Source organism: Alnus glutinosa, chromosome 11 (assembly GCF_958979055.1).
Source record: "Alnus glutinosa chromosome 11, dhAlnGlut1.1, whole genome shotgun sequence".
Classification (NCBI taxonomy): Eukaryota; Viridiplantae; Streptophyta; class Magnoliopsida; order Fagales; family Betulaceae; genus Alnus; species Alnus glutinosa.
In genome coordinates, this window is record NC_084896.1 from 21,133,901 (window position 1) to 21,278,079 (window position 144,179).

Genomic DNA, 144,179 nt, shown 5'->3' on the forward strand with positions numbered 1-144,179 from the left:
AGTTTTACTATAATTTTTTACGATCGAGTAACATGTGTTTGTGGATCTAGCAGAAAGAGATAATGGGGAGAGGAAAGATTGTCATAAAAAGGATTGACAATTCAACGAGCAGGCAAGTGACTTTCTCCAAGCGAAGAAATGGGTTGCTCAAGAAGGCCCGGGAGCTTTCCATCCTTTGCGAAGCAGAAGTTGGACTTATTGTCTTCTCCAGCTCCGGCAGGCTCTACGATTTTGCCAGCTCTAGGTATACTCTCTATCTCCCTGTCTCTCTCATGCATCCAAAACAATGCATTTTTTACTCGGCTATATTACATGCTTTTCCCGCAGCTTTTAGCTGATTCCGTTGGTGAAATTTATTGTAAATAGGATCTAGGTTACATCCTGTACGGTTTGCAGTACTACTGATATAAAATGATGTTTACTTCTTATGGCTTTCCTACTCAAATGATTCTACACTCTGCAGACTTTTTTTTCTGAAAAAAGAAATGGATCCTGCACTAAACTGAACATGATACTATTTAGAAAGGAACCAACAGTACTCTTTGTTTTGGAAAACGAGCTTAATCCTTCTTCCGTCTATATCGCCGGTTTGTTTATCACCCCCACAGATCGCCTCACTGTTGGCAAATGGCAATGATATATAATGATAGAGGGAGGTTTTCAACAGTACAAACATTACCAAAACCATATATACTACAATATTTGTTTTGTATGACCAATTAATAATTATGAGAATAATTTTTATAAGGCTACTTAGTAAATCTAGTACTGTGCACCCGCCTCTGTCATCTATGTATAATGACAACATTGTCAATTTTTCACCGGCAAGTGATCTAATAGACTCACTTCAAAACCAATTTCTAATATAGCCTCGTGAAAATTAAAGTATCATTGTCTTGATGATGGCTTGAGTCCATACAGAAATTGTTTCAACTTGTAAGCTGTTTTCCCATGTCCTTTTACTTGGAATCCTTATGGTTGGATTAATGGCTAACCAAAGGATAATTCCCCACTCAGGAATAGTGTACGTACTTCCAACTTTTCCAATACAGACATGATTGTCCTTACTAAGGCAAATTTTGTTACGGTCTTGTGTTTGGAAATGTGTTTGGGAACGTGTTTGGGGTCGATGAACGGGTAAGGCGGCTGGATCAATCTTCTTAAGTTTACCTATGGTGAAAATAGATTAGGGTTTTCAAGGGACCCTAGCCTCGATCAACAATTAATTTGAGAAATAATAATATTGGGATATCCTTTATTCATGAGCACAATTCTTATATGTAGAGTACATAACATATTTCCCCATACTTGGACATTATTAGCCAATATCCTTTTATTAATTATGGCCTTATTTAGCCAAGGGAAATCACCCCTTTGTTGGAAGATTACTTCCTTATTCCTCACGTTCTTCTTCCTTGCCAAATTCAGCCACTTGCTTTGGAGAAGACTTCTTGAATCTTACTAGCTCCAACTGGCACCCGATCAGCCCCTTGCATGCTCTTAGATTAGCCTTCCTTCAAGACGTCCAGACCATGTGCCACTTCCTTGGTTGGTCCCTCATGCAACCATAATACTCCCTTCCCCTTCAATTGTTCCTTGTCCTCAAGGTTAAAATCTGGAAATCTTTTACTCAATTCTGCCCGTAATTCCCAAGTTCCATCTGCTGGTGAGTGGCTGTGCCAGTGGATTAATACCTCGTCACTCTTTGGACTGGACCTACGCTCCAATACAGCTTGGGGGTTGAGGACGTTGGCTTCGTCTACTAAAGTGGGCAGCTCCTCTTGAATGGGAACTCTATTACGAATCCACTTCTTTAAAACCGAAACGTGAAGGACATTATGGAGTTTAGTCTTTGGTGGTAAAGCCAATCTATATGCCACAAGTCCTACCTTCTCTGTCGCACGGTAAGGGCCAAAAAACTTTGTAGATAATTTTTTATTAACCCTCCTGTGTAAGGACTGCTGCATGTACTCTTGAAGATGCAAGAAAACCAAATCTCCAACTTCAAAGTGTCTTTCTTGATGCCTTGAGTCATACATTTGCTTCATTCTATTCTGGGCCCCCATAAGCTGGTATCGCACCTCTCGAAGAATGGCGTCTCTCGCTAGCAACATCTCTTCTACAGCGGCATTTTTTTGTTGTATCAGGGACATATGAAAGTAGCGTAGGAGAGGCTCAACCATACATTATCTCAAATGGCGTCTTTTTGGCGGCTGAGTGAAACCCGATGTTGTAGTAGTACTCCACCGAAGGAAGCCATTTAACCCACTGCTTTGGTTAGAGCTAGTAAAACACCTTAGATACATCTCAACGGTGCGATTGACAACCTCAGTTTGTTCATCCGTCTGTGGGTGATAGGCTGAACTGAATCTAAATTTAATTCCATTTAGATGAAATAATTCCTTCCAAAAATGGCTAGTAAAGGTGGGATCCCGATCGCAAACAATGGATGTCAGTAAACCATGCAATTTAAAAATTTCAGCGAAAAATACCTGAGCCACTTGGGGGGCCGTAAATGGGTGTACAAGAGTAATGAAGTGCCCGTACTTGGAGAAACGGTCCACTACAACCATAATTGTGGTTTGCCAAAGGAGCAGGGCAAGCCATCAATGAAGTCCATGGAAATGTCAGAACAAACTTGAGAAGGAATGGGCAATGGTAGTAAAAGGCCCTCTGGTCTTGTGTTGTCTGTCTTATGTCTTTGGCAAACCTCACATTACTTGATGTAATCCTTTAGCTGCTATCGCATTCCTGCCCAAAAGAAAACTGACCCGATACGTTGCAACCCCTTCTGGTAACCTTCATGGGTATTTTTGTGAAACTCTTCAATGATGGTTTGGGTCAATTGAGAATTGGGCTTGAGGTAGATTCTGTTCTTGTAGAAGAAAAATCCTTCTTTGTAACTCCATGGCCCCACTGTGTCACCTCTTGATATGCTAGAAATTAAATCTAGCAGCTCATGGTCTCCTATAATTTCTTCTTGAATGAGAACAACCCAACGTGGTAGTGGTTGAGAAAAGGCAACAAGGGATCCCTCTATGCGTCGTGACAGTCCATCAGCTACGGAATTTCCTAGCCCCTTCTTATACTCAATTGCAAAGTCATCACCCACCAACTTAATTAGCCACTTTTGTTGTGCCTCCGTCACAATGGTTTGATCCCATAAATATTTAAGGCTACGGTGGTCAATCCTTACCACAAACCGCTGCCCCAACAAATAAGGTCGCCATTTTTTTATCGCTGTTACAAGGGCGAGCATCTCCTTTTCGTAGGTGGATAGTTGTAAATTGCGGCCATGCAACGCTTGGCTAAAAAATGCAATCGGCCTCTTTTCTTGCATGAGTACTGCACCAACACCCATTCTAGATGCATCGCATTCGATGACAAAGGTCTTTGAGAAATCTAGTAAAACCAAAACCGAAGCTTATGTCATGGCCAGTTGGAGTTGTTGAAAAGCCTTGTCTGCATCCCCGTCCCATTTAAAGGCGTCCTTCTTTAAAAGTTGGGTCAATGGCCAGGCAATGCTCCTGTAATGTTGAATGAACTTCCGATAAGGCCAAGGAACCCCCTTAGCATCTTGAGTGTATTGGGCTTGGGCCAATTTAGCATGGCAGTAATTTTTTTCGAAGTCCATGAAAACCCCCTCTTGGTCGATGATATGTCCCAAATAGCTGATTTGTTCCCCATGTTTGGCTATAAATTAAAATATCATCGAAAAAAAAACAAGAACTAACTTACGGATTAAATCCTGGAAGATTCCGTTCATCAAGGATTGGAATGTGGATGGGGCTTTTGTAAGTCCGAACGGCATCACTAAAATTCGTAATGGCCATGGTGAGTTCAAAAAGCTGTCTTTTCTACATCTTTGGAGTGCATCCGAATTTGGTGATGCCTGGAGCGAATGTCGAGTTTGGAGAAAAATTGAGCCCAATGTAATTCATCTAGTAGTTCGTCTATCACCGGGATAGGAAATTTGTCCTTGACGATGATACGGTTAAGTGCTCTATAATCGACACAAAGCCGCCATGACCCATCTTTCTTTTTGACAAGGAGGACCGGGGAAGAGTAGGGCTAGTACTTGTTCGTATGACCCCATTTTGCATGAGGCCCAGCACAATCTTCTCAATTGCATTTTTCATGTAGTGGGGGTAACGATAAGGACGAACATTGACTGGACCCGTTCCTTCCAGCAAGGGAATTTGGTGGTCATGTTGACGTGGTAGGGGTAGGCCTTGGGGTTCTTCAAACAACCATTTGAATTGTTGGAGCAGCTAGTCCACGCATGGGTCTTGCACCTCTTCTAGTTGCTGAGTCACGCCGAACTCTAGTGTGAAGATGTACAGGAGGATACCAACTTGTTTTGTGGTGAAGTTGCTCCCGTTAATGACACCTGCTTCCCCTTCCATTGAAAACTCATCACTAGTTTAGAGAAATTCCATAGTATGGGACCAAGGGTCCTCAACCATTGGGCACCCAAAACTAAATCATACCCCCTCAACGGTAATAAAAAAATTTCAAGAGTAAAGGAAGTTCGTTGCAACCAAACCTGCACACTGCGGCACTTTTCTTGGCTTACCAATTTCTCCCCATTAGCAACCAATACTTCAAACTTGAAGTCCTTGTCTGGTGTGAGTCCCAATTTCTGGGCTAGCTCTATGCTAAGGAAATTGTGTGTACTTCCGGTGTCTACCAGCATGGTAATTTGAATTTCATTGATGGATCCTTTCACCTTCATAGTTTGAAGGGCTTGCACTCTAGAGATAGCGTGGATTGAGATTTCTGAGACTTCTTGTTCTTCTTCATAATTATTTTATGCCACATCCTCCCTTCTACTAACCATTTCTTCCTCTTAAACACCCTCAATTAAGAAGAGTTTCTTGCAACAATGGCCAGGGGAGAACTTCTCGTCACAGTTTAAACATAGCCCCCCAATCTCTTATTTCCTTAAGCTCCGTTGGATTGAGTCGTTTCACCATGGGAGAACGACCATGTGACAGATTTGAGGATGGCATGGGTGGGAAATGGGAGGATCTGATCTTGCTTCAAATAGCCTAGCCAGTCCCATTGCTTCAGTTAAGGTACTGAGACGTGATGCTTGAACCTCAGCACGAATGTTTTCCTTCAAGCCACTCACAAATCCACCAATTTGTTGATTGGCAAATAACCTCCCAACCCTACTCATAAGCCTCTCATATTGGGCTATACTCTCTTACTGTTCTAGTCTATCTCAACTTGGTCAAATCTCCATAAAAATCATCAAACTGAGTTGGGCCATAACAAACATGCAAGCTATTTTTCATCAGTTCCCCATGTTGGCTCATCTTCACTTTCTTTGAAAAGTTGGTACCACAATTGAGCCTCTCCCTCCAAGTGGTAAGCTGCCAATTGTAACTTGTCATCCTCTTGGGTTCCTTGAAAATCAGAGAATTGTTCCGATCTACACACCCAACTTGTGGGGTCCTCAAAGCCATCAAATTTTGGGAAATCAAGCTTCCCGAGTTTGGGTGTCACCAACCCATTCTCTAATCTGCACGAACCATTCTCCCCCCCTTCGTTCTTGATGATCCTTCTCCTTAGTCATGCTTGGATTGTTGGTTTTGGAATTGATTCCACATCGCTGCCATTATCTCTTCCATACATTTGACAAGTCGTTTCTCCATTGAATTCAAGGAACTTAACTCCTTTTCCATACGTTCAAGCCCTTTGGACTGCCATATCAAAACGTGGCTCTGATACCAAATTGTTACGGTCTTGTGTTTAGGAGTGTGTTTGGGAACGTGTTTGGGGTCGTTGAACGGGTAAGGCGGCTGGATCAATCTTCCTAAGTTTACCTATGGTGAAAATAGATTAGGGTTTTTGAGGAACCCCAGCCTCCCAATCAATAATTAAGTTGAGAAATAATAATCTTGGCATATCCTTTATTCATGAGCACAATTCTTATATATAGAGTACATAGCATATTTCCCCATACTTGGAAAACACGCCCATATTATTACCCAAGATCCTTTTATTAATTATTGCCTTATTTAGCCAAGGGAAATCACCCATTTATTGGAAGATTACTTCCTTATTCCTCACGTTCTTCTTCCTTGCCAAATTCAACCACTTGCCTTGGAGAAGACTTCTTGAATCTTCCTAGCTCCAACTAGCACTTGATCAGCCCCTTGCATGCTCTTAGCTTGGCCTTCCTTCAACACATCCAACCATGTGCCACTTCCTTGGTTGGTCCCTCATGCAACCATAACAAATTTCACCAGGTTGCTAAGTAAACCTGGTGTGTCAATGAAGTCTACTCCACGTTGCTGAGTAAACCCTTTTGCTACCAACCTAGCTTTGTATATATGTTTTAAGGCTTTTGTCTGCTTTGACTTTCTTTTTGATAACCCAATTATATCCAATGGCTTTTCTTTGACTTGACAAGTCTGTGAGTTCTCAAACATCTATTTTCTTAATCAATTCATGTTCTTCATTCATGGATTCTAGCCATTGCTCAACACCATTACTACTCATAAGCTTCTTTGACGTTCACTAGAACATCTTAAAGATTTATTTCGTCTACACTTTGATCTTTGTGCAAAGTCGATGGTCGCCTTTTCCTTTTACTCCCACTTTTCTAAGCATTTGAATTCGAGTTCATTTGTTCATTAGACTTCCTCTTATTCCCATTGTCTTGGATATTTCTCTCTTATTATTCTTATGATGAAGTATCTACCAGTACTTGACATTAAGTATTTGGATCCTCTCCAATTCAAATGAACTAGAGAGTATCCAGTTCTTGTAAAAGTAAGGGCACAATTGTCCAACAAAATGTGAAAGGACAATTATGCCCTTACTTTTACAAGGACTGGATACTCTCCAATTCATTTGAATTGGAGAGGATCCATTTCAGGATCATCATCTCACAATAGTTTGATCTACATCACAGGAGTAACTTATTTGGTGTCTTCAAGAAAAGATAGTGTGCTTGCTGTCCATCAATTCCTTTATCACAATGGTAGAATCGATATCCGCTACCATTCTCTAACACCTTTACTGATACATCTCTCTTATTAGGACTAACACTAAATTCCTATGGATACTAAACACATACAAGACAATATTTAGCACAATAACTGGCCCATTGGCTGAAAACTTACACTACCTTCGCCCAATACATCACTATATGTATTATTTCTCATGTAGACTTCGTGCTCTCTGACTGCCTTCTCTTACAACTCTACAAATAGTTCTCGACTTCTAGCAATGTGTCTTGTTGCTGCTGAGTGTATCAGCCAAAAACCTATTGTTGATTCTGCCATCATTACTTAAGTAACAATCATTGAAATCTCCTTTTTACCTTTCGGGTCATTATTCCTTGTACAATTCACTTTGAAATGCTTTCTATTTCTGAACTTCAAGCATGCTCCTCCAATTTTCTTCCCACTTTCCAATTTCCTCTACAACATTTTCTTGAACATCTTAGGCTTGTTCTTGATTGGCAGTAGTTGTAAAGTCTGGGCCATCATTATATTACCAAATGTTCCTTCTCTCTTCTTCTAATACAAGAAATTTTGGAAGTGATGATATGGAAATTTCTTTCTCACTGGATGTTAAGGATGTTGCCACATGTTTGCATGACAAATGAAGGTTTTTGAGTGGTGTTGTGACTTGCATTTTGTCTTATATTGGGTGACCAGCCTTTGTAAGTTCCTTGGCAATAAGGCAATAAGTTTCATCTAGTTTACATGGTCTCCCACCTACTCGTTCTCACCCATGCAGGTGTTGTTCTATTTATCTAATAACAGTTGTATGTGTGTGTCAGGCTTCGGATCATACTTCTTTTTCAAAGCTTCCATCATTCTCTTTGATGTCTCATATCCCTCAAAGAGATGAATGAGACTGTCTTTCATGCAATGGAGAAAGGTGGCATTTGCCATTAGATTATCTTATTCCCATTTTTCATGTTTCCTAATGGATTCGTCGTTGTTCGTATCTATCACTTCTGGTTTGGATGTGCGAAATTTGTACATTTATTTTCATGTGTCAGTAAATATGATATGTGACATTTCCACATTCTAAAATTAATTCCATTGAGTCTCTCTATTTTTGAAGCGTCAATAACACCTTCGATAGCCATTTAAAATGTGTAGAAACAACATTACAAAGAAATAAATTGATATATATATATATATATATATATATATATATATATATATATATATATATATATATATATATATATATATGCATTTTGCAAAAATAAAATAAAAATGTGGTTACAATACACAGACTAAAAAAAAATTTAAAATATATATATATATATATATATATGTACTTACATTCACTTACAATATTTTGATGGAATATCTCTTTAGCCCAATAACTATTCAAATATGCCCTGTAATACTTCAAATTTGGATTTAGAAAACGAACCCGTTCACCTATCCTAGGAAAAGAGTAACGATAGATGCCTAAAGGCCACATGTCCCTTAGGCTCTGCTTCACGGTCCTTACAATCCTTAAACAATATGGATCCCTCAAGCATTTGCTGATAGAGATTTGAGATTGCGCAATAGTGAAGGAAACCTCCTTGTGGTGGCATGGAATTAGCCAAAATGGTGCAAAATTGGTGGAGCAATGATTTCCACGGGCTTGGTTAGATGATTACCATCTTTCCTAAACTAACTTTTTGATGGATGTAACACTAAAAATACTAGTCTGAAAATATTGTAGTGATGATCCCCTTTAAGTGAGCTTTGGCACAGTTTTTGAACAACTGAAATTGAAGTTGAAATATGTATGTACACTCAAAAACATTAAAATATGCCTGAACTGACTAGTTTAGGCGGTTCAGGAGGTTTGGTTCCTACCGGTTCAGACCGAATGGCATGACTAGAGCACGCGGGTAAAGTCTTGCATGCCGGATGGCGCAGGTTGACTCGCAGATCAATGACTAGGCTGGTGCTCGGGCTTCAACTTGGGCCTGAACCATGGTCTTGAGGTTGGCCAATCCAAGAAAGTTGAAACAAACTGGGCTTGGGCAAATGGGCTGAAATGGCGCTATTTTGGGCTTGAGTGGTTGGGCTCAAAATAACGTTGTGTGTGTTTATGAGCAACTTGAGGTGTGTGTAGAATGGTTCCATTTAGATCCTTGATCAAAATGTGTTGTTTTGCGCATTGAGGGGTGGGAAATTGAAGGGCAAAACGACTTCATCCAACTTAAGTGGAACACCATCATTTTGCATGCGGAGTGGCCTGACAGTTTTGTGACCGTTGGTCAAAATGATGTTTTTAAAAACAAGAGGGTCTCCGTCTTGGATACGATTGTTCACTCGAGCGGAAGAACTAGTCGCTCGACCAAAATCTCGGGGGTCTAAAACTCTCATACTTTTACCTCTTTTAAGTGGTTCTTTTAGCACTGTTCTTATTGGAGATGATTACCCAACACTTTCAAAGCCTGATGGAGGGTCTTATCTTCTTCTTTTTTTGTTCGCAGAAGAAGTCTTGAAGTAAAACTTTTCTTGTTTTAACAAGGGATAACATAGAAACTTCTTCAAATAGTTTTCTTCAATCTATTACTGCATTCGCAAGTTTGCAATGTTCCATGTTTATTAAAGGCCTTCCATTGTAATCTGTAATTGTTTTTACTTGGTTTTACGATAGATTGATGAAGATTATAAAGCAATAGTGGAGGCGAGACCAAGAATTTGGGTATTGATGGTTGATGGGTCTTGATTCCTTCTAATAATTTCTCTTTGATAGTGGTTGTAGGACCTTGGATAAATTCTACAAAGAATGGATACTCTAGTTAGGATGAAAATTCTGGAGGAAATTATTCCGAGAATGATAAGAGGATTGAATGAACTAACATTTGCCCTCATTGCTTATTTACAGGCTTTCATGCACCCTTTCATGAAGAGTTGCAACCCTGTGGAGAGTTATCTCTTTTTGGAAAGGTTGTACCTCCTCAAGCTAATCATAACCACTATGGAAATTATCACTATCCATTGTAATGCCTTCAGAGTTTATTAAAGGTAATGAACTCATAGAGTATCATCGTAACATCCCCGAGCTTATTTAATTAATAAATAACCCAAAGGTTAGCCTAACTAAATCATCAATCGTCAATCTCCTAGGCAAGCCCTGCTACACCTTCCTCTAAGAAAGTGTAATTTCACAACGCAGTGAGTAGTCTTACGTGAACATTGTCAATATGGAGTATACTCAATCTTTACAAAATAAATGAAAAACTACACGCAACATCATGGAATATGATTTTTGATAGGTACATAAGGCAAAAAAAATCATGCGGATCCATTATAATAATAACATATAATATCACATATATTTCAAGCCATAAATATCCTCGTTATAGCCTATGTGGGTCCCGTGGGACGTTAGGTACAATACTGGTGCCCAATGAGGTACAATAGCCAACCACCACTAGTTGTTTGACTCGGTCCGACCACGGGTGATCCACACAACTAATGATGTCGCAGAGTATGACTGTCATCCGTGGATAGTTGTCTCAGTTACAGTAGCCCTTGAATTCAAGGTAATTAACATTCTAAATTAACCAAAGGCCATGAGATCAAACCTATATAAATAGTATGCACATACTCCAGATTCTTCACCCATTTTTCCTATGGTAGCCATGCCATACAAAATTTTCATTTATTAACAAAAAATTACGAATCACACGGTCATCAATTTTACAGATATGTTCATTTTTACACAAAATGTAGAGTTCAAAACATCAATGGCAAAGCATTTCAAGACTATATAAAATATGCAAGTTTGATAATAAAATAAACGTGCTTGAAAATGTCGGTGTCCGTAATGCTTCGGTCCCCTTCTCTGTGAAACATACTATCATTAATAGGGTCTACTAGGCTAAGATCCTAACCCTAATCCTTAAAAACCCTATTTTAGCAATCTGAATTGAGGCTAATCGATCGCCTTTGAAGGGTTTAACGATCACTATGGATTAATAAATCGTTGCCCGATCAATCAGTACGGTTCAATCAGCACAATACACGACAACTTATCGATCAGTGTCGAATTGTAATCGATCAATTACACTTTTTAGCTCCGATGAGTCCTTTAGAGGCCTTAAGACTCAAAAAAATGTCCCATTTTTCACTCCAGCACTATGTAACACTTAAAGTCCAATACTTTTTGCATTGAAAACATAAATTTTCCAAATTTACACACTCACCATTAGTGTCTCTCTAAAAGCTTTGTTGGACAGTCCATATCTACTCCTCATTGAGCATAAAGCTCATCTTTAAACTCCTTTAATCCGTTTAAAACAATAACCATCATAAAAGTAGGGTTTTCTCAAAAAAAAAAAAAAAAACACTTAGACTTTACCTTGATTCCCATGCTTAGAACACCAAAACAAACCCAACATAAACACATATACACAACAACAACACTATGAGAAAGACAGAAACCAACACGAAAAGACAAGCTCAGATAATTATTTTTACCTCGTGGGGCTTTGATCTCCCACAACAAAATAATGATTCTCTCTCTCTCTCTCTCTCTCTCTAGGCCCTAGCTAACCAAATGGTCGCTAAGATTGTGATAAGGGGCCTCAAATAAGCTCATTATCGACTCTGTAAGTCTTGACACCGATCGATCACTCCAGGGTTTTGGCACCACATTGATCGATCACTAGGGTTGATCTATCAACCTCTGACACTAATTGACCACCCAAGGCCTAAAATTGCCCAAGTTTCATTTTGAGCCCATTTTTCGTAATTTTCACTTCAAACCTTGTTCCTTGTTAATCCCTGAGCCCTACTTAACGATTTTTTAACCCTAGTTTAGATCGGGGTATTATATCCATGGAGTTTATAGGGTGCAAGGGCATCCACCATTGTTAGGGTTTGATTATCCTATTATACTATGATCACTAAAAGCCAAAGGGGTTCAACACAAACAAGCGCCTAGAAGAATTAGGTAAACATAGACAAGTAAAACTAAAAGATTACATCAGAAAAACTCTAGGACCCAACTAGAAAATGATTAACGGGAAAATCTTGATTACCCTCGAAAAGTTAAATTTGAATCGAACTCAAAACAAAATCGTGAAGAAGAATGGTTTTAATCTATAAAAACACAAATGAGGTAGTGACTGTCAGCGAGGAGTAAAGAGGAAGGTCAAACTTCTATAAGAATAATTCAATTTACTAAATAGTTCAACCTAATCAATTACAACCATGCATAACAGCACTAAAGCAGATGTATTAGATATCATTACAGTAATCTTCACTCACGCATGGTTAGAAGTTCTCATTCAGCGTTATGATTGAGGAAGTCATCATTCGATTCATTCCTATCAAGCTAAAGTAACATATTTGGAACGTGACCCACTTTTTTTGTGAATTTTATAGGACAATTTTTGAACTTTGCGTGAAAAGTGTACAACACCTTTCTTCTTCTTCTTTTTCTAGATGAATGAATAAATCTTTACTAACAAAACTCAGCAAGTACAAACACTCCATTTAGGCAAAACACCATCTGGAACAAATCTGCGGATCACCTCACAACACCTAAGCTGTACAATCAAACTTTACAAGCCATAAACAACGAACTCCAAGATCAATCCCCCAATTCAAACATAATTGTTCATTCACTCCATCACTAATTTCCCATTTTATCTTCATCAAAACACGTTCTTCTAATATGAGAGGATTAGCATGATTGATATCATTTTCGAGCATGATTAGCATACTATAACTAACAACATCCCTCAAACACCTTTCTCTTACGAGATGGGGAAAGGAAAGAGTTCAATGGAGTTTGATTTTAACGTCAGTAATGCTGCAATAGAACTTGATTTGAGAATGAAAGAAACCTGAGAAGAAAACAAAAACCAATATATATATATATATATATATATATATATATATATATATATATATGTTGTTATATATTGTGTTTTTGCATTAAATATTGCAAGTGATTTACTATACCTTTCGACCTTTCGACCTTCAAATAAGAAATTAAGGACAAAATTGAAAGCCTACTATGCAAGCAAGTAAAAAGCATTCACTGTTTTCTAAAAAGTCTTGCTTTTGATAAGTATACTACCTTTATAAGACAAGATGTATTATTTAAAATAAAAGGAGTATGAAATTAAGGCCTTTGTTCAGCTAATAGGTGTTCAAAAACCATAATGGTCCTTTTTTCGGTGTTTCAGAATTAATTTAAAATAAAAGTTATTTTGATGCTTGATTACAATTACGTTTCTCTCTTTTTTTATTAATTTCCTTTTCCTATTTTACATTTGTATGATTTCGGCTGCTAATGTTTTCTTTAAATTACTGAATGCTATTTATATTAATCAGCAAAGAGATTCTCCTGTGCTAAGTTAATTGTGATGTTATGACTACGTGTTTTATCAGCATGAAATCTGTTATTGAACGATACAAGCAGCTAAAAGAAGAACATCATCAGCTACTGACTCCGGATTCAGAAGTCAAGGTAAACATTCAAGAACCACTCCAAATATCTCCCTAAGTTGTCCTGCATCAATATGGAATTAGAGGTGTAATTAGTCACAAGGTCCCAAGAGGGGAGATAATAGAATTTTAAACACTTAGGAGAAATTTAACCATAAAACATTTTGAGCAGTAGCCAATGGAAAAATAGGAAAGACATTTAATAACTGTATGAATGATCCAGGTTAGAGGTGAAATTTAAAAACTGTCATAACGGTTCAAGGTCTGTTTGAATGGTGACAGTCTGCATGTGAATCAAATGGAGCCAACTCTATACAGGTGCTAGAAAGGGCCTATACTTCATGCTACAATCATTCTTCGCAACCCCTCAATTTGCATTATGAAACCCAAAGCAAGAGCCGTTTATTTTTCAAAGCTATAAAAACACTGAATTTGTTGTAAAGGAATTTCTGCTTGATTTTGAATGAGAATAAGATCAAAGCATGACTTTGTTGCTACTGTATTTCACAACAACAAATTTTTTGATAGACAACACTTACAAAAGTTTTAAGAAGAAACTGAATGAAGTTGCTAAAGTATTTGAATAGAGCATTTTAATGAGAAACTTGCGTAATCGTTGACCTCTTACCAAATGATTCTGAGTAGCTTTATCGATTTCAGAAGTGAATTGTGCAAAGGCTTCTATTTCTGCGAATTATGCCAATTCCAATTTTTATTTGCCACCTACTTGTTTCATGGCTTTAATTTGAGCTGCAGATCAGGAAGGGAAAATATAACCTATAATTTCAAGTATTTAACTACTAACATAAAACCTTATGGCCAAAACACTGAACAATATTCAAAAAGTACATCATATTTGGAGTAATACCTTCTAGACAAGGAGCATAATAATCATCTATGAAAGCATAATAAGAAAAAAAAAAATTAGAAATAACTTAAAATCTGTTTGTATATATGTCACTATATATATTCATTGTTGTACAACGGTTCAAACAACACATCCATCCAAATTGAATTTAGAATATTTTATTTCACAAATTAACTTGATGAGCTATCTAATTGAATTTAGTCTTGTTAGTCCTCTCTATCTTATATTATAGTGCATCGCTCTAACCTTTTCTTTTTCTTTTTCTTTTTTATCCTTTATAATTGCTAGTTATGGCAAAGAGAGGTAGAAAGCTTAAGGCAACAATTGCAGTATGTGCAAGAATTAAATAGGTAGAATCATTTGATATTCAATACTAAATTTTAAATTATATATATTTATATAGGCCTGAAATTGGATTTTCAAGAATTCCTTACTTAAGGCCAATGATTCTACCATGTTGTTTATTAGTCAGGTAATCAAGTTTATCATTTTGACATCCAACCATGATGACTATGGCTCATTCAATTCAACCCCTAGAAAGCCTCATGAGTCATGACTTCAACTACACAAGACAGATGCACTAAACCTTCTGATACATTGTGTTCTATCTAAGACTATATCTGAAAAGAAGTAGACTATCATCTCTTGTCCTTTAAAATTTCAACCCACATTCGCTTTGGCCTTCCTCTAGAACTCATAGTTCGTCCCTTTTAAAGACAACCCCCACCCCACACCACCCCACACCACCCCCCCCCCCCCCCTGAAAAAAGAAAAAGTAAAGAAGAAAGTAAAATAAAGCTTAGTGATATAGATATACATTTAATATATATGGACAATAACATAGATATTAATGAACTGCCTGTATTTGTGGGCATGCTTTATGTAAGTACCTACAAACTTTTTCTCCTACATAAAACAAGGACAAATACTTGAAATACTCAATCCTCAAAAATTGACAAGCTAAAAGTCTACATCTAGTCCTAGAAAAATCTTTGACAAAGGCCTTCAAGCACATGAGTGCATTGATTTGGAGATTTAACATGAATATTCATTTGTGTGAAATTGAAACTTGGTCAATTAAATTTCCACTTGAATCAACCAACATGAGATTGCGGGCTTTCATGAAAAAATATTCATTACCTTTATCCCAAAGTTGTCACAAGCTTTGGATATTACTCTTTAACTTCGACTCATAATAGACATTTTGAATGATTCGTTGCTCTCCATTCTTCAAGCAAATTAAAATTTCACATTTCCCTTTAATTGAAATCATGGATGAATCTCTAAATGGGACATAGCCATTGACCTCCTGATCATCTATTTCCACAAAATTATCTTTGTCTTCACACATGATCACTCGTACAATTGTCAAGATATATACCACGAGCGTTTATCTTCCTTTTCTTTTTCTTTGATAGCTATCAACAAATCGGGTTCCATTTTCACTTCCTTATCTTCAACAAGATTGGCTTTCTTTTCATGGTCTTGAAATATACTTCAAAATTCAAAAGAATAACTTGAAATTCCCCCAGTGACCCGAAACAATACATAGAGTGGTGAATAGGCTTTTTTAGCAATCACATCCAATAAAAATATTGCAACCACACACGTTCTAAAGGGATCCTACAAGTTCCTCTACTTTCATGATATCCAAGTCTTTGCTTTCTTCAATTGCAATGACTTTAGGTCTAAACATCTCAGGCAAAAATGTCATGACTTTCCTGACAATTCTATTTTCATGAATCTTTTTCCTAGGTTGAAACAAGAGTTCAGAATGTCATTCAATTGAGCATAAAACTCATCTAATATTTCATCATCTTGCATCCTAATCTCTTCAAACTTAGAGGTCAACGTGTGAATTTTGGAGTTTTTCACAATCTTAATTGGTACCCTCATGTGTTACCTCTACAATATCTCATGCATCTTTAGCCATTTTACACAGACATTCTTTTAAATTCATATCATGAAACAACCATAAAGATGGCATATAATCTCTTATTGTTCCAACTACTGCCATTAAGTTCTTCCTTAGACCACGAGTCAATTTCGGTAGCAAGTTGAGTCCAACCATTCTCAATAGAAGTTCAGACTTGTTCATCTAAGGATTTAAGGAACGCACTCATGCAAACCTTCCAATAAGTATAGTTATTTCCATTAAAATAAGGGAGACATTTAGAGATTGTGATTGAGCCATGACAATGTGATCAAAGATATGATCACAATCAAGAAATTAATCCAAACAAGTGAACTAATGCTCTCATACCAATTGAAATTCGCCCAACAACCCCAAACAATACCTAAGGGGGTGAATAGGTGTTTTCCAACAATAACAACCAATAAAAATATTGCAACCATACACACGCACACCAGATTTTTTTTAAAAAAAAAAGAGTAAAGATATCAAATACAATAATTTTGGTGACAAAGTGCAAACCTTTTAATTAACTCTTTAAAAGTAAAATCATTCTGGGGGTAGCCAAACCCCAAAAATTTATTCATTATAGAAGATTAAAAAATTACAATCAATTACACTTACAAAACCTTTGAAGTAAACCTAAATTGTAGCCAATAAATGACATGTTTGCTTTCTACTGCAATAGTTCTAGAACTCTAGCTAATCTTCTATAAAGGTTCCTCTACAACCCATAATTTTTGTTGCAAAAGGTTTGATTTGTGTTTTTTAACAAAGTCTATGACATATTTAAGAATGAAGGCACAAGGATACTAAAGTTTTCTCCAAGAACTCAAAATAATAGCCTCAAGGTCTTATGAAAATCGTGGATAAGGATGCTTATATAGACCTAAAAAAACAAGGACTTTAGGTGCAAGTTAGTTTCCAAAGAAACGTAGTCTAAAGCATTGACGTTTGAACGGGTTAGTCCCACGTTCGAACGCGTGCTAGGGTTTCACAATCTTCTCACCAACCACATTCGAACGTTCTTTGACCATTGTTGCGACAGAACATCTCTGTGGCTCTTGTGAAACACTTAATTTCAAATATCATATGAATGCCTTTGCAACCGAGGCTCTCAAGGGTATCTTGTAAAGCTCAGTTATTCATCTTCGTTCGAACCATATTCGATTGCCCTTGGGACCGAGCCCCTCGGGAGCTCAGATCCTGAGATGCACTAAAACAGCATTTGAACTCCTTTCGACTAGGTTTTAGCCCAGCAGCTTTTGATCTTTAGTTTTGAACAAGATTTGGAATCCAACTTGACAACTCAAGCTAGACTTACAAACAAACTAGTTTTGACACTGAATTTACCAATATATATAAAACCTAACACAACTCAATCTATTTCTTGGCTTACTACAAGTGAATAGTTTACAAGGGTATTTATAGGCAAGAGTAGATACATCTAGCATTTACACAATTAATTGGGACATGAATCTCTCCCTAACAGTCATACATAAACTTCATTAATTACATACATGAATAATACTAAATGCATTTCTAGAAAGATGTATTCAATGTATCTAAATATCATGCTTATTCTCCAACATTGCTAGTTCTATGACTGCCAAAATAATTATTGTTACACAACAAGGCACATTTAATGTAATGCATGATGGAGGATGCATAATGATGCCAACTATGATATTCCAATATTATCTATCTAATATAATTTCAAGGGAACATATCAAACCTTCTAACTTACCACAAATCTAATGTGATATATGTAGACAACTAATGGGCCAAGAACTTTCTGGTTTGAGTATCAAAGATCTACAAAATTTGGAAAACACACTGGAAATGAGTTTGAAGGGTATCCGTATGAGAAAGGTCTAAACTCCTTATACCTAGTCAAAAGTATATCCAATTATACTCGAGATCCCACCTATCTGTAGAGCATGCACGAATCTTTACATTTCTATTTTTCTCTTGCAGGAACAAATTTTCACTGAAGAAATAAAAGAATTAAACCGGAAGGTTTAACTAGAGGATTGGTTCAATTTCTGCAAATTTTCATTTGGGGATAATTCCATATTCAAAACATGACTTTAATGAATTTAATTGCAGGGAAACCTTGTCCATCAAGAAAACCTTGAACTGCATAAGAAGGTAGACCTCTTACACAAGGAAAATGCACATTTGCAAAAGAATGTATTTGAAAGAAACTTGTGTATACGTTAAGAAATATATATATATATATATATATATATATATCATTAATTGTAAACTCTTTCCTTTTTTTTCTTTTATCTTCATATAAGAACTTAAGCAGCCATATTTTCATGGTAATCATATTGCAACTAGAGAAAGATAGAGGTTTTCCTGTAACTAAGCCTTAACAGTAACTTTGGCTCTCAGGTTTGCGAAGAAAGAGAAGTAAATGAAGCAAACAAACGTTCAAATTCTTTACACACAATCAGCAATGGATATGACATTCATAGAGCCATCCATCTCCAGATAAGCCTACATCAGCCTCAAAACAATGAAGCATAGGCAAAACAATGAAATTGGGGTATCTTTTTCAAACTGTTGACATACTATTAATTATAAAACTTTATTGAGTATTTATTCACCCTATTAATATCTTGACCATCAACCTTTGTAACAGATTACAATTGTAGCAATGAAGCTAGTCGACAACTGTGGATAGCTAACAATCATTATCCCATCAAAAACTTGTCATAGTGAAAAATTAAGCTTATCCTAGTTAGATCTCAAATTTCAGCCACTGATACATTTAGCTAAATGGCCATTGGCTTTGGTATGAAATGTGCTATGAGGAAAGCTTAATAATTTCTCTAAGATGATCATTTCTATGTAAATCTAAACAGTAAAGCATTACATGTGCCAACTATTATATTAGCTATCTTGTACTATTGTGATCACCCACATGACTAATGTTAGTATTCATGGTATTTATATTTGTTTCATGGAAATTAATCAGTATCTCTAACAAGAAAATCTTTAGATTGTGCAAAACTTTTTGCCATAGCAGCAAAATTTTGAATCTTTTTATGAAAAGTTCAAAAAGTAAAGAAAAAGTTCAAAAGAGAAGTAAACAACAAAGAAAAACAAAATAAAGACAATATTAAGAGAATGAAAAATAGTTACATTTCCAAAAAAAAAATAAAAAATTAAAGATACAGATCCTACTTAATTTGTAAAGTTGTAAACTGATTAATGTGGTAATAGAGTTGTGTAAGCACACAAGCATGCTGGGATTGTCATTCAAATTTAGAGAATCCAAACACCAATAACTTTATTGTGTCGAAACCTTGTTACTTTTACTTTCTCTTTTCGATCCACAAGACTATTGGTCTAAAAATGCAAGAGCTTAATGAAGTAAAAAAAAATAAACGCCTTTTGAGCAATCTCTTTTTAATTATATAAATGCAGAGGGGGCTTGATTCTCGTTATACGCGATGTGGCGAAAAAGACTGATTCAACAAGATATGCCTTGCCTGCATTAAGATTTAAAACTTGTCGTCTACTTTAAGGAAATGTTCGGAACAGAGACCTAAAAATAATACAACGCCACATTCTCCAAAGATTGAGAAACAAGAAGAGATCTATTAAGAGAAAGATTTATCCAAGAGAAAATCTTAATAGTTACATCCAATCACAAACTACACGAAAGTTGCCCCTAGGATAGATTATGGTACTTGGATATTCAATCAATTAATCCCCTAAACTGGGGAAGCTTAAGCGAAAATGAAAGAGTAGGGTGAGGGATAAAGGGGGAAGCCACTAAATGGAAGGCTTCGCGTTGCTAACGCGCATCGGCTTTCGTACTAGCGCGCTCATCCATTGCTTGAGTCATGATTTTAAGATCAAAGACTTAATACGAAAGTACTTTGATGGAAGTTTATTAAACATGAAATCCAAGTGCTAAAGCACGAACCCTCGTTACTGATGGACAAATCTATTTGGAAACATAGCTATTTTATCAAGGCGTACGAAGCTTGAGTCCTGTCTTCGTCCGTGAATGCAACAAGACGCGGTTGTCTAACTCGACTTCCATAGGAAGTTTGATTGCAGCTCTCTCCTGCAGTAGTGATGATGATTTCCCACATTAGACATCGCATCCCCTTGAAGTGGAACTTCAATTGCCATAACAAATCATTATGGCATTTCCTCCGTATAAGTGGTGACAGCTCTATAGCTCGACCACCACATTTCTGCACATTGAGTCTTTTGTCATCGGCAAGCAACGCAGTTCTTCACCGCATTCGTTGTAATAGCACTCTTTTCCGGTCTACCACGCTAAGTGTCCCAATGACATTCTCCCACTCAACTTTCCCTTCATCCGAAACAAACTTCAATACAAACAAACTGTGGCCCGAAAACCGGAATTTTACAATTGCCCTTGCTGACACCATAATTTACAACTCTTGATTTTAGTTTAATAAATTGTATATCATATTTGAGATTATAAAGTTATGCTATAAAATGAATAAATAAATTTTATGACAACTTGCAAATCCCACCATGAGTATTTGACTATTTTCTGTATGCTACTTTTTAAATATATGACAAATTAATTATTCTTCTATCCTTTACTTTAATACTGACAAATGGTCCACAGGGAAGTGAGAAAGAGAGAGGCAATTTGACAAACTATAGCATTTCAGACCCACAATATAGCATTTATTTTATTTTTGTTTTTATTTTTTTTTGCGGTTACAGCATTGTTCTAATAGTGTATTAAGTACCCCGTGTCATGAAGACATAAAGGGACTAGTTTTTTCTCTTCATCTATATATATATATATATATATATATATATATATATATATATATATATATATATAATGGCTCGTATTTCTATAGGGTTTTGGAACCTCAAAGTTGACCTTTAGAGTTTATTCATGGAAGCATACCTCGTTGGAGCTGGAGGAAACAAAAACCCCTCCATCCTCACAAGGGCCCACAGCGTCACAGTGAGGGTATATGGTATTTCAAATGGAAGTTCCTCAAATCATTCTCCCAAAAGAGGGAATGCCAATGCTCTCCCTCGAACACGGTGTCCTTGGGACTTTGTTAGAAGACATCTTTATTAGAGTCAATCAACATGATTTACACAAAACCCAAGAATTTTCTTAGTAATCCTAAGTTTTAAATTTCTATAAGCTATTGCTCTGGCATTCTTTCCTAGGCTCTATTCCTAGCAGGAAGTAATTGTCATGGTCCTCAAAGTCGATTGCTCTGATACTAACCTATAACGTCCCGATTTTTATAACAAATTATATAGTCAAATTATTTGAATTCTATGTGGCTCTACTCCTCAATAAAACACTTGCAGCGGAAGAAATCATGAATAAAATATTTCTTTTATTTTTAAAGCCACAAACTCACCTTTCAAAACAAAACACCAAAACTTTTAAATGAATTCACATCTTATAAATACAAACTTAATTACTATTGTTTTTACAACTACCAAAATATGCCACATGAGGCATATGTACATATCTATACCGAAAAACTAACATGACACAATGCAACCCTTCAAAACTTGAGACTTCCTGCCAACCTCATGGACACAAGTTCAGACTCAGGTACAAGTATTCTCCGACAGCATCCTCTGTGAAATCTGTAAAATTTAAACAATTTTACAAGTGGATGTGTGAGTCAACGGCTCAACAAGTACATAAGTTCTGACCTTAGTCATGTATGATGTGAGCTCAATTTTCCATTGAAAATTGCGCTTTCTAGTGTTTGTCAAACATCTATCACAATTAGGGTGTACAAAACCCGCAAACCCCGCCCCCGCCCCTCGGAACCATAGATTTTTGGTTTTTTTGCTGTTTAGGGTCCAAAATCAATATACTCATGCGGGACGGGTTGTGGGTTAGAGTTTTTAAAAAAATCGGGTTCCCGCCCCGCCCCGCACTGTACCGCAGCCCTGAAAAAAAATACAAAACCCTAAGGTCCCTAACGCCACTTAACCCTAGCCGCCGCACTACCCCTCTTCATTTTTTTGTCATTTTTTTCATTTTTTTCATTCTTTGCCTCTTTGCCTCTTCAATCTCTTCGCCGCTCAACCTCTTTGCCTCTCCATCTTCTTCAATCTTCACCAAAAGGTTAAACTGAATCACGGATCTTGCTTGGGTTTGCATTTGCAGGTATTCTATGCTTTTTTCTATTTCTGAGATGGGTTTTGAATGGGTTTTTGAGATGGGACTTTGGTGATTGATTAGAATATTTTTACTTGACTTTGATTTGTTTATGCTGATCTATCAATTTGGTTGGTAGTTTTTTCTTGTGTAGTTTTGTTTTTTAGATGGGTTTTATAGCTCAGGTTTCAAAATCTTGGTAACAATTGTTTTCTCGATGTAATTTAGAAGGTATGGTTACTTCAAGTATATGGGTTTCTCATATTTTGCTTAAGGTAGCTGAGAAAAATTGGAAAGAACAACAGAGACAGACAAAAATTGGGAAAAACCCGCCCCACCAAAACCGCACTCCCCGCACCGCACGAATTCTGCCTTTCTTGTGTGGTTCGCGGGTGCATTTTCCTCCACCAGCAGGGGTGCGGGGCCGGCCCAAAATGGGCAGAACCCCCCCCCCCCCCCCCGGCCCCATGCTCACCCCTAATCACAATGCATAGTTTTCACAAAAGAGTTTGTTTATAAACTGTCATTTTTTGTTTTGCAAATCACACGGATTTGAGAGAGGTTTTGATACATAATAATAAAATCAACCTTATTTTCCTTTTTCCTTTTCTTTACTACATATATAACTCCATATCCCATAATACAAAGTGAGTAAAATAGTTTATAATATTTTGTAATGTAAAACATGAGTTTAAACATCAACAGGTCTATATCATAGTTAATGCATATTCTTAAACATCACACTTATTCATTACATTCTTTACACATTTAGTTAGATGTATACTTCTGCCTAACTACCGAGTTTGCTAGTGTTTTCTCCCCCTTACTAGCATCAGGGTGCTAAGTGTATGATGAGTGTCAAATATTGCATATTTAAACCCCTTAATTTACATTAATTAATTCTTTATCTGTATCTTAATCTAATATTTTGTGTTAGATTTGTGTTTTTAGTGTTTTGTAGGTTGCTAAAGGAAAAATGCAGCTTTAAGGTGAAAAATGCAAAGTTTGGAAGAAAGCACACTTTGAGAAAACCTTGATGATGTAGTTATGTTTAACCAAATCATTGAAAGGATTAAATTGGAATTTCTTTAATAGGAGTCAAATTCGGATTGGAATAAATTTTAGATTTTGCACATGTTATAGCATTTTGGCCATAACTTTCCATTCAAATATTAGATTAAGGTGAAACTAGCGGTTTTGGAAAGCAAACTCAAAATAATACAAATCATTATGAAATATGATTTTCCTAATTCAAAAGTCTACTATGCCAAAAGTGTCCCGCAATATAAGAACGCAAATTTGGACGAATCCTATTCCGATTTGTACTAGGATTGCTTCCAAATTTGACTAGGAGATTAAAGTACGATTTTTCTGAGATTTCTAGGTCTTCTAGGGTTTGTTTTCTCCTTATAAATAGATTGCTAAGCCTCAAGAAAAGAGAGAGGGAAAGCTAGAGACCATAAATATTTTCTTTTTAGTTTAGTTTTTCTTTAGGTTAGGTTTTATTTTTCATAATCATGTGTAGTTAATTTCTCAACTAAGGTTGAGGATGAAGCCTCATCGATGAAGAAGAACAATACTTCCATGTAAGTCTTTATTATCCGATTTTATTTGGTTTAATTTTTTCAATGTTTTACTTCTTTTCAATGTGTCAAATGATTCTTGGATATCTTTTGTGATTCAATGATACATTTCATAATTTGAGATAATTTCACATAATTGATTGCTTGGTTTTTATTTATAAAACAATTGGATATCCCTTATGATTTATTCTACGGAAACAATTGATATTTTGATTTAAATTGGATATCTTGTTGTGATTTACGAATAGACTTGATGATTTAATTTAAATTGGATTTCTTTTGTGATTTATGTAAAGAATGGATACATGGGATGATTTTGATTAAATATTTGAAGCATTGTAAAACATACCTAGGATTTTGATTGTGAGAACTTCGAATTAATATTAATGAACATGGAGTATGTTGTTATGATTCGGTGGGTGTGGATTCTAAAACCTTAGTACCTTTTCTTTTCCTTTATTTTATTTTCTTTTATTTATGTTTTCTTTTATTTACAAAAATCAAACATTTTTTGGAACTAAGTTAAGATTTAATTAGTTTAGAAACAAATCGTTCTTCAAAAACATAATTCCCTGAGGGATCGACATCGCACTTGCAATCCATTAACTGCAAACGATTCATGCACTTGCGAGTACAATTAAAATTCACAACAAGTTTTTGGCGTCATTGCCGGGGAATTGTTTGATTTTTTAAAACAATTTATTTCTAAATTGATTTTATCTTTCTACTAGTTATAATTAGGATTTTTATTTTTATTTGTTTTTGTTATTCCTGTTTCTAAAAAGAAAGTTGATGTTTATTGTGGGATATTTGCATGTTAAAAAGTGAGAGTAAAGTATGGATTTTTCTTTTGATAATAATAGCAATTTTTCTACACAACATGTTTCACCTAATGGTAGGACACCCGCTCCAACCAACTACCTCACAATTTCTACCCACATGAACCATGTTCATATTGTTTCAATCATTATCATCATGTTAGTGATTGTCTAGCATTTAGACAATTTTCTAATTTATCTTGTGAACAAATGAACACAAATTTCTCCAACCTGGGGTTTGATTTAAATTCCAATTTTTACAATCCGGATTGGAGCAACCATTCTAATTTCTCGAGGCAAGCTCAAGCCACAGGAAATTATGCTCCTCAATACCATGATCTGCACCATCCTGAATATCCACAGTTCAATCACCAATCTTCTCATCCTTCATCCTACAATTATTCGGCACAAAAATTATCATTGGAAAACACACTCAAAGCATTTATACAAGAGCTTAGCCAGAATATACAAGAGCTCAAAAGTGTCAAAGCCAATTTCTCCAACCTAGGGTTTAATTCAAATTCTAATTTTTACAACCCGGACTGCAGCAACCATTTTGATTTCTCGAGGCAAGCTCAAGCCTCGGGAAATTATGCTCCCCAATATCATGATCAGCACCATCCTGAATATCCACAATTCAATAACTAATCTTCCCATCCTTCATCCTACAATTATCCGGTACAAGAATTATCATTGGAAGACACACTCAAAGCATTCATACAGCCAAGCAGCCAGATTATACAAGAGCTTAACCAGAGTACACAAGGGCTAAAGAATGCCACTATGAGCAATAGCCAGACTATACAAGATTGGGTGCAAGATGATTCCACTAGTACTGGTGGGGAGCATTATCCAACTGCTCACATCGATGACTTAGATGGGAGACTCAACCAACTCATGGTAGCTAGATACTGCACGAGCATGATTAATGGGGATGAGGCTAGCGATTCTTGTCATTTGCATGTCCCTACCACCACCATAATTGAGAGTGAGGAAATTGTGGATGCTAATGAGGAGGAAGATAAAGAGGAGCAAGTTGAGCACAAAAAGGACCAAGTTGAGCACACAGAGCCAGTTGAGCCCTCAGCAGATACAAGTTTTTCCAATGACAAGGAAATGAGTACTGAAGTTTTTTCCTTTACCATTGTCCCTCTTGAGACACATCATGAATCCAAAGCTTCAGTTCTTCAATGTCTCAAAGAGCCAGCTTATGCCACAATTCTCAAGGATTTATGCACGCAAGTGCGCACATGTAGGAATCATCGTCCTAAGAAAAAATTTCAAAGCAAGCAAGTTGGCCACCTAAGATGGCAAAACATCCTTCCGGAATACTACATAAGATTAAAGAAGAAAGGGAGGAAGGGATTGGACATCCAAAGGATCGGGGAAAGTATGGTAATTTTTCTTTTTTATTTTCCGCATTTAATTTTTGAGTTCTTTTTCCTTTTATTTCTTGTCATTTTATTTTTGTTTCTGACAGCAATTAACCTTTTGACATTTGTTTCTATGAGAAAATTTTGTTGTTAGTTTTGTAAACATGTGTTTTGGTGTTTAAATTTGGGGACGCTCTGGCCTTTTTCACACCATGATGTTTCCTTACTTCTGGTAATGTATTTCTATACTACACATTGAGGGCAATATGTAATTCAAGTTTGGGGTATGGAAAAACACTCTGTCTATTTGTTTGTTTGTTTATTTATCTTTTTGTTCTAGAAAATTTTCAAATAAAAAAAAAAAAATTGTGTTATGTTGTTGATTGAGCATGATTACATCACAACTATGGTTTGTATGTCATTGGTTTGTTTAAAATGTTGAACACTACATGTCATTAAAAATCTGAATCTTTTGACTCGTCTGTTGGATTTAAGAGATATCACTTGTTGAATTGATTATCACAAGCACATTAGCATTGGTTCTATGAGGTATGAAATTTGAATTGAGAAATGTGTGTCTTGAGATTTGTAGGATGATTTGTTGATGAAACCTTTGCTTAAATTAAAAAAAAAAAAAAAAAAAAAAAAAAAAAAAAAAAACAAAAGACAAAAAACAAAAAATATATATATAAAAAAATAATAATATCATCAGTTTGAGTTCTCATTGAGTAACTGGGCCTCTTGCCTCACTAAGCATTGAGTGTTCACGTAAAAAGATGAGAAATTTAATTTGGTTAATTGTATGGCTAGTTTGACTTCGTAACTTTTTTGACTTGAGTAATTAAGCCTTTATGGATGTTTCTACATCTAGTACCATAAAACCATCTAGTTTCAAAGTCACTGGCCCAACACTCGTTACATACGTCAATTAGAAAGTTTAAGGGAGTCAGGCATTGGACAGCCGACACACACCAAAAAAAAAAAAAAAATGCATATTTTGATATAAACCTTGGTTGTTTTCATCTTATAAAATTCCTATGATTTTTTGGGTACACAAGCTTTGAGAAAAACTGAAATCTCATAAGTCTATGTTAATCTCACGTTGCACTTATTTGAGCATGTGTTGTCTCAATTTTTCAGCTATGAGTTTAATGATTTTTAATGACCTAATGATGTGATTGTGATGTTCACTTTGTTAAACCAACTCATGATGTGTAAACCATGTGTTGGTGTGTGAAATTCTTGCTTGTCAGCAACATATTGCTTTAAAATGGTTGTGGGTATCATTCTTGGCAAACCCTCACGAGACTTCACTCATCCCCTAGGGAGTCCTAGTGGTTTAAAAGGCTTGTTGCATATGCTAAATGCAATCTTCTATCCCACGATAGAGGATTTATGTTTCTTACTTTGATTTTATTTTTCATTTTGTTTTGCTAAGGGACAAGCAAAATGTAAGTTTAAGGGTATTTGATGAGTGTCAAATATTGCATATTTAAACCCCTTAATCTACATTAGTTAATTCTTTAGCTGTATCTTAATCTAATGTTTTGTATTATATTTGTGTTTTTAGTGTTTTGTAGGTTGCTAAAGGGAAATAGTAGTTTTAAGGTGAAAAATGCAAAGTTTAGAAGAAAGCATACTTTGAAAATACCTAGTGATGTGGTTATGTTTAACCAAATCAATGAAAGGATTAAATCGAAATTTCTCTAATTTGAGTCAAAATCAGATTGGATTAAATTTCAAATTTTGCACATGTTATAGTATTTTGGCCATAACTTTCTATTCAAATATCAGAATAAGGTGAAATTAGTGACGTTAGAAAGCTAACTCAAAATAATACAAATAATTGTGAAATAGGATTTTCCTAATTCGAACATCTGCTATACAAAAAGTGTCTCGCAATATAAGAACGCAAATTTGGACGAATCTTATTCCGATTTGTACTAGGATTGCTTCCAAATTTGACTAGGAGATTGAAGTATCATTTTTCTGGGATTTCTAAGGCTTCTAGGGTTTGTTTTCTCCTTATAAATAGATTGCTAAGCCTCAAGAAAGAAGAGAGGGGAAGCTAGAGACCATAAATATTTTCTTTTTAGTTTAGTTTTTCTTTAGGTTAGGTTTTATTTTTCATAATCATGTGTAGCTAATTTCTCAACTAAGGTTGAGGATGAAGCCTCATCGATGAAGAACAACAATACTTTCATTTAAGTCTTTATTATCCGATTTTATTTGGTTTAATTTTTCCAATGTTTTACTTTTTTTCAATGTATGGAATGATTCTTGAATATCTTTTGTGATTCAAGGATACATTTGATGATTTGAGATAATTTCACATAATTGATTGCTTGGTTTTTATTTATAAAATAATTGGATATCCCTTGTAATTTATTCTACGGAAACAATCGATGTTTTGATTTAAATTGGATACCTTGTTGTGATTTACGGATACACTTAATGATTTAATTTAAATTGGATTTCTTTTGTGATTTATGTAAAGAATGGATACATGGGATAATTTTGATTAAATATTTGAAGCATAGTAACACATACCTAGGATTTTGATTGTGAGAACTTCGGATTAATATTGATGAACATGGAGTATGTTGTTATGATTCGGCGGGTGTGGATTCTAAAATCTTAGTACCTTCTCTTTTATTTTATTTTATTTATGTTTTCTTTTATTCACAAAAATCAAACCTTTTTTGGAACTAGATTAAGATTTAATTAGTTTAGAAACAAAATTGTTCTTCAAAAACACAATTCTCTGTGGGATCGACCACGCACTTGCAATCCATTAACTGTAAACGATTCGTACACTTGCGAGTACAATTAAAATTCACAACAGTGTATACTCCCACTTTTAACCGATGGAGTTTGTTAAGCATATACCTCCACTTGACTGCAAGGTTCACTAGTCTTTTCCCCCCTTTCTAGCATCAGGGTGCTAGAGTATACTCCCGTGTAATCGCTAGAGTCGTTAGGCTTTTCTCTCTCCCTCCCTAACTTCGAGGTGATTAGTTTATACCTTTAATTAACCGTTGGGTTACAAATTTCACATTTTTACCTTACTTTTCACCTTTATTTTTGTGACTTAAAAGAGTTTAAAATAAATAGGGTTCCGGATAGTCTTGATTTGAATTGCTGCATTTTCTTTGACTCTAACTCCTTTAGTTATCTGGGAGACTATCCAAAATAATCGCAAATCATTTTATTCAAATATAATAAATCTTAATTAACTAATCAGTTTAAGAATATATATTTACCTTCCATGTGGGTTTTTCGAATGAGTCACAAATCAAAGGTCATTGTTCCTAACAAAGCCTTTTAGGAAAAGTGGCCTTCGCCTTGGCTATTGCATTGGCCACCACAGTCGAATCTTCCAACTCAATGCCTTGAAATGCTTTTTGTAGTTATACAAGTGTAGGTTGGAGCGAATCCGTGAATAACTTTTACCCAAACCATATCTTAAGACATTCATGTGCGATTCATTATTTTCATCCAACTTGAAGGAACTTTGAGACATAGTAATTACACAAACAATGGTTAAAACTTTGTGACATTATTTGTAACAAGTGGCATAATACACTTAAATAATGAGAGTCGTACCTTCACATGGTTTTCTAACACCTACTTCACTTCAACTAGGACCTTGGTCCAACAATCATAATATAAGTCACAATGGTTGTTGATAATCTCACTAATTGACCTTGGAAAAAATGAAGCCTTGTCACCTACAGGTAGACGCATTTTATTGTTGATTTGGATATTGACGAGACCCTTTTCTATCATTTCCTTCAACTTCTTATTTTTGTTCTTACCTCTTCTGCATCTTACAAATGTGATAGTTGTTACTCAAAACATGAAAACATAGTCAGCCTTAACAAACCCAAGGGAAAAAGAAAATAAAAAAGACCATATGTTCACTTACATGCCACCGATGAGTGTACGTGATCAGACTACTCCTCGGAAAGATGGCCCCCCACCGGCGATAACATGTCTATATCACCAACTACATCATCCACAAGAGTTAGTCTATCATTGTCCTAAACATGACCCCAGCCTAGGCCTCGACTACCACTACTATCTACTCCTTCTATTTGTTTTCCTTTGTGCATTTGTAATTGCGTTGATGGCCGGATCTGTAACAAAATATATATATACATGATGAGTGTACGTGATCAGACTACCCCTCGGAAAGATGGCCCCCCACCAGCGATAACATGTCTGTATCGCCAACTACATCATCCACGAGAGTCAGTCTATCATTGTCCTAAACATGACCCCGGCCTAGGCCTCGACTACTACTACTACCTGCTCCTTCTATTTGTTTTCCTCTATGCATTTGTAATTACGTTGATGGCCAGATCTATAACAAATATATATATATATATATATATATATATATATATATATATATATATAAGTTGGCAATTTCTTTATATAAAAAAAATAAATAAATAAAAAAAAAAAAAAAAAGGAAAGAGAAGTGTTTGGATTGACAAAGATGGTTAACTATTTTACGCCTTTATGTTAAGGAGAGAGAAGTGTGATACATTATATTAACGCATTTCATCATCATAGTCTGTATCACTTTCGCTTGAAGATGAATTTTCATGATCAGAGTTGTCTGCGTGTTCAGGGTCTGTATCATTGTTGCAAGATAACTCCTCCTCATCATCGAAGTTTGTATTGTGTTCTTTAATCAACGGGTTTTTGTCAACGAACAAGTTTGAATCAAGTTGCACATATAATTAATCAATATCTATTGTCGCAAAATCTCTACGTAACATAGTAGAGTCTTCAATAAGGGCAATATTACCCCAAACACATACACGTTCCTGGTATACATCAACATTCATTCCTTGATTATTATCTCTCTCCACTATTGTTGGAACATCGTAGATGTTTCTATTGGTCAGCTTCTCCACCACTTTCCAACTATCACCTAATTTGGGATCATTCAAGTAAAACACTTGCGCAGCTTGAGTTGCTAAAATGAACGGGTCAGACTCATACCATTTATGATAAGTATTCACAATCATAAAGTCGTGGTCCATTTTTATTCCCCTCGTACTCCCAGTGTCCCACCAATCACACTCAAATAGATACACTCGATTTTGGTCAAGAGACGAAACTCAAGAATGTTCTTCAACTCACCATAGTACTCAATGATTGACGTGTCGTGCTCACCTCGAACAAAAACCCCACTATTCTGGGTAGTACAAATTGTGCACATTCTTTTGTGTAGAACCTAACCCCATTCACAATACAACCTCTATAAGATCTAACTTGACACTCAGACCCGCATGCATGATCATATAATAGTTTTGGGACATTTTCTACATTGTGCCCACCACTGTATATATGATCTCGAAACCAACGCTCAAAATTAGCCTCATGCTTCTTCTGAATGTCATGGCAGCCTTCTCGTTCGATCAACTGATAGTGTTCACTGCATATAAAAGTACAAATGTTAGTAGTCATCTTGTTTCACAAGTAAACATAACGTAATGATAAGAAATCCCTATTGCTACACTTACTCCAAGTATGAAGTTGTTTCCTTACAATTGCTAAGCACATACCATTTAGCCCTTGCAAAAAGATTCTCATCAAGTGTTACAAATTTCGCTGCATCCAACGATCAAACTTGTTGACTGAACACATCCAAGACTTTGTCCTTTTCTTCCCGGCAACCATCAGCACTTCTCTCTTCACAGTTCCATATTGTCTCAATATCACGAAGATACATGGAACAAAAGGTCAAACACTCATCAGCTAAGTAACACTTGGCAATTAAACCTTCCGGTCGCACTTTGTTCCGCACATACCTCTTATATTTACCAAGTGTCTTTTCAATTGGATACATCCAATGGTATTGCACGGTCTCGCATGCTCAACCTCTCGGGGTAAATGAACTGCTGCATGGACCATAGTATCAAAAAATGCAGGCGGAAATATTTGTTCCAACTTGCACAAAATTACGACAATATTGTCCTTCATTTACTTCAAGACATTTACTTCAAGACATCTACTTTCAATGTCTGTACACACAACTACTTAAAAAAAAAAGTATTCAACTCAGTCAACGCTGTTTGTATTTCAGGCTTTAAATATCCATGAATTACAACACAAAGTAAGGGTTGTAAGAAGACATGACAATCGTGGTTTTTCATTCCCAAAAGCTTACTAGGCAGCTTGTTCACACACCGACCAATGTTAGATGCATACCCGTTAGGAAACGTCACACCTTTCAACAAGTCACATAACATTTTTTTCTGATCTCTTGTCAATGTTTACTTCACAAGTGGCATCGTGGTGGTTGCACCATTTCTCTGCAAGTGCAATTCCTTACGTATACCCATCTCACGTAAATCTAGTCGTGCTTTGTATGTGTCCTTTGTCTTCCCATCAATATTCATCAATGTACCCAAAACACTATCACATATGTTCTTCTCAATGTGCATGACATCTAAATTGTGTCATAGTTTTAATGTTGACCAGTAAGGAAACTTAAAGAAAATACTCTTCTTTGTCCAATTTAACTCAACATCTGTGTGCTTTCCACGCTTTCTCTTTGTTCCACTTCCTTTCCCAAACTACACACCTGTAACATGTGTTAGTTGTTGCAACAGCTCATCCTTGGACAATTCTTCAGGTTCTAATCTATGATCCTCAGTACCATCGAACAATTCTCCTTTTTGGCGCCATACATGGCCCCTAGGAAGCCACTTGCAATGACACATGTAACACGTCTTATTCCCATACTTCAATCTCTTGAACGTTGTATTCTTGTTACATACCGGACATGCAAGACTTCCCTTGGTAGACCACTCAAACAAGTTTCCATACGCGGAAAAATCATTTATTGTCCATAGTAATGTCGCATGCAACTAAAATGTCCCTTTCGTCGCCGCATCGTAAGTCTTACGCCTTCATTCCACAATTCATGCAAATCATCAACCAACGGCCGCAAATACACATCAATCTTGTTTCCAGGTGCCGTGGGTCTAGGGAAAAGTAAAGACAATATTAGATTTGGAGCCTTCATACACCTCCACAGAGGTAAATTGTACGATGCTAATGCTACTGGCCACATACTATATGATGTACTCATATTATCAAATGGATTGAAACCATCACTTGCCAAACCAAGTCACACATTGCGGGAATCACGAGCAAACCGTTCTTTATCAAACTCTTTCCACACAATAGAATCGGCTGTGTGTCTTAGAGTGTTCTCGTCATCTTCTCGTCCATCTTTGTGCCACCTCATTTGTTTGGCTATATCTTTCGACGTAAACAACCGTTACAACCTCTGTTTTATTGGAAAATACCACAGGACTTTTTGAGGAATTTTCTTACCGCTACCTTTGACACTACTCCATCTTGAAGTGTCGCATTTTGGGCATTTATCTTTATCGGCATGTTCCTTCCAGAAAAGCACACAGCCATTCTTGCATGCGTGTATCAACTCATAACCAATATTGAGTAAACCGTGTTGCTTCTCTGTACAAGTGTGGCAATATCTCTCCATCTGGAAGGGCTCCCTTTATCAAGTCAATCATCATATCGAATGCCTTGTTAATCATGTTGCAAATCGCCTTTATATGAAGAATCTTCAAAATGAAAGAGATTTTTGAAATTTTCTTACAGCCTGGATAAAGTTCGCTCAGACCATCTACACATAATCGGTCAAAAGATGTTCTCTGCTCGTGATCGTCGATCGTGGAACCTTGAGCAGGAGAGGATTCGCCTATGTTAGCATCCAGAAATGTCTCCATACGCACATCACCTAACAATTTTTCAACCTCATCAATCTCATCTATCGTTGCATTCATACCCACAGATTGCCAATTACCAGTAACATTTACCCTACACGGATCTTCTTCCCCATTCATGAAATATCCATCGAGTGTATGTAAGGTCAATTCCATGTACATACAAGTGACGCTCCACCAAGTCAATATGATGAAAATATCAATTTCCACATGCACGACATATGCTCAATTAGGAAGAAACAAACAAAACAAACTAACTCTACAGCATTGATACCATGTTAACTACAATGAGAATATGCAAATGTAGGAGAAACGGGGTGAATCTTCTACAACATTGATTACATTCTTCCAAATATATAGGAAATGTGGTTACACAGTATAACTCATGAATTGACAGCAAGCGAGACACATCACCAGGGACAGCTGATGCCTCACCTAAAAGTTTTAGAAACTCCTATCATTTTAACAAACATGAAACCTTTTCGGATGAATATGAACATGAAACCTTACCTGAGAAGATAATTTAATTAACTTACTTGCAATTATGGGTAGCACCTTTTGCTATTCGAAAAATTTCAAAGGACTGTCTATTGTGTGTTGGTTTTTTCTCTCTTCTTTTCATAACATCTTATGGAGACAAAAGTGTGTATTCCACATAAACATGATTTTACTTGTATTTTGATTTGGTTCTTTCTCTTTGTCTTTACAAAGTATTAAACTATTAACACATAAATGTTGTTTAGGAGTTCAACTCAAGATTTGTTAGTGGTTATGGGAGCTCTTTATTCCGCATGCTTGTTTCTTGGAGTCAACAATGCCTCTTCAGTTCAACCAATTGTTTCAATTGAGAGGACGTACAGTATTCTATCGATCGAGAGAGAGCAGCTGGAATGTACTCTCCAATTGCCTATGCAGCAGAACAGGTTAGAGTCATTAAACAAAAAATTTGGCAAATTACACTTCTTTGAAGTGGTGATTGTTGATACATATCTCGATTGCAATTTAACAGGGTCTTGTGGATATTCCATATATACATTGTTGTACGTGCAGACAATGGCGTCATCACATATTTCATGATTAATTTTGAAAGGACAATTAGTAAGATTCTGTCTTTAGAGTCTGTTCTTAGCATATGTATTTGATGCCTGCTTTGTTTTTTATTTTTTATTTTTTTTTTATTTTTTTTATTTTTGTAGTGATCTTTTCGTTGATTTTCTCGGCAGGGCTTTTAGTTACTTATATTTTTTTTTTTTTCCTGTGGAGTATTTTTTGGGGATTTCCTATAGTATGTTAGCCGCTAATTAACTAACATCTTCTTTCCATCTTTGACAAAACTGCATGGACTTCTTTTAGAATTATTTCCTGGTACGTAGAAAATGATAGCCAGGGTGAAATTCTTAGATGTTGGTTATTCTGCATTTAAATTCTAATGATTTTTTCGTGGGTTCAGTTATGGAATATACACTCATCTAAATGATATTTATATTATATTAACTACTGGATAGAATTGTGTTTCTTGTTGTAAATGAAAAAAAATATGAATAGGCACCTGCTTCAGTATATTATTTTCTGCTGTTGTATGCATGTTCATAAAGTTTATGCAAATGCAGTTACTCAACTGGATGTTTCTCCTGTGTTGCAGGAAATTTTTTGCTCTATCTTCTGTTTGTGTTCCTCACGTTCACCTACTTTACCTTAACATCTCAGCACCTAGCAGCTGTCATTTCTTCTGCATTTTACTCTTCATGGAACCTAGCTCCTTTCAGGTTTTCTTGTCCCGAAACCTGTAAGTAAATATATTGTACATCTGAAACAAATTATTGCTTTATTTTTGGACTCGACCAATTAAATTAATCAACTGCTGGAGCTTCACTTTACAATAATAATCATCACGACTGGAACAAGAATCCATCAAGCAGTCAAGCTGCTAAGTCAACCTGAAATATATTATAACCACTTAATTATGTAGGTTGTTGGGGATAAATCCCACTCAACCCGATCCAAGGAGGAGATTCAAAAGTCTAATAAAGTCCAAACAGATATCAGATCAGAAGTCTAAGAAGATATCAGATCAGAAGTCTAAGAAGATATTAGATTGGAAGTCTAAGAAGATATCCAATTAGAAGTCTAGTAAAGGATTGAAGTCCAATTAGAACTCGGACAGCAGTTCTAGATCAACAAGGAGCAGGAGTCCTAATCCAGGTTTGACTCCACCTCTATGCCTATAAATAGGCCCATACCCCAGGTATAAACTAAGACTCAATTTTTATGCACAAAACATTATTTTCTCACAGAAGCTAATTTAGGCATCGGAGTGGGACCCCCGGAAGGGTCCCTAGGTTTTGTTGTTTTGCAGAGTTATTGAGAAGCGTGAAGAACATCAAAGGAACGTGCAGATTCACACCATACCGGAAACTGTACCAACAGTTTGGCGCCGTCTGTGGGAACCGATTATTCGTTCCTCATAAAAGAAAAAGAAGATCCAGCATGGTGATGAACACACGTTCCGGAAGCCAGACCAATCGACAGCCCGTGGCCCCACAGGAACCGGCTATTCAGAATAATTTGCAGCCTCCACCGAACCCTCCCCCGGGGGGTGGAGATCAAGATCGCATAGCAGCGTTGGAAGCCCAGATTGAAGACTTAAATGCAGAATTGTTACGAATGAGGACGAGACAGCCCAATCCCGAGATGAACAGGGATGAGCGTGAGGAAGAAGATCACAATAGCAACATTAATCCTCGGAGGGAGGATGACCGCCAAGGAGATCTGAGCAGAATTATTGCCGAGCTGGAGAGAAGGTGCACGTACATGGAGATGGAAAGAAAGGACAAAGGCAGATCTGTAATGGTGGACAAGCTCCTAATGGGTACAGACTCACCCTTCACCAGACGGGTGGCAGACTATCAGCTTCCCGATAAGTTTAAGGTACCCCAAATTCTAAGTTATGCAGGAGACAGAGATCCCTTGGATCACCTAGAGAATTTCAAAGCTCATCTAGACCTTCACGGGACACCCGATGAAGTAGCATGTCGGGCCTTCCCTCTTACTCTTGCGGGGAATGCCCGAGACTGGTTCAGGAAGCTGCCCCCGAATTCCGTTGATCAGTTCAAGGAATTGTCCAAGATATTCCTAACGGAGTTCTTGGCTTTCCGGACAAGGAAGAAGCCTTCGGGATATTTGCTATCATTGCACCAGCATGGCAATGAGAGTCTTAAAGAGTTTATGGCTCGGTTCAACCGAGAGAAGGCTGCGGTCGAAGATCCGACCGAGGATATGATCTTTGCTGCCATTTATCAGGGAATTTCACCCGAGGAGCCTTTGATGAAGAAGTTGATCCGGAAGCAACCGAGTACCTTGCAGGGCCTCATGGATAAGGTAGAAGAATTCATCAATCAGGAAGAGACGCTGAAGTCTATGGCCAGTTCTAGACTACCCCGAGAGACAGCCCCAGAAAAGAAAAGGAAAGAATTCAAGAAAGCTGATTGGGAAGAGCAGAGGCAGGTAAAGAAGTTCAAAGATTACAACTTTACACCTCTCAATGCCGAGATATCAGAAGTCCTCATGGAGATCAAGAGAGATCCGGCGTTTCGGGAACCGCAAAAGATACCAGGTAATCCTCCTTATAGGAATGCAGGGAAGTATTGTGATTTCCATAAACAAGCAGGTCATTACACCGAGGGGTGCGTAACCCTAAGGTTGTTAATAGAAGAATTCATAAAGAATGGCAAGCTAGTTCGGTTCTTGGGAGAGCGACGGAACCATCCAGGAAATAACAGGCCTCGGAATCATCAAGACTATCAGCCCCGAGATCAACAGCCAAGGGATTACTATCCCCGAGACCGTCCTCAGCTAGACGAAAGGCATCAAGAGAATGCTCCCCGAGATGACATAGAAAGAAGAGAGGACCGAGGAAGCAGAAGCCCTAGGCATAGAGAGCCGAGGCAACAGCGGTATCTGCCCGTGATCCCATAAAAAGGATTCTCGGGAATTTCAGGCTTGCTTTTATTTTTTAGCATTTATATTTGCAAAGAACTAGACTTTTATTTTTAATTCAGACTAGACAGAAAATTCCCCAGATTTTGGGAATAAGTATTTTCAGAATAAATGAATAAAGCTGATTTAAGCATCGGAGTGTTCCCGGTCTAGGGACCAGGAACCCGTTGATGTTGTTTCTTTTGCAGAAAAAAAACTTCTCGGATCAGTCCTAGCCGAGAAGGAGCCTCTCGGATCAGTCCTAGCCGAGAGCAAGAAAAAAAAACTTCTCGGATCAGTCCTAGCCGAGAAGGAGCCTCTCGGATCAGTCCTAGCCGAGAGCATGAAGAAACTTCTCGGATCAGTCCTAGCCGAGAAGGAGCCTCTCGGATCAGTCCTAGCCGAGAGCAAGAAAAAAAAACTTCTCGGATCAGTCCTAGCCGAGAAGGAGCCTCTCGGATCAGTCCTAGCCGAGAGCATGAAGAAACTTCTTGGATCAGTCCTAGCCGAGAAGGAGCCTCTCGGATCAGTCCTAGCCGAGAGCAAAAAAAAAACTTCTCGGATCAGTCCTAGCCGAGAAGGAGCCTCTCGGATCAGTCCTAGCCGAGAGCATGAAGAAACTTCTCGGATCGGTCCTAGCCGAGAAGGAGCCTCTCGGATCAGTCCTAGCCGAGAGCAAAAAAAAAACTTCTCGGATCAGTCCTAGCCGAGAAGGAGCCTCTCGGATCAGTCCTAGCCGAGAGCATGAAGAAACTTCTCGGATCAGTCCTAGCCGAGAAGGAGCCTCTCGGATCAGTCCTAGCCGAGAGCAAGAAAAAAACTTCTCGGATCAGTCCTAGCCGAGAAGGAGCCTCTCGGATCAGTCCTAGCCGAGAGCATGAAGAAACTTCTCGGATCAGTCCTAGCCAAGAGAAAGAAGGAGCCTCTCGGATCAGTCCTAGCCGAGAGCAAGAAGAAACTTCTCGGGGGGTCGGATTTAACCCCTCGGGTTTTGCAGATTTTTCAAGAGACAGGGAGAAAACCCTAAGGAAAAACAAGAAGGTAATGGGGGGTAAGATTTAACCCTCAGGTTTTGCAGGTTAGCAGGTTTTCAGAAGGAGACAAAGATCGGGTTTCCTTAGACATGGAATTCCCATTATTCAAGCAAGCTTTGGATAAGGGAATTGGGGGGTAACTGTTGGGGATAAATCCCACTCAACCCGATCCAAGGAGGAGATTCAAAAGTCTAATAAAGTCCAAACAGATATCAGATCAGAAGTCTAAGAAGATATCAGATCAGAAGTCTAAGAAGATATCAGATTGGAAGTCTAAGAAGATATCCAATTAGAAGTCTAGTAAAGGATTGAAGTCCAATTAGAACTCGGACAGCAGTTCTAGATCAACAAGGAGCAGGAGTCCTAATCCAGGTTTGACTCCACCTCTATGCCTATAAATAGGCCCATACCCCAGGTATAAACTAAGACTCAATTTTTATGCACAAAACATTATTTTCTCACAGAAGCTAATTTAGGCATCGGAGTGGGACCCCCGGAAGGGTCCCTAGGTTTTGTTGTTTTGCAGAGTTATTGAGAAGCGTGAAGAACATCAAAGGAACGTGCAGATTCACACCATACCGGAAACTGTACCAACATAGGTAAACATACCAAAACTCTGCTTCATCCTAATTCTGAAAGTATAATCGGCTTATGTAACTGGAACTCTAAATGACATTAAAATGCAATCTGGTAAGATTTTAACTTTTAGACTTATCTTGTCATGGAGAAAATCTGTACATTTTTTACCACTTGAGAGGAATATGTGGATTGCACTCAAGTAATACCTTTAATTTGTATGTTGATAACACCCTATACATGTTAGGTCGGGTCAGGATTAGAAAACCAACACTCGATCCGAAATGTGTTGAAAGTCAGAATCCTCTGCCGACCCCCACCCCATAGGCAACGGGTATCTGTCCCTAGATTTGTCGGGTCGAGTCGGCAGGTTTTGTCCTCCACTAGTAGGCTTAATTATCTCCCAAGCCTTACTAAGCATTGAGCTTAGATCATCATTTATATAAAGGATTTACAGAGGTTGAAGACAACCCAAAACTACAACAGCAGCTATTGTCTTATCTAGTATTTACCATAAGTAAACTACCTAATTAGCTACTGTACAACATGAGAGAGTCCTTGAGCAATGAAATACTGAAGCCCATGTTTCCTGCGATTGATGTGAGTTTCCCTTGAAATGAGCATGTCATTCAAGCTGTGAAAATCCCTCGAAGTCAGGTTGTTTCATACGTTAGTTTTCTGTCTTCTGCAGAGTTGTTACCCTGTTTCTTGGAGGCTTTTCCGGAGATAGGTTGGCTTGAGGAGCTGACGTGGATTCCTGCTCCATATCTGAAAGTTGTGCTTCAATATATTGCATTAACATCACAACTAATTGGTCCTGCACTGAACTCTATTGGAGCAGAGCTTCTACAACTTGCTAGATATTTACTCCATTTTTGATCTTCTGTTCACTATAGGAAGTTGAATTTTACACCCAATTTCTAACGTTACAACTTGCTACAACTTGCATGTTATGCTATTGTTCATCCTCTAAGGGGAGTTTGCATTGGTGCACTAAGTTTTTGGGACATAAATTAATAATCATTTCTACCTGTTCACAGGGGCGGAGGGAGAAACTCTGAACTCAACTGAATAATAAGTTGAAACCCATGTGTGCCAATTGTCATTGTCTCAAGTTCCGGCCACACTTATCATGCAGAAAATATAAGATGCTGGTGGCATGTATAAGCATATACATAGGAATTGCATCGGTTACAATACATTTTTTTTTCTTCTAATTAAAGGGACGATAAATGAAAAAAAAAGAAAAAAAAAGAAAAAAAAAAGGGGGTCATTGAGTGCGGAACTACCCCATAAAAGATAGTTCGCCCACCTTTGATAAGTCGTTTGTAGAGGTCGATGTACCTTTGTGGCAAAAGGGTATGATTCGGCCGCCCGTAATTATCGGTTTCGGGTGGTCACCCAAGAGTCCCCCCGTTTTTTAATCATTTGTTGTTAAATTGAACTGCCCAAATTAAAATTAAAAGTGCAAAAGAAAAAGAATAATGATTATCTTTACACACCAATTTATCACATCTAGTCTCATTTTTCAAATTCACGTCACATTGGCTGGCGCTACGTGTTTTATTTCTCTAAATCAATCCAAACGAAGTCAAATCTATCTCTTAAGGAATGAGTATCATATCCCAACTCTCATGAAATCAATGTCTTATACCTCACAGTAAAACCAAGCCCATCGATCAGCTTTCTCTCGTGTACCCAGCAGTTTAAACGGGCAACGAAACAGCACGTCCAAGAATTCCCATCGAAACAACAAATCTACCGCCTGGGATACAAAATGCAGCGGCCGAGTCAAAAATTGGCTGGAAGAAATTAAAATAAATAAAATATAATCATAGAATAATTTTATTTTTATTATAATATATAAGAGTATGTTAAACACAATTCAAAAGAGAAATTTTAATACAATATGTGTATCACAAAATGTATAACTATTATACTTCATAAAATATATGCCATATATAATTGATATATCAATAAATTAATATGTAGACACCGGTAAAAAAAAAAAAAAAATACAAAATATAAAGTGTCTAAGATTGGTAAAATATCTAAGATTAACAAAAATTTACTGAAACTTGTTAATACCAGATAAAAAATGCCAATGTTAACTAATCATGTCGGATTTAATTTGGCTTAAACGGGTTGAAGGATAAATTAAATTAATGCTCCGTTTGTTTCGGCGTAAAATGATTTCCAGAAAATGATTTCGGTATTTTACGGTGTTTGGTAGGGGCGAAAATAACGGTCAACGAAAATCATTTTCGGTTTGACCGTAAAACCTTCTTTAATTTTTGGAAAACGATTTACAGTTTCTAAAACCGTAAATCGTTTTCCAAAATTATATTCTTCGTCCTTATACGCACGTTTAATATTTGACTGTCCGAATCCGACAATAGTCGGTCGTTCGAAAATAGGCAGCACCGGAATCCGGCATCATCAAGTCACTAGAATAATGCCGGCGTCGGAATTCGACCACCGGAATACTGCCGGCCGCCGGAATCCGGCCGGCCGCCGGAATCCGGCGACATCCGGCAACTGCGCCGAATGCCGGCGGAATCTGGCCGGAATCCCGCCTGATCTGACCGGATCCGGCCACTGATCCGGCCGGATCTGGCCAAAATGGCCGGGATCCGGCCGGATATGACCGGATCCGGACACAGACCCGGCCGGATCTGGCCAAAATGGCCGGAATCCGGCCGGATATGACCGGATCCGGACACAGACCCGGACGGATCTGGCCAAATGGCCGGAATCCGGCCGGATATGACCGGATCCGGACACTGATTCGGTCGGATCTAGTCGGATCCGGCCACTGATCCTGCCGAGATCCGGCCGGATCTGACCGGGCCCGGTGGTTTCCTGCCGGAATCCGGTAATTTTGGCCGGATCCGGCCAAACATGTTCGCCGGATTCCGGCGACGGCGACCGGTCGTTGCCGGATTCCGGCGATAGTTGCATTTTCACTTTTCGTAATTTTTTTCGTGCGAACCAAACGCCGAAAAATATTTTCGAGAAAATAATTTCTTTTGAAATTGATTTCATCGAAAATATTTTACGACGGAAACCATTTTACGTCGAAACAAACGGAGCATAATTCGAACCCGTTTTTCCTATCGTATATTTGGCCATTTGCGTCGAACTGGCCGGGACAAATGGACCGACACCTGTCGTTCCCTGCCCGGAACACTCACCCCTTCCGTGCCAGACCTATCGAACATCGATGGCTCTCTCGCTGCTACGAAAATGGAGCTCTCTCTCAGCATTGAGAGCCGGAGCTCGGACCTTCCGATCAAACGCTGCGTTGGAGGCCCTCGTCAAAGCTTCGGAAGACAAAGTCCCCAACTTAGTGCTCTACAACTACCCGTCCTTCTCTGGAGCCTTCGCGGCTCTCTTCGCCCACCTCTTCCACTCTCGCCTCAATCTTCCTTGCCTCATTCTACCTTTCTCTTCCGTTGAGCCTCTCAGGTACAATCGCCATGAACATATTCCTCGTGTTTTAATTTCTTGGTTTAGTCTTTGTGCTTAATGGTGGGCTCTGTTTGGCTGTCGAGAAAGTGTGAGAAAAGCTCAGTCGGAGCATTGAGCTTAGTTGAGATCAAATTTTGAATTTTGAAACCGAGAGTTTAGAAAATACATAAATTTGTTACCGTTCTTTAGGTATTTCATGTTCTTCAAGGAATTATATTTTGCTATTGTAGGGTTGAAGATTTATACGTTGAAGGGCTTGAGAAGTGCTATCTGATTGACTTTCTTGGTCCAAAAGGATTTGCCATGAAACTTGCACGGCGTTCGTCATGCGAGTAAGCTAAATTTGATATGTCTGATCGTCAATTTATTTTCAACTATCCATCTTAACGTGCTAATTATTGTGTTTTATTTTTTCTGAAGTGGGTTTTCAATGCAAGGTATAACTTGTTTAGTATTTGTTGATTCAATTAGGGTAATAGGCTTTGATCACCGAAAATCAGTACTTGCACAGATTCCTTCCGCTGAAGATCATCCTGATAACCTCACATTTCATATCGATATTGAGAAGAGTAGTTCTAGTGCTGTATATGAATACTTTTCTGATAAGCTTGCAGATATCGGATGTCCTGATGTAAGTAGAAATTAAACTATTATCCTTCATGCTTTATTTTCTAGCACGTTACATTCAGATAACTGAAGCATGAATATATTTATTTATTTTTATATTTTAAAAAAAAACTTTTTGAAACAAGAGGGTGGTTGCAAGTTTGTTGGACCCAAAAGACCGAGATCGTGTTGAAACAATTCTTAGGTATATTGAGGATGTAGATCTTCGACGATGGAGCTTAGCAGAGATCAGAGCATTTAACATTGGACTTAGTGAATGGCGCTCAAAGTTGAACTGTATCACTAACCCATACGTGTATGAACAGGTTGGCAGTTTAAATTCCAATTCCCTTTTTTCTTTTTCTTTTTCCGTTAAACATATATAGTTCCATATTATTTTTGACTCTCATTGTTTTTGGTTAATTTTACCATTTGTATTTTCTATTAGCTGCCTGTTAAATGCTAATGTAGGCTTCTGCTTGAATCCAGAGAAAGCTGTGTATATATATATCTGTGTTGTGTGTCTCTGTGTATATAAATTGCCTTTCAGTGGGTGTACATTTCAGTTCAATTAAGTGCAGTAGCTATATTAGGCAAGTAGAAAATTCTGTGCTCCCATGTAATAAAAATTTAAAACATTTAGTATCAAATGCTTTACAATTTCCATTATAAAATCACAATCCCATGAAAAGACAAGTTCAGAGGTTTATGGTTTTACATTTTCAATTTTCTGGGACTGATTGAGATCATGCCAGCTTTTTCTCTTACTTGTGAGGGTTTCTTCTGCTTTAAATGATCATTTATCTGATAAATCGGTAAATAAACATCAAATTCAAATTGTATTCTGTCTTGATGCATCATCTCTAGAAACGTTATTGCAGTTATAGCCATTCCTATTTTTTTGATTCAGTATTTGTATAGATGTTAGGTTATGCGGAGAAGAAGCTAGATCAATTGTTGTGAGTTTCATGAGACACCAGCTAAAACACATTGGTTTTAAGTTTTAAAAATGTTTGCAGTTTAAAGTGATTTTTTTTTTTCTTTCTAAATTTGGACTTCGAGTAGCGTATTAATTTAGCCTATTTCATTAGCACAGGGTTTAATGTGTTTTGAAATTGGACTCTGTTCCCGTTTTGGCCCTACATTTCTATTATTTCATATCTTGTTTTTGTTTAGTAGATTAAGCTTCTTTAACCTGGTTTGGATCATCTCTGTTGCAGTTACTGGACTTAAGTTCTGTGGATTTAATTGCTAAGGGAAATTCATATATTTCCTCTCGCCAGAATGCTGCGAAACAATTGCTGGATAATGTTTTCAAAGTTCGATTGGGCAGGGGATTTTATGGGGAGTGTCTGGTAACGATAAGTCTCTACATTTTACATGCATGCATATATTTGATGCCTTCGTTAGATTTTCATCCTATAATACCGTTCCTACTTTTATTTGGTCAACTCATTATCTAATTTGGATGGATTCTTTTTTTATATGGGCTTTTTGAGACCACTTTCCCATCAATATTTTTTTTTTTGATAAGTAAGAATTCATTAAAGAGCGCAGAGGGGCGCAACCCTAGTACACAGAGAGTATACAAAGGAGCCCCTAATTAGAGGACCGAAACGAACAAGAAAGTAAAAAATCAGCGTACGACATACTACCCATGCCATTCGCCGACACCCAAAAAAACAACATATTAAGCATAATTCTACAAAGAGCCCCAGCCTGAACCTCCACATCCTCAAAAAGCCTAGAATTTCTCTCCCGCCACAAGCCCCACAAAACACAAAGAGGAACCTGCTTCCAAACACAGTGAAAAGAATCTTCTTTCCCATCAATATTACTCTGCCTAACGTGGGACTATTTGATGGCTTCGTTATGATTCAATATAAAATGCTTAGAATGTGGAACTTTTACCCATAGTTTTTTAAGCAAATTTTTATTCCCTTCATTGTGGTCTTAGGGAGCTAGAGTGGATGGAAATTCCGAGTTGAGTGATGAAATTGCCAAGCAACTTAGTGTAAAAAGTGCTGCAGCTGGTCTAAGGTATTTTGTCTAAGCAAAGGTGTAACATGGTTTATGTATTCTTGTAAAGTTGTATCTCTCATTTTAAAATAATTGTCCGCCGTTGCATGTGGTTGCCTACCCATTCTGGCTGTTGAAACATTAAATTAGTGTATTGTTTTTTAAAATATATATATATATACACATATATAAGAGTAATTGGTCCCAAAGGGAGAGGAGATTTGAACTTGTTATTTCCGCTTCATGAGGCCTGGTTTCTAGCCGATTGAACTACCCCTTGGGGTTAACAATAAATTAGTTTTTGAATCGACATTGGACCCAATGTTATATTCTAGGTTGCTATGGCTCTGTGTTCCACTGACAACTAATTGATGAGTGTTTGTTCATGACGACAATTACATGGCTAAGGGGCTAGCACCATCCAACCAGCTTGATTTTTAGTTTGTTGCGAAAAGATTATTTTCCTATGAATTATGAACTTTGAACTTATCCAAAAAAAAAAAAAAAAAAAGAATTATGAATTTTTTAAAAGATTTCTTTTTGATAGGTAATCGCAATTCATTACAAAGTGCAAAAGGCATAATCTAAGTACACAAGAAGTATACAAGAGAAACCCTTAACTAGAAAAGATTGTCAAAAAGGGCAAAAAAAAAAAAAAATCCAGTTCTCTAGTGCTTACTACGTATTTCCTTTCTGGTTTGGTAGTTTGTTTCTTTTAGGGTTATTTTTCTTTCCATTTCCATAGTCTTTCAATCAGACGTTACAAAGTCATTCAAGCAGTATGAATCATAGTTAGTCAATTATTTTCATCCACCAAAATTTTGGAGTTGTTTTGATGAACAAGGGTCTTAAAAGTTGAGGGCTTGTGGCCTTTGGGCCAAATGACAACTCACATCCCCCTAAAACATGGGGTGGTGGGTTATTAGATAAAGGGTTTGTGTCCCTTTCGGCTTGAGTAATTTTACCAAGCAAAAAAGAAAAAAAAGGTGTTAAATTTGAGAACACGGCTTGAATCAAGAACAACTCATGGATTGTTGACTGTAGAACCTCCAAGATCCATTTTGTTCTTTGGACACATTTTAGAAGAAATGTTGACCTTACAACTCATGGATTGTTGACTTTAGAAGGAATCCAACACATTTTATTCTCACCTTCTTGCCTTACTCTTTGGGAATACAATAACTCAAAGAAACCAGAGACTACTTCCACCTCCCAATCATTCACGGGTCTTGTAAAGGATATATTCCAGTGAATGTTTCTATTTCGGAATTGCATATGATTCGTCACCTACATATCTTTACAACAAGCAACAGTGAATAATTCCAGAAAGGAGAATTTCAAAGGTTGTTCCCCACACCATAAATCATGCCAAATTGCATTGTAGATCCACCTCCCACCTCAAACCTCACAAATTTAGAAAAACCTTCCCACTTCCTCCTTATACTTTTCCACACTGCCTGAAACCCCCTTAAAACACCAACCTCTCCTCCAAACTATCATATTTAGTGTCCACCACTGATCACCATAGAGCCTCCCTCTCTGTAGCATACCGCCACAACTACTTACCCCCAAAAGGGCTCGATTAAACTGAATAAGATTTTTCACCCCCAAACCCTCTTAAATGATTGTTGTACATATTTTCGACCGCTTCAGTAGATGAAACTTAAACTCTCGCCAATACCCCCCCCCCCCTAAAGAAAATCCCTCTAAAGTGTGCACAAGAAGGCGTATATATAAAGTAGATATAGAAACATATGTGAAGTAGAAAAGATTTGCGTGAGAAATATATTCTTAGAGTTCATATTTATTTGGAATGTTCTAGTTCACCCCCATAAATCGCCGTTATAAGGCTCAATTTCACCTAGTAAGTAACCAATGTGGGACTTAGCACCCATTGGTTTCTTTCTATAAATCACACACACTGTGTGGGCAACTCTTCTTCCCAATATTGGATTAGGGTGTTACAACAACGACAATTCTGGTTCACTCCTAGAACTTGTCAGAGATATCAGTGCAGCCCCGTCCAGGGGGCTCTGGTCCTCTCTCACCCTTCTATTGGTGTCGTGGTTGAAGCGGTTTCCCCTGGGCTTATCTTTGTGGTGAGGGCGGATGGGTTTGGCTATTGGCTTGAAAGTTTGCCTTGTCTAGGTAGGAGGTTAAATGAGGGGGAGAAATGCCTGAGGGTGAGGAACCTGCTTAGGGAATGGAAGGTGGATATTGTTTGTTTTCAAGAAACTGAGCTTGAAGTCATGTCTCGTAATGTTGTGCGAAGCTTGTGGGGGTGTCATCGCGTGGATTGGTGTTGCTTGGATTCTAGAGGGGCTTCAAGCGGTATTTTGATTATGTGGGACAAAAAGGTGTTGAGTGATAAAGTCTATTGAGCCTTACTCTTTCACAAAAGGCATCTTAAGGGAAAAGGTTTGCTCAAGGTTTATAAAGCCCACAACCTAGGTATACATTGGCAATGTGAGACTCTTAACATTGAGAAGATAGATGAGTGTGTGGGGGAATTCACCTTGGTTGTCACCTTCAAAAACATTGAAGATCATTTCACCTAGGCTTTTGTAGGTGTCTATAGCCTTAATTCTGATGGCGATAGAAGGCTTGTTTGGGATGAGTTGGCTGGTTTGCTTAGTTGGTGGAACTTGCCTTGGTGTGTTGGGGGCGATTTTAATGTTACTCGTTTCCCAATGAAAGGTCAGGAGAGGCTCGTTTATGCCTTGCTATGATGGAGTTCCTTGACTTCATTTTTTACTAGGGCTTGATGGACCTACCTCTTGTTGGCTATACTTTTACTTGGTCGAATAATCTAGACCTTCCCTCTTGGTCCAGAATTGATAGATTCATTGTCTCTTCGGCGTGAGAAGCCCAGTTTCCTGGTGTATCCTAGAGGAGGCTCTAGGCTTTGCTCGGATTATTTCCCAATTCTTCTAGATTGTGGTGACACTCTAAGGGGGAGTAGGTCTTTCAAATTCAAAAACATGTGGCTGAAGGTTTTGTGGACAAGGTGAAATAATGGTGAGATTCTTATCATTTTTAAGGCTCGCCAAGTTTGTCTTAGCTAGCAAGCTCAAGCTTTGAAAATTGATTTGAAGAGATGGAACGAGGAAGTGTTGGCAATGTAGAAAGGAGGAAGAAGATCCTTCTAGAAGAGTTACATGTTTTTTATGTCCTTGAAAAAGATAGGGCCTAAGGCATTGAGGAGAAATTGAAGAAGTTGTTAGCAAGTTAGAAAGATCTACCATGGAGGAGGTGAATTGGAGGCAGAAATCTGGGGCATTGTGGTTAGGGGAGGGTGATAAGTGTACTAAATTCTTTTACATAATGGCTAACTCCAACAGAAGGAAGAACTCCATTGTCTCCCTACTGATTGGTGGTACAATTTCTACCAATCGAGCGGAGGTCAACAAGAACATTGTCCAGTTTTAACAAAAGTTATACACCGAATAGGTTACTTGTAGGCCGTTGGTGGATGGCCTTTCCTTTGATTCCATTGAGGAGGCTGAGGCTAGTTGGTTGGGGAGAGATTTTGAGTAAGAGGAGGCGAGGAAGGTAGGGAAAGCCGTGAATGGTGACAAGGCGCCAGGCCCTGAGATTTCGCTATGGCATTCTTTCAAGCTTGCTGTGATGTTTTAAAAGTGGATATCATGAAGGTTTTTCGTGACTTCCATACTAGAGGTAAGTTTGAGAGGAGCCGTAATGCTTTGTTTATCGTTCTCATTTTGAAGATTCCAGGGGTTGTTGACCTCAAGAACTTTTTACCTATTAGTCTTGTGTGCAGCATTTGCAAAATTATTGCTAAGATTCTAGCAAACAGGCTAAAGTTGGTGTTGTCGCATAATGCTTTCATAAGAGGTATGGAAATCCTAAATCCTATTCTTATCGCCAATGAATGCCTTGATATTAGATTAGGATCTGGTGAGCCAGGTGTTATATACAAAATGGATATAGAGAAAGCTTATGATCATGTTAATTGGGACTTTTGTTGTATATGTTGAGGATGTGTGGTTTTAGGGGCAAATGATGTTCTTGGATAGCTCATTGTATTTCTTCGATGTGTTTCTCGATTTTGGTGATGGGCGACAAAGAGACCCCTTGTCCCCCTTGTTGTTTGTCCTTGTGATGGAGGCATTGGATAGAATGATTTCTACTGCTGTGAGTGGGGGGCTATTGTCTAGTTTCTCTGTGGGAAACGTTGGTAGGTTTGTTTTTTCTCAACTTCTGTTTACTGATGATACTTTGATTTTCTGTGATGCTAATCCAATTTATCTTTGTCATATGCGTTGCTTATTCCTTTGCTTTGAAGTTGCTTCGAGCTTGAACATTAACTTGGTTAGGTCAGAACTGGTTCCTATAGGAAATGTTGAGCATGTGGAAAGACTAGCTGGTATTCTAGGTTTTAGGGTTTCCTCTTTGCCGATGAAGTATCTCGGCCTACCGTTTGGGCCCTCCTATAAGTCCAAGCATATTTGGGATGGCGTTATTGAGAAGATTGAGTGTCAGTTGGCTAGTTGGAAAATAATGTACTTGTCCAAGGGTTGTAGGGTTACCCTTATCAAGAGCACCTTGTCAACTTGCCTATGTATTTCATGTCCCTCTTTCCGCTCTCGGCTAGTGTTGCAAACCGTATTGAGAAGCTCCAACGTGATTTCGTATGGGGTGAGTTAGGTGAAGAGTTCAAATATCACCTGGTTAGCTGATCCAAAGTTTGTTCACAACTCTCTGAGGGAGGGTTGAGAATTCTAAACTTGCTGGTGTTTAATCATGCTCTCTTAGGCGACTTTGGCACTGTGTGCATGAGAGAGAGGCTTGGTGGAGAGTGGCGGTGGACTCTAAGTTTGGCAGTTCATGGGGCGGGTGGTGTTCTCTTGAGCCTTCTGGAGCATTTGGCCGGGGTTATGGAAGAATGTTATGAAGGGTTGGGGGAAACTTTTGCGTCACACCAGATTTGAGGTCGGAGATAGTTCCAAGGTTAGAGATTCTGGCATGATCAGTGGTGTGGGATGTGGCCTTTAAGGAAGCCTTTCCAGATTTATTTGGGATTGTCTGCCCAAAGGATGCCTCCATTGCGGCTCATTTGGAGTTTTATGGTGGTTCCATTCAGTAGAATGTGAGGTTTGCTAGAGCGGCTCATGATTAGGAGGTGGATGCATTTTCCTCATTTTCCAGGGTGTTGTATTCATCTAGAGTAAGACGAGGAAGTGAAGATAAGCTATAGTGGATCCCCTCCAAAAGGGGGTTGTTTAAAGTTAAATCCTTCTATTGTTCCTTGGTTCGTAGTGAAGGTTGCTGCTTCCTTTGGAAGAGTGTTTGGTAAACTAAGGCTCCTTTGAAGGCGGCCTTTTACGCTCGGTCAGCGGCTCTAGGTAAGATTCTTACTGTGGATAAACCTCAAGAAGCAGCACATCATTGTGGTGGACCGATGCTGCATGTGTAAGAGGATTGGAGAGTCTATGGACCATCTTCTTCATTGTGATGTGGCTTATGCCTTTTGGATTGCCTTTTGCGTTTTGTAAAGCCCGTCTTCTTTTTGCTTCTTCTAGTTAGGTGTTTTCTTTTGTATATTTTATGTATACTTAGGGGCGCCTTACGCTTTTAAAGATATGTGTCGATTACTTGTCAAAAAAATTATTTGGAATGTTTCAGGAATTATGGAAATATTTCAGGATTTATTTGTTCTATCCTGGAATTACTTGAAACTATGGGAGATGCCCAATAAATTCTATTTTCTATATCATGCATGAATTTTTTTAAAAAAATATTGGATAAATTTTACAACCGTTTGAATTTACTGTGGCTTAGATCTATTTGGCAGGGTAGTCTGAGTTGTCTGGGTTTCAACTGAAGTGGGTAATCATATTCTCTGCATCTGCCCTTAGGTTACAGGTGGTTGGCAGAGTCAGAGAGCTGAATCTTTCTCGTGCTAGTATTTAAACTATTTATCAGGAATTTGAAAACTAGATAGAGTTCTGGTTTTCCATTTAGTGTTGGCAACGAAATCCATTGGGTAAAAAGCCATTGAAAAATCTTCCCCTACTAGTGTTTATGGTTGTTTCTTCTCATTTACCATTAATTAAATCCTATCTCATGTCTATAGTACAATGTTATTTCCATTGTGGTATTAGCATCATGAAGTCATTGGTATTTGATTATTAGTTGGCATTAACTTTCTCTATTGATGATGTCAGGCCTATAGGAGCTGTTGTATACATGCAACGATATAATCTTAAAATGTGCTTGAGGAGTACTGACAGTGCCACTGATACCTCTGAAGTTGCTAAGGTTTGCATCATTGTCCACTAAACCATGTGTTTTACCTTCTTATGATCAAATATTTTGGGCTAAATTAGTGAGTCCACATCTTGGGAACATGAAGGCATATGGTGGAGGAGGTTCTCCAAGTTCTAGCTCCTTCATTATAAGGATGGATGAGTATAACCAGTGGCTTTCAGTGAATTCAACGAGAGCATGTCAAGGTGTGAAACACTATCCTCCCAATATTTTATGCGACTGGATTTCATTGAATTACTAAACCATCTTCATTCTCAAATTTCTCTTTTTGACATTAAAACTACATATAACTTTCCTGACTAATCCAATTGTTAGTATTAGCTGTGAGATAACTGCCAAAAAATCATCAAATACATAAAATTATAACATTGAAAGCTAGCATTAGTGATAAACCCATGGTTCAATGGTATTTTTTCTGAGGTGTCACATTATTGAGGCTTCTAGTTCAGGACCAGTCAGGCAAATGAGTCCAATCTGATAGATTCTTAAAAGCGATCATGCAATGCTGTATATATAATTTATATCTGAATCTCAAGATTTTATTACTGATTAGTCTTATTTTGCCTTTCACCTTAGATGGACTTCAATACTTTCATGATTAGCTGTAAATAAATACTACTTATATGGAGTTCAATAGCAGTTATACTGAAAGTAATCATGAATAAATACTTTCACTTAACTCATCATGATCACTTTCCAAATTCTAATGCTTGTGTGAGAAATCTCTGTCCCGAAAGTTCCAAGTTACCAGAAAGTGGCCAATAGTGTCTCTCTAGCACAAACAAATGTACTAGCACCCCCGGCATGTTCAAGGCCAAAACTGGCACATGGTCCTCAAAATAGGAAGAGAAACAGAGACAAACATCAAAAACAGAAACAGAAACTAATAATTCTCAAAGAATCTTGACTCCACCAAAACAATGACGTGACATCTTGGGATAAAGGGAACTTTTGGCAGATTGTGAAACATTTTAAACATTTTCTGCAAAACAACTAATTTTCCGGTGTTTGGCTATCGCCATGAAATAATCCTAAAACCAATTCTTGATGTTTGGTGCGCACTAAAAATCACCAATTTTCGTTGTTCGGTGCGTACTAAAAATCACTGGTTCATTATTGTACGAACACCTTTCCTACAAAGAAACATATTATCAAAAACCTTATATACATAGAGACATGAATTAGAACTGAAAAAAAAAAAATTCAAGTAGGATTAAATCTATTAAATAAATTCAAATTCACATATATACCTATTTTTTAAAATCACATTGATCTTCCCTAGCTTGATGAGGCCCATCCCACTATGTAACCAAACTCATCACCTCGAGTGGCAGAGCTAGGATTTTGATTTAAAGGGATCGATATATATATATATATATATATATATTATGAATGAAAAAAAAAAATTGATTAAAAAGAATTATCTAAATATAAAAGCTTCATAAAAGTTTAATGATGGAACTTTTTGAGAAAGAGTAGGAAGAAATTAATTTGAAATGTTAAAGGCTTGTAGTAGGGGAAAATACTGTAAGACGAAATAGCAAATCACAAATTCTTCTGATTCTTTGATTTACAAATAAATAGCACTTAGTGTTACGACCTAGTTTCACAAATCAGGCGTAGAAAAAAATAACGGTTTCACAATTTGCAAATCAGAGCTAATTATTTAAAGCCGGTGCGGCTTTCAAGAGTTTGACAATTCAAAAAAAATACGGTTTCAGAGGGTGTGTTTGGTAAAGATTGTTGCGTCGATTTTTTTTTTTTTTTTTGAGTAATTGTAAGAAGTGATTGATGTGATATAAAGTATAAAGAATTTTTATGGAAAAGCAAAAAGGTTTTGTATTGTAGTGGATTTTTTTATTTGAATAGTAATAAAAAATTATTGATATGATATAAAAAGTGAAAAAAGTTGGAATGTTTTGAAGTTGATTGTTTTTGGAAAAAGTAAAAATAAAGGAGGGGAATGGTGTGTTGGTTACCGAACACCCCCAGAGTTTGGCAATTCGCAAATCAGAGTTAAAGTCGCAATTAAAAAAAAAAACGATTTCTTAAGTCGGCACATATTTCCAAAAAAAAAAAGGGGTTTAAAGTCGGTGCGGCTTTTAGAGTTGAGAAATGTTAGGGATACTATATCTTTTATTAAGAAATAGTTACTAAGATGATGTGGAGCTTATTCATTGGTAACATTTTTTTTTGGTAAGTTATTTGCAAATTTATTAAAAACAGCGTAAGGCACCCCTAGTACAGACGGAGTATACAAAAAGCAACAGCCTCACCACCGACCCGATCCAAGTACAACCCACAAAACAACCCAACCCCTAAGCCCCTAATGCTCACAACCCTCAATCTTATCCATCCGCCTATGCTCCTCATAAGGGTAGAGAGGAAAGCCACAGATTTATCCTCTTGCCCCTTAGTCTCGAACCCCATCGAAGAGCAAAACACAGACCATTCCAAAGGAGAGATAGGCTGGAGACCACCCGCAGAATTGAGAGAACAAGCTCGAGTAGCACAACCCCCGCCTGAGACACCATGATCTGCCAGAGGAAGAGAGGACGAGCTCGACTTGAGAAATCCCCACCTGAAGCCCACAACTTTGTGTTCTCCTTGACCCACCACCGACTTCGGCTTCCTCCCTTTGTGCTTATACTGAATCAGAGGCTTGGACGTAGGTTCTTCCCAGGATGAGATCGGAACCGGAAGGAATCGGAAGAGAATCATTGGCTTCCTCCGATGATGCCACAGAAGGAACCAGAAGACAAAAAGGAAGAGATTCGGTGCCCGAATCCGAACCCGGGTTTGAAAGCATATCTGGACATGTACCCGAATACGAATCCATACCCGGATCCGAACTTGAACCCGAACTGGACTCCACAACTGCTGAAGAGAGTCCACGCCCCGCCAAAACTGACCCACAAGCCTTCTTCAAAATGGGTTTAAACCCAACTCGAGCACACTTTACACCTAAGGAACGTTTCGCCCAATGAACTGGGCCATAGTCGAAGCAACTTGGTCCAAGTCTGACCTGAGGAGCCCGAGAAGATTCTTCCAAAATCTAGGGTTTACCAGCTTCATCTTCCTGCTCTTGCTACCTCCATGACTCCGGATCGTCGAAGACTTCTCCATCAACCCCAGTTTCTTCTCCTCCAGATCAAAGCAATTCACTGCCACTCTCGAATCCTCTTCGACTCTGAACAGCGACATTGGCAGCAAATCCAACTTGCTCATCTTCGCCATTGGCCGTGACGTAGCCGAGATCTTAATAGAGGAACCAACCATCCCACGCACCACATCCGCATAAGACGAAACCACCTCACCCTTCTCGGGTCTATCCCCTAAAGGATACCCATCGGAAGAAAGTTGCATATTCTTCCCATCAGAAGAAACCACAACACCCCCTATCGACCCAGTCGTTGACTCAAGAAACACTACCATCTTGCTCAGTTCCCCCGCAACTCGCCTCCAACCCTGCCCATCTCGAGCCTCAGGGAGCCAAATAGACCATTTCCGGCCACCAATTGCGAAAGAGGCCACCTTCAGAAACCTACCTACCTGTTTTCCACCTTTTTGAACAATCAGCACCTTTGAATCCTCCCGAAAAGACTTCACAAAGTCCTCAACCCCCAGCGACTTCAGCGCCTCCTTCACCGTGGCCACCTACCAAGCGGAACACAGTGAGCCCAAAACCACCACCCCTGAAAAAGACTTCATTTTTTCCTCCAAAAGAAGCTTTGAAGAACCAAACTTCGCCAAAAAAACGAAATCTTTAGCTTCCACGACAAATCTACGCTCCATGACTGGCCTCAATCGTCAAACTCCGAGAAACCGCATCACTGAGCACGAAGATAGAAGGACAAAACGGGAAGAAACAAGCCTAGCTAAACAAAGATAGAAAAAGAAGGGAGAAAGAGGCGATCTAACGTTGGAAGCTAGCGAGACACGCCTGCATGCGCCACCGCTAGCGGCGGGAGGGAGGGGGAAGGAGAAAAAGTGTTTTTTTTTTTTGTTTAAGTAGGGGAAGGAGAAAAAGTTTGAAAGACATCCCTTTAGTACCCCTAGCATTTCTCGATAGAGTTTGGCAATATTAGTTAAAGGTGCATTTGGAATTATTTAAACGATCGTTTTTGGTAAACAAAGCTCAGACGGTGCATTTTTGGAAAAAAGTAAAAGATTGCGTCGTCTTCAACCTTCGTCTTCTTTAACCATCATAATTTCGTTTGACCTAATTACCAGAAAGTCCGAAACAATGGCAGGAAGAAAATCACGGCGTCGTGAATCCCGGGCCTCTTGAAAAAGATTTGTCCCCTGATAAGTGGCTGACTGTGGCCAACTAGGGCATCCGGAGTAATTTTACCAGAAATAAGGAGAATTTTTGGGTGGTGAGGGGGGCATTTGACTCCTCTCAAGCCCCCTCCCTTTGCCCCTGATCGACTCGACCCCTAAGAACTCTCTCTCTCTCTCTCTCTAAAACAAATGGATGTGGAGGAAAAGTTAGAACCAATGATAGAGATAATCAGTTTGAAATGCACGTACTTTGGAATTGATGGTCAACCTCTGCTGGGCTCCACTTTTCTAATCGACGATATCTCTTTTGGTGTCGGAGACCTTGCCTGTATTCCAACCATTTGGCACCAGATTCCTGAAGACTTTGAAGTAGGACGTTATTTTGAAGTTTTAGACCAAGAATTGTACTTTTGGCAGATTGTGAAGGCTTATTCTTTTTTGGATTTTTTGATGTTATAGATCATTTGTTGTATATGGCACTCTCAATTCAATAGTACGAGTTCTTGTGGACATCACTGGCAAGGGGGAGGATGTCAGTAGAGATGTGGAGGTGAATGTTGCGAATGATTTTGGGGTGGGAAAGGGAAGGGGGGCGGGGGAGGCTTGGTGGTGGAATAATCTCTGGAGATGGGTCTTGGGAGGAGGGGGCTCGCAGAATATGTAAAGCATTTTATGAAAAAAATTGTTGGATATGTTTGTTAATTTTTTTTAATTGGTAAGTCGTGTACCCGATAAATCTTGAACCCATGACCTTACCCTTTACCTTGCTATAAACGAAGGAAGTACCATTTGAGCTAAAGCTCATTGGAAAATGTTTGTTAATATGTTTAAGGGAGGTTGTTCTTTTTTTTTTTTTTAGTTTGAAAAGTGTTATGATGCTATATAAAACTGAAAATAGTTTTGAGAAGTGTTTTTTGGTGGAGTCCACATTTGAGAAAATGTTTTCTATAGAGAATACCTATTTATGTTGAGAAATCCGAATAGATGTAAAGTCTTACTTGTAAAAAAATATTAAAAAATTACAAATTCAAAAAAAAAAAAAAAAAAAAAGGTGGGGATGGCCGCACGCCCATCCCGACACTTTGGCCACCATGCAGCCACCATAACCTTTTTTTTTTAAAAAAAAAAAAAAATTATAAATTATTTGATTTTTTAAATAATAAGTTAGCTCTTACCCCTTCAAAAGTTAAGCACTTGTTTTGTCAAAATATTCCTACAACAAAGAAAGAAGACGGAAAACAAAATTATTTTTTGTTTTGAGTTGTTTGTTAATGTATTTGTGCCGAGAACATAAAACAAAAACTGTAACAAACATGGCATTGTGTTTTAGATTAGTAGACAGAAAAACATTTTCAGCTAACCAAGTTTTCTTCCCTCATTATACGCCTGAAAATACTGAAAACATTTTACAGAAACAATTTTATGCCGAAACAAAGTCTTAATCAAATAAAAGAAAGAAAGAAAAAAAGGGTTTGCACAAGGTCAAGCTCCGTCTTTGCCTCTTTCAAACCATACCCTATATCTTTGAAGCGAAGTTTCATACTCCTTTCAAATTGATGCTTGCTTACATAGAATGAAAATTGAGAAGGTGCTTTGCTGTTCCTCGTCTTCCCTTTTTTTTTCTCTTTTAGTAAGGAAAAAGAAAGAAAGAGAGAGCGAGGAAGAGAAGAACTAAGGAAAAATAAAAATAGAAACAAAGAATAGAAATGTAAATTAAGAGCATCCCTAGTGAACTCTCGTTTCTTTAGGATAAATCTGGTTAAAATATTCACATTTTTTAGTTTAATTAGCAAATTTATAAAAACACCACACAATAAACGCTCTAAATCTCACTCTATTCTATTTAAATATAATTTTATCCTAGCTTTATTCTGCTTTTTTTTTTATTCTCCAAATCACCCCACAAACCGAGAGAGAGTGAGAATATGAATATAAAAATGTATGAAAATGAAATAGAGAGGAAGATTGTTTCTCCAAATATGGAATACAAATTTGACTAGTATTATAATAGAGAATGAAAAGAGAGCTTGATAAATGAAGGTTTTTGTGAATTTTAGCCAAAATTTGGCTAAACATCACTTTTGGAGAGCTCAATGGGGATGCTCGGGGTGTTTGGCAAACCATACAGTTGGTTCATTTATGATTAAACCAAACTTGAAAAAAGTCTGGTCCAATTTAAACTAGTTTTATTTTATACCCAGTTTGTCTGGATGTTAGAACTAGTATGAACTACAATGCAGTTTGTTTAGACTAGTTTGAAATTTATTTCAGTTTTTATTGAGCTTATCTATTCAAATGTCTATATAATTAGCCAATAATTAGTCATTAAAAATTGAAAAATAACAAGGATAATTAATATTTTGAAATCTAGACCATAAAAATAACATAAGTTGCCCCCCTCCCCCACCTCCCTCCTCCTCCCATACCATCCTACATCTTTTCTTGTTTTAGTCTCATATTTGATTTTTGTGAATCCTAACATATAAAAGAAAATAATTTTAATGAAACAGATGTGATTTTGTTGGAGGAGGGTGGGAAGGAATGAGCATTTATTAGGTAGAAAGTCCAAAAATATTGAGCCTTTTTTTTTTCTTCTAAAAAAGTTTGAAATAAATGAATCAAATGTTAAAACAAAAATTTGGACGGAATATGTGTGCGAAATGGATACATTTTAAGCTAGTTTTTATGAGAATATAATTACGAAAATCAAATTTAAGAAGTTTTTGGTAGAAATGTGCATTTGAAAGAATCAAAATTAAAATTAATTTTGGGTAGGAATATATCTATTCCAATTTTGAATGTAAAAGTATCAAATTTAGAATCACTTCTTGACAGGGTTGTATTTTCGGTTGAAATGGGATGGTGTTCAAACTCTTGAAATGCAGTCTAGGCAGCGGGCCTCCCCTTTCTGACTGGACTGACTTGTCGAAGGGTCAATCCCCTCTGGAGCATGCATAGAGTGGCGCTTGAAAACGGGCAAGTTTACAGGTTGCTGGTGTGAAATCGGAGGAGACTGGACTTGGATAAAAGTAGGTAATAAGGGAAGGGATTGCAGGAGTTGGCAGGCAAGGGAGAAGGTTGTTTGCCGTTTCTGGGGTCCCATACCAATGTTGCGTTGTTACAACCTTCCTTCCACAAGGAATCGTGTAGCCCTTGATATGCGACTACTTGCAACTCTGATATTATATACATTTCTGCTCTTAGTAGAAAAGAAAGGAAATTGTAATTCCTAGACGTGCCTAATTTTTATCAATCTCCAATTTTATAGGAAAAGTTAGGTCTAAAACAGATGCTTGATTTTTCCAATATTTTCCTTGAATGATCTTAATCCCACTATAATCTATACCATTTTCTACTAATACTCCACCTTCTACAGTCTTATTAATACCAATTGCATTCCACCACCCCCATCATTGCAATTATATTGTTTCTGCCTCCTTCGCTACCAATTCATTAGTGCCTGTATAATGTTGCATTTAAGCAACACAGATCATCATTCTTTCTTTTGGATAAGTAACCAAAAAGAAAAGAAAAGAAAAAAGAAAAAAAAGAATCATGAGCTATGTTGCTTGAATGCAATTTCAGTTGTCAGATTAATTTGTTGCTGTTAAGATTTAGACCAAAAGATCTTTACAACAATATATATGTACATGTAAACTTAAAAGCTAATTTGCATAAAACATTATAAATCCCTATAAAGCATGAAATTCCCTCCACTTTGGGTGTAGTATCATATTAATTGCTACTAATATGTTGTGCAACATTAGAGGGAAATGATCTATGACAGGAGCATACAAATATTAGGTTACTGGACAACCATCAACCACTATGCCCTTGGCTGTTGGACATGTTGCTAATGGACAATGTTCACCATCGGTACCCCACCAGGACAAACTTTTGTCTTCCAAGCCCACTGAAAAGTACAATAGCACACCCATGAAAGCCACCCCAGCATCCAGTGCTGCTGAAAGAACGTAATTGTACCTCTGCCACCATTGCTTTCGGTAACGGAAGATGTAAAAGTTGAAAATTGTTCCAACTATAATCCAGGCATTGTAGTTCACGGGTGTTGCCGGTGGCATCATTCCCGTTGATCCCAGGAGAACTGGAAGGTTAATCAGGGGAATCCATGATTGCTTAGGGAATGTCTTATGAAGCAGCCAAACAATAACCGGCCCTATTGCACCTCCAAGGAAGAACCAATTCATTGCTGCATAGTTTCCCAGAGTTCCAAAGATCCGTTTAGGTCCTACCAGACCCCAAATTACAGATGCATCAAAGAAGACCCGGTCCCCAGGACATGTCCAGGGACTGTTCGGGGGAAGGAGATCATCCTGGCATATGTTCTTAATAGAGTCGAGCAACCACACTGCCACTGCAAGGTTGATGGTTGCAGCCAGAATTGTTCCTATGAACTACGTATACACATGCACCAATGAACAGCAGAGCAAAATATCTCAGTAGTTTTGCAGAAAATGTGCCAAAATAGCTTGTATGTATTGGATAGTTAAGGATCATTTACATTGTCGTTCTAAGATCATTATACACATCTAGCATGCTTTGCTTCTTTCCAATATGAAATTACAATGAGTCATGCTCTCTGCTTTCATTGCATCTGTTTTAAAATAGGTAATTTATAGTTTTGGGCTGGTTTTTGCATTTACAAATACATAAGAGGTGTCTAGAAAGCAATTTTGATTCTTCCTAGCTTCTACTCTGGTGTTATAGTACTAGCCATTGATTTCCAAATTCTGGACAATGCTTTTCTTTAGTAATAAATATCAAGCAATTTGTCCCATCTACTCTGAGTAATATGAATGGGATTACTTGGAGGTTGAACAAAGGACATACATATTAAATACTTGGGCTTTGTTTGTTAATGTGTTTAGGAGGGTGTTTTTTGTTTTTGGTTTTGGCTTGAAAAAGTATTATAACGTGACATGAAGGTGAACACAGTTGAGTGTATTGTGTTTCAGGTTGTTTTTTGTTTTGAAACAGAAAACAAAAGAGAGAACAAAACCTTGATATTTTTATGTTCTCTATCAATCTTTTAGCTTTAAGACACCTTAAAAATATGTTTCTACTTGGGCGTTAAAAAGATCTAATATCTAAATAATAGTAAATAAATGTGTTTAACTTATTTTCATTTCTTTTGATTTGTTGATGGTAGAAAGGAAAAAAGTACCTGAACCAAAAACATTGATCTTGGAGGAATCTTCATGTAATGTCCTAGCTTGAAGTCACTGAGGAAGGAGACAGCCTGAGCCATGCTCATATAACCATAGGTTTTGAAGCACACATTGGCTATTGGTCTTCCAGGGTATATTAGACCCATTGCATACTCCGTGATAATGTTTAGCCCTGGTGTCTGTACGAACATCAATTCATTCATGGGAAAACAGTAAGTTTTTATGTAGATCATGGAATTGAAATCATTATACATTTATACTTAGTATGGTATCTTGAGTTTTAGCGGGCATGTTAAAGGTCTAATATAGCACAGCTTGCATGACCAGGGCCAACTAGTTGAATTATGATTCTCATTATTCCATACAAATTCAAGATAGGGAAAAAGGTGGAAAGAGTATGAACCCAGTAACCTGGTTTGTTGTGGCAGTTATGATGCTGATTGGAAGAGTGAAGATAAAGGCCATGGCTCCGGCAAAGAGGAGTCCCCACCATGGCATCTGAATTTGGTCATTTAAAAATATGCAGAGTACAAAGGAAACTGCAAGTGTCACACCAAGCAACAAGTAGAACCACCAGGAAGGTATGTCCTTGTATCTCCTCATCAATTTGGTATGGATATCGTCCTTACCCCGATTAGAAGCATGATACCGCTCATAAATTTCCCTGCCCATACAGTTGTGCATGAAATGAGACTTTACTAATATAAATTAGAAAATTTCAGAACCTTATAAAGACTTTAATGATATAGAGAAGCATGGTTTTGTTCTTTAGTTTGGAAGGTATCTTATGTATCTCTTATTTATATATAGACACACGCACGCATATAATATACTTTTAGGACACCAGGGAAACCTAGGATAAACAGGAATTGGGAATATATATACCTGCCATAGAAGAGAAACACATGCGTGAGGGTGGCTGCAATTGTGGCAAATCCAAAGCCATACGTGAAAGCGAAAAACATGCTCAAGTGAATCCGTCCTTGTTCTGTATACTTTGCTTGATCGAGTTCAAAGTTATCATTTACAATAGCTGATATGTCGTACTTTTGTCCTGCAGCTGTAAACAAGTGTGACGAGAAAATAGGAAATCTTCTTGCATTGTACAAGTCAAACCCCCAGTATGCTGTAGGGATTGCAATGTAGACTATCAATATGTAGCCTGCAAAAATGTTGACAATGGAAAAGAAAGGGCTGATGAGGGGGCTGAACAAGAAAGACGACACAGCAGACCAGTCAAGTGTCACAGCTCCAAGTCCAAGGCCTCTCATGCCCGAACCAATCTGCTGGGCTGTCACTGACTTGGAGAATGTCCAGCAGATCCATGATATGCTTGTAAGTGTTGAGAACAGGTACCCAGGGACCAGGTACCATGTGAAACTGCAAATTAGTGCAATTAGGAAGAACTTCGCCCGTGACATACGCTGCTGCTTTTCACGTTCATGCAAAGCCCTGCAAAAAGGTGAATCAAAATTTAACAAGATTTAGAGGAGTCTGTCACATTTTGAGACCATTGCACTTTGCACTTTACTACTCTTATAGAGATGTAACAGTGACCCTATCAAAATCTTTCCTTGGCCAGATCATTGTAGTAGTGATCTATTACACTGTTGTGACAGGGGTCTAGCAGAAACATCTTATAGGTATCAACGATTTCGGCTTGTTACTGATATTATTTTGGTGTAAGAATCCTAATCAGCATATCGGATTTCACATGCATGTATGGTGGCCTGATTATGTTAATGGAATCAAAGCATGCATGATAAAGGAGGCACATAAAGAAAACCATCATTTAGTATGCGTATATAGTCATGGTGGCATTACTCTTTTTACTGATCCAACTGCTTTTGCTTGCTGCTACTGTAGTCTACTACAGCACCATTATTATTAATTCTTATTATTGTTACTAGTTATCTATCTTCTCATTAATATCATCATCATCATTATAGACTTCAAACAGCACATGGCCCCCATGTAAGGGTCCCTTTCACTTGCCTTGACAATGAAAACAGGCTAAATTAAGTTCTACCCTCAATTAAGTCATGTCTTAGGTTCCCACACTTTTCGTCTTTATGTGCTGTGTAATGTATGAAGGGATGGATTAAATAATCCTTAATCTAATTAGTGTGACTGAAAACGAGTGAGGTCTTATCATTTAATGTGCATCACTTTCGTTTTGGCCTATCCCCAGCAACGAAAATGAAAGACACAGAGACAAGAGACCGGCCAAGTGTGAACAAGCTAGGAAAGGACGCCGGCCAAGTCTTTACCAACAATTATTTTCAATAAAAACTTTCCTCTAATCCTCTTTACAACATTGACATGAACACAATTTCTTCCAAAGTTGGAGACCTACCTTCATAATTGGGGGGTCTTTGGCAACCTATATTTTTTTTTTAAAAAAAAAAATCCTTATAAAAATATTATTTTCTACGCCCCGACTCCCCGACAATGACCTTTTCATTTACTATTCTTTTGTATCTATGAATTTATTTATTACGTGGGTTCGGACAAGCTCAAAAGGTCTTGATTCCACCCTGTATCCACGTGTCTTAATCCCAACTGGGTCCACAGTTTGCAAATGGTCCGCCAAACGGGGCCTAAAGTGTATTTGGATAATAAGTGGTCTAGATTTCGACGAAGGGGACAGTCTATTGATGAATTATACCCATGCCATGGCCTGCACATGGGCTCCTTGTCTCTCTCTCTCATAAAATCGGAGTCAATTTTAGGGTTCCAAATGTGAGGTGGTCCATTGATTAACTATACATAAATATAACAATTTTGCCCCATTTATGTGTATCAGGAAAAAAAAATAGTATCCGTTGACGTGAAGTTTTCGTTTTCCAAAGTCAAATAGGATGAGTGATTTATAGCCGGATCCAGCTGGAGTTGTCACTTCTTTTTTGTCTTCTTCTTTTCTTAATATTTATTATTATTATTATTATTATTATTATTATTATTATTATTATTGACATTGACATTATATACCAAATAAACATTTTATAAATATCCAATAAATTTGTAAGAAGTTTGTGTGAAATATTTTTTTATTTTTGAGAAAAGTATACATTCTTCTTTAAATTATCATTCGATTGTCTACCTTCAAATTACAAATTGTCTCAACGTCTCCTTTATGCTACCAAACAATGTCAATATGTCTTCCTACAATGACAAAAATGTTCTTCGTAAAATTATATAAAAATAAATAAAAACCAAGGTTTTCCATTTTCTTGATTTTTTTTTTATTATTAAGATTTTGTTTTATATAATTTTCAGTTTGGGAGGTAATTTTTTTTTTAAAAAAAAAAACTAAAAATAAATAAAACCAAGGTTTTCATTCTATTGTAAATTTTTATTTTTTATATATAATTTTCAAAATTTGAGCCACCCCTTGAATTTTCATTTTTCGCAGGTTTCTTTTTTTAAGAATTTATAATGATATATTTGTTTTATTGAAACTTTTTAGGGTTATTTTTATTTTTTTGTTAACTTTAAGGAAAATATTGACACAATTAATAATTTGAATAACATATTAACAATAAAGTGATAGTTTAAGATTTCAAACCCATCACTTTCAAGTAATTGCGACAAAAATGAGACCCAAAATTCAAAACACTATATATATATATATATATATATCACACCTCAATCAAACTCGACAATGATGCGGGGACATTGTTGTTAAGGATCTTTTTCTAAGGGTCAAGATTTGGGTCTTGTTTGCTAAGCACCGAAACGGTACAGGAAAGTGCTTGGCACTATTTACTATACTTTTTTTCACTTTTTCATTTTTTCCAACAACAATTCACATCAAAACATTCTCACTTTTTTCACTTTTTATATCACATCAATAATTTTTTTATTACTATTCAAATAAAAAATTCACTAAAATACAAAATTTTTTTCACTTTTCTATACAAATTCCTTTTACATTATATCACATCATCATTTTTTATTAATTTTAAAATTAATAACCCCACTACTCTGTTTTGTACCTGTCTTTACCAAACAACCCATTGAATCCATTGAGATACACAATTCAGAATTCTAGAACAAAAAAATTAAGCTCATTTTAATTAATTAATTGGGCAAAGAGATGTGAAAAGCCGTCCAAACAAAGGCAAAGGTTCCTTTCCATTCGGACACACCACCATTATTTATTTATTAAAATAATAGTCAATTAATTAATATAGGGATAAAAAAAAAGGTGCTGGTGGGAACACTAGCATATATAGCAGTATTATTGCTGCAGAAGAAGTTAAAGGTTGGGACACCTGATAAGACTAGCTGACTAGGCCTTTTAGAATCTTGGCAACATCGAAAATTAATAATAATAATAATAATAATAATAATATCTTACTAGTATAGAAATAAAAAAAATATTAAAAAAAAAAAAGATAACGTTACTTAAAAGAGTAATTTTATACCAACATTAAGTGTCTATCAAGTATCCATTAAAAAATAAAGTGACTTTTAAAATCACCATTACACGTATGATTAATCAAATGGTGATTTTAAAAGCCATCTTATTTTTTGATGAACCATTAATATACATGTAGAATTACGCTTTTGAAAGATACCTGAACTTCAAACCGTCTCAATTTAGGGTATTTATTTGTCGGAAAGTCTCAATTAGAGGCCCTCTATTAGGGGATTTTCCGTTAAATCCTATCCAAAATTTTAAAATATCCCTATTTTTATTTTTTTTAAAAAAACAATATATATATATACATATATATATATATATATATATATATATATATATATATATATAATTAATCAACACCTAAATCCTAACAATTTTTTTTTTCTTATAAAAAAAAGTTAAGCATTTTGAAAATTTTGATAAGATTTTTCGAAAAATTGATACCTTAAATTGAGACGTTTGAAGTTAAGGCATCTTCTTTCAAAAAGAATGAAAGTTTGGTACCCTTAAATAAAGTTCTCCCAAATATATATATTAAAAAAAAAAAAAAAAAAAAAAAAAAAAAAAAAAAAGAAAGAGAAATTTTTTTTGTTGAGTTAATAATGCATGTGTATCTAAAATCCAATGAAAACTATAAAGACGGCAAGTACGTACTACGTACCGGAACAATGAAACCTGCACGAGAGTGCCGGGCCACCACATATGCGCCGGCTCCACCACGTACTTCCTCAATAGCCCAGCCCAACCGTATCCTAATACCTGCAAATTAACCGGCCACCCCCATTCAATTTTCCGGAATTTCTTTCGATCTAGATTTTACAAGTGTCAAAAAAAAAAAAAAAAAAAAAAAAAAGGAAAAATGCTAGTTTTACAACACCCACACACTATGGGCACAACGTCCTCTCACATGAAGGTGAGCCCTAATGTGTGAGTTTCATCCTATGTAAGAAAGTGTTGTGTCCCTGTTGTGTAGATGTTGTGTAGCAATCAAATCTCAAAAAAAAATACACGTTTTTTTAATAACATGTTATGTGTTAAAAAAATATATACGAGCGACAATAAAATTAAATTAAATCATATAAAAATGCTATTTTAAAAACAGATGCGATTGGGACGAATTTTAAAAAAAAAAAAAAATCTGCCAGAAATCCAATAAACAACGGTTAAAATCATGAGATTCCTCTGCAACTTTTTTTGTTTGCAAGTAATAAATAATAAATAAATAAATAAAATATCATAAACAGACTGCTGCTGCGTACCTGCGTAGTGGTAATAAGAAGCCAACCAGCAATAAAAGAGATTTTCCGGTGGTAGAAGGCTTTGATTATGGTAACAATACCAACAGCATAAGCCGACCCAGATCCGAATGCGCTCCCAGCATTAGCGAAGATGGAAATGAGCACGTGCTCCTTCATGTTGAACGGACCCGGATTGAGCGAGAAACTCCGGGACCCGAGCCCGGGCAACCGGAACTTGGTCTCCGGGAGAACGGAGGCCATGAAGCGGCCGATGGGGAGGGTGGCCACTTGGACGGTGATTTGGGTTATTATGAGGGGCTCCGTCCGGTAGGCGAAGAACTGGTTGAGGAAGGAGAGGAGGGCGCATGAGATTAAGCCCAAGAACCACATCCTGAAGGTCCATATGGGGAGGGTAGGGTCGTCGGTGTTGGCCACGGTTAGCCTGACCTCCTCGACGGGAGAGAGCTCCTCTGCGTCCACATCTTCGTCAGCGGTGGGGATGTTTTTCTCTGGATCAGTAGGTGCGGAGGCGGCGGCGGTGGGGGGCGGTGTTTGTATATCCAGTGGTCCCATTGAATGCCTACAGCCTCTGCGTACAGGGAAACAGAATGTGAGGGTATGAAGGGGGATGGCCGTCTTTTATTGCATGGAGGCAGGATAGTACTGTTTTTGACTTTACTGCTTCCTGGTTGATAGTTGAGAGTCAAGACTTCATTGGATATTTTGCAAGTGGGGAATCATAGTTTGGATGAGATAACTGATCACCACTTATTGCCTCTAAAATGTTTGACAAATTTTTATCCAATAATTTCGAGACACAAATTCAATCTATTATTAACCGATTAGAGTTGAAGGATCTGATTCATTTAATTAAACGAGTCAGATTATAATTAATTTATATAGTCTTATACTGTAATGGATGGTCATACCACCTCTGGAACGCCTTGTATTGGACTCTTGAGGCGTTTCGGGAGTGATACGACCACCCCCAAAGTATTACACGGGGGTGGCCTGACCACCCACTATTTTTCAAGTTTATTTTAAGTAATTTTAATTGAATTCCAATTAAAGTATATGTATTGTCACCAAGCTAAGGAGTAGAAGTACATATTGCATTCCACTTTATTTTATTCTCAGTAACAATTATTTTATTTCTAAATAGAATATTCATTCCGCAAATCAAATTAAGTCTTATCGTGAATCTAAATTGTTTTATTAGAGAAATATAAGAATAAAAATATTTTATGATTAGATTGCCCTAAACTGAGAGATTTAACTGATTAGATTATCTTAAATTAAATAATTTAGTTTATATTTGAAAATTTTCAAATCTATATAAAACTCCATAAATAAAGATCATTGTACTCAAATCAATTATTAATAAAATACGTAACCTATAAGGCCTTAACATTAACATGCAGATGTAAATTATTAGCTGAATCACCTTAATCTTTATATTTTTTTTTAAAAAAAAAAACAATTATTATTAATTTTTATAATATCCTACAAAGGTTTTACCCAACGCATTGACACCCAAAAAAAGCAATATTTATAGGAATCACATGCCTTTTTACCATGAGATATTCCTCTTAAGTCATGATGTTGGTGTAGATTCATTTTTGTAAAGTATGGGGGGAGGTTGAAACTTATAATTATTAGTGTGGACCCAAATAAAAGAAAAAGAAAATATGCAATAACTAGTGACGAGTGGGCGGTCAAATTCCGGACGCCGTGCCCGTTTGGTTTCTCTTTCCAATGCCTTTTTGGTCAAATTCCGGCGCCGTGCCGCGAATGTTTGTTTACATTGCTCGTATACTTCCTTTCAGATTTTCTTTTTGTCATCTCCCAAGGAAAACAAACAAACAATATATATAAATATACAATAATAAGGGAATTCAACAAAAACAATAATAACAACAATAACAAGTAAATAAATAAATAACTATCCCTAGAGAGAATAGAAATTAGCTCTAAATTGATTTGTAGTAAATTTTTACAAAGTAGACTAATAAAATGACATGTATTTTTTAGCATGAGAGAATACATATTTTTTTTTAAAAGATAGGCTACGTTGACAACTCTTATATAACTCTAACAATTTTTTTTTAAAAAAAAAAAATTAACCATTGAATAATTTTACATGTCCATCAAGAATTTATAAAAAATTATATGACTTTTAAAATCACCATTGAACGTGTTCAATGGTGATTTTAAAAGCCACATCATTTTTTATGGACACTTAATATACATGTAAAATTACTTTTAACCATTGAATATGTAGAATTCACATATATGAAAACAGATCTAATTGTTAGTTTGAAAAAAAATTGTACAAGAGTTGTACAAAGATTATAAACATATTATATCTCATTTTTTTAATAGCACATGTTTTTCATATATATATTTTAATGGTATTAATAAGAAAACATGAGAGTTTGAAGCTAATTTATGTTCCTACAAATTGGGTTGTAAAAGCTCCTGCAATCCAATGGTTAAAAAATTACATTTGTCCTTTAAGAGTAATTATAGGAGTCCATCTTGTATCCTTTTTATGTCTCCTTAAAAATTAAAGTGACTTTTAAAATTATTATATAATCAAAATTCAATAGTGATCAATTAATCACAACGTTAATGATGATTTTAAAAGACACGTTATTATTGGAGGGATACAAGAGATACAAGAGAGACTTTTAACTTTATTCGTCTTTTAAATATGTAAGAAACACATGTTACTCATAAAGAGTATAGGGCCTAATAAAAGACACAAATGGCTAGTCATAGACCCCAATTAAGTGGACCGAGGGATTCAAATTGAATAAGGCCAAACTCTAAAAATATGATACATTTACAACTTTTATATAACTTTACCAACTCTTTTTAAAATTTACTATTAGATATGTAGGATCCACATATAAGAAAACAGATCCAATGATTAGTTTGAAAAACCCCCACATGAGCCGAGGCCAACCTCCACCACCTCATGAATGGGGTAGAGCTGTCGTGGGTGGTCTACACATTGGTTGGAGGTTGCCTCTTACGGGGTCAATAAGCCTTTTTTTGCTTTCATATTTTTTGCAAATAATTATTTTTTATGATATAATTGTAAATTTATAGGAGTGATTTGACAACTTGTTGATAATGTTTCTACCACACCAGCAATTTAGATGAAAAAAATGATTAGATGGGCTTATATTTAAGGTGGTCAAAACTTGGAGTGATTTTTTTTTTTTTTTTTTTTTGTGGGGAAAACGTAAGGATTAATTTTTAAATGCTTCAAAACCCAATAATTAATTTTCTATTTTTCCTTTTATTTTTTTGTAATACTCTGAAGGCACCTATTTCAGGCACAATATTTAATTTTCTTACTTGGAATGCATAGGGTAGGCAACATATTGAAAGAAGAATAATATTATTTTGTAAATTGTATAAGATTGCTATACAATTTAATTATATGGAGTAAAAATTAATTATTGAATCAATATTTATAAAAAAAAAAAAAAAAAAAAAAAAAAAAAAAAAAACAAGGGTTGGGTTTTACTATCATGTCAGTCTAGTTTTATATAATTTGTTGTATATCAGTATACTAAATAGCGTTTACTCTCGAAAGAAACACACCGCAATCTATTAAAAAGACAATTTGGTAGAGATAATTATTTTTACATAATGAAATCTACAAAATAAATAATGCTATATACTATACGTTTATCTTATATGCTCTTATTCTATTGAATTGACATGATATTGTCAATCAATTCTAAAAAGAAGAAAAAAAAAATTAAGAGATCTGAGTCACTATCATGTCGTTTAATGAGATAGAGATGGAATGAAAGGTAAACATTACTCCTACAAAATATAGTCAATGTCAACAACTTTAGGCGTTGTTTGGCAAGCCCCTCCCCTCATATTGGGTGAGGATTTTTTTTTTAGGTGATAGTAAAATGTGATTGATGAATATAAAGTTGAAATAATTTATATAAAAAAGTAAAAAAAAAAAAATTGTATTGTAGTGAGTTTTTTTATTTATTTAAATAGTAATAAAAAAAATGTTGTTGTGATATAAAAAGTGAAAAAAAAAAATAAAAATATTTTGAAGTTGATAATTTTTAGAGAAGTAAAAATAAGAGAAAAAAAAAAAAAAAAAAAAAAAAAAAAAAAAAAAAAAAAAAAAAAGAAGAAGAAGAAGAAGAGATTGCCAAACGGGCCTAACTCGGTCTTGGAAAGGCGACTTTCAGAGAAGCCGTTGGCCTCATGAATCTAATTGGAGATTCCTTATCTCGAATAATTCCCTTTTTGTGGTCTCTATACAAACACACATACCTCTACTTTAATAAAAGAAGATAATTGGTGATCTTTCTTAAGTCAATTGCATGCTTTGCTGTTACCTGCGGCATGACATTGGAAAATTATGCCGACTGTACTCGTCTTTATCTCTTTCTACCAAAAAAAAAAAAAAAAATCATAATTAGCATTTAAGTTTTGACTTTAGTCCTTAAGATTTTTATTTCAAAAATAACGACATTAGATTTTGCTCAATCACCCATCCAGGAGATTGTAGGACAAAAGTGAGCACCTCCACCGGAGAGGTCTTCAAAAGCTAAATTGGGATGCAGCTCTGAATAAAGCCACAAGGACTATGGGCGTGGAGCAATATTAACGAATGAGAAGGGTGAGGCGGTGGAAGCTGTGGCAAAAGTAGTTCCTCAAGTCATTGATCCTAGTGTGGCCGAGGCGGTTGACACTTTGGAGGGCGGTCAAGATGTGTGGTGATTTGGGATGTGCAAGTAATTTTTGAGGGTGATGCTTTGACTATTGTTAATGCAATTTGTTAAGATGTCCCGTGTTGGAGAAGTTATGGCCAGCTTATTGAGGATACATGTACCTTACTCCAAGGCTTTTGTCAAGACGTCCCGTGTTGGAGAAGTTATGGCCAGCCGATTGAGGATACATGTACCTTACTCTAGGGCTTTCATTATCATGTAGTAAGGCATATCTAATGAGTGGCTAACAATGCTGCTCATGTATTAGCAAAGATGGCCTTGAATCAGTCTTTAGACCATGTGTGAGTGGAGGAATGCCCTTCTTCTATCTGAAATATTGTCCTTGCTGAGCAAGTTTCCAATGATTGATTAATGATATCCATGATGTTCTTAAAAAAAAAAAAGAATAAAAAATAAAAAAAGTTTCAAATTGGTCCCTTATTACTTTACCATCATAGTTAATAGTTTTTCATTTGTCACATATGTCTCATTTGACACACTAGGGTTAATGCCAGCACCCAACATCAATGTTGATGTCCATGTCAACATCAAAGTTAACGGTTATCTCTCTAACGTTACAAATTCACTACAAAAAACCTTGCAATTGGACGCATGTCTACAGTAACCGGTACTGTAGACACGCGTCCAATTAGCCACGTGTCTTTTTGACATGTGGCTAACTGTATAAACACCCCAATTGGACGCGTGTATTTAGTACACGTGTCTAATTGTTATTTTTTTCCAAATATATATATATTAAAAAAAAAAAAATTGTGTTGTGTTATTTTTTTAAAAAAAAAAACAAAAAAAATTCCTTATCTTATTAACCATATAAATCTATGAAATTACGGTGTACGTAGCATATACACATAAAGTTAGGTTTTAAAGCTATATACTATATGTAAATTCTATACTTGGAGTTTATGTTTTTTAGGTTCCTTATTTATATATATATGGTATACTAATAAGTACGTAAACCCTAACCTAATTTACATATTGTACTATATATATAATTAAACCAAATAGTTCAAATTAGGGTTTAGTTTTGTACACCATCTACGTATAGAAACAAAAAAAATAATTTAAAACATAACAAAGTTAAAAAACCTATAATTAATACTATATATATAGATATGCATGCATGTAAACGGTTTAGAAACTATATACAATAACCTTGCTATTTATGGCTATATATAGTAAATGCAATTATTTTGAGGGTTCCGTACTACATAATAAATTAAATACTTATGGTTTAGTCCCTTATATAGTACCTACACTTAGGGTTTATTGTTATATATAGTACATACACGTGTCCAGTTTGACGCGTGTATAATTACACGTGTCCAGTTGGACACGTTTATTTTAATTGGACGCGTGTATAAATTTACACGTGTCCACCCGGACACGTGTATTATTACATGCGGCCATATGTTGCCACGTGTAATTTATACACGTGGCCAAATGTGAATTTTTTTTCTTCCAAATATATATTAAAAACGAAAAATATTTTATTTAGAATCTAAAAAAAAAAAAAAAAAAAAAACAAAACAAAACAAAAACTTACTTTCTTAACTATATATCATAATCTTAAATTTGTATCATATATGTAAATACTATACTTAGGATTTACATGTTGAGTTCCTTATAAGTACGTAAACCATATAGGGTTTACATATTGTACTATATGCATTTACATAAATGTATGTACTGTAAATAGTATACTTATTTATACATTGTACTAAATGCATAATTAAACCAAATTCGGTACTATATTTATATATATATAACACCAAATTAAGATTTGGTTTTATACACCATTTACATTAAGAAAATAAAAAAAAAATGCTTCGAACAAAGTTAAAAATCCTATCCATAATACTATATATATATATATATATATATAATATGCATGCATGTAAACAGTTTATAAACTATATACATTTATATACTTTATGGCTATAATACATAGTATACAATATATACACATAGAGTTAGGGTTTATAGCTATATATAGTGTATAGTGGGATGGTTTATAGATATATATAGTATATATATATATTTAGGGTTAGGGTTTTTCGCCATATATATATATATATATAGAACATACACTTAAGATTAGGGTTTATAGCTATATATAGTATATACACTTAGGGTTAGTGGGTTTAGGGTTTAATTTTAATTTAGCGTTTAGTATAGTGTGTATATATATACATACTTAGTGTCATGGTTTAAATTTAGGGTTGTAATTTAATTTTAATTTATAGTTTACGGTTTAGTTTTAGGGCTTAGGGTTTAGCAATGTGCATGTACATGCAGTACATACACTTAGGGTTGCATGGGTTTGTATTTGTATTTAGGTGAATAGATTATATATATATATATATATATATATATATATATATATATATATATATATAAAAACAACTACACTTGGAGACATGTATTTTCATACACGTCTCCAATTGGACACGTGTACGTAGTTTGGCCAGCGTACTGCGCGGGAGAACTCTCGCGCACCACCTGGCCAAACTACGGCCTTATTTTTTAAAAAATATAATAATTTTATTTTAATTAAATATATGCACGGTGAGACAAAGACTGGGTCCACTATTCGTGGTCAGTGTTCGAGTTATCACAGTGGCACAAATACCGCTGCCTGTAGCACTGAACATGGTGAAGTCACAGAACAGGGGGGTGTGGCCGTGGAACAGGATGATGACATGCACGCTATGTTGCGTGACGCCTTCGGCGTGCGCGATGTTGCTGAAGCCGTCAGTACGGATCCGCAACAAGTTGACGAAGAAACCTCTTGCGGGGACGCATTGAAGTACCAAAAGTTGTTAAAGACCGCCGAGAAGCCCCTTCACCCTGGTACCAAGCATAGTAAATTGAATGCTACTGTACACATGTACAATTTGAAGTGCGTTGGAGGTATTAGTAACAAGATTTTTTCAGACATTCTCGAATTTATCAATCAGCTGTTGCCTCCTTGCGATGAGACATTGCCAGATAATACGTATGAGGCGAAAAAGTTTCTAAGTGTCATGGGTCTAGGGTATGAGAAGATTCCGACGTGCAGTAATGACTGTATGTTATTCTGGAAAGACAATAAAGAATTAGATTCATGTACCGTATGTGGAGAATCTAAGTGGAGGGCTGATACACATATAGATGAGGATGGTGAAGTCATATCAGCGAGGAAAAAACGCCCGGTGAAGATCTTGAGGTGGTTTCCACTCATCCCACGGTTACAGAGGTTATTCATGTCTGAGCATACTGCGCCCCATATGAGATGTCATGCAGAAGGCCGCACTAGGTATGGCGTATTGAGGCACCCGGCCGACGGTGAGGCATGGAGATCGTTTGACATTTTACATACAGATTTTATGGCAGAGAGTAGGAACGTCCGACTTGGTTTGACAGCAGATGGATTTAATCCTTTTGGGAGCATGAGCACATCTCACAGCACATGGCACGTAATGCTTGTGCCGTACAATTTGCCACCTTGGATGTGCATGAAACAGACGTCGTTCATCCTGTCACTGGTTATTCCTGGATCGAGCTCACCTGGTATGGATATTGATGTTTACCTTCAGCCATTGATTGATGAGTTGCTGGAACTGTGGAATGTAGGGGTACGAACATTCGATGCTTCAAAGAAGGAAAATTTTATTATGCGATCCCAGTTGATGTGGACAATAAACGACTTGCCAGCGTATGCAGATTTATCTGGTTGGCCTAACAGGGGTGTGAAGGCATGTCCTTGCTGTATGCAATCGACACGTTCTAAACACTTAAAGAACAGATGTAAATTTTGCTATATGGGGCACAAAAGATACTTGCCAACTGAACATCTGTGGCGGCTGAACAGGAGAACATTTGACGGTACTGAAGAATTTGACAGCGCGCCGATTGTGCCATGCGGAGACGAGATCCTCCAACAGTTGGACGAAGTTGCGTTTGGGGATGAGATCGCGGGTAAGAAGAAGAAACGGAAGAAGCGGAAGAAGGGTGCAGGGAGTTCCGATGTTATATGGAAGAAGAAAAGTATCTTTTTCAAATTGCCGTATTGGAAAGACAATTTGCTTCGGCACAATCTTGATGTTATGCACATAGAGCAAAATGTCATCGACAATATACTTGGCACTATTTTGGATATTAAAGGGAAAACGAAGGACAACTTGGCAGCTCGACTGGACTTGCAGGAAATGGGGTTGAGACCTAAGTTGCATCCGTTCACGACCGCAAATGGTAAGACGTATATTCCCGCTGCCTATCACACCATGTCTAGGGAGGACAAAGAAAATTTTCTGAAGGTTCTTCGAAATGTGAGGGTCCCGGACGGATACGCCTCGAACATTTAACGATGTGTTCGGCTCAAGGACCGTACAATTTCCGGGTTGAAGAGCCATGATAGCCACTGATGCAACAGCTTCTCCCAATTGCATTGCGTAAGTCATTGCCAGATAAAGTTGTTAGACCTTTTGTGGAGATTTCAGCATTTTTTAGAGGCATATGCTCAACCAAGCTATCACAAGAAGATATGGACCGACTGCAGGGTGACGTCTGTATCACTTTGTGCAAGCTAGAACAGATATTTCCTCCAGGGTTTTTTACCAACATGGTCCACTTGGTCGTGCATCTTGTGCGCGAGTGTAGACTCGGCGGACCCGTGCAGTATAGGTGGATGTACCCGGCAAAGAGGTAAAATTCGGCGTAATATGTATATATATATATATATATATATATATATATATATATATATATATATATATATATATATATATATTTTGATTTAATTGTAACCCTAATTGATGATAATTCAAATATCGTGTATGTGTGTACACTAGGAGTCTTGGGAATTTCAAGTCTAATGTGCGCAATAAAGCGGCTCCTGAGGGGTGCATTGCGGAGGGGTACATAGAGACCGAGCTGGTAACGTTATGTTCAAGATATCTGAATAACGCACCAACATTCCACAACAGACCTCAGAGAAATCCTGATGGATCCAAGAGGGCGGGCACGCGTGTTACCCTGAACCGGTTGATAATGTACCAGATTCATCGTTATATTGTGTTCAACTCTGAAGAGTTTCACAATTTGCGGACGTAAGTAGTGTTTATATATTTAACAGAATTCGAATAAAAGTATTAATAACAATTATTACATAATTGTATACGCTGAATGTAGGATGCACAAAGACGCGCTTAGGCAATCATGCACTAGGGGTTGCATTACGGAGGCTCTTATTGAAGCACAACATCATGAGCAGTTCTGCGAATGGTACCGTGCATATGTAAGGAAATAGTGGTAATTTTGAAATTGGAAAAATTTATGCAGGTTCAATATAATTAACCAATGTGATGTTTAATATTTGTAATTATAACATAGGTCGATGGCCTGGACGATCAACGTAGGGAGGAATTGGACCACAACTTCGTTATGCGTTGTAGAGGGCTAAAGGAGACAGCAGTCAAGTACAACAGGTACGTGGTAAATGGGAAATTGTTTCGCACGCTTGCCCATGATGTGGGAAGGAGGACTCAGAACAGCGGCGTATGTGTTCCAACCGTTGAAGGCGAAACGTACTACAGGCAGTTAACCGATATAATTGAGGTCGAGTACTATGACAGGACTACGTACGTCCTATTTAAGTGCAATTGGGCAAACCCCACGATGGACAGAGGATTCACAATAGACGAGTATGGCCTAGTGTTTATCAACTTCAATCACCTCGTCCACAGGGGAGAACTGATTCAAGACGAGCCGTACGTGCTTACATCTCAGGTAGATCAAGTATTCTACGTCGAAGATGGAAGAAACCCAAATTGGATTCGTGCGGTTAGGACCAAACCGCGCAACGTGTACGACGTTGGCCAGGGGGAAGGGAGTAATGAGGATGGTACAACCTACCATGAGTGCGTACCACTCGTACTAGCCATTGATGACCTACACGATACGAATGATGAATTCGAGTACGACAGGCCCGACATTGATCCGATTGAAGCTCCCGTGATACAATGATTGATATATTTGTTGTGAGTATAATTCGCTTGAACTCAATACACTTGACGACATAAAAATAATAATAAATTCGAAACCCCTAAACCCGTAAGAAAAAACAGCATTCCAATCGAATGAACTCAATACAAATTTTTATTATTTGCATAAATTTCGTTGTATAATTTACATATTCATTAAAAATATATAAAATACAAATTCTAATTAATTTGTCTACATTTGTTCGCAGGTATTGATGGACCAGAGACCCCCTCCTTATGCATATCGGGCACCTCGCCCACCCGTTCCCCCCATGACCACGCCCACTGATTCGACGGCATTATATACTGCTGTGTGGCCACATCACCCAGATGGGGCTTATAGACCATTGTTGTCGGGTATGGTGGCCGTGCCCACGTCAGATTACGGGCATACCAGCACAGCTGGATGTTGCAGTTCTCCATTGTCGGACCCCCGACATTATCTTAGATAGGGTTCACCCAACCGGGTAACGTGGCTCGATGGTGGGTGCGAGAGGGGATGGGGCCACAGGGTTAGCGCCGTACTTTCTGTTTACATATAGTGTACCTATGACATGTAACCCTGATAGTGAGACGAAGGATGGTAGATTTCCACTGTCATAGACCGAGGAGATGCAGATGTCGGCTGTGGGGTTGGGACAGATACCGGCACAGGCGGCGATGCAGGGCCAGATTATGGGGCCGAGACAGATGCCAGCATCGGGGGCGAGTCAGGGCCCGGGCATGTAGAGAGCCAGATGCCTTTATCTGGTGAGAGCCAGGTGCCACTTTCCGGTGAGAGTCAGATGCCAGATCTGGGGGGGAGCCAGAGTACCCATGAGGAGGACGTTGCGAACTTGCAATGTTGCGTACCGATCAGTTGGCCCCCGATAGCCCCCAGGATATGGATTCAGATGATGATCAGCAGCCTCCACCAGCGAGAGGGGTTGGCGAGGAGGTTGCAAGCGACCCAGCACATACAGATTGACCATATTCGATTGATGAGTAAGTACATATTTAAACATCCTTAAAACTCATATTATGTTACCAAAAATTTAATTTTTTGTTTGAAAGAAAAATAACTTGAATTTACAATTTTTTTTTTATATATATGTTTTTTAGTGTTAACCAATTAAATGTTGAATATTTTTTTCATTAGGGTACAACCCAGACTGAACCATATATTATGAGGTGATTAAGGACCCAGAGAGAAACTGGGTGCTCCCGAGGGGGAAGAAGGTTGTATTGCAGTACAATGCTGCTCTACAACCTGTAGGACAAGCCTGCAATCGTTTTAGGCGGGCTGAGGGCAAGCTTATCAGGAGCGGGTCTTACATACATATGCGGGACAAATGAGCGAGGGTAAATAAGAAGATTAAGCAGGCTATGTGGGACGCCACGTACTTCCTCAATAGCCCAGCCCAACCGTATCCTAATACCTGCAAATTAACCGGCCACCATGCTTCAACCATTCAATTTTCTGGAATTTCTTTCAATTTAGATTTTACAAGTGTCAAAAAAAAAAATACACGTTTTTTTAATAACATGTTACGTGTTAAAAAAATATATACGAGCGATAATAAAATTAAAATAAATCATATAAAAATACTATTTTAAAAACAGATGCGATTGGGACGAATTTGAAAAGAAGAAAAAATCTGTCAGAAATTCAATAAACAACGGTTAAAATCATGAGATTCCTCTGCAACTTTTTTTGTTTGCAAGTAATAAATAAAATATCATAAACAGACTGCTGCTGCGTACCTGCGTAGTGGTAATAAGAAGCCAACCGGCAATAAAAGAGATTTTCCGGTGGTAGAAGGCTTTGATTATGGTAACAATACCAACAGCATTAGCTGACCCAGATCCGAATGCGCTCCCAGCATTAGCGAAGATGGAAATGAGCACGTGCTCCTTCATGTTGAACGGACCCGGATTGAGCGAGAAACTCCGGGACCCGAGCCCGGGCAACCGGAACTTGGTCTCCGGGAGAACGGAGGCCATGAAGCGGCCGATGGGAAGAGTGGCCACTTGGACGGTGATTTGGGTTATGATGAGGGGCTCCGTCCGGTAGGCGAAGAACTGGTTGAGGAAAGAGAGGAGGGCGCATGAGATTAAGCCCAAGAACCACATCCTGAAGGTCCATATGGGGAGGGTAGGGTCGTCGGTGTTGGCCACGGTTAGCCTGACCTCCTCGACGGGAGAGAGCTCCTCTGGGTCGACATCTTCGTCGGCGTTGGGGATGTTTTTCTCTGGGTCAGTAGGTGCGGCGGCGGTGGGGGGCGGTGTTTGTATATCCAGTGCTCCCATTGAATGCCTACAGCCTCTGCGTACAGGGAAACAGAATGTGAGGGTATGAAGGGGGGATGGCCGTCTTTTATTGCATGTGGGCAGGAGAGTGTTTTTGACTTACTGCTTTCTGTTTGATAGTTAAGAGTCAAAACTTCATTGGATATTTTGCAAGTGGGGAATCATATTTTGGATGGAGATAACTGATCACTACTTATTGCCTATAAAATAGTGACAATTTTTTATTCAATAAGTTTGAATAAATGAGTTGAACGGTCCAACTCAATGAGTTCAATCATAAATGATTTATAGAGTCTTATATTTACGTTTCAATACGACTCAAAAGAACTCATAATTTTTAACACAATTTACAGAACAAGAGGAATAGCTATTTGTAAATAAATAGACTACATTTTAAAGGAAAAACAATTTATTAATTTCTGTTTTTTCTCAATTCTTTTTAAAAAATAAAAAATAAAAAGAAACAAACCATGTAATGGGTGGTCTCCTGAGGCGTTCTAGAGGTGGTGTGACTACCCCCAGAGCATTAATCGAGGATGGCCTAGCCTCCCACCATTTTTCAAGTTTTTTTAAGTAATTTTAATTGTATTCCAATTAAAGTATATGTGTTATCAAGGAATAGAAGTACATATTCCATTCTACTCTATTTTATTCCCAGTAATAACTATTTCATTTCTTAATGGAATATTCATTCCGCAAACCAAATTAGGCCTTTTGGTTAATCTATATAGTTTTATTAAAGAAATATAAGAATAAAAATAGTTGACGATTATATTACCCTAAACTGAGGGATTTAACTGATTTGTCAAATCAAATATTAATGAAAGATATAACCTATAAGGCTTTAACATATAGACGTAAATCATCGGCTGAACTACCTTAATCTTTGTATTTTTTTTTTTTTTTTTAAAAATTATTATTAATTTTTATAATACCCTACAAAGCTTTTACCCGATGCATTGACACCCAAAAAGAAGCAACATTTATAGGAATCACCTGCCTTTTTACCTTGAGATATTCCTCATGAGTCATGATGTTGGTGTAGATTCTAAAAGCGTACCGACTGAATTTTTGTAAAGTATGGGGGGTTGCTTGAAATTTTCAAATATTAGTGTCGACCCAAATAAAAGAAAAAGAAAATATGCAATAATTAGTGACGAGTGATGACCTCACGATGGGTCGTCAAATTCTGGGCGCCGTGCCCGTTTGGTTTCTCTTTCCAATGCCCTTTTTGGTCAAATTCCGGGCGCCATGCTGCGAATGTTTGTTAACATTGCTTGTATGGATTGAGATCCACGGCAATTCGAGTTTTTTTTGATAATCTAGGCCGTTAGATACATGACGGCCTAGAACATACATATGTTGTTTTGTTTTTTTTTATACTTCTTTTTTATTAAAAAAAAATAAAAATTTGAAATTTGAAATTCATTAAGAGTAATTATAAGAATCCAATGGTTAAAAAATAACATTTGTCGTTTAAGAGTAATTATAGGAATCCATCTTGTATCTTTTTTATGTCCCTTAAAAATTGAGGTGGCTTTTAAAATTATTATATGATCAAAATTTAATAGTGATCAATAAATCACAAGGTTAATGATAATTTTAATTTTTTTTTCCCTCTTTTTCTTTATATTTTGTTTATTTGTTTTGCTTTTATATAATTTTAAGAATTTTTATAATTTGATGAATGATATTTTTGTCATTGGGAGACATTGACATTATTTGGTAGTTTAAGGGGATATTAACACAATTGGTAGTTTGAGGGTCACATTGACTATTGAGTGGTAGTTTAAGGTTGTGTTGTGTACTTTTCTATATATGTGTTTGTGTGTGTGTTTTTGGAGAAGTGATACATGTACATCATTTACATTTTTTACACATTTTCATATAATTAAATTTCAAATTCACCATTGAATTTGTAGGGCTAATGTGAGTCCCATAAATTTATTGATAAATTTGAAAATAAGATGTGTATGAAATGTGGTATTTCTATTATTTCTCTTTTTCTTTTTCTTTATTATTATTATTATTATTATAAGGGATATTGTATTATTATTAGCGTTGATGTGACACTCTGGTTTCCGTCAATATTTCAAACCAAAGTACAAGGTAGGAAATTATTTGTCATTTATACTTATCATTAGGAGTTTTTAGCTATTTTTTAAACCCTAAATAACTTATTGCATATCAGTGTAATTATATAGACTGATTTTGTATTTTTTTTTAAAAAATAATAATAATAAAAAAAAAAGCAATAAAAAAAAAAAAACATTCATTAGGTTTTCATCTCGTTAAAAATTAGTATATATTGATAAATATTTCGTCAACAAGTTGACAAGTCAACCTTGTAAAATTACAATTACGTCATAAAAAATAATAAAATTACAAAACGCAAAATAAAAACCAAAAGTAAACAAAAACCTCATGTGGGCCGAGGCCAACCTCCACCTTTACCTTTACCTTTACCTTTACCTCTACTTTCCCCTCCACCGCCTCATAAATCGGGCAGAACTCCCGTGGGTGGTCTATACCTTCCCTTAGGAATCTCTTTTTTTTTGGGGGGGGGGGGGGGGTCAATAAACCCTTGTTTGCTTTTATATTTTTTGCAAATAATTATTTTTTATGATATAATTGTAAATTTATAGGAGTGATTTGACAACTTGTTGATAATGTTTCTACCACACCAGCAATTTAGATGAAAAAAATGATTAGATGGGCTTATATTTAAGGTGTTCAAAACTTGAAGAGTGATTTTTTTTTTATTTTTTTTTATTTTTTTTAAGGAAAATGTAAGGATTAATTTTTAAATGCTTCAAAACCCAATAATTAATTTTCTATTTTTCCTTTTATTTGAAGGAATCTATTTCAGGCACAATATTTAATTTTCTTGCTTGGAATGCATAGGGTAGGCAACATATTGAAAGAAGAATAATATTATTTTGTAAATTGTATAAGATTACTATACAATTTAATTATATGAAAGTGAAAATTAGTCATTGAATCAACATTTATAAAATAATAATAATAATAATAATAATAATAATAAACAACCAGGGTTGGGTTTTACTATCATGTCAATCTAGTTTTATATTTGTTGTATATCAGTATACTAAATAGCATTTACTCTCGAAAGAAACACACCGCAATTTGTTAAAAGACAATTTGGTAAAGATAATTATTTTTACGGAATGAAATCTACAAAATAAGTAATGCTATATATTACACTATTATCTTATGTACTCTTATTCTACTAGGGTGTGTTTGGGATTGCGATTTCGTAGATAAAAAGTGCGATTTTAAACCAAATTGCAGAAAATGAACCGTTTGGAAACTGCGTTTTTAAAAAATTGCGATTTGAAAATGCAGAAAAGTGCTTATTCAAATTGCAAGCAATTGGATGCTTTTTTGAAAATGCAATATTTTAAAAAGCTAATCTGCGATTTTAAAGGCCAAAGTGCGATTTTACCAAACGCCTAACTGGGTTTTTAAAAATCATTTTTTTAAATCGCACATTTTAAAATTATTATTTTTAAATCGTACTTTTTGAAATTGTAAATCCAAACGGACCCTTAGAAGCTATCACGTCTATGTTTAATGAGATAGAGAAGGAATGAAAGGTAAACATTACTCCTACAAAATATTATATGCCGGATCAATTCACCCAATTTTGCATTATTTTTGCACGTCTTTCAATAAAAACCCGGAAAGGTCTTTAAATGTCCAGGAGAACGTAGAGAAGATGAATAAAACGCTTTTTATTGACCTTTTAAATGTCCGACTCTTCGGCCATTCATTCACTTTCGGGATGTGTGGTTTCTGGGAAGCATGTATGGGAACTAAGCCAGAACACTGATGAGTATTTTTTTTTTTTTTTTTTTTTTTTTTTTTTTTTTTTTTAAAAAAAAAAATCATTAACGAGGAAATAAGTTAGTTTTCACACTTATTTCATTATTTATAATGTCAATTACATGAAAATAAAATAAAAATATATAAATCACTTAAAATACGATGTTGTCCGCACATGCAGATAACGCTCAGTAAAAATTATTATCCATATATTCGAATGTGACTAACAATTTTAGGGTATGCAGATGTAGTTAATAACGGTATTCACTTACTTTTTATGTATAATATATATTTTATATATTTGGTATGTATATTATATTTAATAAATTCACAAAAATGATTTTTGATGTTTAATACCAAAATGACGTCAATTTGAAAAATGTATAAGTTATGTTATATACTTATATTAGTTTGGTTTGCGGTGTTGCTTTATTGTGTAAGAATTGTGCAAAAATGTAAAAATAATGTGAAAAAGATTTGGGCTTAAAAAAATTGAAACAAATTCAAAACACACCCAAAAAAAAATGTTCTAAATTATATTCAAAATCATTTAAAATATGGCATAATAAAGACATAAGAAAGACTCAAAAGAGTAAAAAATGCCTAAAAGACTATTACCTAATATGCGAATAGTAAATAATAACCGTAATAACTATAGAAATTCGGTTAGAAAAATTATAATGTAAATACATATATTTAAAATTAATATTCGGATTTTATAAATGTTACTGTGTATATATATTACAAAAAAATCGCTGTCAAATTCACATCGCCCGTACACCTTAGGAAGCTTATCTCGCTCTCTAGTAGGGTGCAATAATTTTCAAATATATTTCATGTTTTTTTTTTTTTTTTTTTTTTAAGTACAACGATAGGAAACAAAATAAAAAATAAAAAATAAAAATCAAGGAACAAAGAAAGATGCAGAAAACTTATTTCCTAAACAGGGTGGAAAGGAAATCGGAAAATAGGATGGAATGAAAATGGAACTATAAATAAATCAGACTTTGAACCCATAAATATACTAAGGCAGTAGGCATTATTAAATCTACCCATAATAATTAATATACCTACCTATAATATAATTATTACACTAGGCATTATTATTCGCTCTTGGTTTGATGAGTACGGTGTGGCCATACGGTCTCTACAAAGCATTAGACATGGGGAAATACGTCCCCCAACCGGCTTTTGTATTAAAGAAAAAGCTAATTTTAATGCAAAAAGTTATTTGATGTGACATCAAATGACTTTTTGCATTAAAATTTAATTTAATTAATTAAAAGAGACTGCTGAGAGATGATAAAACGTCCCCATGTATTTGTGCTCTTAGACATGCGATGGCTTTCCTACTCAGGGTAGTGATTGAGGGGATCCTTGACTGGCTCCCTCTTCCCCTTTTCAATATAAAATCCCATTTTATTCAAAAAGTAGAAATAAAATAATATAAAAAAAAATAAAAGCGTAATAAAATGAGGTTTTATATTGAAAAGTGGCGAGAGAGCCGGTCAAGGGTCCCCCCAAATCACTACATGGTCAATGTCAACAACTTTAGGCCTTATTTGGCAAGCCCCTCCCCTCATATTGCGTGAAAATTTTTTTTAGGTGATAGTAAAATGTGATTAATGGAATATAAAGTTGAAATAATTATATAAAAAAGTAAAAAAAAAAAAAATTGTATTGTACTAGTTTTTTTTATTTAAATAATAATAAAAAAATATTGAAGTGATATAAAAAGGAAAAAAAAAAAATTAAGAATGTTTTAAAGTGAGAATTTTTAGAGAGATGAACATAAAGGAAGAAGAGATTCCCAAACGGAGCCTAACTCGGTCTTGGAAAGGCAACTCTCAGAGAAGCCGTTGTCCTCATGACTCTAATTGGAGATTCCGTATCTCGAATAATTCCCTTTTTGTGGTCTCTATCTATACAAACAGACATACCTCTACTTTAATAAAAGAAGACAGTTGGTGAGAGAAGCTGCTTTGATCTTTCTTAAGTCAATTGCTTTGCCGTTACCTGCGGCTTGACATTGGAATGTTATGCCGATTGTACTCGCCTTTATCTCTTTCTACCAAATAAAAAAAAAAAAAAAAATTCATAATTAGCCTTTTAAGTTTTGACTTTAGTCCTTTAAAATGTTTCTTACAATTCTCACACAACTTTTGTACAACTCTAACTACTTTTTGTTATGATCAACTATTGGATTTGTTTTCCAACATGTGGGTCCTAAATATTCAATGACTGATTTTAAAAGAAAGTTGTTAGAGTTGTGTAAAAGTTGTACAAAAATTGTGTAAGAAACATTACTCTAAGATTTTTATTTCAAAAATAACGACATTAGATTTTGCTCAATCACCCATCCAGGAGATTGTAGGACAAAAGTGGGCACCTCCACTTGGGGGTCTTCTGATGTGGTTAACCTGTTTCAATAAAATTATATGGCTATAGACGCAATATAGCATTACTTTAAGCACATAGTACATACATATATTTAATCAAAACTTTTTAACTTTCAGGTCGTCAATGATATTGATGACGTAATTTCGCATATATATTCTATCGTTCTAGGAATTTCCGGAGCCACCCATACTTTGAAATGCCTTAATAAATAACAAAAGGCAAGCAATATGAATAGGACAATAGCATGATTAACATCCTAATCATATTTCTAATTTCGCTCGTGCTTATGCTGCTATCCCTCTATCCATTTTGGTCAGAGATGGTTTACAACTCACTATCAATTACTACATAATAACACACTAAACTTAATTCCCGTGTTAATCTGTTCTACGAACGATCACAATTACGATAAATAAGACAATAATATTGATAACATTTATTAAGCTTTACTCTTTTACAAAAGGCATCTTAAGGAAAGAGATTCACTCAATGCTTATAAAGCCCACCATCCTGGTATACCTTGACAATGTAGGACTCTTAACACGTCCACTCATGTGTGGTACTATTGTTCAAACACATGTACAATGTGAAGAGATGTCCAATATTGTCTAAGATCCTGAAGCTTTGATATTATAATAAAATTCATTGAACCTTACTTCTTTATAAAATGCACTTTAAAAAAGGAAGTTTTTTCAAAGCTTATAAAACTCACAACCTATACATACTTTTGACAAAATAAAACTCTTAACAAATATCAAAATTTATGTTATTCACCAAAAAAATTCACTACCAAATATACATGGAATACAAAATAGTAAATTCACCAGGCAAAACTCCTTTTTTTTTTCATTGTACTCCGCCCCAAACCGAAAACAACTCTGATCTTTTCTCTCCCGTGCGGCCTCAAAAGTCAAAACAAGAGAAAATAAAGGCTTTGCAGATTTTGTTTTTCTCTCATCTTTGTCTGATGTTATTTGTTTTATATTTAAGGGATAGTTGCACATGTGGTATGTCATAATTATTTTTCACTTCATATTGTTTAAAAAGTTTATAGTAAGTCCTTATAGTTAGCAATAATTACAAATCGATCCCTACAGTCAAATTCCGTTAAAAATTTTAACAGATTCCGTCAAATGTCACGTCAGCACCACGTGTCACCAATAAGATGGCGACACATGCCCATCTTAATAAAAAAATATAAATTTTTAAAAAAATAAATAAATATACTTATTTTTTTAAAAAAAAAAAAAGAAAAGAAAAGAGGGGGCAAGGGGTGGCCCCTTTCCAATGGGGGTGGCCGCGCGCCACCCCCGGCCACCCCTTGCCCCCATTTTTTTTTTTTTTAAAAAAAAGAATATTTATTTATTTTTTAATAATTTTTTTATTATTATTAAGATGGACACGTGTCGCCATCTTATTGACGACACGTGGCGCTGACGTAGCATTTGACGGAATCTATTAAAAATTCTAACGGAATTTGACGCCAAGGATCGATTTGTAATTATTGCTAACCACAAGGACCTCCCATGAACTTTTTAAACCATATGGAGTGAAAAATAATTCTGGCATACCACAGGGATCAACGGTGCAATTATCCGTATATTTAACAATGAGCAGTGATTCTTGTACAACAGTTATGCACAATATATGCATGACTGTAAATATATGAAGTGAAATTTATGTGGTAGAACCCACTTTATGGTTCCATCCCATGTGTATACACTCTTAACAACATGTGCACAATTGTTATATAAGAGTTATTTCTCTTTGACTAATGCTATGGAGTAATAGAGAAACGTTTCATGCACAATAATTGTACAAATTTTGTATAACAAATTAAGGGTGCATTTGAAATTGTGATTTCGTAGACAAAAAGTACGATTTTAAATTAATTCGCAGAAAATGGATCGCTTAAGAATTGCGTTTTAAAAAAATTGCGATTTGTAAAAGCAGAAATTGCTTTTTCAAATTACAGGCAACTTGGTGTTTTTTTGAAAACGCAAAGTTTTAAAAGGCTAACCTGCGATTTTGCCAAACGCTTAACTGCGTTTTTAAAAATCATTTTTTCAAATATCACATTTTAAAATCATTATTTTTAAATTACACTTTTTGAAATCTCAAACCCAAACGGAGCCTAAGCTGATGTGGAAATAATTTTTAATGTGAAAATCATTTTAGCTTTGTTGTACAAAGTGTGTACAATTATTGTGTAAGAAACATTACTTAATGATATATACCATATTGAGTAATAATTCACTACCACTTAAATATACAACTTTTCACCAGCTTGCCTATATGGCAAAATGATCCCTCACATTAATTTATTTTAAAAAAATATAAAAACTCAAAAAATAGTGGGGGACTACCTTGCCACATAGGCAAGGTGGTGAAAAGTTGTATCTTTGGGTGGCATTGAATCATTACTCGTACTATATTTTTATCTTACAATGTTGATGTGACAGTACTAATTAATCTTTAGAAATTTATTTTAATAATGACTTTATAAAAAATTTATTAAAACTGTCACGTTAATATTTTAAAATAATAATAATAAAAAATTATACAGCACTAATTATACATCTTCTTTCTCTCAACTTTGTCTGATGCTATATATTTCAAGGGAGACTAACATGTCATTTTATGAAGGACTTCAATATTATAGCCGGGTCCCATCGTGACTTTGTGAGAGTGAAAGTCATATGTCAACTGAATCATTTTGCAAGTATTTTAATAAAGAGAATTTAAATTCTTGATGGTCATTTAATCAAAGAGATAGAGGAAAGCAAATTCGGATCCTCCCACCTATCCCGAATCGGGCATTTTATTGAGAGCATCCAACAGGAATTGCAATGGTTTAGATCATCCAGTTTTATTTATGCTTCTAGAGAGTCAAACTTAATTGCTCATATACTAGCTAAAGAGATAGCTGCTTCTAAATTCTAATATAGATTCTGTTTGGTTGGAGAATATTCGTAGGAATATCTTTAGACCCTAATTTGGGGTCAGTTTTTCTTGAAATTTATGAAGATTGATATGTTTGTTAAATAAATAAATAATTTGGGTCTAACTTGAAAAATATAAAGTGACTCCTAATTTAAGTGTGTCTGAGATCAACAATTCATTAAAATATAAATGCGAAAAAGTAAATGAGACATATTTTGGTGACGAATTGTAAACTCATATCCAAGAGAAAAATTACTCCGGGACAGCCAAACCTAAGAAATTCACTAACAGAAGAAATAGCTAGTTACAAAGCAGTCGTACTCACATATCCTTGATGTAGTATTCATACCTTTAACTCTACCACGTACCTATACTTGAACGCATCTCAACCAGACCTCCTGTTTGAAGAGTTCTTTAATGGACTCATTTAACTTAGGGCTCCTCTTTAAGCTAGACTTTAACCAGTTGATCAAATCACACAAATAAAAACTTTAAGAGAGCTAGCAAATATTATAATCTCTTCTTAAACACCATCTCTTAGCACACAAGAACTCAATATTGAATTCTTACAAAATTACAAGCACAAAGCCCCTTGAAATAGGCTTTTAAAATCTTAATTCTAATCAAATTCGGATTTACATAGGTGGCGTCTGGACAGTATGCAGGGAAAACCGACTTTGACATCTGCAAAATTGCCAGAATCTTCCTTGTCTCATAATCTTTCCTTTCTTGATCAGTATATTACAGATTTTGCCTTGTACAGTTATTTCCATGTTGGAGAATTAATGCTGCAATAATATCTGAATATCTTCTGAAATACGGTATCCCTGATTAAGCAGTGCACATATAAGGAATCTTTTTGTCAGCAGAATAAAAATCAATTAGGAACAATTAATTATGCAAAATATTTTTCACATCACAGATATTTTCTTTCTTGATTAATATATTTTGCAATATTTTCACCATTCAGCTTTTTCATTTTCTTGAAGGATATTCTGCAGTATTCTTTCTTTCTTGGCTCTTTTCTTTTCTCGAAAAATGCTCTGCAATATTCTTCCTTACTTTGTTCTTTGCTTTCTTGAATAAAGTAATTAAGATTTTACACTGAATTTACTAATAATTAAAAACCCAACATAACTGTAATTAGAGTCTTTGATTAACCACTTCAATATATATATATATATATATTCTGATCAATCATTTCAGCTGTTGTTATCCAATTAGTGTTGTATTTTCTTGGCAAAGAATAGAGATCTTCTTAGGTTCTGTTGTCGCTATTCTTTGGGATCTCTTTCTGTCAATTGTGTTAGCCAGTTTTGTTGGCTCTGGTTTTAGGGGGTTTTTCACCTCCCTTTTCTGTATTGGCCGTTGGCCTCTTTTAGTTAATATCAGTAGCAGATGCTACATGTTCGAAAAAAAAAAAAAAAAAAAAAAAAAAAAAAAAAAAAAAAAAAAAAAAAAACTGTAACAAACATGGCATTGTGTTTTACGGTAGACAAAAACATTTTCAACTAACCAGGTTTTCTTCCATCGTTAAACACCCGAAAATACTAAAAACAATTTACAAAAACAATTTTATGCCGAAATAAATAGTCTTAATCAAATGAAAGAAAGAAAGAAAAAAAGGGTTTGCCCAAGGTCAAGCTCCGTCTCTGCCTCTTTCAAACTATGCCCTATGTCTTTGAAGCGAAGTTTCATACTCCTTTCAAATTGGTGCTTGCTGTTAAAGTATTTTCAAAATTAATATGTATATAAATATTTATTTTGTGCCTTAGGAGCATTTTCGTTTTTCTGCTTTCGATTTTATTTTCTAACAATCTTAAGAAATTATTTGCCCCCACCAGAAAGGTATGCAAAAAGGTTACAGCAAATATTTCTCCAGGATACAATGGAGCCCAGAAACCTCTGTTTGTTTAATCTCGTTTTGCACTAACGAAAAAAATTAAACCCGAACACTCTCAGATTTTTCTATTATATCAAGAGACAGACAGAGACTCTTTTTAATTTTAAAATACAGAAGGTATCAGAAAAAGCATTGAAGATAAAATAAATTTTATTATTTCTTTTATTAAACACTGTACAACGGTTATTTCTATATATTTCTGATAACTGGACAGCAGTTACTTCTGTATAATATTTAAATAACTGCTAATCTAACCGTCCATAACTGCTTCCATAACAGTCATAAACTGCTGTTTCAACAGACACTTTATTTTTGCTTCAATGGCACCGCAATCTCTGAAAGAACTTGCTGCTGATTTCATCAAACTCGAAAGGTTTGATGGTTCCTCATTCAAGCGATGGCAGAAGAAGATGCATTTCCTCCTTGCTGGACTGAGGGTGGCTTATGTGCTTACAACTCCCAAACCTGAAGCGCATGAGAACGAGACAATTGCTGATACTCGGACAAGGATGAAATGGGAGCAGGATGACTACATCTGCAAGGGACACATCTGCAATGCTATGGTGGATTCTCTGTTCGACATCTACCAAAGCAAATCAACAGCCAAAGATGTCTGGGATGCACTCGAGGCTAAGTATCTTTTAGAAGATGCTACAAGTAAGAAGTTCTTGGCCTCTAAATTTATGAATTACAGAATGGTTGATGCTAGACCTATTGTTGAACAATTTAACGAAATTCTGCATATTTTGAGTCAATTGCTGTCTCATCCATCATTGATAAACTTCCTCCCTCCTGGAAAGAACAGAGAAAGATTCTGAAACACAAAAAGGAGGAGATAACTGTTGATCAGTTAGGCCAACACTTTCAGATAGAGGAAGAATTGAAAATCAAAGAAAATGAAGAGCAAGGAATTCTGTCCTCGAAAGTGCATATGGTGGAGGAAGGAAAGGAAGGGAATTCTTCAAAGAAGCCCTCTCAATTCAAAAAGCTCAATCAGAAGAAGAGGAAGAACTTTAAGAATCAAAAGCCGGACCAGAACCATGAGAAGAAGATTAAGGGTGGTTGCTACTATTGTGGCAAGCCAGGCCATTTTAAGAGAGACTGCCGTTTTCTGAAAAAGAAACAGCAGGATTCTGACTCGAAAGAGTTTGTGGCAATGATTTCTGAGGTTTTTATGCTCGAGGAAAAGGGTTCGTGGTGGATTGATTCATGTGCAACCAGGCACATATGCAAGGAAAGGAGTTTTTTCAAGACCTTTGAAACGGTGGAAAATTGTGTTCTCTTTATGGGAAATTCTTCCACTGCTGTTGTCAAAGGCAAAGGAACAGTGAATCTTGAATTCACTTCTGGAAAAGTTCTGTCTTTAACTGATGTTTATTTCGTACCTGAAATTAGGAAAAACCTTGTGTCTGGAGGTCTTCTTAATAAATTTGGTTTTAAGGCTGTCTTTGAGTCAGATCAGTTTGTGCTGACCAAAGGAGGTGCTTTTGTTGGGAAGGGTTATCTGTTTGAAGGGATGTTTAAGTTGAACCTTATTAATAAAGTTAATAATTCTGCTTATTTGATTGACTCAATTTCTTTATGGCATAATAGATTAGGTCATGTTAGTACTAGAAGAATGCATGATATGGTTGTTTTAAATTTGATTCCTAAATCTGTAAATGATATGATTGATAAATGTAGAATTTGCATGCAAACAAACATTACCAGAAAACCTTTTCCAAAAATTGATCGATCTTCAATTTTGTTACAACTTGTACATAGTGATGTTTGTGATATGCATGGTAATCCTACAAGAGGAGGCAAAAAGTATTTTGTAACTTTCATTGATGATTTTTCAAAATACTGTTATGTTTATCTTATGTTTTCAAAAGATGAAGTTCTGGAAAATTTTAAAGTTTATAAAACAGAAGTGGAAAATCAATGTGATGTTAGAATTAAATGCCTCAGATCCGATAGAGGAGGAGAATATTATTTTCCTTCATATTGTGAATCTGTAGGCATTATTCATGAAACATCCATTGCATATACTCCACAACAAAATGGAGTTGCGGAAAGGAAAAACAGAACTTTAGTTGAAATGGTAAATTCCTTGCTTTGTAATTCTGGACTAAACAAAAGTTTTTGGGGAGAAGCTATTCTTTCTGCGTGTTATATTTTAAACAGAATACCTCAAAAGAAATCCAAGGTTACTCCATACGAATTATGGAAGAAAAGAAAACCCAACCTTAGTTATTTTAAGGTGTGGGGGTGTAGAGCTATTGTCAGATTACCTGAGCCAAAAATCAGGAAATTGGGACATAAAGCTATAGAGTGCATTTTCTTAGGTTATGCACAACATAGTAAATGTTATAGGTTTTTAGTAGTCGAACCTAATCTTTCTGTTGAGGTAAATACTGTTATAGAATCCAGAGATGCAGAATTTTATGAACATAGGTTCACATCAATTCCATCTATTAATGATAAGATGGTGGAACCTATAAGAAATAACATTGAATTTGGTGAACCAAGTGAACCTTCTGAAATAAGGAGGGGCAAAAGAATGAGAAAAGAAAAATCTTTTGGACCAGATTTCATTTTATATTTGGTTGAAGGATCTAGAGATTCATCTTGTAAGCAAAAGATGATATCACCTAATATAGAATCGGATCCTTTGACATATGAAGAGGCTATGAAGTCTCAAGATTCTGAATTTTGGAAGGAAGCCATTAATGATGAAATGGATTCTATAATAGGTAATAACACGTGGATTTTAGTAGACTTACCCCCTGGTTCCACTCCTATTGGTTGTAAATGGATTTTTAGAAGAAAATTGAAAGTAGATGGAACCATAGAAAAATTCAAAGCAAGGTTGGTTGCTAAAGGATTTAAACAAAAAGAAGGTTTGGATTATTTTGATACTTATGCTCCTGTTGCTAGGATTGCTACTATTAGAACGTTAATTGCTTTAGCATCTATTTATAAATTTGATATTCATCAAATGGATGTTAAAACTGCATTTTTAAATGGTGAGCTTGAAGAAGAAATTTATATGCATCAACCAGAGGGATTTGTTTTGCCTAATCAAGAACGTAAAGTTTGTAAATTAATTAAATCTCTCTATGGTCTTAAACAAGCTCCTAAACAATGGCATGAAAAATTTGATCAAGCTGCAATTGCAAATGGTTTTAAAATCCATGATTCTGATAAATGTGTTTATAGTAAGTTTTATAAAAATCAAGGAGTCATTATATGTTTATATGTTGATGATATGTTGATTTTTGGTACTGATTATGATAGCATTGTTAATACTAAGAATTTTTTGTCTTCTAATTTTGACATGAAAGATTTGAGTGTAGCTGATGTGATTCTTGGTATTAGAATTATTAGAAATAATGGAAATTTAATTCTTACTCAATCACATTATATTGAAAAAGTTCTCAAAAGGTTTAATCAGTTTGATAGTAAACCTGTGACTACACCTTTTGATACTAGCATGAAATTATATCCTAATACTGGTAGAGCTGTAGACCAATTACAATTTGCTAGAGTTATTGGTTGCTTGATGTATGCAATGACATGTACTAGACCTGATATTGCATATGCAGTAGGTAAAATGAGTAGATATACTAGTAACCCTAGTCATATTCATTGGATTGATGTACAAAGGATTCTTAAATATTTAAAGAAAACCATTAATTATGGAATTTTGTATAGCGGGTATCCTACAGTATTGGAAGGATATACGGATGCTAGTTGGATCACGGATAACGATGATCACAAATCAACCAGTGGGTGGATATTCACCCTTGGTGGAGGAGCTATTTCCTGGGGTTCTAAGAAACAGACCCTTATTACAGACTCTACCATGGCGGCAGAGTTTGTGGCATTAGCTTCTTGTAGCAAAGAAGCGGAATGGATAAGGAATTTATTAATGGAAATTCCTTTGTGGCCTAAACCTATGCCTCCTGTTTCTTTACATTGTGATAGTCAAGCAACACTGTCGCGGGCTTATAGTCATATTTATAATGGCAAATCGAGGCATATTGGTTTAAGGCATAGTTATGTAAGGCAATTACTCACTGATGGAGTAATTACAATTAATTTTGTGAGATCTGTTCAAAATTTAGCAGATCCATTAACTAAAGGACTTGCAAGGGATTTGGTGTGGAAAACATCAAAGGAGATGGGGTTAAAACCTTTAGATCACCAATAGTGGAAACTCAACTCAACACTTAAATTATTAAGATCTTGAGTTCAATGAGCTAAAGTACACTATATGATGTGATCGCAAGCACCCATATAATATTAGTTTTTAAACTAATAAACCATCTCAACGCTAAGGTGCTTGGAATCTGTAATGTTAAAATGGAGGTTGTGCCTTTTGCACTTAATAGGCTTATAACAGATTTATGTTGAAGTGTATCAGTTACAGGGCACTTTTGATAAGCTTACCTATATGAGTGTCGGAGGTGGTGCTGCCTTCTATGAGACTAAGGTTTTGTCTCTAGAGCGCTCATGAAACCAGGATATTGACACAAGGCCAATCCACGTGTCGGCTTCTAGAACTACTCAAAGAGAAGAAAAAGCATGTGTGAGATGTGCCCGGCTAGTCAAATAGGATAACTGGTTCAAAGCTTGTCTACCATAGTATTCTGATTAGCTCTGACATATTATCACTAAGTAAAGGTTCAAGTCCTCAAGACACCTTCATTTATGCATGCTTTTTCCTATTATAGTCAAGTTGTGTTTTGATTTTGAAAATGGTGGGGGATTGTTAAAGTATTTTCAAAATTAATATGTATATAAATATTTATTTTGTGCCTTAGGAGCATTTTCGTTTTTCTGCTTTCGATTTTATTTTCTAACACTTGCTTACATAGAATGAAAAATTGAGAAGGTGCTTCACTGTTCCTTGTCTTCCTTTTTTCATTAGATAAATTAAATAGGATGACTACAGAGGGGGATGCCACCAAAGGTTTTTTTTTTTTTTTTTTTCCCTCTCTCTCTCTCTCTCTCTCTTGATAAGGAAAAAAAAAAAAAAAAAAAAAACAAGAGGCGAGGAAGAGAAGAACCAAGGAAAAATAAAAATAGAAATGTAAACTAAGTGCATCCCTAGTGAACTCTATTATTTAGGATAAATCTGGTTAAAATATTCACATTTTTTAGTTTAACTAGCAACTTTACAAAAGCACCACACGATAAACACTCTAAATCTCACTCCATTTTATTTAAATATAATTTTATTCTAACTTTATTCTTTTCTTCTTTTTTTTTATTCTCAAAATCACCCCACAAACCAAGAAAGAGTGAGGAAATGAGTGAGAGTGAGAATATAATATAAAAATGTATGAAAATGAGATAGAGAGGAAGATTGTTTCTCCAAATATGAAGTACAAATCTGACAAGTATTATAATAGAGAAAGAAAAGAGAGCTTGATAGATGATGGATTTTGTGAATTTTAGCCAAAATTTGGCTAAACATCACTTTTGGAGAGCTTAATGGGGATGCTCGGGGGGTTTGGCAAGAGAAATGCTAAACATCCCAAATTTTTTTTCCAAAAGTTGGTTCTCAAATGATGTGTCACAATCCCATGAGATTGTGACACATTTTTCAAAATGATAGATCACATGAGGTGTTGACACATCATTTGGGAACAAACTTTTGAGAAAAAAATTTGGGATGCCTAGCATTCTCCGTTTGGCAAACCATAGAGGTGGTTCGTTTATGATTAAACCAAACTGGAAAAAAGTCTGGTCCAATTTGAACTAGTTTTATTTTATACCCAGTTTGTCTGGATGTTAGAACTAGTTTGAACTACAATGCAGTCTGTTTAGACTAGTTTGAAATTTATTTCAGTTTTTGTTGAGCTTATCTAGACAAATGTCTACACAATTAGCCAATAATTAGTCATTAAAAATTGAAAAATAATAATGATAATTAATATTTTGAAATCTAGACCATAAAAATAACAGAAGTTGCCCCCCCCCCCCTCTCCCCCAAATACCATCCTACATCTTTTCTTGTTTTAGTCTCATAGTTGATTTTGGTGAATCCTATAAAAGAATCAAATATTAAAACAAAAATTTGGACGGAATATGTGTGAAATGGATACATTTTTAGCTAGTTTTTGTGAGAATATATGTACGAAAATCAAATTTAAGAAGTTTGGGTAGAAATGTGCATTTGAAAGAATCAAAATTAAAATTAATTTTGGGTACGAATATATCTATTCCAATTTTGAATGTAAAAGTATCAAATTTAGAATCACTTCTTGACAGGGTTGTATTTTCGGTTGAAATGGGATGGTGTTCAAACTCCTGAAATGCAGTCTAGGCAGCGGGCCTCCCCTTTCTGACTGGACTGACTTGTCGAAGGGTCAATCCCCTCTGGAGCATGCATAGAGTGGCGCTTGAAAACGGGCAAGTTTACAGGTTGCTGGTGTGAAATCGGAGGAGACTGGACTTGGGTAAAAGTAGGTAATAAGGGAAGGGATTGCAGGAGTTGGCAGGCAAGGGAGAAGGTTGTTTGCCGTTTCTGGGGTCCCATACCGATGTTGCGTTGTTACAACCTTCCTTCCACAAAGAATCGTGTAGCCCTTGATATTATATACATTTCTGCTCTTAGTAGAAAAGAAAGGAAATTGTAATTCCTAGACGTGCCTAATTTTTATCAATCTCCAATTTTATAGGAAAAGTTGGGTCTAAAATGGATGCTTGATTTTTCCAATATTTTCCTTGAATGATCTTAATCCCACTATAATCTATACCATTTTCTACTAATACTCCACCTTCTACAGTCTTATTAATACCAATTGCATTCCACCACCCCCATCATTGCAATTATATTGTTTCTGCCTCCTTCGCTACCAATTCATTAGTGCCTGTATAATGTTGCATTTAAGCAACACAGATCATGATTCTTTCTTTTGGATAAGTAACCAAAAAGAAAAGAAAAGAAAAAAGAAAAAAAAAGAATCATGAGCTTTGTTGCTTGAATGCAATTTCAGTTGTGTCAGATTAATTTGTTGCTGTTAAGAGTTGGACCAAAAGATCTTTACAACAATATATATGTATATGTAAACTTAAAAGATAATTTGCATAAAACATTATAAATCCCTATAAAGCATGAAATTCCCTCCACTTTGGGTGTAGTATCATATTAATTGCTACTAATATGTTGTGCAACATTAGAGGGAAACGATCTATGACAGAAGCATATAAATATTAGGTTACTGGACAACCATCAACCACTATGCCCTTGGCTGTTGGACATGTTGCTAATGGACAATGTTCACCATCGGTACCCCACCAGGACAAACTTTTGTTTTCCAAGCCCACTGAAAAGTACAAGAGCACACCCATGAAAGCCACCCCAGCATCCAGTGCTGCTGAAAGAACGTAATTGTACCTCTGCCACCATTGCTTTCGGTAACGGAAGATGTAAAAGTTGAAAATTGTTCCAACTATAATCCAGGCATTGTAGTTCAGGGGTGTTGCCGGTGGCATCATTCCCGTTGATCCCAGGAGAACTGGAAGGTTAATCAGGGGAATCCATGATTGCTTAGGGAATGTCTTATGAAGCAGCCAAACAATAACCGGCCCTATTGCACCTCCAAGGAAGAACCAATTCATTGCTGCATAGTTTCCCAGAGTTCCAAAGATCCGTTTAGGTCCTACCAGACCCCAAATTACAGATGCATCAAAGAAGACCCGGTCCCCAGGACATGTCCAGGGACTGTTCGAGGGAAGGAGATCATCCTGGCATATGTTCTTAATTGAGTCGAGCAACCACACTGCCACTGCAAGGTTGATGGTTGCAGCCAGAATTGTTCCTATGAACTAGGTATACACATGCACCAATGAACAGCAGAGCAAAATATGTCAGTAGTTTTGCAGAAAATGTGCCAAAATAGCTTGTATATATTGGATAGTTAAGGATCATTTACATTGTCGTTCTAAGATCATTATACGCATCTAGCATGATTTGCTTCTTTTCAATATGAAATTACAATGAGTCATGCTTTCTGCTTTCATTGCATCTGTTTTAAAATAGGTAATTTATAGTTTTGGGCTGGTTTTTGCATTTACAAATACATAAGAGGTGTCTAGAAAGCAATTTTGATTCTTCCTAGCTTCTACTCTGGTGTTATAGTACTAGCCATTGATTTCCAAATTCTGGACAATGCTTTTCTTTAGTAATAAATATCAAGCAATTTGTCCTATCTACTCTGAGTAATATGAATGGGATTACTTGGAGGTTGAACAAAGGATATACATATTAAATACTTGGGCTTTGTTTGTTAATGTGTTTAGGAGGGTGTTTTTTGTTTTTGGTTTTGGCTTGAAAAAATATTATAACGTGACATAAAGGTGAACACAATTGAGTGTTTTGTGTTTCGGGTTTTTTTTGTTTTGAAACAGAAAACAAAAGAGAGAACAAAACCTTGATGTTTTTATGTTCTCTATCAATCTTTTAGCTTTAAGACACTTTAAAAATATGTTTCTACTTGGGCGTTAAAAAGATCTAATATCTAAATAATAGTAAATAAATGTGTTAACTTATTTTCATTTCTTTTGATTTGTTGATGGTAGAAAGGAAAAAAGTACCTGAACCAAAAACATTGATCTTGGAGGAATCTTCATGTAATGTCCTAGCTTGAAGTCACTAAGGAAGGAGACAGCCTGAGCCATGCTCATATAACCATAGGTTTTGAAGCACACATTGGCTATTGGTCTTCCTGGGTATATTAGACCCATTGCATACTCCGTGATAATGTTTAGCCCTGGTGTCTGTACGAACATCAAATCGTTCATGGGAAAACAGTAAGTTTTTATGTAGATCATGGAATTGAAATCATTATACATTTATACTTAGTATGGTATCTTGAGTTTTAGCGGGCATGTTAAAGGTCTAATATAGCACAAATTGCATGACCAGGGCCAACTAGTTGAATTATGATTCTCATTATTCCATACAAATTCAAGATAGGGAAAAAGGTGGAAAGAGTATGAATCCAGTAACCTGGTTTGTTGTGGCAGTTATGATGCTGATTGGAAGAGTGAAGATAAAGGCCATGGCTCCGGCAAAGAGGAGTCCCCACCATGGCATCTGAATTTGGTCATTTAAAAATATGCAGAGTACAAAGGAAACTGCGAGTGTCACACCAAGCAACAAGTAGAACCACCAGGAAGGTATGTCCTTGTATCTCCTCATCAATTTGGTATGGATATCGTCCTTGCCCCGATTAGAAGCATGATACCGCTCATAAATTTCCCTGCCCATACAGTTGTGCATGAAATGAGACTTTACTAATATAAATTAGAAAATTTCAGAACCTTATAAAGACTTTAATGATATAGAGAAGCATGGTTTTGTTCCGTACTTTGGAAGGTATCTTATGCATCTCTTATTTGTATATAGACACACACACACGCGCGCATATAATATACATTTAGGACACCAGGGAAACCTAGGATAAACAGGAATTGGGAATATTTATACCTGCCATAGAAGAGAAACACATGTGTGAGGGTGGCTGCGATTGTGGCAAATCCAAAGCCATACGTGAGAGCGAAAAACATGCTTAAGTGAATCCGTCCTTGTTCTGTATACTTTGCTTGATCGAGTTCAAAGTTATTATTTACAATAGCTGATATGTTGTACTTTTGTCCTGCAGCTGTAAACAAGTGCGACGAGAAAATAGGAAAGCTTCTTGCATTGTACAAGTCAAACCCCCAGTATGCTGTAGGGATTGCAATGTAGACTATCAATATGTAGCCTACAAAAACGTTGACAATGGAAAAGAAAGGGCTGACGAGGGGGCTGAACAAGAAAGAAGACACAGCAGACCAGTCAAGTGTCACAGCTCCAAGTCCAAGGCCTCTCATGCCCGAACCAATCTGCTGGGCTGTCACTGACTTGGAGAATGTCCAGCAGATCCATGATATGCTTGTAAGTGTTGAGAACAGGTACCCAGGGACCAGGTACCATGTGAAACTGCAAATTAGTGCAATTAGGAAGAACTTCGCCCGTGACATACGCTGCTGCTTTTCACGTTCATGCAAAGCCCTGCAAAAAGGTGAATCAAAATTTAACAAGATTTAGAGGAGTCTTTCACATTTTGAGACCTTTGCACTTTGCACTTTACTACTCTTATAGAGATGTAACAGTGACCTTATCAAAATCTTTCCTTGGCCAGATCATTGTAGTAGTGATCTATTACACTGTTGTGACAGGGATCTGGCAGAAACATCTTAGGTATCAACGATTTCGGCTTGTTACTGATATTATTTTGGTGTAAGAATTCTAATCAGCATATCGGATTTCACATGCATGTATGGTGGCCTGATTATGTTAATGGAATCAAAGCATGCATGATAAGGAGGAGGCACATAAAGAAAACCATTATTTAGTATGCGTATATAGTGATGGTGGCATTACTCTTTTTACTGATCCTACTGCTTTTGCTTGCTGCTACTGCAGTCTACTACAGCACCATTATTTTCAAGTCTTATTATTGTTACTAGTTATCTATCTTCTCATTAATATCATCATCATCATCATCATCATCATTATAGTCTTCAAACAGCACATGGTCCCCATTTAAGGGTCCCTTTCACTTGCCTTGACAATGAAAACAGGCTAAAGTTCTACCCTCAATTAAGTCATGTCTTAGGCTCCCACACTTTTCGTCTTTATGTGCTGTGTAGTGTATTAAGGGATGGATTAAATAATCCTTAATCTAAATAGTGTGACTGAAAACGAGTGAGGTCTTATCATTTAATGTGCATCACTTTTGTTTTGGCCTATCCCAGCAACGAAAATGAAAGAGACCAGAGACAAGAGACCGGCCAAGTGTGAACAAGCTAGGAAAGGAGGCCGGCCAAGTGTTTACTAACAATTATTTTCAATAAAAACTTTCCTCTTTACAACATTGACATGAACACAATTCTTCCAAAGTTGGAGGGTCTTTGGCAACCCAATTATTTCTTATAAAAATATTATTTTCTACGCCCCGACTCCTCGTCAATGACTTTTTCATTTATTATTCTTTTGTATTTATGAATTTATTTATTTACGTGGTTCGGACAAGCCCAAAAAGTCTTGATTCCGCGTTCCACATGTCTTAATCCCAACTGGGTCCACAGTTGTATATGGTCCACCAAACTTGGAAAGCCTTTTTGAGTGGTTAATCAGATTATACGTGTATTTGGATAATAAAGTGGTCTAGATTTCGACGAAGGGGACAGTCTACCGAAGAATTATACCCATGCCATGGCCTGCACACGGGCTCCTCGTCTCTCTCTCACAAAATCGGAGTCAATTTTAGGGTTCCAAATGTGAGGTGGTCCATTAATTAACTACACATAAATGTAGCTGTACGTAACAATTTTGCCCCATTAATGTGTCTCAGGAAAAAAAAGGATTCGGATCCACGGCAATTCTTAAAAATTGCTGTGGTAACAATAGCAAGAGTCTAGGCCGTTAGATCCATCTAACGGCCTAACACTAATGCCACCTCAGCGATCCGCGTGAGGACTGACTTTTTCAAAAACTTGAAAAACATCGAAATGTTTTGTTAGTCTGAATCGTCTTTCCCTTCTCCCCTCCAGCAACCTCATTCTCTTCTAAAATTAGTGTACAGTTTGCAGAACAACAAGCAACTGCTCCATCTTCAGACGCCCAGAGAGCTTCATTTTGAAAGAAAAAGAAAAAAGCAAGAGGAGAAGATTTGGGCTCATTTTCGCATCTCTCCAAAGACACCATTTTCGCATCAGACGCCCGAGCTCCATTTTCACATCTCCCCTCGTCCGATCATCTCTTTTTTAGAAATTTTTTTGCAGTTTTCGTTGATAAAATTAAGAGATTCTGAGGCTTTTATTTGTGAGGTGTTTGATTTTTGATTTTTTTAAATGACTTGATAAAAAAAAGAGTTCCAAAACACACAGTTCCATCCTACCGAATTTTTTCTCAAAAGATTGTCAGATCACAAGCACCAGATTGGGTTAAAAACCCATGTGTCCATGATTTTTTTTGTTTTCTTAGATGGTTGGTCCTCATATTCGGTGAAGTAGTAAGGGCAAGAGAATGGGGGAGAGAGAGAAAAGAAGAAGATGAAGAAGATAGAAAAAGAGAATTTCAGAACTTTCAGACCCCACGTAACCATCAGACGCAAGTACAAATATGGGTGACAAATTTCAATGAATCACTAAAACCCACAACCCATTGCAAAGGGGTTGTGGTGAGTACCGTAAGAGAGGGCAAAGGGGAGAGACTGCGCACAATCCATTGCAAATCTTATTCCGAGAGAAAGAAAAAAAAGAAAAAAAGTAAATCCCAAATGAACAGAGAGGGAGAGGGCTTTGGTGGTTGAAGGCGACAACCAGCATCGGCGGTTAGAGGTGGCGTTCGTGGCGGTTGGAGGCAGCCCTCAGCTTGAGATCCTGTGAGAGGAGGCGCTCAGCGGCCCTCGACGGAACGAAGCTTGGTTCTGGAGATAAAAGAGTGGTATTTCCGGAGAGGGAGAGAGGGGAGTGAAGAGATACACGTGTCATCTTCCAGGCTGTTGGATATGACGAACGGCTTGAAATGAAACTATTGCTACCACGACAAATTCTAGGAATTGCTGTGGATCTGAATCCGAAAAAAAATAGTATCCGTTGACGTGAAGTTTTCGCTTTCCTAAGTCAACTCGGATGAGTGATTTATAGCCGGATTCAGCTGGAGTTGTCACTTCTTTCTTGTCTTCTTCTTTCCTTATTTTATTATTATTATTAATATTAAGTAACATTATATACCAAATAAACATTTTATAAATATCTAATAAATTTGTTGGAAGTTAGTGTGAAATGTTTTTTATTTTTGAGAAAAGTATAACAAAACTCTTAAATTACCATCCAATTGTTAATGTATTATTAAACTACAAATTGTTTCAACGTCTTCCTTATACTACCAAACAATCTCAATATGCCTCCCAACAATGACAAAAATATTCCTCGTAAAATTATAAAAATTCTTAAAATTATATAAAAAATCAAAAATTAATTTTTTTTAAAAAAAAGTAAACAACTAAAAAATAAAAATCAAGGTTTTCCATTTTCTTGAAAATTTGCTTCTTTTTTTCTTATTATTAAGATTTTGTTTTATATAATTTTCAGTCGGGGTAATTTTTTTTAAAAAAAAAAAACCTAAAACTAAAAATAAATAAAACCAAGGTTTTTGGTTACGTGACACATTAACAATAAAGTCAATAAAGTGGTAGTTTAAAAAAAATACGCGTACTTTTTCAATTTCCTATAATTTGATGACAAAACAGTAAACGATAAAATTTCAAACCCATCACTTTCAAGGAATTGGCGACAAAAATGAGACCTACAATTCAGAACACTCAAAACTCCACAATGATGCGGGTCAAGATTTGAATCCAATGAGATCCACAATTCAGAATTCTAGAACAAAAATATTAAGCTTATTTTAATTAATTGGACAAAGAAATGTGAAAAGCCGTCCAAACAAAGGCTCGTTTCCATTCGGCCGCACCACCATTATTTATTTATAAAAATAATAGTCAATTAATTAATATAGGGATAAAAAAAAGGTTTAGAATCAGTGAATCACAATCACAATAAATAATAATGTAGCATTATTATTGCTGCAGAAGAAGATAAAAGGTTGGGACCCCTGATAAGACTAGCTGCCTAGGCCTTTTAGAATCTCCGCAACAATGAAATTTAATAATAATAAAAATACTAAATCTTACTAGAAAAGAAATAAAAAAATTTTGAAAAAAATTAGAGATAACTTTACTTGACTATTTTAAACTTTTGCCCTTTTTTAAAAGAGTAATTCTATACGTACATTAAGTATTTATCAAATGTTCATTAAAAGATGAGATGACGTTTAAAATCACCATTACACATGTGATTCATCAAATAATAATTTTGATCAAAGTAATTTTAAAAATCATCTCATTTTTTTATAAACACTTAATGTACATGTAAAATTACTCTTTTAGAAGATGCTTAAACTTCAAACCGTCTCAATTTAGGATATCCATTTGTCGAAAAGTCTCAATTAGAGGTCATTCATTGCCATTAAGGGATTTTAAGTTAAATCCTATCAAAATTCTCAAAATATCCCTGTGTTTATTTTTTTAAAAAATTATATATATATATATATATATATATATATATATATATATATATATATATATATATATATAAAATTTCAAAGATATTTCAAAGATTTAAGCATGAATATTTTTGTAAATTCTGTTAAATTCTAACCAACACCTAAATCCTAACAATTTTTCTTTTTCTTTTTTTTTTTTTCCCTTAAAAAAATAATAATATTTTGAAAATTTTGATAGGATTTAATAGAAAATCCTAAAAGATAACTCTAAATTGAGATTTTTCGAAAAATAAAAATTCTAAATTGAGACAATTTGAAGTTAAAGTAACTTCTTTTAAAAAGAATAAAAGCTGGTACCCTTAAATAAAGTTTTCCCATAATATATATATATATATATATATATTAAAAAAGAAAAAGAAAAAAAAAATTTGTTGAGTTAATTTGTTGAGTTTCCCTTTTGGAGGATTGAGTCTCCCAACCACTAGGGTTTGTGGAGTTTTTGTCCCCTCCGGTTTAGATCCGGTTGTGGGTTTTATTTTCTCATAGTCCGTTTGGGCTATGTTGTTTTCTTGTTTCTTTGTTATGATAGGAAAGCCTGCACGTGAGGTGCTTGATGGTGAAGGGCCGTCCCGGTGTGTCGACGGTGGGTTTGACTGTGTTCTTCAGTTTTCACAATTTTTGAAGGCCCGATCTGCGCCTTTCTACCGTCTTTTGCTTGACACGCGCCTTTCAGTTGTGTTTGTCGACGTCTTCTGGTCCGGGATCTGCTTGCTTTGGTGGTGCTGAGGTGCGGTGTTCGGCGCGTGGTCACCATGTGCCTGGGTGTTTTCTCATCTGGGACCGCGCGTGGTTGACCACGCTCTGTTCTTTTGGGTTGTGGCTGGTGGCGATCGGTGGATGTTGGTAAAAGCCTATTATAGGGCTGGTTGGAGGCGGCGCGTGAGTACACTCGCCGTCACAGGCAGTGGGCGGTTTTTTCCAGATGGCAGTTTCTGTGAGGTTTTTTTGTTTCTCTTTCGGTTGACAGGTTGCTTTGTGGTTATTAACCTAGACAGTGCTTTTAGCCCAGTTTGTATGACCGACTCCCTATTCAAGCAAAGTTATATGTTAACGCAGAGGCATTATTTTGGTTGTCTAGGTTTTATGTCTAGCAATCTGCCTGTATTATTTGTCTGATTTCTGTTTGAGTTAGGTACATACCTTTGTGGTGGTGTAATTTGTATACCCTTGAGGTAGTTATGTTCACCTTTATAGTGATTTATGTACCCTTTTCATATTCTAATGAAAGTTAAACTTTCCCTCAAAAAAAAAAAAAAAAATCCAATGAAAACTATAAAGATGGCGAGTACGTACCGGAACAATGAAACCTGAACGAGAGTGCCAGGCCACCACATATGCGCCGGCTCCACCACGTACTTCCTCAATAGCCCAGCCCAACCGTATCCTAATACCTGCAAATTAACCGGCCACCATGCTTCAACCATTCAATTTTCCGGAATTTCTTTCAATCTAGATTTTTACGAGTGTCAAAAAAAAAAAAAAATACACGCTTTTTTAATAACACGCTACGTGTTAAAAAAAAAATATATACGAGCCATAATAAAATTAAAATAAATCATATAAAAATACTATTTTAAAAACAGATGCGATTGGGACGAATTTGAAATCCAAAAAAATCTGTCAGAAATCCAATAAACAACGGTTAAAATCATGAGATTCCTCTGCAACTTTTGTTGTTTCCAAATAATAAATAATAAATAAATTAATAAAATATCATAAACAGACTGCTGCTGCGTACCTGCGTAGTGGTAATAAGAAGCCAACCGGCGACAAAAGAGATTTTCCGGTGGTAGAAGGCTTTGATTATGGTAACAATACCAACAGCATAAGCTGACCCAGATCCGAATGCGCTCCCAGCATTAGCGAAGATGGAAATGAGCACGTGCTCCTTCATGTTGAACGGACCCGGATTGAGCGAGAAACTCCGGGACCCGAGCCCGGGTAACCGGAACTTGGTCTCCGGGAGAACGGAGGCCATAAAGCGGCCGATGGGAAGGGTGGCCACTTGGACGGTGATTTGGGTTATGATGAGGGGCTCCGTCCGGTAGGCGAAGAACTGGTTGAGGAAAGAGAGGAGGGCGCATGAGATTAAGCCCAAGAACCACATCCTGAAGGTCCATATGGGGAGGGTAGGGTCGTCGGTGTTGGCCACGGTTAGCCTGACCTCCTCGACGGGAGAGAGCTCCTCTGGGTCGACATCTTCGTCGGCGTTGGGGATGTTTTTCTCTGGGTCAGTAGGTGCGGCGGCGGTGGGGGGCGGTGTTTGTATATCCAGTGCTCCCATTGAATGCCTACAGCCTCTGCGTACAGGGAAACAGAATGTGAGGGTATGAAGGGGGGATGGCCGTCTTTTATTGCATGTGGGCAGGAGAGTGTTTTTGACTTACTGTTTTCTGTTTGATAGTTAAGAGTCAAAACTTCATTGGATATTTTGCAAGTGGGGAATCATATTTTGGATGAGATAAAATAGTGACAATTTTTTGTTCAATAATTTTGACACGTGCGTAATCAGCAGATTATGATTTAAGGGTTCACACTATTTAATTAAATGAATTAAATTATAGTTGACCTATATAGTCTTATATCTATGTCTAAATACGACTCAAAAGAACTAACAATTTTTAACACGAATTACAGAATCAGATGAATAGATATTCTTAAAAAAAAATAGACTACATTTTTAAGGAAAACAATTTATTAATTTTTATTTTCTCTCAATTCTTTTTTTTTTTTAAAAAAATAAACAAATAAACCTGCAATATATTGTAATGGGTGGTCGCATTACCTCTAAAACGCCTCGTGGCAGACTGCTGAGGTATTTCGGAGGTGGTCGCATTAATTGGAATCCAATTAAAATTACTTAAAAAAAACTTAGGAGTAGAAGTATCTATTTTATTCCACTCTATTTTATTCACAATAATAACTATTTCATTTGCTAATGGAATATTAATTTCGCAAACCAAATTATACCTTATGGTTAATCTATATAGTTTTATCATAGAAATATAAGAATAAAAATATTTGACGATAATATTACCCTAAACCGAGAAATTTAGTTGATTTGATTATCCTAAATTAAGAAATTTAGTTTATATTTGAAAATTTTCAAATCTATATAAAACTCCATAAATAAAGATCATTGTATTCAAATCAAAAACCTTAATCTTTATATGTTTTTCTTTTTTAATTATTATTAGTTTTTATAAAATCCTGCGCAGCTTTAACCCAACCCATGAACACAAAACGACAACCAAGAGAAAGTAACATTTCTTGGAATCACATGCCTTTTTACCTTCGGGATATTCCACATGAGTCATGATGTCGCCTGTCGGTGTAGATTCTAAATGTGTACCTACTGAATTTTTGTAAAGTATGGGGATTGCTTGAAATTTTTAAATATTAGTGTGAACCCAAATAAAAGAAAAGAAAATATGAAATAATTAGTGACGAGTGATGACCTCACGATGGTTGGTCAAATTCCGGGCGCCGTGCCCGTTTGGTTTACATTGCTTTGTATACTGCCTTTCATCTTTTCTATTTGTCATCTCCCAAGGGAAAACAAACAATAATAGGAGAATTCAACAAAAACAATAATAACAACAATAACAAGTCAAAAAAAAAAAATATCTCTAGAGAGGATAGAAATTAGCTCTAAATTAGTTTGTAGTAAATTTTTACAAATTAATCTAATAAAATGACATATTTTTTAGCATGAGAGAATACATATATATTTTTTTTTTTAAAGATAGGCTACATTGACAATTTTTGCAAAACCTTAATAACTTTTTTTTTAAAAAAAAAATTAACCATGGAGTAATTCTATATGTACATTAAGTGTCTATAAAAAATGAGGTGACTTTTAAAATCATCATTTGATCAATCATACGCTCAATAGTGATTTTAAATGTCACTTCATTTTTTTATGAACACTTAATATACATGTAGAATTACTCTTAACCATTAAATATGTAAAACTCACATGTATGAAAACATATCCAATTGTTAATTTGAAAAAAAGTTGTACAAAGATTATAAACATATTATATATATTTCATTTTTTTAATAGCACGTGTTTTTTAAGTAATTTTAATAGTACATTAAAAAGTGTCTATCAAAAAATGAGGTGGCCTTTAAAATCACCATTTGATCAAAATCATCATTTGATCAATCACAGAACCAATAGTGATTTTAAAAGCCACCTCATTTTTTTATGGACACTTAATGCACTTGTAGAATTACTCGTGTTTTTCATATGTTTTTTTTTTTAATATTATTAATAAGAAAATATGTGAGTTTGACGCTAATTTCTGTTCCTACAAATTGGACATTGACATTGTTTGGTAGTTCAATGGAGTTTTTTTTTTTTTTTTTTTTTTTGACATGTCCACACAAGAGTGGGGAGCGGAGATTCAAACTAGTGATCTCTGTTTCATGAGACATGGTCTCCAGCCGATTGAACTACCCCTTGGGAATAGTTCAGTGGAAATATTGTCACAATTGATAGTTTGGGAGCACATTGATAATTAGATGGTAGTTTAAAGATGAGATGTGTACTTTTCCATATATATATATATATATGTTTTTGGAGAAGTGATACATGTACATCCTTTACATATTTCTTACACATTTCAATACAACTAAATTTCAAATTTACTATTAAATTTTTAAAACTATGTGGGTCCCATAAATTTATTAGTAAATTTAAAAATGAGATATGTAAGAATATTAGGAAATGTTGTATTTATATCATTTCTCATATATATATATATATATATATATATATATATATATATATATATATATATATATATATATATATATATATATATATATATATTTTTATTATTGTTATAAGGGACACGTATTGCATTATTATTAATGTTGATGTGACATTGCGGTTTTCGTCAATATTCCAAACCAAAGAACGGAGTAGAGAATTATTTGTCATTTATACTTATCACTAGGAGTTTTAAGCTATTTTTTAAATCCTAAAGAATTTATTGCAAATTGGTGCAACTATATGGACTGAATTTGTATTTTTTTTTTAAAACAATAAAAAAGAAAAGAAAAGCATTCATTATGTTTTCATCTCGTTAAAAATTAGTATATATTAAAAAAAAAAAAATTAAGAGCTCCTAGATACTATCACCTCTGTGTTTAATGAGATAAAGATGGAATGAACAGTGAACATTATTCCTACAAAATATATTCAATGTCAACAACTTTAGCATCGTTTGGCAACCATCTTTTCTCATATTGGGGGATAAATTTTTTCTTTTTTGAATGATAGTAAAATGTTATCAGTGAGATATAAAGTTGAAAGAATTTATAAAAAAAATAAAAATGTATTGTAAAAGGTTCTTGTTTATTTAAATAGTAATAAAAAAATATTGATGTAACATAAAAGGTGAAAAAGTTAAAAATGTTTTAAAGTTGTTATTTTTTTTTTAGAAAAATAAAAAAAAAAAAAAAAAAAAAAAAGAAAAAGAAAGAAAGAAGAAAATTGCCAAACGGAGCCTAAGTCAGTCTTCGGAATGCAACTTTCAGAGAAGCCGTCGGCCTCATGAATCTAATTGGAGATTCCGTATCTCGAATAATCCCCTTTTTGTGGTCTCTAGTCAAACACATATACCTCTACTTTAATAAAAGAAGATAAGCCTATTGCTTGCCGCTTTGGTGAGAGAAGCTGCTTCGATATATCTTTCTTAAGTCAATTGCTTTGCCGTTACCTGCAGCATGACATCGGAAAATTATTTCTTTTTACCAAAAAAAACTCATAATTAGCCTTTAAGTTTTGACTTTAGTCCTTAAGATTTTTATTTCAAAAATAACGACATTAGATTTTGCTCAATCACCCATCCAGGAGATTGTAGGACAAAAGTGGGCACCTCCACTTGGTGGTCCTTCTGAAGCTGAATTGGGACGCAGTTCTTGACAAAGCCACAAGGACTATGGGCGTGGGGGCCGGCTTAAGGGATGAGAAGGGTGAGGTGGTGGCAGTTGTGGCACAGGTAGTCCCTCAAGACATTGATCCTAGTGTGGCAGAGAGGCAATGGCACTTTGGAGGGCGGTCAAGATGTGTGGTGATATGGGCCATTACATGTGTCTCATTTAATATATTAAGGTCAATGTCAGCACCCAATATCAATGTTAATGTTCATGTCAACATCAAAGTTAATGTTTATGTCTCTAATGTTACAAATTTGAAAAATTAGGATGGCAAAGAAAATGATTTTTGTTTCTGGAGTTGATTTTTTATTTATTTTTAGATGACTTGGCGTTTAATGATATGACATTGATATTAAGTATTACTATGGACGTTGACGTGTCAATTAAGACACATGGCATATGACAAACCATTAATTTTTTTGACGAAAAAGTGACAAATGAACCTACTTAAAATTTGGGTAAAACTTAAGAACCATATTCTTAAAATTAGAAACTCAAAAACTAAATTCAAATAAGATAAAAATCTAAGGTCTAAATATGATTTTCCCAAATATTATAGAGATATGCTATTTAGCCTTCCCCCAATATTGTTTTAGCATTTTCAACTGGAATAGCATGTTCAATTAGGGTTAGCAATTTTTGACACGACCCGTGAACCCGACACGAACACGACACGAAAAAACCGGGTTTGAGTTTGTTATAATCGGGTTGACCCGATTATGACCCGATTGCACGGGTTGACCCGATAACACGATTATAACCCGATTACCCGGGTTGACCCGCCAACACGATTATAACCCGATTAAAAAAAAAAAATTGAAGGTAAAAAAAAAAAATTGAAGGTTGAAACATGTGAAAACAATGAAATTGATGCCGTGTCGGGTAAACGGGTGACACGTTTTTTAGTCGGGTTTGTCGGGTCGTGTTCGGGTTACTCGATTATTAATCGGGTCGTGTTCGGGTCACGTGTCACAACCCGATTAATAATCGGGTCGGGGTCGGGTTGACACGTTTATATACTCGGGTCAGTCGGGTTGACCCGAACCCGACACGTGAACCCGAATTGCCAACCAGTTCAATTCACACTTGAATCAATCTTAATTCAAATTTTTTTTTTTTTAAAAAAAAGAGAATCAAAGATGAATTGAGCATGCCACGTTAGCTGAAACTGTTAAATAAGATGCCATAATTGTAGGGATCCCAGATAGCTCAGGATCACTCCTCAGAATCAAAAAATTGGTTCCCATAATAGTTGAAGGAAATGGTTGAAGTCCCCACTATAAATATATGCAAGCCATCAGTTATTCTTCAGTTGATATTACTATTATTGAGATTGACATAAATTCTCTCTAAAAGATTGACTTAAGCATCGGAGTGCGACTAAGTGGCACTCCCAATAACCTCATTTACAAATTTTTATTGTTTTACAAGAAATAATGATTTTTTTAAAAAAAATTCGTGCCATCGTATCGAAAATTGTCTTAACCCGTATGAAAGTAATTAATTAAAATATCTCCACATTAATTTGATATAGTTAACCTGTTTCAATAGAATTATATAGCTATAGACTCAATATAGCATTACTTTAAGTACATAGTACATACATATATTTAATCAAAACTTTCAGGTCGTCAATGATTTGATGAGGTAATTTCGCATGTATATTCTATCGTTCTAGAAATTTCCGGAGCCGCCCAATACTTTGAAATGCCTTAACAAATTACAAATTAATCTTTCTCCACCATTTTCGGATGATCTAGAAAATTAATTACTCTAAGGCAAGCAATATGAATAGGACAATAGCATGATTAACATCCTAAATCATATTTCTAATGTCGCTCGTGCTTATTCTGCTATCCCTCTATCCATTTTGGTCAAAGATATATAGTTTACAACTCACTATCAATTACTACATAATAATACACTAAACATCCCGTGTTAAATTTGTTACAATTACGATATATAAGACAACAATATTGATAAAATTTATTAAGCTTTATTCTTCCACAAAAGGCATCTTAAGAAAAGAGATTTGTTCAATACTTATAAAGCTCACAACCTAAGTATACTTTGGCAATGTATGACTCTTAACAAGCCCACTCACGTGTAACACTATTATTCAAACAATTGTATAACGAGAGGGAATGCCTAACATTGTTCAAGATCCTAAAACTTTGATACTATGATAAAATTTATTGAGCCTTACTCTTTCACAAAATACACCTTTAATAAAGAAATTTATTCAAGACTTCTATATAAAATTCACGACCCCATGCATACTTTGACCATGTGAAAATCTTAACAAAATTTATGTTATTCCCGAAAATATTGACTATCAAATATACATGGAATACAAAATAGTAAATTGGAATCACTCAAGTCACACGGTTTGTCTTCACTAGGCAAAACTCCTTTTTCGTTGCCCTCCGCTACAAACCGAAGGCAACAACTCTTATCTTTTCTTTCCCGTGCGGCCCCTCAAAAGTCAAAACAAGAGAAAATTAAGGCTTTGGAGATTTTATTTTTCTCTCAACTTTGTCTGTTGTTATTTGTTTTATATTTGATTAAGGGAGTGCTTCTTGCATAACAATTATGCATAATATGTGCATAATTATATATATATATATATATATATATATATATATATATATATATATATATATGGAGTGAGATTCATGTAGTACGTAGAACCCGGCCACTTCATAGATCCTACTCCATGTGTTTACACTCTTGCACAACATATATATAATTGTTGTATAAGAGTCATTTCTTTTTGACTAATGCTATGGATCGGAGTGATAGAGAAACATTTCATGCACAACAATTGTACAAATTTTGTATAACAAATTAAGGGTGCATTTGAAATTGCGATTTTGTAGACAAAAAGTGTGATTTTAAACTAAATCGCAGAAAATGAACCGTTTTAGAATTGCGTTTTAAAAAAATTGCGACTTGAAAACGCAGAAAAATGATTTTTCAAATTGCAGGCAATTGGGTGTTTTTTTGAAAACGCAAAATTTTAAAAAGGTAACCTACGATTTTGCCAAACGCTTAACTGCGTTTTAAAAAATCATTCTTTCAAATCTCACATTTCAAAATTGCTATTTTTAATTCACACATTTTGAAATCTCAAACCCAAACGAGCCTTAAGCTGATGTGAAAATAATTTTTAATGTTAAAATCATTTTCACAATAACTTTGTTGTACAAAGTGTGTACAGTTGTTGTGCAAAAAATATTACTCAATGCTATATACTATATTTTCATCTTACAATGCTAATGTAGCAGTAGTAATCAACCTTTAAAAATTTATTTTAATAATGACTTATCCAAAAATTTATTGAGACTCTTACGTCAATATTTTAAAATTAAAAAAAAAAAAAAAAATTAGCATTAATTATACATCTTTCTCTCAACTTTGTCTGATGCTATATATTTCAAGGGACATTAACATGTCATTTTACGAAGGACTTCAAGTCAGTCTCCAATAGGAAAAAATTAAAGTTCTTAAGGGTAGCTTAATCTGCTGGAGATCACGCCTCGTGAAGCGGAGGTCATTAGTTCGAATCCCTCTTCCCCTCTTGTGGTCACTAGTTCGAATCCCTCTTCCCCTCTTGTGTGGACATATGAAAAAAAAAAAGAAAAAAAAAGAAGGAAAAACTAAAACATAATTAGCCGGGGCCTATCTTGACTTTATGAGAGTGAAAATCATATGTCAACTGAATCATTTACAAGTGTTTTAATAAAGAGACTTAAATTCTTGATGGTCATTTAATCGAGAGAAAGAGGGAAGGCAAATTCGGATCCTCCCACCTATCCAGTTTTATTTATGTTTCTAGAGAGTCAAACTTAGCTGCTTATATGCTAGCTAAAGAGGCAGCAGATTTTAATATAGATTCTGTCTGGTTAGAGAATATTCTTAAGAATATCTTTAGAATTGTAATTCGGAAACAAGTTATCCTAGACCCTAATTTGGGGTCAGTTTTTCTTAAAATTTATGAAGATTGATATGTTTGTTAAATAAATAAATAATTTGGGTCTAACTTGAAAAATATAAAGTGACTCCTAATTTAAGTGTGTGATATCAACAATTCATCAAAATATAAATACGGAAAAATAAATGAGACATATAATTTGGTGACGAAGTGTAAACTCTTATTCAAGAGAAAAATCACTTCGGGGCAGTCAAACCCAAGAAATATACTAACAGAAAAAATAACTAGTTATAAAGCAGTTGTACTCAAATATCTTTAATGCAATAGTTATACCTTTAATTCTAACACGTACTTATACATGAACATCTCCCAACTAGACCTCCTGTCTGAAGGGTTCTTTAATGGACTCCTTTAGCTTAGGCTCTTTCCTAATTAGCTAGACTTCAAAGAGTTGATTAAATCACATAAAAAAAAACTGTAAAAGAGCTAGCAAATATTATAATCTTTGTCTAAACACTCTCTCTTAGCACATGAAAATTCAATATTGAATTCTTACAAAATTACAAGCACAATGCCCATTTAAATAGGTTTTGAAAGCCTAATTCTAATCAAACTCGAATTTCCATAGGTGGCGTCCGGACGGTTTGTAGGAAAAACCGACTTTGACATCTGTAAAGTTGCCAGAATCTTCCTTGTCTCATAATCTTTCATTTCTTAATTAGTATATTGCAAATCTTGCCTTGTACAGTTGTTTTCATGTTGGAGAATTAATTCTAAAATAATATCTGAATATCTTCTGAAATAGTGTCCCTGATTAAACAGTACACATATAAGGAATCTTTTTGTTAGCAGAATAACAATCAATTAGGAACAATTAATTATGCATAATATTTTTCACATCACAGATCTTTCCTTTTTTGATGAATATATTCTGCAATATTTTTAACATTTAACTCTTTCATTTTCTTGAAGAATATTTTACAATATTATTTCTTTCTTGACTCTTTTTTTTTTCTTGAAAAATATTGCAATATTCTTCCTTACTTTACTTTTTCCTTTCTTAAATAAACCAATTAAGATTTTACACCAAATTTATCAATAATTAAAAACCCAACAAAACTGTAATTAGAGTCTTTGATAAACCACTTCAATATATATATATATATATATATATTCTAATCAATCTTTTGAGCTGTTTTGGCAAAGAGTAGAATACCGCATATGTAGACTATCTAGTCCATATCATGAGCTATCGCATGCGGGATAGCTACTAGCTAGCTCCACTACTTCAAACCTTCCTCTTTCAAATCGTTGAAATACTTTTTCTTTGTTTATCTTGAGTCAGCCTCCTTCTTCTTCTTCACTAGCTTGTTATTTTTTTAAATCACCCCTATATATATATATATATATATATATATATATATATATATATATATATGTAGAACTTTCAGGAAGTTGATTATCATTACGAAGTTTTTAATTTATTTGATTAAGATGTAGATGCTAATTTTTAAATTTGAATTATATGTTGAGAAATATTATATAATTATACGTAGGATTGAAGAATTATTCTTTTTCAAAAGTTACATATCACTAATAACGTGGTTTGCAGGTAATTGATCATACCGTGAAATACACACTATCATATATTGTTTTTAAATTTAATAAGGGTCAATTCAATGATTAGTTGTAAGTGTCACTTCAACATTGCTAAATAAAATGATAATATCTAGCATTTTTTTTTTTTTTTTAAAGTTTTTTTATGATCTATATCAAAACATTAGACAAGCAACATGAATAAGAATTAGAGAAATTTCCTTCAAATTTGGTTGTGGAAGCTTCTACAATTCAACTTTTAAAAAGTAATATATGTCATTTTTAAGCATGTGAGAAGTATAAGATAAGGGACACATGTCACTTTTTAAGCGTTGGGTGTTTGTAAAAAAATTATGTCCATAAAATTTTGATTTTGCCATTTTTTTTTTTAACAAAAATATTAACAAACAACACAAAATAATTTAAAAATAACTTGATGAGCTATATATCTAATTGAATTTTGTCTTCTTAATCCTGTCTATTTTATATTATAGTGCCTCGCTCTAACTTTTTTTTTTTTTTTTTTATCCTTTATAATTGCTAGTTATGGCAAAGGGGGGCAGCAAGCTTGAGGCAACAATTGCAGTACGTGCAAGAATTAAACATGTAGAATCATTTGATAGTCGATACTGAATTTTAAATTATATATATTTACATAGGCCTGAAATTGAAATTTCAAGAATTCCTTGCGTAAGGCCAATGATTTTACCATATTGTTTATTAGTCAGGTAATCAAGTTTATCATTTTGACATCTAGCCATGATGACTATGGCTCATTCAATTCAACCCCTAGAAAGCCTCATGAGTCATGACTTCAACTACGCAAGACAAATTGCACTAAACTTTCTGATACATTTTGTTCTATCTAGGACTATATCTAAAAATAAGTAGACTATCATCTCTTGTCCTTTTAAATCTCAACCCACGTTTACTTTGGCCATCCTAGCCTCTACAACTCATAGCCCATCCCTTCTAAGGACAACACCCCCCCCCCCCCCCCCCCCAAAAAAAAAAGGAAAAAAAAAAAAAAAAGAAGAAGAAGAAAGAGAAAGTTAGTTCTTGAGTGCTCATGGTTATATAAAAATATTATCACCAACACAAAATTAAGTTAAGAAGCAAAACTAGCGACAATGTCTTTAATAGGAGTACGAAAGTAAACTAAAGCTTAGTGATATAGATATACATTATTAATTGAAATCATGGATGAATCTCCAAATGGGACATAGCCATTGACCTCCTCGTCTATTTCTACAAAATTATCTTTGTCTCCACACATATGATCACTTGTACAATTGTCAAGATATATACTACGAGCGTTTATCTTCCTTTTTTTTTTCTTTGATAGCTATCAACAAATCGGGTTCCATTTTCACTTCCTTATCTTCAACAAGATTGGCTTTCTTTTTATGGTCTTGAAATATAATTCAAAATTCAGAAGAATAACTTGAAATTCCCCTAACGATCCGAAACAATGCATAGAGAGTGGTGAATAGGTTTTTTTAGCAATCACATCCAATAAAAATATTGCAACCCCGCACACATTCTAAAGGGATCTTACAAGTTCCTCTACTTTCATGACGTCCAAGTCTTTGCTTTCCTTAATTGCAGTGACTTTAGGTCTAAACAACTCAGACAAAACCTCATGACTTTCCTAACAATTCTATTTTCATTAATCTTTTTCCTAGGTTGAAACTAGTGTTCAGAATGTCATTCAATTGAGCATAAAACTCATCGAACATTTCATCATTTTTCATCCTAATCTCTTCAAACTTAGACGTCAACGTGTGAATTTTCAAGTTTTTCACAATCTTGGTACCCTCAAGTTTTACCTCTACAATATCTCATGCATCTTTAGCCATTTTAGACACAAATGTTCTTTTAAATCCATATTATGAAACAACCATAAAGATGGCATATAATCTCTTATTGTTCCAACTACTGCCATTAAGTTCTTCCTTAGACCACGAGTCAATTTTGGTAGCAAGTTGAGACCAACCATTCTCAATAGAAATTCAGACTTATTCATCTAAGGATTTAAGGAACACACTCATGCATACCTTCCAATAAGTACAGTTATTTCCACTAAAATGAGGGAGACATTTAGAGATTTTGAATGAGCCATGACAATGTGATCAAAGATTACAATTAACAAATTAATCCAAACAAGTGAACTAACGCTCTCATACCAATTGAAATTTGTCCAACGACCCCTAACAATACCTAAGGAGGTGAATAGGTGTTTTTCAACAATAACAACCAATAAAAATATTGCAACCACACACACATACACCAAAATTTTTAAAAAAGAGTAAAGATATCAAACACAAAAATTTTGGTGACGAAGTAGAAACCTTTTTATTAACTTTTCATAAGTAAAATCCCTCTGGGGGTAGCCAAACCCCAAAAAACTTATTCATTATAGAAGATTACAATCAATTACACTTACAAAGCAAACCTGAATTGTAGCCAATAAATGACATGTTTGTTTTTTACTGCAATAGTTCTAGAACTCTAGTTAATTTTCTATAAAGGTTCCTCTGTAACCCATAATTTTGGTTGCGGAAGGTTTGATTTGTGTTTTTTAACAAAGTCTATGACATATTTAAGAATGAAGGCACAAGGATACTAAAGTTTTCTCCAAGAACTCAAAATAATAGCCTCAAGGTCTTATGAAAATCATGGATAAGGATGCTTATATAGACCGGAAAAAACAAGGACTTTAAGTGGAAGTTAGTTTCCAAAAAAACATGGTCTAAAGCATCGACGTTTGAACGGGTTAGTCCCACGTTCGAATGCGTGATAGGGTTTCACAATCTTCTCACCAACTACATTCGAACGTTGGCCACCGTTGCGATTGAACATCTCTATGGATCTTGTGAAACACTTACTTTCAAATATCATATGATTGCTTTTGCAACCAAGGCTCTCCGAGGTATCTTGTAAAGCTCAGTTATTCATCCTCATTCGAACCATGTTCAACTGCACTTGCGACCGAGCCCCTTGGGAGCTCAGATGTTGAAATGCACTAAAACCGCATTTGAACTCCTTTCGACTAGGTTTTAGCCCAGCAGCTTTTGATCTTTAGTTTTCAACAAGATTTGGACTCCAACTTGACAACTCAAGCTAGACTTACAACCACACTAGTTTTGACACTAAATTTGTCGATATATATAAAACCTAACACAACTGATCAATCTATTTCTTGGCTTACTACAAGTGAATAGTTTATAAGGGTCGTATTTATAGGTAAGAGTAGAAATATCTAGCATTAATTTACACAGTTAATTGGGACATGAATCTCTCCCTAACACTCATACATAAACTTCATTAATTACATACATGAATAATACTAAATGCATTTCTAGAAAGATGTATTCAATGCATCTAAATATCATGTTTATTCTCCAACATTGCTAGTTCTATGACTGCCAAAATAATTATTGTTACACAACAAGGCACGTTTAATGTAGTGCATGATGGAGGATGCATAATGATGCAAACTATGATATTCCAATGTTATATATTTAATATAATTTCAAGGGAACATATCAAACCTTCTAACTTACCACAAATCTAATGTGATATATGCAGACAACTAATGGGCCAAAAACTTTCTGGCTTGAGTATCAAAGATCTGCAAAACTTGGAAAACACATTGGAAATGAGTTTGAAGGGTATCCGTATGAGAAAGTTCTGAACTCCTTATACCTAGTCAAAATTACATCCAATTATACTCGAGATCCCACCTATGTGCAGAGCATGCACAAATCTTTACATTTATATTTTTCTCTTGCAGGAACAAATTTTCACTGAAGAAATAAAAGAATTAAACTGGAAGGTTTAACTATAGGATTGGTTCCATTTCTACAAATTTTCATTTAGGGATAATTCCATATTCAAAACTTGACCTTAATGAATTTCATTACAGGGAAACCTTGTCCATCAAGAAAACCTTGAACTGAATAAGAAGGTTGACCTTTTACACAACGAAAACGCACATTTGCAAAAGAAGGTATTTAAAAGAAACTTGTGTATATGTTAAGAAAAAAAAAATCATTAATTATAAACTCTTTCCTTTTTTTTTTTCTTTTTTTTTTTCTTTTATCTTCATATAAGAACTTAAGCAGCCATAAGTTCATGGTAATCATCTTGCAACTAAAGAAGGATAGAGGTTTTCTTGAAACTAAGCCTTAACAGTAACTTTGGCTCTCAGGTTTGCGAAGAAAGAGAAGTAAATGAAGCAAACAAAAGTTCACATCCTTTACACACAATCAACAATTAATGGATGTGACATTCATAGAGCCACCCATCTCCAGATAAGCCTACCTCAGCCTCAAAACAATGAAGCATAGGCAAAACAATGAAATTGAGGTATCTTTTTCGAACTGTTGACATACTATTAATTATACAACTTTATTGAGTACTGACTCACCCTATTAATGTCTTGATCGTTAACCGTTGCAAACAGATTACAACTAAAGCAATGAAGCTAGTCGACAACTGTGGCTAGCTAACCATTATTATCCCATCAAAAACTTGTCATAGTGAAAAATTAAGCTTATCCCAGTTAGATCTCAAATTTCAGCCGCTAATACATTTAGCTAAATGGCTGTTGGCTTTGGTAAGAAATGTGCTATGAGGAAAGCTTAATAATTTCTCTAAGATGATCATTTCTACGTAAATCTAAATAGTAAAGCATTACATGTGCCAACTATTATACTAGCTATCTTGTACTATTGTTATCACCCACGTGCATGGCTAACGTTAGTATTCGTGGTATTTATATTTGTTTCATGGAAATTAATCAGTATCTCTAACAATAAAATCTTTAGATTGTGCAAAACTTTTTGCCATAGCAGCAAAATTTTGAATCTTTTTTATGAAAAGTTCCAAAAGTAAAGAAAAAGTTCAGAAGAGAAGTAAACAACAAAATAAAGACAATATTAAGAGAATAAAAAAAAGTTACATTTCAAAAAATAAATAAATAAATAAATAAAGATACAGACTCTACTTAATTTATAAAGTTGTAAACTAATTAAGGTGGTAATAGAGTTGTGTAAACACACAAGCATGCGGGGATTGTCATTCAAATTTAGGGAATCCGAACACCATCAACTTTATTGTGTCAAAACCTTGACACTTCTACTTTCTCTTTTTCGATCCACAAGACTATTGGTCTGAAAATGCAAGAGCTTAATGAAGTAAAAAAAATAAATTCCTTTTGAGCAATCTCTTTCTAATTATTTAAATGCAGAGGGGGCTCGATTCTCGTTATACACGATGTGGCAAAAAAGACTGATTCAACAAGATATGTCTTGCCTGCATTAAGATTTAAAACGTGTCTACTTTTAGGAAATGTTCGGAACAAAGAACTAAAAATAATACAACACCACATTCTCCAAAGATTGAGAAACAATAAGAGATCTATTAAGAGAAAGATTTATCCAAGAGAAAATCTTAACAGTTACATCCAATCACAAACTACACGTAAGTTGCCACTAGGATAGATAATGGTTCTTGGATATCCAATCAATTAATCCCCTAAACCAGGGAAGCTTAAGCAAAAATGAAAGAGTAGGGTGAGGAATAAGGGGAAAGCCACTAAATGGAAGGCTTTGTAATGCTATTGCGCATCGGCGTTCGTGCTAGTGTGCTCGTCCGTTGCTTGAATCATGATTTTAAGATCAAAAACTTAATACAAAGGTACTTTGACGGAAGTTTATTAAACGTGAAATCCAAGTGCTAAAGCACGAACCCCCTTTACTGATGGACAATATGTTTAGAAACAAAACTATTTTATCGAGCCGTACGAAGCTTGAGTCCTATCTTCGCCCGTGAACACAACAGGACGCGGTCGTCCAACTTAACTTCCATAGCAAGTCTGATTGCAGCTCTCTCTTGCAATAATGATGACGATTCACCACAGTTAGACATCACATCCCCTTGAAGTGGAACTTCAATTGCGATAACAAAGCATCATAGCATTTCCTCCGTATAAATGGTGACAGCTCTATAGCTCGACCAACACACTTATGCACATTGAGTCTTTTGTAACCGGCAGGCAATGCAGTTCTTCACCGCATTCGTTGTAACAGCACGCTTTCCCAGTCTACCATGCTACACTACAAAAAAACCGGCTTTCAAAGTCGTTTTTGTCGGAGCCGTTTTAACAAAGTGACTCCAATTAGAGCCGGTTTGATCTAAAACGGCTCCAATTGGAGCCATTTTAGCTAAAGCGGCTTCAATTGGAGCCGTTTTAACCTTAACGACTCAACATGGAGCCGCTTAAACAAAACGGCTCCATTTGGAGCCGCTTTAACTAAAACGGCTCCAATTTGAGCCGTTTGTCTAAAGCGACTCAAATTGAAGCCGTTTTTAAACGGCTTCAATTTGAGTCGCTTTATGATAAATGGATTTAATTGGAGCCGTTCTAACGAGACGGCTCCATTTGGAGCTGCATCAAATAAAATGGCTCCAAATTGGAGCCGTTTTCTAAGGTGGCTCCAATTTTAGACGTTTTAAAACGGTTCCAATTGAAGTTGATTTATAAGAAACGACTCCAATTGGAGCCGCTTTATTGAAAACAGCTCTAAATTGGAGCCGCTTTATTGAAAACGGCTCTAAATTGGAGCCGCTTTATTGCAAACGGCTCTAATTAGAGTCGCTTTGGTAAAACGGCTCCAATTTGAGCCGTTTTCAATAAAGCGGCTCCAATTGGAGCCGATTTATAGCGGCTTAAAATGACTCCAAGTGGAGCCGTTTTAGGAAAGTAGCTCCAATTGGAGCCGCATTCCTTAAAACGGCTCAAATTGGAGCCGATTTAAAATGCCTCCAATTGAGGCCTTTTTTGTTAAAAAACTTGTAATTGGAGCCGTTTTTGTTAAAATACCTCTAATTCAAGCCTTTTTGTTAAAACGACTCTACTTGGAGCTGTTTTGAAAGTGGAGTTGTTTCTAAAAATAAAAAGAACTCCATTTATAATAACCATAACCTTAGGATTTAAGATTTCAAGACTAATTCGTTTATGAGTTGAGCTTAATTGAATAGTTGATCTCGAATTAGAGCCGATCTATGAAATATACATGTGTTCAAGCTCGGCTCGTGTAAACTCAGGCAAGCTCGTTGAGAATGCCCCATTCGAGTCGATCTGAGTTACTTGACAAGCTCAGTTCAACTAAAGCTCGAGCTAGGTTATTAAATTTTTTAAGTTCAAGCCCGAATTTGAAAACAACACGTTTTTATATCATGTTAGCTAGAGTTCATTATATATATATATATATATATAATGTTAGAGTTCATTATATACATGGTATATGTATCATGTTAGAGTTCATTATACATATAAACTAATAGTATATATGTATAATTTTTCAATCTCGAACTAGTGCCGATCTATGAAATGTGTGTTTAAGCTTGACTTGATCGTTTAAAACTTGGGTGAGCCCAAGCTCAAGTTCGTTGAGATTGCTATTCAAGTTCATAAACTAACGATATATGTATAATATGAACAAGTAGTTATCTAATATATTTTATATAACTAAGTAACTATAATATATATATATATACACACACACTAATTATATACTAAGTGTATACAATATATGTTATATATATACTAAGTATTAATAACTTATTAATATGCTAGTTTAACATATATATAAATACTATTATTAATGTATTATAATTAATATATATATTAATAAGGGAAAATTTATAGATACTCATTTTTATTATGTAGCAGCCAGTATTAGTGAAATAAATAATTATCTTAAAAATTATAGTGATATAAATAAAATTTATAATGAAATAAATCATCCAAACTTTTCAAAAGACAGTATTGAAAAGCAAAACTAAAAATATTCTTTTATACATATAGGACTGGTCCAAATAGCCGTTAAACCTTTAACAAGACAATAATTAAATAATAGTGTCTTATTATTTTATTTTTTTTGAAGAATAATAGTGTCTTATTATGTTTAAGAGATGGTAGACATTTAAGATTTAAAGATTCATTATTAGGATCAATAGAATCATCTTTATATGAAGGCCCTGTATATTTTAATTGTCACTCGAATTTGAATAACATTCAAAAGAAAGCTGATGTATGTATATGTATGTATTTTATCAAAAAAAAGTTGATTAAAAAATAAAAATAAATTATTAAAATTCTGCAACCGTTTTTTAAAGGACGAATCCATTTGGAGCCGTTTTAGAAAAAAAGACTCCAAAAAACTGTTTTAACAGATCTTTTAGACGTGTGCGCGCGGGACCGGAAATTATCCCGCGCATATCAGAGCCCAAATCAGTGAAATCAGTGAAATTTCTTGTTTTTTTATTTATTTTTTATTTTTTTCTTTATAGAAGTCTATCGACTCTCTCTTGTTTACAATCTAGATCTCTCTCGTTATCGCCGCTCTCCGTCTCTTGCTCTCACAGAGACCCCCACCGGTATGTCCTCTCTCTAGCTCTCACACATGAACACACACTCTCTGTCTCTTTGTCTCTCTCACACACGAACACTCAAAAGTTGTTGATTTTTAAATTTGATGCTTGGGTTGTATTTTTGTTGGGGTTTGTCTTTCTGCCATGGCTGTGATGGTATTTATTTTGCTGGGTTGAGGCATATCTATGAGTCTTGCCTAGAAGTAGTGTGGGTATAATGTGTCATCCAGTTTCATCTCCCCTTTCCCAATTTTAGTGGCGTGGGTATTTGTTTTCCAGAAAAAAAGAGGTGGCTTTATGTGATTATATGCACTTTCTAGATGAAATAATGGTTGGGTTGTGTACGAAGAGGTGGCTTTATTTTAATTGTTGTCCTTGGAGACTTTTAGTTCACTTTGAATTTTAGAGTTAGTTGAAATTTGTCTTCTAGAGTTCTTGTTAATACATTTTGATTGGTTTTTTTTATGTTATGAGACAGTCGTATGGATACTGAGATTATGTGAACATTGGAATATGTGTTGCTGAATTTTAGTTGCTCTGGTTGTATTGTATTATTTCAAAGAATGTTATAGAGACAGCCATGACCGTTGGGAATTTGGTGCATGACACTAGGCACCTCAAAACTTGATTTTCTGTGATTTACCATATAATGAAAATTGACATGAATATTTCACATTGTAGTATACATTTTTGAATAAGATAAGAAAGGGAACAAACAGCTAGCAATTTGAAACAAATAAATTGATCTGTGAAAAGTCATAGTTTTAGCTTTCAACTTGATAACTCAAGCCTTAACCATTTGCAGTATCTCCTTTGAAATCTATACATTTGTAGGCGTTTGTTGTATATGAAGTGCTTTACATCTTTATTTTAGAATCTGTAAGGAACCTGGGTTGAAGAATGTTGGAGCCAGAGACAAGCTAACCATTAACAGGATGAATAGCCGCGGGGATCTTCACTGTCTTTGTGATTTGTGTCTTCAGAGCTGTATACAATAATTGAAAATTACTAGTGAGATAGCAGAACAATCTATGCTATATTGACAATTGCAAACTAGGTTTCATTTTATACCATCCACTATCTTGGATTGTTTTGCTATTAACCCTGACTTCCTCTGCCTCTTCCATTTGTGATGAAACCCCTGATTGTTCTTCTGTCAGCAGACTTGATAAAATTTTGCAGAATTGATAATTAACATGGGATTATCTCAGTATGTACACTCTAATCCAGAAATATAGCTAGCTTAGGAAATATATTCATCATACCTCTTCGTACACATGTAGCTCCCCTACAGAATTTGATTTGTGACCTTTTACTGGCTTTTATACAGTAATTTATCATTATCCTCTAATGTTCTAGTAGTTGATATAATTCAAGTAGTTGTTGGAGTTGGCTTTGGTTAATTTGAGTGTTTCCTCTTGTTTTTGTAATTGTTGTTGTTATTTTTGTTTTAATAAAAGCTATGAGGCATTTTTGCTGTCACCTTATTGAAATCAAACTTCTTGCACTCGTATGATGGAAAAAGGCATATTGAAGGATCAAGTGTGTGTCTCTGTCCATCCTTGTTCTCATGTCCTGTTCTTTTTTTATTTTTTTTCTTTCTTTTTTGATTAATTGAAGTTCAGCAAGATATATATATTCCTGTTCTTTTTTTTTTTTTTTTTTTTTTTTTCTTTCTTTTTTGATTAATGCTCTTACATCCATTTATGTGTTTTTGTTATATTCCTGTTATGTATAATTCTTGTTTTCCTTTCTATTTGGAAGCAAAAAAATGGTTAGCCAAATGTATAAAATTTACACGTGGTTGTCAATTACTACTAAAAAAATAAACTGGTGCAAGTTCTTTATCTGTTTTTATAGCTATGGCCTTGATTTCTGTAATTGGCTTCTTTTGGGTAAACATTTGTTCTTTTGGGCTATTAAGGCTTGGAAGGATTATGTATGACTGCCCTTTTTGATAGGGAGCTTATTTTACATCCCTGCTGGCTCCCAATGCCCAGCGTACACATTAAAGTTGAAGAAAACAATATGACATAGGTCCAAGTGTTTGGACATTCTTGTAGCAAAGAGTGTAGAAGTTCATTCTGGCTATTCGTGCATAACTGATGGGGGAAATTTAAAAAATGTTGTACATTTTTCTTGTTAGTATGCTTTACCTTTTTCAGAGTTATCTATATAACTAAGACTAGTGTAACATAAGAAATTTTTAATAAAGTAACATAATACATTCATAATATTCATTCATTTTTTTTTATATATTTTAATTTATTTGTTAAGTTTGACAGTCATTGTAAGTTATGCATGGGGAATATTGTGGTGACTTCATTACATAATACTTGACATAAGAAGGATAGAAGAGGAAGACCCAAAAGCCACGAGCTAGGGCTCTTTTTAGAACCCTATATTTGTTATATCTGTTTTTAGAACTTCATTCATTTGTTGGGTCATTTGTTTAAAATATGCTTATTGAATATGATTTCCAGTACTTTTTTTTTGGTAAGGTTATCAGCATATCGTTAATTCACATTTGATCCTCTCCATTTGTTGTTTTTTTTTTTTTTTTTTTTTTTTTTTTTTTTTTTTATATATATTTTATTTTATTATGGAAAAGTATCCTCTATATACAAGCTATTGGTAATTTTCTTTAATGTCGAAGGCGTAAAGTCTTTTTCTTCTCGACTTCATTGAGAAGTAGATATTGGGAACCTCAGAGGCAACATTTTCATGAGAAGCAATTCGTCAAAGAGGACACAAAAACAAACATAAGCAAAAAAAAAAACAACAAAATGAAACCTGCTTCTCTCTTTAGGTGAGTCTGCAAATTCTAAAACATTGCAAAGCAAAGGGTGTCAATTAATGACCGAGTGAGATAACACATGCTATTCAGTAAATATAAGAGAGGGTCAAAACTTTGATTTATATTTTCTTACAGCACATGTATAGGACAAAACCAGAGAAACCATTTAATCTTATTCTTGTCAGCTAGGTTGCAATAATATGTAATACAATTTCCCTATATAGAAAACAAAGTAACAGTGGTAGTTCACTTTTTAATGGTATGAAATGAATGAGACCACCTATCAAATACCCTCAGTGATAGTTCACTTTGCCATTCTCTTACTGTTACCCTTATTGCTATAATCAATTATTGCCTTTAAACTTGTCTGGTGTATTATATTTAAGATTGTGTTCATTTTATGTATTATAATGTAGTCACTCTAAATATGGATAAGAGTTGGATGACGAAGTTTAGAGGCTCGAGAGAGTATATGGAAGGGGCCGAAGCGTTTGTGAAGTATGCAGTTACGAACTCTAAAAATAAAAATTCAATTGTGTGCCCTTGCAAGAAGTGTGGATTGAAGAGGAGTTTACGGCCAAAAGAAGTATATGACCACTTGACCGCTGGAAGGGGAATGTTGCCTAATTATACTGAATGGATTTGGCATGGAGAAAAGATTAGGGCTCCTGTACCTAATAGAGTACCTAATGTTGTTGAATCTCTCAACCCGTCTCCGGTCGCAGATAATATTGAACCAATACCTAACGAGTCAAGAACGATGCATGCCATGTTGCAAGATGTTTTTGGCATGCATGATATTCGGGCAGACGATGGTGAGTGTCAAGTGGAAGTGCAAGCCGAAGATGTACCTGAGGCAGTTGAGGAAGAAATTGATGAAAATGCCAGGAAATTCTACAACTTGGTTAAGGATGCAGACAAGCCACTTCATGATAAAACAAAATATAGCAAACTGTCAGCTATTGTACATCTATACAACTTGAAGTGTATGGGTGGACTGAGTAATACGATTTTCACATATTTCCTGGAGTTCATTAATGAGTTAGTACCAACAGATGAGCCAGCTTTGCCTAATAATACGTATGAAGCCAAAAAATATTTGAGGGACTTGGGGCTTGGATATGAAAAGATTCCGGCTTGTCGAAATAATTGTATGCTATTCTGGAAGGAAAATGAGAAGTTAGATACATGTACAGTGTGTGGAAAATCAAAGTGGAAGGACGAAATTATTGAAGAAGATGGGTCATCCCGAACACCGAAGAGACGACCGATGAAGGTTTTGCGGTAGTTTCCATTGACATCAAGATTGCAAAGGTTGTACATGTCACAACATACTGCTTCCCACATGAGGTGGCACGCTAATGGACGCACAAAAGACGGTGTGCTCAGGCATCCGGCGGACGGTGAAGCTTGGAGGGCATTCGATACACTACACCCAGACTTTGCATCAAACCCACGAAATGTTAGGCTTGGGCTAGCGTCGGATGGTTTTAATCCTTTTGGGAACATGAGTACAAGCCACAGTACTTGGCCTGTCATACTTGTTCCATACAACTTGCCTCCTTGGATGTGCATGAAACAACCATATTTCATATTATCCATGATTATTCCAGGCCCAACTTCACCTGGAATGAATATAGATGTCTACTTACAACCTCTAATATCAGAGTTACAGGACTTGTGGAATGCAAGGGTACGAACATTTGATATATCGATGAAAAAATCGTTTGTTATGCGGACAGCATTGATGTGGACAATAAATGACTTCCCAGCGTACGCAGATTTATCTGGATGGAGTACTAAGGGCACACTGGCATGTCCATGTTGTATGCATTCAACGGGGTCTACATGGTTAACATACGGGCGTAAATTTTGTTATATGGGGCATAGGCGATGGTTGCCTACGAATCATAAATGGCGACAGAATGCAAGATCCTTTGACGGTAAACAAGAGTTGGGTGCTGCACCTGTTGTGCCGGATGGCGATGAAATCCTAAGACAATTGCAGAGACTTGATTGCGTGAATAGAGACACAAAAAGGGGCAAACGAAAAAGAACCGTGAATCAGGGTCATGGAGCAAATGAGGAAGTGGTATGGAAGAAGAAAAGTATTTTCTTTAAATTGCCCTATTGGAAAAATAATTTGTTACGACACAACCTTGATGTGATGCACATAGAGAAAAATGTGACGGATAATATCCTCGGGACGCTATTGGATATGAAAGAAAAAACAAAAGACAACCATGAAGCACGTTTGGACTTGTGTAAAATGAGTTTGAGAAAAGAACTTCATCCATTCACCAATGAGAGAGGCAAGACATATCTGCCCACGGCACGTCACACGATGTCTAATGAGGATAAATTAAATTTTTTGAAAGTGATCAGAGATGTCAAAGTACCCGACGGATATGCCTCCAATGTGTCCCATTGTGTGAATCTTAAATCCCGTACCATTGTTGGTTTGAAGAGTCATGACAACCATATACTCATGCAACAACTCCTGCCAATCGCTTTGCGTGGATCCTTGCCAAACAATGTTGTGAAACCTTTGATAGAGTTGTCTAAATTTTTCATGGGTATATGTTCGAAAACATTGACAGAAGAAGATCTAGCTCGACACGAAGCTGAAATCCCTATAATACTGTGCTAGCTTGAACAAATATTTCCCCCGGGTTTTTTAACAATCATGGTTCATGTTGTCATACATTTAGTTCGTGAATGTCGGCTTGGTGGACCGGTACATTATCGGTGGATGTATCCGATTGAGAGGTAACGTGAATATTCTATATATATATATATATATATATATATATATATATATATATATATATATATATATATACATATAAGGGTTTTTTTCCCCTTAATTGTCTCAATGAGGTGATACAAGAGATAATTTTATTTTCTGTATGTAGGTCACTTGGACGGTACAAATCCTTAGTGCGCAATAGAGCTACACCTGAGGGTTCTATAGCGGAAGGTTACTTAGTAGATGAAATGCTGACATTTGTTCAAGGTACTTAGAGTACGCACCCACAGTCCACAATAGGCCTCAAAGAAACCCTGATGAGGCTAGAGGGCGGTAACACGAGTAAACCTCGACCACCGCACGTTGATGCAAGTTCATCGATATATTATTTTTAACTCGGACGAGTTCCTTCAACTGCGCACGTGAGTTATATATATATATATATATATATTAAGACATCTTACTTTGGCTTAAACATACACTTATGATTTCTAAATGTGGACTGCAAACATATAGGATTCACCTGGATGAGCTGAGGCACAGCTCCAATAGGGGCCGACTATTGGACAAAGAATTGCATCGACAACATAGAGACACATTTTGTAATTGGTACCTTGACTACGTAAGAATTTCTTATGGTTTATAAAATCATGATGATCGTTTTAGTGTATATGTAATTTTTTACATCCCCCAACTATAAGCGATTTTATCTCAAATCACAGGTCAACCGAGTGGACCAGACACGCAGAGCTGAACTAGGGGATAAGCTTGTTTGGCATTCTAAAGGGCCACTCGAAACGGCCCTCGAATATAACCGATATGTGGTTAACGGCAATCTATTTCGCACTGTGGTCCAAGATGAAGGAAAAAAAACCCAAAACAGTGGTGTGTGTGTGCCAACAGTTGATGACGATACCTATTATGGAAAGCTAACTCGAATAATCGAAGTAGAGTATTATGACACGACGAGGTATGTGCTATTCAAGTGTGATTGGGCAGACATTAGAAATGATAGGGGATGGTCGGAGGATGAGTATGGTATAACACTTGTGAATTTCAAAAACCTGATACATACGAGAGAGAAGATTTCAGATGATCCATACGTATTATCTTCACAAGTATCACAGGTATACTATGTCCGTGACGACAGGAACCCAGACTGGTGTTACGTATTAAGAACTAAACCAAGAAACGTGTATGACATTGGTCAGGGGGAATGGAACAATGATGAAGGTCTCAACTATCATGAGAGTGAGCCTTTGAACTTGAACATTAATCAGGATCCAAATGATGTTGACTATCTAGATGTTCAATGTGCCCGTAACGACGTACCTGCAATCGAAGTAGTACTACCACAATAAAAGTAGCATGCATGTATACTATTTATTTTTCAATAAACATAAGACTGATTTCAAATTATATTAAACATGTTGAGCGGTTTTTATATTTCCATGTGATCTGATACTTTTATTTATTTGTGTATTTTGTAGACCGATATGGCATCACCACCTCCGAGGAAGAGACTTTATACGCGGATCCCAACACGACTTTTTACACCTGAGGCACAACCATCTCAGTTTGTAGATGAGATGACACATGACACTCGCCCACCTTCTCCGAGTGCATTTATTTAGGAGCCCGTACTTGACAGCCCACATACGCCGTCGGATACGGCCAACACTGGATTTGCAGAGTCTCCTTGTGATCTTGATACTCCAATAGTACCACACTTGGATGACACGACACAAGGTCCCAATTCTGGCGTATTATTGGACAGTCGACAAGTCCGTACGATAGGTAGGTGTATATGTGTGTATATATATATACATATATAATTTTTCTAATATACACATGTAATATTGTTTCTAATATTTGGCATCTGTTTAATTTAAATACAGATACAGATGGCAATTTTCACATAAGAGATGTAGGCTCTCCAAATGCCCTTTGGACAATACCCATCGGAGAGAAGGTTATAGTCGAATTTAATAGAATGTTGCAGCCAATTTGCACGAGTGGGTTGAAATTTCGCGGGCTAGGAGCGACATATGTCCGAAGTGGGAAGTTTGTAGGGCTAAGCGCTCCAAACTGGAGGACGGTAAATCCTCAAGCTAAGGAAGACCTGTGGGCCGCCCTGATGGTATGTAAAACAAGTTAGTTATAGATTTATTACGTTGAATATATATTACATGTACATACTATCTAATTGGTTTTTTTTTTTTATTAATTTATCGAAAAAATTTTACATCATGCCTGATGCACCGATTGATGCGATCAAACGGATCGCAATGATGGACTTCGGGCATAAGCGAAAAAATTTCAAGTACAGGGTGAAGAAAGGTTTTAATATACAAAACAGTGATACTCGCGAATCAATTATTGACGCGACGCCCAACATCACAGAGTTTGATGCAGAGGACATCGAGATTACCATCGACACATGGTTGACTCCGGGAGATAAGGCAATTATAACAACAAATGTCACTAATTATTAATATCATATGTCTTTCAACTTTCAAAAATGCATGTTACCGTATTTGTTTATAACAAAAATTTTGTAGGTAAGAGCTGAAAATAATAGACAAATTTCCAAAAGCAACAATAAGATATTTCATACATCTGGCTCGAAAAGCTACGCTAGAGTCGCAAAAGAGCTAGTATGTTTACTGATAGAATTTGGGGTTGATTTCACGTTCTCACATTCATGATTAACTTTGGTTAATTTATAATTTTTGTTTTCATAGGAGATATCAAAGCAAACGCCACCAACCCGAGCTGAAGTTTATGTAGTAACCCACACAAAAAGGGATGGGGCGCCTAGTACTCAAGCAGCTTCGGAGACGATTGTACGTGCTTAACGTAGTGATTTAATTTGTGTTTTTTTGAATTTATCATATATATTGAAATAGTATAAGTATTTACCGAGGCAATTAAGTGTTTACTAATTAAAACATTTAATATATATATATATATATATATATATATATATGTTAGGACAAGCTTAAGGAGCTGATAGCCGATGACACTGCAAGAACGAACCCTGTATATCCGCAGGGTTCAATACTGTGGGCCGAAGATGATGCGCTTGCAATGGCAATGGGAACAGCAGAATACTCGGGTCGTGTTCGTGGAATGGGGCTTGGGCCACTACCGGTTAGACCCACCTTTCGCTCACCTGCATCATCAGCATCACGCTTGTCCCAAGTAGCTGCATTCAATAATTGAATGAATGAAATGATGAAAAAATGGGAGGAAGAAAGGAGAAAAATGAATGAACGATTGGAGGAAGATAAGAGAAGAGCGAATGAAGAGAAGAGAAAAGCAGATGAAGAGAGGAGAAGAGCGGATGAAGATAGGAGAAAAACAGATGAACAGATTGCAGTACAGAGTCGAGTGATAGAGAATATGCAAAAGATGATTGAAAGTTTTGCGTCCGACAATGCAGCACTAGTGGGCAACACTTCCATTACGCAAGACACTGAGTCACCTAATGTTGTGAGGGTGAAACCTTCAATAGCCAGTCAACCAGGTTAGCTCCCAACATGATTAACTAATTAACAAAGTGTAATTTTTTTTAATCTATACGGTTAAAAATGTTATGTGTATCGTTACTAGTTTCCTATATATATATATATATATATATATATATATATATAGTTGCGTAATGTACATTTTATCTGAATCACTAATGTAGGTGTCGTGCCCTCGACCCCGAATGATGATTCGCATGAGAGACCGTCATCACATACATTATCTTGATATAGTAAGTGACGATACTGTTAAGACTGTTTTGTCATTTAAAGCGTATTTCTTATTCTATAGACGTATAAACTTTTGATTTGTTTAATGTATTTACTTATATCTTTTAAAAAAATTTGTTTGAGGCTTCTAGGCGGTTTGGGCATGGTTGTGTAATAGTATGGTAGACTTATATAGCAGCTCTAGTAGTTGTTGGGACCATGTTACAAGTATTTAGCAATGCGATTGTTTTTATGCTCATGACATTCTAGGTGCTTCGGCCAATGGTGAAGAAGTTGTATGGTAATTATTGCAATAGCAACTGTGGGTACTCTTTGGGTCGTGTAATATCTTTTGAAATTCTGAAGGAGATGCATGTTGTAGTTGTTGAAATTCTAAAGGAAGTGGAGTTCAATACTATAAGTAGCGCTTTTATGCAGCATCACAGATTGATTTGTTTAAGTTTTGTCATGTCATTCTAAAATATACTGTGTCACATGCAGGCAACTTTATTTGATATTCTCAGGCTACTTGGTATGGTTAGCCTTTGTTTATTTGTGGTGATGAAGATGGATGTGGAATGGACTGAGTTCGATTTGATTCCGAGGTTGTTTTGAGACCGGGGCGATTTGTTTGATCGACAAGATATTTCTAGAGTGTCTTTACAATAGGTGGCAGAGATGCTGCCCTAGTGAGAAGAGTTCCAAGTATGAAAAAACTTATGGCCAATGCTTGGAGCTTTTCACTTCCTTGAGGCAAAGTGAGAGTTTTTGTTTATCAGTGGTGACAATAGCAACTGTGTGTGCATTCTCTTATGACATCTTTTTTCTTTGTTTTTTACTATTGAAATGTTGTAGTTTTCTTGTTTTTTCAGATTTTGATGTCAAGGGTTGTAGTTGAAAATGAAATTTTATTTGTAGGTGAACACAATTTGAAAGTGCTTTCTTCTTTAATTAAGATTTAGATTTCCTTATAACATCCATTTTGTTCAGGTTATAAGAACGCTTTTTTCTGCATTATATTACACCTTACCGTCTAGAAATTGGGGTTGAAGTACCAGGTATTAACAAAAATGAAAAAAATAATGATTTAATTTTTTTTTTAAATTTTTTTAATTGTTTCGAGTCGTTTTAAGTCCTAAACGAATCCAATCATTTTGAGTCGTTTTGGACCTAAAGCGTTTCAAAACGATTTGAGCCGTTTTGAGTCCTAAACGGGTCCAATCATTTCGAGTCGTTTTGGACCTAAAGTGTTTCAAAACGATTTGAGTCGTTTTGAGCTGTTTTAGACGCAAAACGGCTCTAAACAGTTTGAACCGTTTTAATAAAACCGTTTCAAATAGCTTTGAACCATTTTAGCCAAAACGTCATAAAACAATTGGAGCCGTTTTGATTAAAACGGCTAAAAACGTTTTGTGCCGTTTTAAACAAGAATGACTCTAACCGTTTGGAGCCGTTTTGGATCTAAAACGGCTCAAAACCGTTTGAGCCGTTTCTGTTTAAAACGGCTCCAAACGGTTAGAAAAATGGCTCTAATTAGAGTCGTTTTAGTTAAAAACGGCTCAAAACCTTGATTTCCATACCCCATGTTCTAAGCCGTTTTCAAAAGGCTAAAAAAAAAGGGCTCAAAATAGTTTGAGCCATTTTTAGGCCTTAAACAGGCTAAAAAAAAAAGGGCTCAAAATGCCATTTTTTTTGTAGTGCTAAGTGTACGTCCCAATGAAATTCTCCTACTCAACTTTCCCTTCATCCGAAACAAACTTCAATACAAACAAACTATGGTCCGAAAACCAGAATTTTACAATTGCCCTTACTGATTATAATTTACAACTCTCTCTAATGATTTCACAATTCTTTTTTAAATCTTCCTAAATGGTTCAACCCTCTCTCTCTCTCTCTTATATGACAACATCATTTACTCTTGGTCGAATTTAATAAGTTCTATATATAGCATCTCTTTGTCTCTCTCACTCACGTACACATAGCCTCAACGACTCGGTCCACTCTTGATTTTAGTTTAATAAATTGTATATCATATTTGAGATTACAAAGTTATGCTACGAAATGAAAAAATAATCATTTTTCTACACAGAAACTATTAACATTTTCATTAAAAGTTGATTTATATAAAATTTATTACAAAGTAGGAAATTTACATCCCTCTCGAGAAGTTTCATAAAATTGCTACGCAATTTGGACATAAATTTTAAGATAGTGTCATCTATGAGATTTGTCGGATTGACAATTTTTAATACGATTTGTAAATTTGACATGAACATAATACGAAATCATAGGATTAGAATTTAGGTAAACGAGTTGACAGGTTAATCTATTTATAAACCCGTATATGATACAATAATTTATTTGTGACACGTTTATGGCTCATTCATGACACAATGAGCTAAAGGGGTTTACTCATCAACTCATTTAGTTAATTGTGTCGAGTTTAGGGTCCGTTTGAGTTTGCAATTTCAAAAAGTGCGATTTAAAATAACGATTTTAAAATGTGCGATTTGAAAAAAGTGATTTTTAAAAACGCAGTTAAGCGTTTGGCAAAATCGCAGTTTAACCTTTAAAATCGCGAATTTACCTTTAAATTTCTGCGTTTTCAAAAAAGCATCATCTTATCTGCGATTTGAAAAAGCAGATTTTCTGCGTTTTCAAATCGCAATTTTTAAAAACGCAGTTCCCAAACGATCTATGTTCAGCGATTTGGTTTAAAATCGCACTTATTATCTATGAAATCGCAATCTCAAACACACCCTTAGTTTCGCTTAAACGGATTAATGGGTAAATCGAATTGGCTCCAAACTGACACAATTGGACCAACCCCATATTTGGCCATTTGGGTCGAACTGGCTGGGACAAATGGACCGACACCTGTCGTTCCCTGCCCGGAACACTCACCCCTTCCGTGCCAGACCTATCGAACATCGATGGCTCTCTCGCTGCTACGAAAATGGAGCTCTGTCTCAGCATTGAAAGCCGGAGCTCGGAACTTCCGATCAAACGCTGCGTTGGAGGCCCTCGTCAAAGCTTCGGAAGACAAAGTCCCCAACGTAGTGCTCTACAACTATCCGTCCTTCTCTGGAGCCTTCGCGGCTCTCTTCACCCACCTCTTCCACTCTCGCCTCAATCTTCCTCGCCTCATTCTGCCTTTCTCTTCCGTTGAGCCTCTCAGGTACAATCGCCATGAACATATTCCTCGTGTTTTAATTTCTTGGTTTAGTCTTTGTGCTTAATGGTGGGCTCTGTTTGGCTGTCGAGAAAGTGTGAGAAAAGCTCAGTTGGAGCATTGAGCTTTGTTGATATCAAATTTTCAATTTTGAAACCGAGAGTTTAGAAAATACATAAATTTGTTACTGTTCTTTAGGTATTTCGTGTTCTTCAAGGAATTATATTTTGCTATTGTAGGGTTGAAGATTTATACGTTGAAGGGCTTGAGAAGTGCTATCTGATTGACTTTCTTGGTCCAAAAGGATTTGCCATGAAACTTGCACGGCGTTCGTCATGCGAGTAAGCTAAATTTGATATGTCTGATCGTCAATTTATTTTCAACTATCCATCTTAACGTGCTAATTATTGTGTTTTATTTTTTCTGAAGTGGGTTTTCAATGCAAGGTATAACTTGTTCAGCATTTGTTGATTCAATTAGGGTAATAGGCTTTGATCACCGAAAATCAGTACTTGCACAGATTCCTTCCGCTGAAGATCATCCTGATAACCTCACATTTCATATCGATATTGAGAAGAGTAGTTCTAGTGCTGTATATGAATACTTTTCTGATAAGCTTGCAGATATCAGATGTCCTGATGTAATTAGAAATTAAACTATTATCCTTCATGCTTTATTTTCTAGCACGTTACATTCAGATAACTGAAGCATGAATATATATATATATATATATATATATATTTTTTTTTTTCAAAAAAAAAAAAAAAAAACACTTTTTGAAACAAGAGGGTGGTTGCAAGTTTGTTGGACCCAAAAGACCGAGATCGTGTTGAAACAATTCTTAGGTATATTGAGGATGTAGATCTTCGACGATGGAGCTTAGCAGAGATCAGAGCATTTAACATTGGACTTAGTGAATGGCGCTCAAAGTTGAACTGTATCACTAATCCATACATGTATGAACAGGTTTGCAGTTTAAATTCCAATGCCTTTTTTTTTTCTCCTGTTAAACATATATAGTTCCATATTATTTTTGACTCTCATTGTTTTTGGTTAATTTTACCATTCGTATTTTCTATTAGCTGCCTGATAAATGCTAATGTAGGCTTCTGCTTGAATCCAGAGAAAGCTGTGTATATATATATCTGTGTTGTGTGTCTCTATGTAGATAAATTGCCTTTCAGTGGGTGTACATTTCAGTTCAATTAAGTGCAGTAGCTATATTAGGCAAGTGGCAAATTCTGTGCTTCCATAATAAAAATTTAAAACATTTAGTATCAAATGCTTTACGATTTCCATTATAAAATCACAATCCCATAAAAAAAAAAAGTTCAGAGGTTTATGGTTTTACGTTTTCAATTTTCAATTTTCTGGGACTGATTGAGATCATGCCAGCTTTTTCTCTTACTTGTAAGGGTTTCTTCTGCTTTAAATGATCATTTATCTGATATATAGGTAAATAAACATCAAATTCAAATTGCCTTCTGTCTTGATGCATCATTTCTAGAAACGTTATTGCAGTTATAGCCATTCCTATTTTTTTGATTCAGTATTTGTATAGACGTTAGGTTATGCGGAGAAGAAGCTAAATCAATTGTTGTGAGTTTCATGAGACACCAGCTAAAACACATTGGTTTTAAGTTTTAAAAATGTTCGTAGTTTAAAGTGATTATTTTATTTTATTTTTTATTTTTTCTAAATTTGGACTTCGAATAGTGTATTAATTTAGCCTATTTCATTAGCACAGGGTTTAATGTGTTTTGAAATTGGACTCTGTTCCCGTTTTGGCCCTACATTTCTATTATTTCATATCTTGTTTTTGTTTAGTAGATTAAGCCTCTTTAACCTGGTTTGGATCATCTTTGTTGCAGTTACTGGACTTAAATTCTGTGGATTTAATTGCTAAGGGAAATTCTTATATTTCCTCTCGCCAGAATACTGCGAAACAATTGCTGGATAATGTTTTCAAAGCTCGATTGGGCAGGGGATTTTATGGGGAGTGTCTGGTAACGACAAGTGTCTACATTTTACATGCATGCACATAATTGATGCCTTCGTTAGATTTTCATCCTATAATACCGTTCATACTTTTATTTGGTCAACTCATTATCTAATTTGGATGGATTCATTTTTTATATGGGCTTTTTGAGACCACTTTCCCATCAATATTACTCTGCCTAACGTGGAACTATTTGATGCCTTCGTTATGATTGAATATTAAATGCTTAGAATGTGGAACTTTTACCAAAAGTTTTTTAAGCAAATTTTTATTCCCTTCATTGTGGTCTTAGGGAGCTAGAGTGGATGGAAATTCCGAGTTGAGTGATGAAATTGCCAAGCAACTTAGTGTAAAAAGTGCTGCAGCTGGTCTAAGGTATTTTGTCTACGCATGTTGTAACATGATTTATGTCTTCTTGTAGAGTTGTATCTCTCATTTTAAAATAATTGTCTTCCGTTGCATGTGGTTGCCTACCCATTCTGACTGTTAAAACATTAAACTTATATGTATATATATAAGTAATTAGTCCCAAGGGGAGAGGAGATTTGAACTTATTATTTCCGCTTCATGAGGCGTGGTCCCCAGCCGATTGAACTACTCCTTGGGGTTAACAATAAATTAGTTTTTGAATCGACATTGGACCCAATGTTATATTCTAGGTTACTATGGCTCTGTGCTCCACTGACAACTAATTGATGAGTGCTTGTTCATGATGACAATTACATGGCTAAGGGGCTAGTACCATCCAACCAGCTTGATTTTTAGTTGTTGTGAAAAGATTATTTTCCTATGAATTATGAACTTTGAACTTATCCAAAAAAAAAAAAAGAATTATGAACTTTTTAAAAGATTTCTTTTTGATAGGTAATCGCAATTCATTACAAAGCGCAAAAGGCATAATTTAAGTACACATTAAGTATACAAGAGAAACCCTTAGCTAGAAAAAGATTGTCAAAAAGGGCAAAAAAAAAAAAAAAATCCAGTTCTCTAGTGCTTACTACATATTTCCTTTCTGGTTTGGTAGTTTGTTGCTTTTAGGGTTATTTTTCTTTCTATTTCCATAGTCTTTCAATCAGACATTACAAAGTCATTCAAGCAGTATGAATCATAGTTAGTCAATTATTTTCATCCACCAAAATTTTAGAGTTGGTTTGATGAACAAGGGTCTTAAAAGTTGAGGGCCTGTGGCCTTTGGGCCAAATGACAACTCACATCCCCCTAAAACATGGGGTGGTGGGTTAGATCAAGGGTTTGTGTCCCTTTCGGCGTGAGTAATTTTACCAAGCAAAAAAGAAAAAAAAGGTGTTAAATTTTGAGAACACGACTTGAATTAAGAACAACTCATGGATTGTTGACTTCAGAAGGAATCCAACACATTTTATTCTCACCTTCTTGCCTTACTCTTTGGGAATACAATAACTCAAAGAAATTAGAGACTACTTCCACCTCCCAATCATGCACGGGTCTTGTAAAGGATATATTCCAATGAATGTTTCTATTTCGGAATTGCATGTGATTCGCCACCTTCGTATCTTTACAACAAGCAATAGTGAATAATTCCAGAAAGGAGAATTTCAAAGGCTGCTCCCCACACCATAAATCATGCCAAACTGCATTGTCGATCCACCTCCCACCTCATACCTCACAAATTTAGAAAAACCTTCCCACTTCCTCCTTATTCTTTTCCACACTGCCTGTAACCTCCTTAGAACACCAACCTCCCCTCCAAACTATCATATTTAGTGTCCACCACTGATCACCATAGAGCCTCCCTCTCTGTAGCATATCACCACAACTACTTACCTAAAAGGGCTCGATTAAACTGAATAAGATTTTTCACCCCCAAACCCCCTGAAATGATTGGAGTACATATTTTCGACTGCTTCAGTAGATGAAACTTAAACTCTCGCCAATACCCCTCTAAAGAAATCCCTCTAAAGTGTGCACAAGAAGGCGTATATATAAAGTATATATAGGAACATATGTGAAGTAGAAAAGATTTGCGTGAGAAATATATTCTTAGAGTTCATATTTATTTGGAATGTTCTAGTTTAACCCCATAACTCGCCATTATAAAGCTCAGTTTCACCTAGTAAGTAACCAATATGAGACTTTGCACCCATTGTTTTCTTTCTATAAATCACACACTATGTGGGTAACTCTTCTTCCCAATATTAGATTAGGGTGTTACATCAACGACAGTTCTGGTTCACTCCTAGAACTCGTTGGAGATATCAATGCAGCCCCGTCCGGGGGGCTCTGGCCCTCTCTCACCCTTCCATTGGTATTGTTGTTGAAGCGGTTTCCCCTGGGCTTATCTTTGTGGTGAGGGCGGATGAGTTTGGCTATTGACTTGAAGGTTTGCCTTGTGTATGGAGGAGGTTAAATGAGGGGGAGAAATGCCTGAGGGTGAGGAACTTTCTTAGGGAATGGAAGGTGGATATTGTTTGTTTTCAAGAAACTGAGCTTGAAGTCATGTCTCGTAGTATTGTGCGAAGCTTGAGGGGGTGTCATCACATGGATTGGTGTTGCTTGGATTCCAGAGGGGCTTCAAGCAGTATTTTGATTATGTGGGACAAAAAGGTGTTAAGTGATAAAGTCCATTGAGCCATACCTTTTCACAAAAAGCACCTTAAGGAAAAAGATTTGCTCAAGCTTTATAAAGCCCACAACCCAAACATACCTTGGCAATGTGGGACTCTTAACACGCCCCCTCACGTGTGACATTAATGTCCAAACATGTGTACAACGAGAGGGAAGACCCAACATTGTCCAAGGCCCTGAAGCTCTGATACCGTGATAAAGTCCATTGAGTCTTATTTTTCTACAAAAAGCACCTTAAGGGAAAATGATTGCTCAAGGTTTATAAAGCCCACAACCCAAACATACTTTGGCAATGTGGGACTCTTAACATTGAGAAAATAAATGAGTGTGTGGAAGAATTCACCTTGGTTGTCACCTTCAAAAACATTGAAGATCATTTCACCTAGGCTTTCGCAGGTGTCTATGGCCCTAATTCTAATAGTGATAGAAGGCTTGTTTGGGATGAGTGGGCTGGTTTGCTTAGTTGGTGGAACTTGCCTTGATGTGTTGAGGGCGATTTTAATGTTACTCGTTTACCAATGAAAGGTCAGGAGAGGCTTGTTTATGCCTTGCTATGATAGAGTTGATTTCATTTTTTATTAGGGCTTGATGGACCTACCTCTTGTTGGCTAAACTTTTACTTGGTCGAATAATTGAGACCTTCCCTCTTGGTCCAAAATTGATAGATTCGTTGTCTCTTCGGTGTGGGAAGCCCAATTTCCTGGTGTATCCTAGAGGATGCTCTAGACTTTGCTCGGATCATTTCCCAATCCTTCTGGATTGTGGTGACGCTCTAAGGGGGAGCAGGTCCTTCAAATTTGTTACATGTTTTTTATGTCCTTGAAAAAGATAGGGCCTAAGGCGTTGAGTAGAAATTGAAGAAGTTGTTAGCGAGTTAGAAAGATCTACTCTATGGAGGAGGTGAATTGGAGGCAGAAATCTAGGGCATTGTGGTTAAGGGATGTTGATAAGTGTATTAAATTCTTTTACATAATGGCTAACTCCAACAGAAGGAAGAACTCCATTGTCTCCCTACTGATTGGTAGTACAATTTCTACCAACCGAGCGAAGGTCAACAAGAACATTGTCCAATTTTAGCAAAAGTTAAACACCGAACAGGTTACTTGGAGGCCGTTGGTGGATGGCCTTTCCTTTGATTCCATTGAGGAGGCCGAGGCTAGTTGGTTGGAGAGAGATTTTGAGTAAGAGGAGGTGAGGAAGGTAGGGAAAGCCGTGAATGGTGACAAGGCGCCAAGCCCTGAGATTTCTCTATGGCATTCTTTCAAGCTTGTTGTGATGTTTTAAAAGTGGATATCATGAAGGTTTTTCGTGACTTCCATACTAGAGGTAAGTTTGAGAGGAACCTTAATGCTTCATTTATCGCTCTCATTCTGAAGATTCTAGGGGTTGTTGACCTCAAGAACTTTTTACCTTTTAGTCTTGTGTGCAGCATTTGCAAAATTATTGCTAAGATTCTAGCTAATAGGCTTAAGTTGGTGTTGTCGCATAATGCTTTCATAAGGGGTAGGCAAATCCTAAATCCTGTTCTTATCGCCAATGAATTCCTTGATATTAGATTAGGATCTAGAGAGCCGGGTATTATATACAAAATGGATATAGAGAAAGCTTATGATCATGTTAACTTGGACTTTTGTTGTATATGTTGAGGATGTGTGGTTTTAGGGGCAAAGGATGTTCTTGGATAGCTCATTGCATTTCTTCGATGCGTTTCTCGGTTTTGGTGAATGGCACTCCAACGGGTTTTTTTAGTAGCTCCCGTGGATCGCGACAAGGGGACCCCTTGTTGTTTGTCCTTG

At 35.8% G+C, this 144,179-nt stretch overlaps 4 protein-coding genes across 11 annotated transcripts in view; 2 read left to right on the plus strand and 2 right to left on the minus strand.

Annotated features, from left to right (window-relative positions):
• The window catches only part of LOC133882893 (MADS-box transcription factor 23-like), a 19,468-nt gene extending 257 nt beyond the window's left edge, over nucleotides 1-19,211 (plus strand). Inside the window, exons 2-9 of one of the 5 annotated variants that reach the window (XM_062322125.1) lie at nucleotides 54-244; nucleotides 13,395-13,473; nucleotides 14,608-14,669; nucleotides 18,004-18,103; nucleotides 18,209-18,250; nucleotides 18,341-18,382; nucleotides 18,632-18,785; nucleotides 18,882-19,203. In XM_062322125.1, coding sequence (XP_062178109.1) covers nucleotides 63-244; nucleotides 13,395-13,473; nucleotides 14,608-14,669; nucleotides 18,004-18,103; nucleotides 18,209-18,250; nucleotides 18,341-18,382; nucleotides 18,632-18,766 — 642 coding nt within the window. In that variant the 5' untranslated portion in view covers nucleotides 54-62 and the 3' untranslated portion in view covers nucleotides 18,767-18,785; nucleotides 18,882-19,203. Of the gene's footprint in view, nucleotides 1-50; nucleotides 245-13,394; nucleotides 13,474-14,607; nucleotides 14,670-18,003; nucleotides 18,110-18,208; nucleotides 18,251-18,340; nucleotides 18,383-18,631; nucleotides 18,786-18,881 lie in introns of those variants that run through there. The other 4 variants (XM_062322124.1, XM_062322126.1, XM_062322127.1 and 1 more) reach the window with 4 other exon arrangements.
• Nucleotides 19,212-42,733: 23,522 nt separating this feature from the next.
• On the plus strand, nucleotides 42,734-97,951 carry LOC133881376 (uncharacterized). 3 transcript variants are annotated; one of them, XM_062320290.1, is made up of 9 exons: nucleotides 42,734-42,990; nucleotides 43,224-43,325; nucleotides 43,465-43,624; nucleotides 43,746-43,925; nucleotides 44,820-44,954; nucleotides 45,557-45,639; nucleotides 51,807-51,900; nucleotides 51,995-52,094; nucleotides 97,490-97,951. In XM_062320290.1, exons 1-9 carry the CDS (start codon nucleotides 42,746-42,748, stop codon nucleotides 97,564-97,566), a joined length of 1,176 nt encoding a protein of 391 aa, XP_062176274.1. In that variant the 5' UTR covers nucleotides 42,734-42,745; the 3' UTR covers nucleotides 97,567-97,951. The 3 variants fall into 3 exon arrangements, with proteins under 3 accessions (XP_062176274.1, XP_062176273.1, XP_062176275.1); XM_062320289.1 differs by lacking the exon at nucleotides 97,490-97,951 and adding an exon at nucleotides 59,029-59,548; XM_062320291.1 differs by lacking the exon at nucleotides 97,490-97,951 and adding an exon at nucleotides 59,079-59,548.
• On the minus strand, nucleotides 59,847-80,195 carry LOC133881374 (oligopeptide transporter 4-like). 2 transcript variants are annotated; one of them, XM_062320287.1, is made up of 6 exons: nucleotides 79,591-80,195; nucleotides 66,473-66,570; nucleotides 62,268-62,834; nucleotides 61,794-62,046; nucleotides 61,379-61,561; nucleotides 59,847-60,608 (listed from the first exon to the last, which is right to left on the minus strand). In XM_062320287.1, exons 1-6 carry the CDS (start codon nucleotides 80,134-80,136, stop codon nucleotides 59,994-59,996), a joined length of 2,262 nt encoding a protein of 753 aa, XP_062176271.1. In that variant the 5' UTR covers nucleotides 80,137-80,195; the 3' UTR covers nucleotides 59,847-59,993. The 2 variants fall into 2 exon arrangements, with proteins under 2 accessions (XP_062176271.1, XP_062176270.1); XM_062320286.1 differs by lacking the exon at nucleotides 79,591-80,195 and adding an exon at nucleotides 67,071-67,690.
• Nucleotides 97,952-98,263: 312 nt separating the features above from the next.
• LOC133881375 (oligopeptide transporter 4-like) lies at nucleotides 98,264-107,759 on the minus strand. The gene is made up of 6 exons (XM_062320288.1): nucleotides 107,140-107,759; nucleotides 106,695-106,792; nucleotides 100,713-101,279; nucleotides 100,233-100,485; nucleotides 99,818-100,000; nucleotides 98,264-99,049 (listed from the first exon to the last, which is right to left on the minus strand). The coding sequence occupies exons 1-6, from the start codon at nucleotides 107,683-107,685 to the stop codon at nucleotides 98,435-98,437; spliced, it is 2,262 nt and encodes a 753-aa protein (XP_062176272.1). The 5' UTR covers nucleotides 107,686-107,759; the 3' UTR covers nucleotides 98,264-98,434.
• Nucleotides 107,760-144,179: the final 36,420 nt, after the last annotated feature.

What these genes read in the sequence shown, in the direction of transcription:
- LOC133881374 (XM_062320286.1), bottom strand. Translation starts at nt 67,622, where the DNA reads ATGGGACCACTGGATATACAAACACCGCCCCCCACCGCCGCCGCCTCC. An exon ending in TTCTTATTACCACTACGCAG is followed by an intron (nt 66,571 to 67,070) that starts GTACGCAGCAGC and finishes GTTAATTTGCAG; the next exon opens with GTATTAGGATACGGTTGGGC. An exon ending in GTGCAGGTTTCATTGTTCCG is followed by an intron (nt 62,835 to 66,472) that starts GTACGTAGTACG and finishes ACCTTTTTGCAG; the next exon opens with GGCTTTGCATGAACGTGAAA.
- LOC133881376 (XM_062320290.1), top strand. Translation starts at nt 42,746, where the DNA reads ATGGCTCTCTCGCTGCTACGAAAATGGAGCTCTCTCTCAGCATTGAGA. An exon ending in GATTTTATGGGGAGTGTCTG is followed by an intron (nt 44,955 to 45,556) that starts GTAACGATAAGT and finishes TTGTGGTCTTAG; the next exon opens with GGAGCTAGAGTGGATGGAAA. An exon ending in AGTGCTGCAGCTGGTCTAAG is followed by an intron (nt 45,640 to 51,806) that starts GTATTTTGTCTA and finishes TGATGATGTCAG; the next exon opens with GCCTATAGGAGCTGTTGTAT.
- LOC133881375 (XM_062320288.1), bottom strand. Translation starts at nt 107,685, where the DNA reads ATGGGAGCACTGGATATACAAACACCGCCCCCCACCGCCGCCGCACCT. An exon ending in GTGTTTCTCTTCTATGGCAG is followed by an intron (nt 100,486 to 100,712) that starts GTATAAATATTC and finishes CTGTATGGGCAG; the next exon opens with GGAAATTTATGAGCGGTATC. An exon ending in TAACTGCCACAACAAACCAG is followed by an intron (nt 100,001 to 100,232) that starts GTTACTGGATTC and finishes ATGTTCGTACAG; the next exon opens with ACACCAGGGCTAAACATTAT.